The following is a 142,195-nucleotide window of genomic DNA, read 5'->3' on the forward strand; positions in this document are numbered from 1 at the left end:
AGTGAAAGCAGCCGCGCTCATTAGGGAAGGCATTCTGCTCTGGAGATATGTGTGAAAAGTCCCAATTTGCTAGAATTAGGTCACACGCAGCAGCGATGCCCTGATTGATCATATTGATCAGACTCCTGGCACTCCGAGGCGTGCTGGAGAGAAGCATTATCTCCAAGATGCTCCAGATGGGGAAGGCCAGTGACATCACACGTGGAAATAAAACACGCTGGATAACAGGAAGTGGGAGGTGCACACATTTACATTTAGAACAAACAGGCCCACGTTCATGCAGCAGCACAGATCCCCCCGAGGACCCTCAGGGAGGGGACCGTGATGGATGGGCCTGGTTGGTTCATTTAACTGTTTGTTATCTCAGGTCACAGCTCACAGAGCCGACTTTTCTGTTCTATTCATCAGCTTCTGTTCGATCTGAGCAGCAAATATCAAAGTGTCGTGTCACTTCTGGTATGTTGCTGACCAGTAAACAACAACCGGCCATGCTAGTTGCTAAGCTACGGATGCTAACTTGCTCATAATGAAAATCCTCTTGAAACACAAGGAAAGCAAAGGCTCATGGGAATGCTATTAGTTCAGCAGGTATTACATCAGACGCCAAAGTCCTGGACTCAAGAAGTCTGGATCATGAAATACTGGACCTCAGATAAACAAAACGTTAATGCTGATCCATCCAACAGAAGTAAACACACTGAAATAAACAAAAGAATCAGGCCGAGAGTGAAGACAAAAAAAAAGGGTCGGGGTCAGGAGGTGAGCCGATAACGCATTAAGACAAGCGGTGCCTTGTTCCATAAGGCCCCCCCCATCCATCCATCCATCCAACGGCCCATTCATCTCTCTCTGTCGACGCCGTGTGACGGAGCTCAGCTCGGAGAGGAAGACCCTGTCAAGATAGGCTGCTTATCACCGCGGGGTCGGCCCCTCCTGTTCCCATCATCCATCAGGCAGGCAGCCACCTGGAAGACTGCCGGCCGTCACCGCAGCCTGATTGGGCAGCCAGGCAGAAAGGACACGCTGCAGTGGAGGAGATAAAGACTGATAAGAAACCTGAGCGCATTCTTGCAATTCAGCATTTCTTTTCTTTTTCTGGACTGATTTTTGAAGAAGCTCGTCTGCTTTTTGATCGTCATATTTAACTAAGAAGTTAAAGTCCAGCCGCTCTTTCTTCTTTCCTTAATCTGTCCTGGACTGTATTTCCTCAGAGACATCGCCCCCTCTCGCTCTGCTCCTCTGATCCTCTTCACTTCTTCCTCCTATTCTGTTTGTTTTGCTTGTATTAGCACCCCGGAGGGCCGTATTATGGATCAACAGAGGAGCATCCATCTCCATCTTGCCCTCGCCTCCCGCTCGTGCTAAAATAAGTGGCCAATTAACTTGGCGGCGACTGTGTGTGCTCGTCCCCTTCTGAGTGCAGATTAATGAGCGGCCAATGCTTTCCCTCCTCAGGTCCATTTATCAGAACCAGCAACTAGGTCAGATGATGATTAAACGTTCGGACCACCGGGGGCCTCCAGGGGCCCTCGTCCAAGCTTTGCTGTAAGCTCCAATTGGATTTAATTGCTCGCCTTTCACTTGGCGGTGAGAGGGGGAAAGAGAAGACTCCACTGGCAGGTGCTATTAGCCTGAAAGGCGACGAGAGCTGAGGAGTCTGGGATGTCACATCTGCTGCGAGTGTGCCGTTTAGGGAGGATTTAAAGTCCACTTCATGAAAACATACCCACTTAGTTTCAACAGGGACTGTCCGTGGACGCGCCACAGCCCCCCCCCCAACACCACCACCTCTGAATCTAAGGCCTGCCAGCCAACTTGACAGGACCTCCTCTCATTAAAGGGACAGTCCAGTTTTGTAAAACATCGTTTCTCTGGGCGATAAAAACACTTCAGTCTGTTCATGGAGGAACGGCAATAAAACCACCGACCAAAGTTTACAGGCCCATTCCTTCATTCAAATTTCATTTACGGTGCCTATAATTATTGTTGTGAGCACATTTTTCCAACATTTTGGTCGACTGGTTTCACCTCTATCATTATTCGTTTGCTGCCTGCTTTCTCATCGACCACTTTGATTTTTCTGTTTTTAATTGAGGCGCATGACTGAAGAAATAATCAAAGTGCAATCTGTTGAATAGATGTTGTATGTTTTTACTTCACACGGAGGTCTCCCACTGCAGCGGCTTCCAAACTCAAACCTTCCAAACCTGAGCTGACAGAAATTAAACCACGAGCCCCCATTTTGTCCCAGAATCATTCTTCTAATAAGGCTTTTTGGGGGTTTTATTCCGGGAAGTTTTCTGAAACCGATGACCAAAATAACCAAACACTTTGTTGTTGTGTTAGTTATGGATGGAAATAAGCAGTTACCATTTTTGGTGAGGACTCCTGGTGCACCCTGGAGCTTTAGAGTCGTCCCTCACCAGCCCTCCGAACGCTCTGGAAAGAGCAAGTAAGAAAATTGAGTTGAGCAAACATTTGAAAATTGCAAATAAAAAAAAAGATTTCACGATGTACAGAAAGAAAATGTTGACTTGCTGCTTGCTCATTTTCATTCTGAGGAGATTCTATAAGTGTAGCTCTTTCTGCGAAGCGGATCATTGAGGGACTTCACGTGAAGACAGAATTCAGTTTGTCTAGTTTTTCTCTGACTGGTCTGAAGGAATGTGTGTTAAAGAGAAGCTGTTTCATCTGCCCGCTCACCTCATTGATCACGATTAGTCCTGCAGAAAATGTGATTAGTGTGTGTAAGTTAGTGAGAGATACTCGATGAAATTAGTCTGGTGGGCTGCTATAATGCAATTATCATGTGTGTGTGTGTGTGTGTGTGTGTGTGTGTGTGTGTGTGTGTGTGTGTGTCAGCCTCTAAGGGCATTGGCAGCTGTGTGAGTGAATTAGGAGTCTGGCAACATCTTTTTATCAGCTGCTAATTGAGTCCCGAGTCAACAAGTAGAGACAGAATGTGTGTGTGTGTGTGTGTGTGTGTGTGTGTGTGTGTGTGTGTGTGTGTGTGTGTGTGCAGCTAACCTTCTTTTCCAACAAAGGTGGAGCACCTTGAAGGAAACGATCCCGGTTGTGTCTCCTGGATCTGAACCAACAGGAAGCGAGGGATGTTAGTGAGGAAAGGGAACGAGTGAAGGAGACACAGATCTGATAAGGCTGTTTTGATAACGTCTGGAAAAACTCATCTTTGAATATAAAACGAGTCTAACAGACAATGAAAGGGTGAAGGGTCCACGCATTGGACATTGGGGGAGAAAGGAAGTAAGGGAAGGAAAGAAGGAAGAAGGAATGTACCTTTAAGAGCATGTGACTGCTAACTGGATTGGTACGAGTGTAAAAGTCCATTTTGTTCAGGCTGATGTGTGTTTTTTTACACTCTGCTGCCCGTTAAAGCCGAGGTCGTCCACGGCTGGCCGCTCGCCACGCCGAGCTGGACGGACTCAACGAGGGTATCGATGGCGATCTGACCCGGTTCTGCCCCGGTCTTTCAGCGCCTCCGACCGATTAGGAACCGGACCTGCCGCAGAGGGACGTGGTGGTGGTGGTTGGAGGAGGGGGGGGCGTCTCGACGCCACCCACATCCAGCAGCAACTGCCCCTCTGAAGGGAGCCGTTGGGGGGCCAAGGTCAGCGATCGGGGTGACCTCTGATCTCCCTCCATGTTTGGACACGTCCACACACAATGTGAGGCCCAGCAGGGCTGATTAGAATATGGAGGGATGAAAAAGGCCAAGGGGGCTCCGGACTGTTGCAGGAGGTTGTGTGTCTGTGTGTGTGCTGTTGGCATGGCGACCTGGTCAGTGACTGTCAGACCAGCAGACCCTCCCCTCCCCCAGACATGCATCTTTTTCTCAGGTCTCTTTGTTGGGGACCAGGAGGGAGGACTTACACCGGGGATGATCCCGTATTACTGGGCCCGCCTGCCTTTCAGCTCAGGCTTAGTTTTGTTGGCCGGCTCTGGTTTTATCCTCCCAGTGTTGCCACCGCCGAGCTGATCCCTTTGATGTCCTCACACACTGACCACCGCGGCACAAGAATTCACATTTGGTCTGAGACCTGAAGGCCTCGGGTCCGATCCGGACCCACGAGGCCGGATGGAACAGCTGCAGTTATGACAGGACGAACTCTCTTCCAGCCTCGGGATAAAAAAACTCTCAGCTGTGAAGATGAAACAAACTCACCTAAAGTTGAACTCTGACCAGGCAGCTCAGAGCAGCTGAGTCTGCAGTTTGACTCCCGGGCCGCCTGGATTCTGTCCTGATTGTCATTTCCTGTTTCATAAAATAATAAGAAAATATATATAATAATAACTTAAGTGAGTCCGGATTGATGGAAACTTGTTGAATGTGTATTTTGGAAGTAATAAAATGTAAACTGGACGTATTTGGCGTATTTGGCGTTCCCTTCAGCTGGTCTTCCTCACTGATGACTGAAGAGTGTTAATTAATGTCCCACTGTAACTCCCGTTGGCCTCCACAGCGTCCCCTCAGCTGTCCACTTGGACTTTATTAACCTGCGACCCACACATAACCCCAGCTGTGCGTGTGAGTGTGTGTGTGGTGAGGAGGCAGTGATGTGAGACGCCTTGTGTATGACCACCGATCCATACATCTTTTACTGCTCAGGTCTGTGTGTGTGTGTTTGTGTGTGTGTGTTGTGGTTTGAGCAGAAATGGCCGCCGGTTTTGCTCTGATGCCCCTGTGTGTACTCATTCAGCACAGAGGTCGTGTGTCAGGGGTCAAAGGTTCTGAAGGGTGGGGGGGTGGGGGGGTAGGCGCCTCAAGGTAGATGGTCTGACTTAATTGGCCTCAAGAGACGTCAGGGTGTGTGTGTGTGTGTGTGTGTGTGTGTGTGTGTGTGTGTGTGTGGAATGTTTCTCTGGCTGTGATATGGGGAATTATGATGATGATGATGATGAGCTGTGGGGACTTTGTGTGTGTGTGATGCAGTATTTTGTTCAGGAAAGAGGACAGACGGAAATAAACTAAATCTATTTAACTCACCTGTGAGCTGCGGCTGGCTTCACTTCACAGTTGAGTCACCTGATTTTGTCGCCGTGGACTTTTTGAAAACGACCCGTTGAAAATCCTGACTTACAGCCTGAAAACGAAGAAACTGAAAGTCAAGTATCACATAAAGTGGAAGAACAGAAAGAGACATTTGAACAACAGAGTGAATAAAGACAATATCAAAATAAGAATAACTGCCACAGGGAGAATAAAATAGCGCCCATTTTTAGCACTTCTAATATTTTGTTTTTTAATTCAGCCCCATTTACTGCTTTTGTGATAAACATGGATCTTTTGACGCGACAGTCTTTTTGTAAATTGGTAATTTTGTTGAAATAAGTTGAATATTTAGCATCAAAATGAGTAGAATGTGTTTAATTCTCATTAATTATAATTGGGGGGGGTCCACTTAAGCTCCTGCTCTCAGAATATCTGTGCACGGCCCTGGCTTTTCCTTTCACGATGAAATAGTTTGCCACGTTCTGATTTGCTGATTTGTTTAAATTGTGTGAATGTGAGCTGTTTGTTCAGAGACAGTCAGTCAGTCTTCTGTCCTCCGACACTTCGTCCTGTCTGTCCAATATTTACCTTCCTGCTCTGACGGGGACGGGCCGCGTCCGGCTGATAAAAGGCCGCCGAGTGTCTGTTTCACTGCAGGCTGGAGAGACGACGACTACAGTCGCTGAGTGTTGGCAGAGCAAACATTCCTGAGCACCCAGACACACACACAAACACACAAACACACACACTCGCACACAAAGGGAGAGGGATAAATCCTTGTTTCACTATATTTGCGGCCACCAGCTAACACTTGCCCCCTAAACTACTTCCACCATTTTGAGGCTCCTCAAATACAGTAAACTTCCTGTTTGTGGACCCTCCAAACATGGTAAACAAGGCCACACACACACACACACACTCTGTTGTTGTGCAGTGGTGGTAAAACTGTTGTGTGGCTCAGTCGAACAGTCAGTGGGCAGCGAAGAGCATCCTGACTGACTGACAGACGATGTTTGCTGCTGCAGAGAGGAGGCGTGTGGAAGCCGTTGGAGGTCAGAGGTCGGCGGGGCGAAGTGATGGCCTTTGAGCCCGGACACGACTGACCAGCAGGTGAACAAACAGAGAAGCTGCAGCGGTGGAGGAGGAGGAGGGATATGGCAGAGATGGATTTTAGTTTAAAAGTTTTATTCGGCTTTACAATAAACAATAAAACGCTACAAAAGCTTACGAGTTGACGCTTTAAAGGGTCCAGCTGGGATCCGCAGTTTCACACAAACCAGCGGATCAGGACAAAATGTTCTCCGGTTATCGCGACCAAACTTCGTCTTTATCCAGCTCACTGTTAAATCTCTTCTAATCTTATTTTCAACTCTTATTTGTTCCAAAGGTCACGTGACAAAAAGGTTTTTTTGCATATGAAGAATTCCCGACCGAACTGAGTAGGTAACGAGGCGATTCTCTTCTCTTAATCCGCGGTGATGTCGGGAAGGCTGAATCGGACGAACTGTTTGTGCAGTCTGAGTCTGTTTTGCAGAACACATGTAAAACAGGCCTGCTTGAAAATGCAAATCTAATTAGGAGCATAAGCTCGGTGAAAATCTGGTCAGCATTTCCTTCAAAAAAAGAGACAACAGCCCAGAAACTTGATCACTTTACCAAGTTGTCATTTCTGCTCTGCGTTACCACATTCACAGCGCCTGTTTGCATTTGGTCTTAGCGCCTGCTAAGAAACTATTGACGGCCAGTCAAGTAATGTCACCAGACCGTTTTTGGTCTGGTCTCACTGCAGCACTCAGATGATGAAAGCCGGTCCTCAGAGTCCCCCATCCGGCGACAAGTGCAGGCCCCCGTCCCCGCGGATCAGCCTGACTGACGTGAGCGGTGTGGACAGATACAATTTCAGCCTGGCAACGCAGCCGGGATTTGGCAACCCTCCTCCGTGTTTACCTAAAGGCTGAGGCCGCAGAGCCCAGGCCTCACCTGCTGGCCTCGCCGGTCGCCATGAATGCTCACATAATCCCACTAAGTCCATGCAAACCCAGAGTCCCTCCCTCGCACCGAGACCTCCACTTGATTAGGAAACAGTTTGTGCGACGACCCATTTTTCCATGGCAACTTTGCACATCTCCTTTCTGCACAGGAAAGTTTCTTTTTGTTGGACACACATCCCTTTTCTTTCGTCCTGCACTGTTTCGGCGCACTCACGCTTTAGCCGTCATTTTGTGGAGGCGGAGACTTAAATCGAATTGAATTCCTCTCAGTGTCACTTCAGACTCTGTTCAATATAAATCCACAGTGTGCGTGATGAAACTGATCTGAACTGACGTCAGCACAGTTTGATTTAATAAACGTTTTCCAGCACAGCTCGGTCATTCAGCCGGTTGGTTGGCTCTGGTGTTCGCTGATGTCAGAGCAGTTAAAGGTCAACGTTGAGACATTTAGATTAAAAACCTCTAAAATAAAAGAGTCATGCTCTTTGGAGCAGGTTTGTGGTTGAGGATAAATATTGAGCTGGAGCTAAGATGAAATAAACGAAGTAACATAAGTTAAGAAATCTGTTTGTCATATTTAGATCCTTAAAAATACAGACTTCTTGTTCCGAAGAGCAGAAAGTCTGTCTTCGGATTTAAATTTAAATTTGAGACATTCACATAAAGGGACAGTGTGATAAGAAAATGAATGAAGTGTGGTCTGTGACGTAGATTTCCGTTTCCACAGTTTGTGAGTCTCAGACTGTGGAGGCAGATTCTCCTCAGACTGAATCAGTGTCTCATCTTGTTGCTGTTTTTCTGTTGTTGTGCGACGACAGTCCCGCCTGTGTTTGTTTTTTAATCTCTGGTGCAGAGTTTGACCCCGTGTGTGAGCAGACACCCCGCATGTGGACGGATTAGTGGGAAGAATCGAGACATACAGGCCGTCGGAGGATTTATGAACGGAGACTGTCTCCCCGCACAAAGGCCCGATTCATTTATGACGTCGCGAGAGCCGAGAAGATGAGGTCACTTTATGGATTCTTTCTGGGTGGACGTCACACTTGAATGGTGAGAACATGCAGTCGTCCTCTGTCCTGTGGAAACAGTGGCTAAGCCCCCTTTATCTATATATAGATACAGGACCACCACAGGATTCACACGGCCGAGCCTCCTTCAGTTCCTCTCAAATTTAAACACCATAATTTATAGCTCACACAGAATAAGAAGGGCTCTGTGTGTGTGTGTGTGTGTGTTGGGGGGGTGACAGCAAAGGTCACTGACCTCTGTGACTTGGCTAAAATCCCCACGGGCCTAATTCAGCTTTGGAATGGACCCCACAGTGCAATGGGAAGATGCCCCCGACATAATGAACACAAAGGCCAATTGTGACTCCATTCTCTGCGGGGCCGAGGCCCCGGACCTCGGGCCCCGGGGACAGTAACACGTTTTGTTGGCTGAAACGCAGAAGGAAGCCTGTTGCTCCGACGTGTTTGATAAGATTCAGCCGTGGGAGTCACCCTTCAGGTGTGAGAGCGTCTCCCTCGGTCTTTTGTCGACGTGCTGACGGGAATCGCTGAGTATCTCATGAGCTGTCAGAGATGATGAAGCATCGTGGATTAAAACTCCATCACAACACACAGCCGAATGTGAGTTAGACGTTTTTGTGGGCGGACGAAACTGGACAGAGAGAGAAAAGCAGTACGGGGCGACCCATCTGGTTGTCAGACTGCATCGAAGTCTATGGGAAAATGTCCCGCCTCCTCCTTGATGAATTTATGGTCTCAGTCTCTAATTTACAGTCTTCAACACAACATGATGTTCATTTTTTAAATGATGCTCCGTTTATAAGGAAACAGACCAGAGGGGAAGGGTTGGGGGGCGGGGCTACTGTGTGATTGACAGAACAGGCATGATCCAGAACTCGAAACTAGATGATTCAAAAACGTAGGTTAACAAACTGATGGGCGACATCTTGATCATGATTTCAAAGATTTGGTGAAGAATCTGCAGCCTCATCGGACAACATTGCTGACAACCGACCAATTCATCGTGATTATTTTATTTTTTTTCAGCAACAAAAGCAGCGTGTGGTTTATGAGATTTCTAAAATTAATTCTTCTTTACAGCAACAGGCACTTCCTCTTTCTACAGAGGAGGAGAGACAGAAGAGTCTTACGTGTGACATTACTATTTTTAAAATGACCTTCATGCTGCCGACTCTTCAGCTCTGTCCAGTATGAAAAGAGGTCAGAGAGAACAAAATTATTCAAACTCAGCTGATATGAGAGAGCTTTCTGCGAAGGCGGCCTATCCTCCAGGGCACAGAAGAGTGCGGGGAACGCCGCTCCCATCATGCACTTGTTTGGATGTTGTGTTGGCACATAGAAACCCACAGAGTCTCGATTGTGTGAAACCTGTGTGGTTTTGGTTCACCTGAGGAGGCTCCAAGGCCGAGTGTTAATCTAGTCGCCTTGACCAGCAGCTCGATGACACAAGAGACACAAAGAGCGACACAAAGCCAACGCCGCCAACAAGAAGGCAAACAAATGCTTACACCGCTGCCGCAGACAAAAAAACGCCCATCCCCACAATTTATTGCTCTTTTCTAAGACTTAGTCAAGGTTTTTATCATATACCGCCCCCACTCATCCCCAACACACACACACACACAGACACACCTCCTGGCCACAAAAACCCAGAATCTGTCTGTGTGATGAGGTGGGGGATTAAAAAAAATGAAGCGACGAGATGGGCCCTTTCTTTTTCCTCAGAAAGACGAGATTCGGAGCTTTGTGCTGGTCTGCTGCAGTGGCACATTTGACAGGTTCGCTCCGGCTGCCTTTGTGTCAGCAGCATAAAGGGGATTGAAGGGGAACACAAACTGAACCACTGTGCCGTTGTGGCGCTGGCTATTAGTCAATGTGACGGCCTTTGCAGATGCTAATGGCGTTTCGTGTGTCCCGGCCAGCCTCCCTCCTCCCAGAACGTGGCTATCTGATTGCACAAAGGCCTTCAGCCGGAGCTGACTTCTCCCCCTTTTCTTTTCACGCCTGCTGCAGTCGTTTTGACTTCCTTCACTCCGTCTCTCTCGTTTTAAGAAAAACGGAGGGAAGCGTAGCAGACATGCTGAGAGGAGGCAGATGTGTTCATGTGTGAGGCCTCAGGTGATCATAGTGAGGACGACACCCCCCCCCCCCCCAGCAGCAGCAGCCAGGCTCTTCTGAAACAAGAAAGGATGCCCAGGAGTGTCGGACCTCTGGACTCTGACTTATTAATCAGTCAGGGCTGCCTGCCTGAGGCTGCTCTGGGATGATCTAACCGCCTGCAGAGCTAAATACTTGGAGGGTTTGTTGAGACCTGGAGGCCTCGGCACACCAACACACAGGTCACCGCGTCCAGCAGCAGATACACAACAGTAACACAAACACGTACATTTAACACAACTCTCAGAGGATGAGAGTGAAACAACGAATCGGGGCCGACTGCCTGTTCTTCTTTTTCTTCTCATCTGCGTTTGTCGAAGGTTGTAAAGGGGGAAGTGACCGAAGATGAATTTTTATTGTTCATAGTAATTCATCTTTTGCACTAATATACTCTTTCTGACTGCTAAAGATACCGGTGAGCTAATAAATACATTTGATATTAAACATCTGAGCTTACAAACTATTTTAAATCACTGTTGCCAAACGAAATACCAAACAGCTGGAAAAGAGCTATTTCCACCTCATCTAACTGACATAATAAAATTCAGCTTTACTGATGATCCTCACTTAGCTGCAGTTTCCAAATGAGTCAGTGTAAAAGCATAAAACGTCTCAGTGCAGCTTCTTCCTGTTTGGTCCAAAACTGACGCGACAAGATGATGTGCCATGAAAAATCTTTTTTTTTTTTTTCCTTTTCTTTTGTCAATTTTATTTTGCACTTTTCTTTGAAACACAAATTTAATAAATAAAGCACATCTGATGGAGTACACCATGCAAACATTACTCTCTACAACATAAAACATTTTGTTTGAACCGACTCCCCGACTTCCTGTTACACCAGCTCAAACTGGGCTGTACAGAATGCACGGCGTCTTATTCATATGTACTGATATACACATAAGAATGTCTGCCACCTCCTTATTTTTGAGTGGATGTGTCTTGTGATGGGAAATATCCTGGCTCTGCACAGTAACAGGTGGAAGAATCAGTGAGTTGACAGAAGCATTTTTTTTCTTTAAAATCACCCACCAGAATGCTGATTTTTATTATATTATTTTCCTTTTCTTTTTTCCTACTTTTAGATCAATTTTTGTACATTTTCCTCGGCCGAAGCAGCAACAGGCCAACCAGACACGAGAGAGGAAGAGTGAGCGTGAACAGGCGTCTGCGATCGTGACATCACTCCCCCCCCGTTTAAAGTAAACATTTTTAACTGATGGTGTACTGTGGATGTTGAATAAGGACATTATAATCGGTATAACAATGTGATAATGAGAACCACGATCACATTATCAGTTAAAACTGCAGAACTTAATTTAATTTGAGGACCAAACATTCTGGTTTTTACTGTTTTTCCTTTTGGGGGCTTGCATTTGAGGGGGAGGGGGTCTACAGCGGATAACAGGAGAGCAGCAACGGAGACGCCAGTGAGTCGTGACCTCAGCTGTATGTGCGTTCAACAAATAAGCCCCATTGGACCAAAATGAAAACTTTACATCATGTCGTTCAATACCTTCAGAGCTGAGACAAAGCTGGGCCTGAGTCTTATTTAAGGTGAATGGAGAGAACAGATTTAGCCTGGAGGGAAATATTAAGTGCTTCATAAAAAAAAAAAAAAAAAGACATTCAAACTAGGAGAGAAACTTTCTGAGTTGGTGAATCTTATGAGCACCAGGTGAGATAAAGGTTTGATCCATCAGGACCGGGTCAGGTGTCGGATGAATTAACACACTCAGAGGCACATACACACAAACACCACAGACTGGGGGGCAGAAAAATCAGGGAAAATAAAAAAATGTGGAGATGAACACAGACAGCCTCATTTATTAGACATGCTGTGCAAGTTTGTCCTCCTCCTGATCTGTCTGTCTGTGAAGAGTCCGCTTCATGAAAACTGTTCCTCCATCTTCGGCTCCAGGTCCAGGTCCATCCAGGGGCGGTCGGGGGGGGGGCAGGAAGCCAAGCTGGGGCATTAAAGTCAGGTGGTGGAGGGTGAGACGGGTGACGACGTCATTTACAGATTCAGTCTTTGTTCAGTGCGCCTCTCTGCTGTGATTCAAATGTTTAAACTCAATTATTCTGGAAAGAAGAAAAATGAGACAAACACACAGTCAACAGTTTGTGTTGTCTCACTGAAGTCAATGGGAAAATGCCCCCCCCTCCCCTCAGTAAATGTTTTCCTGATAAGTTTATGGTCTCTGTCTCTAGTTTACAGTCTACAACACAACATGATGTTCATTTTTCACGACTCTTCAGCTCCATCTTCTCTTCCATTTAATCTTTTTATATGCTTCCTAAAATCTAAGATGGATGAATACCTGCTTCTCTTACTTCTCCTTGTGAAGAGCTTCTATGAAGGCTTCAAGTTTCTCCTGGATCTCTCGGACTTTCTCTGCAGAGAGACAGAGACGTCGGTCAAAATACACAGAACATTGACGACATACTCCAAAACACAAACATAATATTGTTAAAGCTGAAATCACGGCAATTAATCAAAGAAATGAATTGTCAGTAAGTCTAAATTGATTAAATTAAAGTGGACAAAAATTCACGAACATCTATGAACTGAACATCTATTAAATATTTAAAGACATCCGTCTGGCCTCTGGTTAAGTACAATGAGTACTCTTGACCATTTTCTGATGCTTAACAGATTAAAATAGTTGACTTCAGCCTTAAACATTTCCAACAACAGTTTCTTTCTTCTTAAACAGGAGATGAAGCAAAATAAGCTCTAAATAAAGCAGCATCGACGGGGGGGGGAGCTGATTATAAATCATTGCTGAAGTGAATTTTTCTGCAGGTAGACATTCCCTCACTTTTACACCAAAACAGCAGATGGTCCCCCCGACAGTGACAGCCAAAACCTGAAGGCAGACCTCCAAATGTCTGATGATGAAGAAGTGAGTACCCCTTTCCCAGCTAACACAGACCACATCAAAGCTGTCCCCATCCCCTTTTCATGGTATGTACCCCCCAGGCACATTGCTAATGGACAGAGGGAGATAGCATAACAACAACATTTCACATGAAAGAGGGGAATCTACTGGGAAAAACAGTCAGTCACCTCTTTTCATGAGTATACTCCTATTGTCCAGAGACTGCATAAGACCAGCAATCCTTCCAGCCAACATGTACTGTCACACGAGATGAGCGAGTCATCTGAAGCAGTCTTAATCGCTGATTAAACAGAGGCTGAAGGAAGTCTGTGGGCCAACGCGGAGAAAAGGAAGCCGTGGCTCCCAATGCCAGCTGCACCTCCAGGCTTGGTAGGCTCTCAGGCCTCTGCGTCACCCTCACTAATCTGTCTGGATCTCCCCCAAGCACAAACTCAAACAGCAGCTCTGCAGAACAAACTAGCATGGCTGTATCTTGATCAATCAGCCTCACGAGATCCATAGGCGACCTATTGTCGGCTCCTTCCAGCAGGCCCAATGCAAGCACAACTTAAAAAAAAACAAAAAAAACCAACTGGATTTAAGTGTGATAAATCACTGCGGCCTGGACCTCAGGGAGTAACGGTCTCCTAAGTGTCCATTTCAGGTCGGCACAAAGGTGATAACTGCGTGCATGCTTTGGAGTGAAACTAAATCTTGTGCTGGGGAGCTGGTGTGCAGCCGCTTTGATGGAAGCACGGCTGGCGAGGTGTCCCTTTTCCCCCACGGATAAAAAGCAAACTGTGGTTAGGAGAGACGCAGGCACACCCCCACACACATCCCGAAACACCAGTTGAGGAGCAGATCGCACAACAAAAACACACACACACACCTGAGGAAAACTGACTGACGGCCTGAAAGCGCTTCACACAGACACAACCACTTCAATTACTTGAAAACCAGCAAGAGCTGTGCAGTCATGCCACCTCCACCTCTTTTCACCTTCCGACACGCTCACCATTGGCAGGTGGTTCAAAAAAAAAGAAAAAAAGAAAAGAAATCCCCAGCCTTTGATACGAACAACACACTCAGGCAAAATGGCAGGGCGTTAGTGGGAGATTACAACACCTAATGGAGGCATTACGTGGGCCTGTCGAGAGGCACGCTGACAAGTTGCTGCAGCAGGTGTGGGGTTGAATGAAACATAACCCTGTGGTGCACCGATCCAGCACACAGCCCACCGCGGGGCACGGCTCAGAGGCAGCTGATGGAGCTCAGCCGTGTGGGCTGTGAGCCCTGACCGCAGGACAACATAACTCAATCCAGGCCAATCAGGGCAGGATTACCAACATCTGTCTGGCCGAAGAGAAAGAGATGTGAGGTGTGAGGGTGTGGACTGTTGTCGGTTGGCGGTGTGTGGGAAAACAGGGTACCGACCGTCAGATCATCAAAACTTGGGAAATCCCCAGGCTCCAGCTTCAAAGCCTTGAACTGCGTTTAAAGTCGCTGCTGATGCTCTGAGGATCCTCAGTGTTCGGGCTCAACACGGGTTAAACGTTACAGATCCCACCAACTGTCGTGCAGAAACTTATTTCAGAGCTGGTGTTGAGAGAAGAAACAGTTTGAGGCTGACAGTCACTCTCCTGTTCTGCAGCACCTGCTGTTGAAACCACTGGAACCACCTCTGCTCTGTTATCTCCTCTTCAAGGCCAAAAATAACACACCACACGTAAGTCAACATTATTAATGCCCCTCTTTGTTTTGGCTGTCCGACAAAATGAGGGATGTAGAAGTTATACCTACAACCTTATTTATTTTTGATTTATTACTGACAGAAAATATCTCAAAAATGTCACTACACATGCAGCTGCTAAAATGATTAAATGTATTTTTTTAATGTCGGCCGCTCGCATCAGATTCAACCTGGACCCAGATTAAGGTGGAAAGTCTCCGTTTTCTACAACGGCTGAACAGGTGTTTTCTCAGTTTGTTTTTACTTCTACGTATCTCACACACCCAAAAAAAACAAAAACTAAAATCGGCAAGACGCCTAATCGCTAGATCGCATGATGCAGCAGTGACATTTCAGATGTACATGTTGTGCAGGTTGTGCTTCTGATCTGACATGAAACCGAAGATGTGTTGCGGTTGCAACATAGCTAGCAGAGGAATGACGTAGTTCATCTCGTGCCGGAGTGAAAGAGAGGATACAACTGTCAGCTTGTCTATTACCAACTGAAACCAACAGCCGAAGAAAAGACCTGCAGCCTCAAACTTTCCTTTCAGTAATTTTTCTTTTCTTCAGTTCATTCCCATCACATTTAAAAAAAACAAAATATTGAGTAAATGTTTGGCAATAATCATTTTCAGGCAGCGTGACCAAATTTAAGTGGTGCAGAATATCGATCATGTCAAAATGAGGTTAAAATGACCAGCTATCTACCCTCTTAGGCTTACTTGTGTCCTCCCTGCATATTGAAGCTACAGCATGAGGTAAGATGGCACTAATGGGAACGGCGAGGCCCGTTCCCATAGAGCAGGACGCTTAATGACTTTAAAATGAGGCCTGAGAAGCTTTCAGGAGCCCAGGAGGCCACGGGTGAGCGTGAATGGCATCTTTCAGAAAAGCCAATATTCTGTGGATGAAAAAAAAAAAAAAAACTAAACAAAACAAAAAAAAACAGTGAGAAACAGATATTATTTCCCCCGGCACCATCTGTTTGCCACCAAAAGACAACAGCAAGATGAAGAAAAGCCCAACAACAAGCCTTTCTTTCACCCTGTGGAAATGCAACAAAACACAACAGTGGACAGAGTCACTATGGCCTGTTCCTGTCTGAGCAGGGGGAGTAGCGAACTAAAACTCCATTTAGGCTCCTGTTTACCTAAGAGATGAGCCCCAAAACACAGTCATTCAACCGCTCACCCCTTTATCTGGTCATGAATATTCCCATAATCCTCTGGCCTCCCTCCCAGAGGCCCCCTCTTTAAGATGCTGGGTGTTGTGTGAGTTGCCGAGGGTGGAGGGACTCTCACCCATTCAGAGAAAGAGAGGGGAGCGCACCCCCCCCCCCATCCCCTCTTTCAAGGCCTTCTTTCGGCTGATCTCCACATGAAATGATATCTCATTCACTCTCACTCTGCAGAGTCCCCTAAGCCTGCTATGGCCGAAGCACTGGCAGAAGGAGGGCTGAGCCAGAAAGCTTTTAATTGACCTGTAATTAGACTGTGAAACTGCTGGACAAGTAGCCAACACAGAGAAAGAGGGAGACCTGCAACTTACTGTGAGACAGAAAAAAAAGAAAAAGGAAAAGGAAAGTAATCCTCTTCCTGTGAGAGATGGCTACTCTTCTTCACTGGATGTGAACAGGAGGGAACTATAAAGAAAGGACAGCTGTTAGGGAGAAGTGGCAACAGAAAGATTTTGGTGGATGAAGTTTGGTGCCAAGGCCGGAGCGCCACAGCAGTTTACTGTATGGTCACCAGAGACACGGTAGGGTGGAGGGTTTCGGTTCCTGTCCCACCCTGTCATCAATCATGAAAAGACTTTTTGTATCTCATGCCTGCCAAGGTCACCGTGTAGGTGGGGACAGAGAACATCTGAACGGTCCTGCTGTTTCCGTCTTTGAAAGACGATCTCTTAATGTAACAAACAGAAAAGCCCTTTTTCCGCAAAACGCTGCTTGATTTGTCACTAAATCTGGATTGTCACGCTATAAAAACGGGGCCATGGGAGACATACACGCAGGGAGATCTGTACTGCTGACGGCCCAAACGCCATGTCAGTGACAGAGCCATGAATCAGCCCTGATACTCACAGCTCTTATCTAGAAAACAGATGCCTGGGAGAGAGCAGCCCGACCTGGGGAAAGAAGTACGTAGGCCTGAGCAGGTCGAAGCTCGGAGTCACCCAGCAGGCAGACTAAACGAAACGAGGGGAAAACCTTTTGAAAGAGCAGGGTGAGGTTCAGATTTTATTGACAAGCATTGGCTGTGTCTTTGAACGATCAAACATTAAAGATTATAGTTTGGGGGGGTGGGGGGTTGATAAAGATGAGGAAGGTGTAGGCCTGACGCATTTCACTGAGAAACAGGAGTAAATGTAAATAACACAACAGCAGAGCACAGACTGACTACAACTTATCTTCTAAATGCAGCAGTAAACCATCACCATCATTTGCAGTCCATTTCTGGATAATTAACAGGTCTGAGAGAGCCTACATATGTGTGTAAATCAGAGCTGAGCCGGGGCTCTGATGCTTTCCAAGACTCACCTTTTGCACTTAAACGGCATGTGCAGAGGCGAAGAGGCCATCAATCCTGAGAGGCCACTTGGGCCTGAGGACGTGAGGCTGCTAAGTCTGGTTTAAACCTAGATCATGTCATAATCCCTCGGAGGAACTGCCCTCCACAGGTGTGTGGACTAAGCTGACAACACGAGCACATCCAGCTCAGCTGATAACTGCAGCTAAATGTAAAGGATCTATTTAAAATGGCCTCGTCTCGGCGCTGACCTCAAACAGCCTGGTCAAACAGGACAACAGAGAGAGAGAGATGACAGTCCCTCGGGTAAATACGTCTCCAGCTGCTCAGGACCCCACACACCTTCACATCCATATAACAGAGCAGAAAGGAAACACACCTGGAATTCCTTTGAGCCTCTGAAAAAGGCCTGTTGAGCCCTAAAGGCAGGAATCACTGCACTGCAGCTGTTAAAAGAACAAATACAGGCCGAACAAAGTACGACAGGAAGTGGATACAGGACCTGATAAAGGAAGATCATCCAGATCATCATTTTCTCAACATGTCAAATTCACCCACCCTTCTTTTTAATTTCCTATTTTCCTCTATCTGCGAGGAGGATGAAAAACTGATTCATTCTCCTTAACAGCTTCTTTTTTAACTTGCAACTTCCGTTAGCGCCTTTTCATTGGTTGACATCTAAAACAGTTTTTCCTTTCTTCCTTATTTCCTCAAAGGTGTTTCTGTCCACAGAGGACCTTCAGAGGTAGAAACATCGCCTCCAGACAATCCATCAGTCGACCTGATCTAAATGTCAATACTGCGAATGGTGAAACAGAAAAGTTCATGTGAGTTGGTCAATGGAATTGACCAATTGAAGCACCTCTGGAGCACCAACACTTTTCACTACTGTACTTAATAGCTTTAACTTGATTTATGATTCAGAGGGACTTGTGCGTTTCATCTGTGTAACATCTGTGTGTGTGAATAATATAGAAGTGAGATGTGTGCTCAATTAAAAAACAGCATCCTTTGGAGAACGATATCTACGAAGGACGGTCTGGTGTATGAAGGCGTCATTTCCCGCTCTTCCTCCCAACCCTCCCTTGGAGTTTTTCCTGCAGTAACTTTTCCATTACTGGCTTTACTGAAGGAACAGAAACGGCCTCACAGAGTCAACTGTGATGTATTTTGTCTTGAAATGGAGCCTCCTGATTTAGGGCACAGCTTCAGTGTTAGTGGTTGTGCTAATGCTGAGTCACACTTTGTGTTTCTGGCTTATGGCAAATGGACAGAATTGGTTCCTTGGTTATGTGACGCATGAGTCCCCAGATATCTGAATCTGTTTTTAATGGGACTTTCATTGGTTCACTGCAGTGAATGTGTTGTTAACTGATTATTTCACTCATCATGTGTCTTTTGTTATATAAAAAACACCATATGGACATATTTACAGGGTTATAAACTTCATTTGCATCAAAGCTTAAAACCTAATAGGTTGAAATTTAATGTTCCTATATCAAAGACAACTATATATCAGCAGTATCAAAACAAGAACAGCAGGAATTAATTCATAAGGGTAAGGAATTCAAGTGTGGTGAACCAGATTTATTAAAAATGTCTCTCAGCCATGTATTAACTTTCACTGGTCTCAGAGATCTTAGATAATCCGGAAGACTATCATAAGATGCGGAAGAAATGCTCAAGACATTTTCAGATGCTGAGTTAGTTCATGTCACACATTAACAGAAGATCGGATAAAATGTAGAAGGGGCGCTTCATCTAAGCCAGTGTTTTGACAACTGTTGATCTAGTGTTTATGTACTTGACACTCCTGAAGAGAAAATGGACCACTTGACAGCAATACTACAGCCTGAGGTTTCCCTCTCCGTGGGAAAAAGCTAACTATCAACTTATATTATACTGCAGCAGTACTGAGCCTCTCTGTTTTCAGAGCAACACTGTCAATAAGTGTCTATTTAATTCACAGACAATGAAGACAGGTCACAAAGAGTGGGGGTGAAGGAGAGGAAGCATTCAAGACATGACAGATACATAGACAAGACAGCCAGTTACAGTGAAAGAGGTGGAGGTTCATCGCCGGGCAGAAGGGTACATGGAAAAACAATTTCATAATCATACAGCTCACATGAAAAACTCAGCCAAAAAGTAAAACGATAACCATCTCATTCTAACTTACAGGAAAATAAAGTTACATACAGACCAGTTCATTGCAAGCCTCTTACAATTATGTAAGAGATCACTTAGAGGAATGAATAAAAACAGTTAAAATAATTCTGTAGAGAATAAACTATCCGATCAATCCAATCTAAAGGTTGGCGTCCTGGTGCAACCATTTGACAAAGTACGTTCAATCTACTGATGTGTATCTTGTAAAATTGCGATAAGTTTCCTCAAAAAGAAATGTGAACACTAAGAAACTACTACACAGACTGTATAAAGTACCGTACACCAGTGTGATTAAGGATAACACTGATTGTAACGTGTTCCAGCTCATTTCATGCCCCTGTGTAAATAAATGGAGGCAAATGTGCTCATAATGAGCAGCTGCGCTGGGTGTATTTCATGGTCATAAATGAGATATTCAGTATAATGAAGCTGCTAACGAACGGCTTCGATTAAAGATATTTAAACAGCCTGCGTTCTCAACTGCATCGATATAATCTAACACTGAAGCACAAAAAAAACCTCCAGGAGCCCATCTCATCTAAAAAGGTCGCACAGATAAAACATGTCCGCTTTAAGATGACACATCGTGGCTTACAGCAGAGCAGAACTTCTCCACGAGCCTTCGCTAATCACTCTGGAGGAAGCTGCTCAGAGGAGGATGGGGGGGGGGATGAAAGGAAACAAAGTGAGCGTGAGGCTGAGAGGGCATTCCGGTGAGCAAGCCCAGACAACCGGAGCTTTATTGTACTCTGCTCCTGCTCAAGATAAAGGAAAAAGGAGAAAGTGATGGCGTGCGCAAACATGCAAACACTTCACACATTAGCACTGTTCTTGAGAGCACATTCAGCTGACACCTTTAATTCCTTAACCCTCAAATAACCTCCGCACAAGAGCCAAAAACCGTGAAACTTCCGCACATTGTCGCATTGAGCAATAGCTACAGGCTGCAACGGAGGTGGTAGATTTATTGTTTGTTGGCCCGGTGTTATTTACGTGCCCTTAAAGAAAAACAAAAACAAACAAAAGTGTAACACCAACACACTTGAGCTTGGTGGTGGAAAATACTGCCAAATGCCTCCAGGACTTAAATGATCGGCTGCAGGGGGTCATAACGTTGAGGCTGATCGGTGGATGCAGATGAGCGATTCAGGTGTAAACCCAAAACTAATGCTTGTGTCAGCTTCAGGTTTGATGTCAGTTTATTCCCACAGCGTTGAAATCGCACTGAGAGCCCATTTTCTTAGTCAAAACAACATAGACAGATACTTCATCAATCCTGAAGGAAATTTAAGACACAACCCTCTTAGCAAAATAGTGCAGTGGTGATCTGCATTCGCTGGTGTAAAATGTCCCGCAAAATTAAAAATGACAACCAGCAAGTCTTGATTCTGGAAATTGTCTCACACAGTGCGCTTTTTCAGATCCAGCATCACGGTACTTTTTCCAGTACAACACACACAAACACAAAACATGACTTCAATGAAGCAGCCAAGCAACATCCCAGTGGTCCCCAAAGAGGCCTGTGCCTGCACATTAAGCCTGGGCTTTGCTCCAGAGACGGCACGGTGCCATACAGCTGGCCTGGCAAAGGCTGACACATGCACACACCTCTTTGCAATGTACATTGTACCACTCATTAACAGTGCTTTCACGCTCTCACTAACTGACGCACAAACCTGACCTGTATTTGTAACCTGAGCAATGCTGGGCCTGTCTGCGAGTAGGGGCAGATAGAGCTGAACAGCAGACCGTCCCTGCGAGCACATTTCTGCCTTTGTTAGGTATGTTTATCCTTTCTCCCTCCTTGTCTTACAGGAGATGTTGTCAGGTGAAGGGGGTGTCTCTTCTGTGCGCCCCCCCCCCCCTCTTTATTTTTCTACACATGGAGAGAAAGGGAAGACGGTTGGACGGGGTCAGTCGGACAGATTTTGACAGAAATCAGTGACGATCCTGATAGATGGTAAGAGGGAAAAGAAAGTGAGATGGCTCGGGTAACCTGTGGTATTGCCTGGTTGACCTGCCAGGTCAGGCTATAGTTTGGCCCAGAGGCTTTTTGGCCTGCCGTCTTTTTAAAAAGGCAGGAGGAAGACCAACGGCAACTCTTTGCAATAGTGATTTCATAAAGTCTGTGAAAAAGTTTCTTTACGAAAATCTGTACAAAACCCACTTTCTTGTAGCCCGGGAAGAGGCGAGTGCAACTCCTACCAAGTGTTCACTCCTGATTTGTATAACCTCACTAAACACCTGCGGACAGCTCAAATGTCTGGAGTGAATGGGGCCTTTTTGTGCGATTAATTGTGTGAATTTTGAGCATAATGCTTCAGACCAAGCAGGACTAGCGAAACTGCTACATTAACATTGTTATAATGCAATAACCACACGTCATTGCATTACTAAGTCAATCCACAACAAGAAGAAACTGAGGGAGCACCAAAAGATAAAACATTTTTGCACAGAAAACTTTCTGTTCATACAGTATTTTTGTCCCAAAAAAGCTCTCTCTCCCCCTCTTAAATTGCTCACTTTGTGCTTTGAGGTGTGTCAGCCCATCAGCCAGGCAGTTCAGTCTAGACTGAAGGACCTGTATACCCACACCCACACAGACAGGTCCATGCTGAATTATACAGAAACCCCAGTGCAAAGTGTCAGACAGCTAATGACCCAGATCCTCAACTCGCCCACTAACTCAACCTGACAGACTGACAAAGCTCAAACTCTGGAGCACACACACTCTGTGGGTAGGTGGAAAAGAGAAACCTGACATCAACATAAAATTAGGACTAAGTGATATAAGCACGCTGAAAGGTACAGTGTATTTATAGAATACTGCAATATAGCAGCCATTTTACAGACATCTACTGGAGAGGGGGAGGACATGAAGAGAGACAGAGATCCTTAACGTTATGGCTCATGGTCAGCCCCTTAAACCTGGAGACCACTGGGGTGTCAAAAGTAGCATTTGTAGATTTATCAACAGTTTTAGCCTCTTGTTTCATTTCCTCGCAGAAGAGAAACAAAAGTCTGAGTGTCAAGGCTCTATTCAGTGAAGTCTCTCTTCTGTCGGCAGTTTGTAATGATGCAGATACAGACTGTGAGGGTGTCTCTGTCACGCAGACAATGGAGGTGTTCAAACACAAGACAATCCGAGCAGACACTCTACACGTCACTTAGAAGAGTAAACAGCGGCTGAAAGGCAGCGAGTTCTCTGTCAGAGAGATGACAGTAAGAAAGACTGAAAACCGGAGATTTAACTTACAAGGTTCCTGTGCTGGAGCCCAGGAGCCCGTCAGTGTGTGTGTGTGTGTGTGAGAACAAGTGTGTTTCTACGCTATAGGATCCCGTGACAGATTCCAACCACATTCCCACATCTAGCGCTGAAGGAGTCTGTGGTGGTGGGAAGTGGGAACGTCATGCCTCTTTGGGAAAGTTTGGGATTGAATTGCCTTATAGGATTTGCAAGGCCAGGCAGGTCTGGGCATTCCTGACAGTGTGTGGAATGGAGGGAGCATGGTGTGTGTGTGTGTATGTGTGTGTGCGTGTGTGTGTGTGTGTGTGTGTGTGTGGGTGTGTGTGTGTGTACTTGCCTTTCCCCTAGGCTTGTGTCATGACTCCTCAGCGGTGGAATTAAAACAGTGAGTGTTGGACTATTTTTCTCTCTGTCTGCTCCATTTAATTTCGCTGTGTATGTTTGTATTAGTGTGATTGTTGTTGAAATTTGTGTTAGAATGTGTGTGACATTACTCTTAAATGTTTCTTTTCTTAAAACACACAAAACATTATATATCCTGTAGGTACTGTGGAGGAATGAACATATCAGAATACTGAATAACAGGAGGACATAAGACATTATTCTGGAAGGTCACCATGACTGCACTGACACATTTGCAAACTTTTGTCTATACAAAACAATGTTGTGTCTCCAGGATAACTATTATTAAGAATTGCCCTTGAAGATGGTTCACTTTCATTTGGGATGGGAGAATGGAGAATATGGCAAACAGGAATGAAGCATGCTCGGTCCACGTTCACACACCTCTGGGTTCTGTAATAAAGGAGACTCCCCGTTTGTTTCAACATTCAAACTTCGTTGGTACCTCAATTTCTGCCGGTACAAGTGTACAGGTGTGTTTACACTGGTAGTAACACAATGAAAAAAAAAAAAAGAAAAGTAAATGAACAGTGGTGTGTGTGCTTTCTTCGTGCAATAACTTACTCAACCAAACCAACAGAAACACACATACACACATACACACACACACAGATTAACCACTCCAATCTTGCACCATTTCACATGTAGGCCTTCAGTAAACGAGTCCCCTATCAGTACTCAGGAAGCCCACATGAAGGAGGGAAACAATGGGGATTGTGTGCATGTGTAAGAGTCTAAACAGATCACTCTCACAGGGTTAATGTTTGAGTGTGTGAAGCCCAAGAAACACCCATCAATTAGTTTCTGTGTATAAAAGCCAAGAATATCTGGCAGCAGGAAGCAGACAAGGATGGGATTTTTTTCCACAGAGGGCAAAGTTCCCAGTAGTTGAATCCTGTCAGTACATACCCAGAAAATATTTCTTATACATGAGCCGTAAGGTCAGCGCATCTGATCTGAGATTAAGTGAAGAGTAATGTGACTGTTAGTGACGGAGAATTAAAGAATTACAAATCAGACCCAGCTCAGATTAAGGCTTTTCTGCTTATTCATGCCTTTGTTTTTCCTGATAGAGTTTCATAGAACCATTTAAAATTTCACTCCACAAATTAAAAATCAGCTCAACCTCAGGCAACTATGTCACCTAGTAAAGACTGTAACAAGGGACAGTAGCTCAGAAAACAAGAAAAAACAAAAGATTAAGACTTAACTGTACATTACTGCTCATCCTTTGGAGCAGTAATGATGAAAAATCAGCTCCAAAGCCTGTAATGCTCAAAATATCTGATCTAAATATCTAAATATCTTTGACAGCTCGGCCTCTGTAGGATACGCTCTGATTGGCTGTGACATCACCCACCGGAGCCAATAGGGTCATCCGATATAGAGACGTGACTGTAGGCGTCACTATGAAAGATGGAGGATTAGAATGGATGGATAAAGACACCGAAGTAAAGCAGCAGCACCCCAGTAAGAGTCAGACTCATACATGAGAGTATCAGCTGAAGAAAGTGTGGAAATGGACAACCTGATCTTGTTAGAAAGATGATTCTCTACTTTACGCTGAAAAAACAGACAAACAAACAAACAAAAAAAAAAGAACTAAATGTCTCCAGCCTAAACCTCCACAGAGCAACAGCTCTTTGGCAGCATGTTCACTTCCTTTAGAGGGTTAAAGCAAACATTGCCAGACAAAGGTCAGTCCTGATGGAAATCATTCAGCCTAGTGTTACTATAAAATCTATCAATAAACTAAGTTTACTGTATGTTTTTCCAATAAAGATGAGTTTTCTGAATTCAAAGGTCATGCTTTTGAGACGGCAGCACAGACTTATGTTGTTCTGCCTTATTTTAAACCTCCAAGTAAAGTTCTGCACAACTATGAAACCAGGACAAATGGGGAAATAAAAAGAAACATGTTGACAGAATTGAGACAGATTGAGGTATTTAAACTTAACTGGAGCCGACAGAATAGAAATTTTAAGTATGAAGGGGAGTGAGTGAGAGAACAGTTGTGTTTGTGTGTGTTTAAGGTGTGTGTAAATGATGCTTTGCAGTGTGTTAGCGTGTGTGCATTTGTGGTGACAGGAACTATAATCTATAATTATGTGTGCGTGCCTCACGTGCTTTGTGAATACAGACTTTGCTTAGCCAGCAGAGTTTGTCGAATAAGATGAGAGCTGGAAGGAGAGGAGGGGATATCTGGGGCTTGCCGCAAATCTGTTATGCCATTGTGCATTCACACAAACACAAAATTTCCAAAATATGATTGTATGTGCACTGTTAACAGTCCAAACCACTCTGTTGACCGGCAGCCTCAACAAGCTCAACAATATTGTCTGGAATCAGACAACAAACAGGTCTCATCATGTAAGAAGTGGATCAGTGACTAATTCTCAACCGGGGGGCAGACTGCTGTGTGAGAGTTTAAACCAGTTCAAAAATTGTCTCTTCCATCTCTGGTTACCATTAATGCCAGATTAGAAGTAAGACTACAGACATACTGGTGGTCTGACTCACATAAGCCACGTTCATGTACGACGAGAATGAAAAACACGCAAAGCACAAGAGCCATTTGAAATTTTCTCAGTTTGGGTTCACTGTGATGTATGTCAACACGGCCGTTTTCCAAATTCTGATCGATTTCATTTGAATGAAAAAAAGCAAAAGACAAAAACTTAACAAAACAAAAAAAACCTAGAACATTTTTTAAATGAAAAAAGTGATCACTTTTATTTCACCAGCATTTTTGGTGTCAAACATCTGATTTTGGTCCTGACAGATTCGCAGATGATGATAAACTCCTGAGAAAGTTTGGCATTTTCCAGCTTGAAGCACCCAAAGAGGATTCAAATAGATGCCATTTGTTAAAACTAAAGACGCTGTCATTGTGATACATTGAAGAACAAGTCTGGACACGCCTTGTAGGGATGGGGGTGCCCTGCAAATTGTGCTGCCTATAATGATTAAAGTTGTGTGAAAAGAGACAAAGGCTGGTGGCTGAACCTGACAGTCACAATCGGACAGCTTTGCAGACTCCATTTACTTTCCCATTTGCCAATTCCACTCTTCAAATATCATGCAACCGTATGCCATCAAGGCCACGAGTATATTTATGTCAAGGCTCAGCAGGACAGCGATACACATCCGTAAAGAATAAGCATCAAGATGAATAAACTGCCTTTTAAATCTCAAGTACAATCCAACACCTAGTGTTTACAATGTGACAGCATTACTGCTTATCGAGTGTCAGAGTAGAGCAGTAAAACGGAGCCTAAAAAGCAGCTGAAGACTTCACGTCCAGGTTATTGTAACAGCAGTTTCTGTGCCTGGTTGAAGCATTAACCAGCTGAATCCTGCTACAGCTGACAGGTCAATAGAGATCCCTAAATCTCCACTGCCACCTACTGACAAAAGTGAACCACTTACAGAATACAACACTTGGGGCCAGTGTGTTTGAGGGTTTGTGTGTCTTACTGAGATCTTCAGCAAGCTGGACCCGGCGACCAGTGATGAGCTGAGTCTTCTTCTCTGTGTCTTCCCCAAAGTCTTCCAGCACCTCCTTCACATTTTTCTCCATCCGGCGCACTGACGGAGACAGATGGAGCGGTGGAGACAAACACAAAGCATGACAATCAATATCTGAGCCGACAACAATGCAGGAGATTTTTTCTTTCCATTTCTGATTGAATTATTTGATCAACGCATTTTGGCATCATTAAAACGGCCGAGGGAGGAATTGTCTGTTCCCACAAAGATCCTGGTTATACGACCAAGGTCATTATTGAATTACCATCGGTGACTTGGAAAACTGGCTATAAATCTTGGATAAATTATATGACTAGCTGCCCCAGTAATCCATATTTGGACCATTCTGGACTGAGCCTTCCGAAAAAGGATCTGGGTTTGAGCTGTGGGTCTTTCTATGTGCAAAGAAGGATGAACACCCCCCCCCCCCCCCCCACACACACACACACACACACACACACACACACACACACCCTCAGGCAAAGCATGGACAACTAACAAGAGAGACTATAGACTGAGATGCGACCATACTGTGATTTGTAAACTGCTCCTTTTATATGCAAATGATGGAAACCTCCTTTCAAGCTTCCATTATAAATTACCCTCATTGTTGGTGAGCTGCTGTCGAAGAGTGTTGGCTGTGATGACGAGCATCCTCTGGATCCTCCAAAACAGTACCACATCATTGCACTCCAACTAGAAACAGACACAGTTCAACTTTTCACACAAACAGGCAACAAGTGGGCGAAAAATAAGTAAGAAGGGAGGCCGATCCTCTCTCTTTACCTCAGAGTCAACAAAGTGTCTCTGGTAGTAGTAAAAACCTCTCTTGCAGAGGTTACAATGAGCCAGCGCCTTCTGCAAGAAGTGTCGGCGATACAGCTGATGCCACGTGTCCTTGATCTGTACAGGAAAACAGGTCAGCCCTCATTTTTCATGGCATTAATATATTTTCCAATTGTACTTCTTAGAACTGCCTTTAGAAGCTCACCAGCACAGGATCAACTTCAACCCCTCGTCCCTCCAGGTTCTTCCTCACTGTGGTCACCTCGTCATTGGCCAGGTAGGCTGTGTGGTCGTCGTGCAGCTTCAGCAAACGGTCCAGCTCGTTTTTTGTTTCATTACGGATGTGCTGAACGTTCAAAGAGAAGGAAGTTGGGATTATTGTTTAGACGTAGATGATCATTTAATGCATATGTTTTTATCAAGCTCAAACCAAAGACTCCTATGTTCTAATCCTCCTACTTTAAACTATATGAGGTCCTCCTAAGAAGCTTGGGGAGGCTCTTCAAACTCTAACCTGATCTGCTGTGCGATTCTTCCAGTTCAGCCACCTCTCCTTCCAGTCTGGACCCACCATGTCTCTGATTACTGATTCCGCTACAAGAAGAGAGAAGCAAATGAAATAAAAACAGTTTTCCATCCAATGAAAGTGTTTGACACTAGCGCATGCTATGATGAGGCAGTGAAGCAGAATAAAAAGAATAACATGCATTCATGTGTGTGTCTGTGAAATGTTTAACTGTATCAGCAGTAATTTTACACTGACCACGTCGACTATGTTCCCGAAAGTCAAGGAAACAAAATAGGAAAAAGTCAGCTGTTTGTTGATGTTTATAACACCACGTTCCCTACTGACTGTGCTGTCCCTTTCATCAGCTAAATGATCACATCATTAAAGACAGAAGAACAAAGTCCAGCACTGGAAGTGAAGCTGTATGAAGCCATCACGGCAAACATACTGTCTTTGAGCCGTGACTGCAGGGTTTCCTCCATGAACTGGATTGCTGCATCCCACTGAGGCTTGTCCGTGATGGAGCGGTCTTCAAGGGCATTGTGCTGAATGACTCTCTGACAGACAAGGCAAAGAGCGGGAAGAGAATCACATTAGTAGACCGCTACGTAATGTAATAGAAATTCATACTAAGTGCCGCTCCAGATATGATACTTGATCGCATGAAGAGCTCCACAGTCAGCAAGACCATTTTGTTTTTAATCCATGACGCCTGATGAATAAATGGCCTTTTGGAACGGACAGATCAAATCTACTTTGCTCCAGCTCTTTGTATCCTTGTGCCCACGGCTGGTGGATTTATTGTGTGTTTACCAGGCTGTCCATGGCCCTCTCATTCCACTTGTGCCTTTTGATGCTCTCGTCCTTCACAGCCTCTTTCAGCTTGTCAAAGATGTCGTCCTGGTCTTTGCCTTTGTATTCAGCCATGAAGCGGGCAAACTCTTCCTGCAGTGTCTCCCAGGCAACCTGACAAGGAGTGTAGGTATCAGGGAAAGAAAGGAATCGTAACGCTGTGAGGCCGTTGGCTGTTTAAATACTCTATATAGTATAGTCTATATAGTGTGTGATAAATAATAGAAACTCACGATTACAACTAACTATTACAGCAACAATTCAGTTTGGGCAGCTGAAATATATGTATCTGAAAGCAGTACGAAATAAAAATATGACCCCTTGCACCAAATCCTACTGAACTCATTTAAAACTGAATTATAATGTGACCGGGTGTGTAAAGGCTGTATTCTTTACCTCCAGAGCTTTGTGTGGAAGCTGTTTGTCCGTCCACTGCTTGAGCTTGATGTCCACAGTGGTGTTAAAGGTGCCGGAGTCCATTGTTTGGGCAGCAGGCAGGTATATGTTCTCAATGACGTGTGTGGAAACACGCTCCCAGAGCTTCTTCTGCAGGATGGCCTCCCTGCAGGGGTTTAAGAGAACTCACTGCAATTTCTAATCAAATATGATTAGTTCCTAGAAGTTTTGTTTACATGTTTAAAGTGTTAAGGCCTTAACCTGATAGACGTTTACACCTTTTTCAGACTCATGTTTTGCTCTAAATTTAAGATGGATTTATCAAACAGGAACACTCTGAATGAAGTTGCTTTTAGGTGTTAAGCTCAGTTTGTTTAAGTGACCCAACAGGGGTTGAAACAAAGAGTGAAGCAGGATTGTTCTCGGCCCAGTGTGTGCTGCTGTGATCGCCCTTGACTGTAGATTCCGATACAGCTCCAGGATGATCCTATTAGCAGCTTAAAGCTTCCACAGCCGCACTCCAACTCTCCACAGCAGTATGACAATGGACCAAAACCCTCACTAGTTCCCCGGAGACCAGAGCAGTGTAGCGCCTCTCTCATTAATCATAAACGCACACTCATATTTCATGAGGCTCCCCCTTTTGTTCAGGATACACTCCTCACTGTCAATAAGCACTTTCTCCAATAGTGCTGGCTGGCTGCTGGCTAACAGGGCCACCCCTCTTCCCATCCATGGGTCATTCATCAGAGTATTGATCCAGGACAACTGATGGCACGCACACTGGGGACGGCCACAGCACCATGCATATGTCTCATTTAGCCAGGTTTTCCTCGTTGAGGGCGAAGTCTAACTAAACATTCGTATGCATGTAACTTCTTAAAGAGAAAAACCAGCAAATTGGAGCAAAAACAGCTTTTTCACTCCTGTCTAGTAGAGTCGTGGAGCCAGAGTGGGAGTTTAACAACTCCAATGACTTATATTCATCTGCTGAGTGACATTGACATATTTCAAGTTTGATGGATTGATAAAGAATAATAAAATGCTTTTTAAAATATATGTTTATCCATCTATTGTTTTGGTTAATTTCTAATCAGAAAATCTAATTATTTATGTGGTGGCATCAAATCATTCAATGGAAATATCAAAATGATACGTAATATATTGAAATCTGATGTGACTGCCTTGGACTTTCACTGCTATTTTATTTATTATTATTAAACTTATGCACTTACCAGTGTTGTGGGGTCACTTGACTCAAACTAATGACCTCATCCAGGATTTCATTTTTGGCCTTTTCATAGAGTTCATTCTGCAAGAATACAAAATAAGGCACATGTGTATTACTACGATATTCCTCTGGAGAACTTAAAGAGGACTCTGTCCAAGTCCCTCACCCTGTCCAGCTCTCTCAGACGAGGGTAGTTGTTCTTCCATTCTGTCTCCAGGTTGAAACGGGACGCTGTGATGACAAAAAAGGAGAATTAATTTTTGTTTTGTATCTTCGACTTGTTTAAATTTTCAAACACTGACGTTAGAATTTAACACAAGTGGCTTCGTTATAAAACCTAAATGCTGCCCTTATCATGCGACATTTCCCAGGTGCTCATCATCATGTCTGGATGACACAGAGCAGTAATTCTCTGCAATCAGCAGGCAATGATCATACAGGGACAGAGCCGGCTTTGTTTTAACATAAAGGTGGTTTTCAGATTGATAATGGCTCCTATTCTTTAATGGAAGTGGGGGAGGACTTTACACACTCTCTGCTTTAACTGCTCCCTCGGGAGAAGAGGGGCCCAATCACATGTGTTTTATCAAAAGACACAGTTTTAGTTCTCACATATGTACACAGAGTAACACACACTAAGCCCATAGTCCCTGTACACAACTCCCTATCCACAGTAGAGATTAGGCTAATTGCTGGTTTGTGGGGCCGCCGTGGCGCCAAGCGAGGACGATTGAGGCCGGCTGTATGTGATTTGACGGGATACAGATCGATATTCTACACAATAGACCGATAGGAGCTGCAGTCTCACGGCCATAAATCTCCCCTACAGTTAACAACGGGCTTGTAATTGTCTAGACCAGTTCTCAAAGTGTGGTACATGTAAAGGACCTCTAGCGGTATACGGGGACCTCTAGTGGTCCACAAAAGAATCACTGAACTAAATCAAATTAAAATAAAATTAAATTAATGGACGGAATAGAAAAGCGTGGCAGGCTGTGCTCAGCAAGGCCAGTGCCAGCAAGTGGACAAGTCAGGAAGAGGAGCACCTGTTCCCCCCGTGCAGTGCAATGAGTAGAGGCAGGAGCCCACATTACAGTTAAATAAATATAGACTTAGGTGAAAAACAAGCTTGGCACATAAAAGCTGCAAATAACAGTATTTAGGTAAAAACGTGATTGCTGAATCTGCGGTTCTGTTCCCTCCTACTGTACCTTTGAAGACATCAGCCTGCTGCTCTACAGACTCCCGGACCATCTTCCAGAAGCAGTCGGACACGGCCAGACTCAGGTTCTTCGTGGTCACCTGGTGGGCCTTCAACATGCCATCCCTGATTGAATGAAAGCAACCATGTGAGTCATTTGAATGTATTAAGTTAATTAATGCAGCTTCACGTTAAAGTTTGGCAAACTCACCTCAGTAATCTGGAGCTCTGGAAGAAATCCTCCTCGTAGTCTTTAATGGACTCTATACTTTCACCGGTGCTCCCTGTGCACAAATAAACAGCAGAACAAGATGTGAGTTCATGCTCATGCAGTGTTTTATTTCAACCTGAATGACTCTGGGGTCTTCAGAACTGGTTATTCTTGGTGCTATTTACCAGCTAAAGGTTTAATCATGTTTGTAATCTGTTCCTTGTATTTCCTTGTAGTGCTCATCAAATAATTAAACTCATGAAATGAAATGCTCCATCATGGATTAACGGGAAGTAGAGGGTACCTTTGCCTGTCACCACAGCAAAGTAGCCCAGCGCCTTCATGGGGAAGAGCTTTCCTTCCACTATTTGCTGGATCTGAAAAAAAAAAAAAAAAAAAAAAAAAAGGGATGAGAAATGATTTCAAATCCTAGACTCTTCCAGTCGCCACAGCTAAAAGATCCAGGGGCCAGCAGAATAAACTCAGAGTGGTGGCGCCCTCTGGTGGACAGGCTTCATACAGCTGGGCATGCTGGGCCAAGTGAGGAGTGAAATCGTCTTACTCTGCTTGGGCTGGCCAGGTTCTTCTCAGCCAAGTCCACCTTGGTCAGGACAAAGATGGTCCTCTTCCCCTGGGGGTCCATCTGGCTGACCAGGTCCGTCACAATGCTCCGTTCTGCATCCACGCTGCCATCTGAACAGAGAGAAGTAAGCAGCACAGAGGTGAGGTTGCCAGCTGCCTGCTCAGTTTGACAGATGATACCAAAAACTAGGAACGGTGCAAAAGGCTCACCCTGAATACAGAGAATGATGGCATTGGGGTTCTGCATGTAGGCTTTGCTGATGCTGAAGATGGTTTCTTTAGTGTCAGATGCCATGCCAGTAGTCACCGTCTGAAGGGGACACACATTGAAAAGGCTTTTCTGCATTTATATTACAGATTTTTTTTATTATTCGACACAAAAACAAGACCTGTAGTAATAACGAAACATAATGTATGTATGACGGAGAGAATCTATCTCGCAGTCAAATAAACATGTTTTTGTTTTTAATCAGAACGTATACTCACACTGATGACGCCTGGTAAGTCAACAAGCACCATCCTCTGGATGCCAGGCCCTTTGACACTCAGGGATATTGTCTGACATAAAAAAAACAAAAAAACAAATAAACCCCAAAAACAACACAATTATTCCATCAAACGTTGGAGACAAAGTGAAGCTTTATTTAGCAGCTTCTTTGAAATTTGTCCCACCTCAGAGCTAACTGTCTGTCCCTCCTTCACACTCTTCCTCATCCTCAGCTCAATCTCATGCCTCAGAGCAGAAAGCTGCAAGACAGACGAAGAAGGGCAAGATCACACTGTTTAAACAGAAAGTTTAGCTGACATTCACAATACATGGACAGAGAAAATTGCTGAGACGTACATCCTCCTCCTTGGTAAGGTCAAATTCTCTGCCACTATCCTTGAAGATGGCCACGTGGTGGGGGCCCTCACTTAGCGTCACCTACAGAAAGAACACGAAAACTGTCAGAACATTCTGAAATATATGGAAAAGGACTGGACTTATTTGCATTTTGAACTAGTGTTTCTTCAAATTAAGCAGCTGTCAGTAAATGTGTGAATCTTTTTTGTGACGTTTTTCAATTTTCAGGAAGGTGATTACACATCAGCCAGTCTGACACCATTTACCTTGACAGGAGAACGTGTCATCATCTCTCCTGAGCCCCGAGGAAAGATCCTGGCCTGAGCGATCATCTCCAGGACACTGGTCTTCCCAGCACTCTGATCCCCGACAACAACCACCTGAAACAGAGGAGAGGAGTCATCAGCGATCAGAGTCAGGGCCTTCTTTAAAACAAACCATTTGTAGTTAATGAGGGGTTCACTTCGACTGCTCCTTACCCGGGGAAGATGGTCCTGGGTGTTGTAGTTAGCATCGTAGTCAGACAAGATGTCCAGAACTTCAGAATACAAGTCAATAAGGGATTTCTACAAGGGAAGACACAAAAATTAGCAAATCTCTGTCTCGACCGAACCAGAATTTATAATTACGCAATCCCAAATCCAAGTTGAATACAAATTGAAGTTAATGTGTTAAACTGTATGTGTTTAGACACCCACCTTCACTTTCCGTTGGTGAATCCCCTTATCATCTTTCTGCAGAACAACTTTCCTTAACTCTTTATTCTCCTTCTCCAGTCTTTCCAGCATGCGTTGATATTTCAGCTACAAGATAAAAAAAAAAAATCCCATCAACTACACATCAGACATTAAAAAAAAATGTTTTGTACTCCACTTTTTTTTTTATAGTTCATATTAACAAATTCTCCAAGCAGATTGCACAATTTCATCTCAACTTATTTGATAGTTGGGCCAATTTTTTTTTTTTTTTTTTTTTAGTGATTCATCAGAAATAAAGAACAATAATGAAAATAAAGGCTCTTGCACAATAGAGAGCTTCTTGAGTTCAGAAAATCGACTTTACCTGAGTACGGAGCAGCTCCTCTTGAAGCTGGTCGACCTTTTCTTTGTCTGATGACTAAAGGTTGATGGAAAAAAATAGAGAGAAAAGGAAAAACAGCATCTCAATGACTTAATGCTCCCTTTCCTGTTTGAAATATCAGGGTTCCCCACCAGTCTCACTGTGCAACTTCACAAGCATTAAATTCCACCAGCAATGGAAGGCTCATTACGTGCACACTGAAGAGTTGAGATTGAAGTTAATGCATCAAGAGAAGAACAGAATCAGTTCAGATTTCAGGCAGACACTTCTCATTCTTTGATTACGTGGATTTGATCAGCAAGCTCTAACTCATAAGACAGGCACAAATCACAGGATGAGACCTGAAACATACAGATTTAATTTCCAAAGTCATTTGATCATGATCGTTTGATTTGAAACATCATTTCATTTTGTGCACTTGCAACAGGATGAGAAACAGGACAGAAAAAAGGAGACACAGCAGACATGAAGAGACGGGACTGGCAGCAGAAGAAAGGGAATATGACAAACACACAAATGCAGAACTACCTGTACACACAGAAGAGTTGTGCTGTAAACTAACTTCTAACAAAATGTACCAACACTGAATGAAAATTATTTAACTTCCTCAAAGTTATTTTGACTTTACCAGCTCGAGCTTTTCTTTTTTTATTTTTATAAAAGTTATCAATTCGTGGTAGTTTCAGAAAGTGCAGCTCACACCATGCAGCAGGTTGCCACGTCACTCCATGCAGTGTTTTGCGTACAATAACGGAGTGCTCCTGGTGATAATTCATCTGTTTGCACGAGAGTGATGCTGAGCTACTACGTCACTTCTGGAGCCAAGTTATGAAGGTCCATGCACACCTTCTCCAGAGGCCACTGACAAAATAAATCTCAGCACAGCCTGGCAGACTATGGGGTGATAAGTGGAGGTTACTGTTGGATATTACAGGGGTCAGGCTAACGGGCTGACAGGCCATTTCATCTGCACAAAAAAATAATAAAAAATATTAAAATCAGTAGCACTAAGACTTCAAGTGGAGGGCTATACATAAACAGTCAGTCAGTCAATCAGTAAAATATAATGAAATTCAATGCAGCTGCAATTAAAAAAATAATTAATTTATTAATTAGTTGGTTAATTTGTGGTGGTTTTGTTCTATTTAAACATACTACTGACATCTATGTGATGGATTAAATAATTTTGTTATCCAGCAAACTCTGTATTTATTGCTCCGCCACAGCAATGGAATGTAATATTGTTATTGCATAAATTAATTGTTTTGCAGCTGTTCATGTTGTTGTGTCCTCCATCCTGTGAATGCAAAGCTCTGCTTTTGCTTAAAAAGCAACTTAACACCGGCTGGAAATCTCCCCTTGCTGCAGTGACGTGTTCGTGGGCTCCAAAGAGCGAGTACACAGTGACATCACTATTAGGTGTGTTTACAGGTACAGCAGACGGCTTCGAACTACTTCTTCTCAGCCAGTGTTAAGTTACTCTGATGCTTTATCAAGGCAGCTGGTGTAAATTAAGTTTCTCTTCCTACTCTGTAGCTGAGATCTTGTCGGATATGACGAATCTAAATGGGGTGGGACCTTCACCTTGCGTTTCTGTTGAAGGGGGCTGGGGTTCGGAGGCGGACTGGGAGCAGGCTCTGGCGGTGGGGGGCGCGCACTATTGGCTGCAGCGGCCCGCCGGACCTCCTCCTCATGCCGCTGGATCTGCTGCTGAATAAGAATGAGCTCCCCAAGCAGACCCTGCTGGGGTATGTCATAGTGAGAAAGAGGTAGGGAGCAGCAGAACACAACAACCAGTTACACGTCTGGTCGGCCACACAGGCTGATGCTGCAGCCAAAAGACACAACAACAGAGAAGAAACTGACCCGTGTCTCAATGTACGCTCTGGTTTGTCTTTGGTAATCTTGCCACCATCATCAGTGGGACCTAACAAAGTTAGTCTCTCAAACACAAAAGGGAGATGCCAAACTTTGCCAGACTAAAGGCAGAAGAGGCAACTAATATGCCAACCAGCACCTCTCAACAAGTGGCAACAACGGGACTCTGCTTCCTTTCCACTCTACGCACACTATGACTCATAATGGCTGATCATTCTTATAATTAGCAGTATAAAACCCATAGAAGGCTTCACTTTAATGATAAAATTATTAGTTCAGTCCACAAAGTTTTTGTTTGCTGCAACACAATGTTAGTTCTGCAGAATAATCCACCTGATGGTGAAAATAAGCAAAGCAGAGCTCCAGGATTTTGCATTATTTGAGGTAAAGCACAAAGAAACATACTGTACAGCAGGGAAATCTGCTTCGGTTCAGAGGTCGCCAACATGACATTTTGGCAGATTTTTGCTCTTAATAAAAATGTTAAATGCTTTTATTTTTCTAGAAAAATAACTATGATTTTATTCATGTGTTCATCTTGGAGACCACGATTGCAGACAAAAAGCAGGGAATAGGAGAGGAGAGCTAAAATGTCTTGCTCAGAATATTCATTATGTGAATAGTTTTTTCCCCCACATTGTTTCTATAGTTGAACTCTGTATGTGTCAGAAAACACACAAATACTCGAGAGCAACATACAAAAAATAAAACAGAGACAATGAAACTGGACATTTTTGGTCGTCACGGACAACACACAAAATGGACAAAAGAAATGAAGCACATAACGTGTCTGCCAGTGATGATAAACTATTGCGGAAGGACTGGTCTCTATGATGAGCCTGCTCAGAGAAAGACACGCAGTAAAGGCACAAGAAGCAATGGCAAGTATCTGAGCGAGTGATATATTTTCATGTAATAACACACTCCACAGTGAATTGTCCTGTACTGAGAAATACTTTTATGCAGCCTGGACCTGAAAAGCTCATCTTGTAAAATGAAAAATTCACATTCAGTGGAACAGACTGAATTAAAACTTAACCTAAAATATGAAACACAAGAAACGCTTTCAGTTAAAGCGCAGCGAGTGCTCAAGTTCAGATAGTCAAATCTGTTTAAGTGTAACTTTAACAACTTGTCAAGTCTGCGTAGTGCCTCACGGGCCCTTTCAATGATTTGGCGTTATTTTTCCGTTACACAATACAAACTTGTGTGTAACCATTTTGATTCAGTCGACAACTGTTGAACGGAGTCCGAGCTGCAAGCAGGAATGAAGTGAGACTGAGCTGCGGTGGCGCAGGGAGCAGAAAGAGCCAGCAGATTTTATCCACTTGCCTTTTTGTACTGTCTGTCGCTGGCATCTTGTGAGGCTGCAGCAGAAGAGTCTGTGGCTTTTAGAGGAGGATCACCTGAAGTTTCTACCAGAGGAAACAACAACACAAAAAAGGTCACTGAAGAAAACAGATCACTGACTGTATTAAGTTAACTGAGCTAATTAATAAGCTTAGGGAGTCAACTAAGCCCACGATCAAAGTGTGCCAGATAGCCATTAAGATCAGGCCTAAGAGTAGAAAAATAAAGACCCGTGTTATGTGTTCAAATGTTTGGAAAATATTGCACTGATATAAGCATGTTTATAAAAAACACCTACACCGAAAACAGTCAAGTCATTTTGGAAGAGCACCACATATTTGGTACAACAAACAACAAGAAATAAAGGTTCAGAAAGCTAGTTATTGTTGTAATCAGCTCAGGTGAAATTTAGATTTGCAGACTTCTGTGGTAATAACATTTATGATAAGACTAAATAAAAAGGACATGATCAGTAACACAATAAGAAAGGCCTTACCAAATAAACTAACTGTGGATTGTCAAATATAACAGAATGCCAACAAATTAATGAGAAATGTACATGTAAATACATACATTTATAAATCTTGTGTTTTATGTAAAACAGAATTCGTCAATAAGACTTTAAATTTACCACCTTCATTAATTTTTATTTCAAATCTATTTGCAAGCTTTTTTAAATTTTGTGTGCATTTTCCAAACATCCGAGTGCCATTAAGCGAAGGCAGAAAGAGATCAGCCCGTGAATGAGTGTGGTTAAAGGAAGCAGTAGATACAGGCCGGCCAGGGGAGAGAGGGTGGAAGTCAAAGGAGGCAAAAACAAAAATCACACAGTTGGACCAAGTACAGCCAAGGACAGTCAGGTTACAGGAAGTCAAAAGGAAAGAGGACACTAAAAGGCAAACACAAGTGGATCTGGATTTTAGAGCTTTCTAGACCAGGAAGGAAAAGAGTTAAATATCGGAATAATGATGTTACGTGCTTTTCTTTTACTGCAAATTTGATGTAAACTACAGTTTGGATTTAAAAAGTTTGGAAGAGAGAGTGGAATGTAAAGAGTCTTTTCCAAGCTTCAGGGTAAAATCACCTTTCTGCACGAACAGTCACACTCTAAATGTCCTGAGTCCAAAACCTTTTCAACATTTTAGCCACAGGTTCCAAATTCACTTAATAAAGAACCTGTGTTGGCCATGAAAACACTGGTCTGCAAACTGAACCCCAGCGAGGCCCCGGATCCTCCTGCCTTCAGAGAAGAACCGCTCTGAAGACACTCCTCGAGACCGCAAGCAGGAACCCACAACCATACCAATATGGTGGCAAGATGGCGGCAGAAAGAAAAGAGGGGAGTGGGCGGAGCTACTGAATGCAGGGTTTACACACCTAACAACAGATGCAGACCAGCTCCTTTGACTTCACTACCCAAACTCACACCTGTGAAGAATTTGGAGGACGACAGGAGGATAAAGGGGGAGGAGAGAAGGAGAACAACACAAGATTAAAAAAAAAAAAATAATGAAAAGACAGAAGCAGAGGGATGATGGTCAAAGCAGGGACACAGCTAAATGATGTGTATTAAAACAAAGCAGCTGCTGTGCCAGGGATTCAAGTGAAGTAGCCACTTAAAGAGAAACTGTTAAAGTAGATACGATAACCCAGAACTGGTCCTCATCCTCAAAGAGCCGAGAATGTCCTTTCTGTCATTGACAGCCAACCAAGAGGTGGCTCTATTTCCTATGTTTGGTCTCAAAGGCAGAATTTCATCTCATATTATGATGAGTGGGTGATTTTGTCCCTTTGTCAAACAGTCCTCCTTACATTTGAGAGTGTGTGCAATAATGGTGCCGTTAACAAATAAAATCAAAGAGCCTGAAGTCTGAGGTTCACCTGAACTGCAGTAAACTCCCAATACATAGCAGTACCACGAATAAACTAGAAAAGGAGGGACATACATTGCTTATTAAAAACAATACAAAAGGAGCGTTGTTGTGTTTTTAAGTGATTATTATTATTTTTTACAAGTTTATAAAGTGAAGAAAGAAATATTCTGATTGTATAAGACTGTATGAAAGTTGCACTGGGCTTTGCACAAAACAACATGTCAGCTTTGAGTCATTTAGCACAAAACAAGGCTCTTAATAGAATCTGACCACAGCCCATAGACGGGAAAGGCAGCATTTTAGAGCATGAAGCAGTTCACTTCCCCAGCTTTTGTACAAAGAGTCTATGTTATCGCACTCTTCTACTTTGATGTATTAGAAAACTGTGTGCAGAAAAAGAGCAGCCAACAGATTTTTGAGACACATGATAGAACCGTAGAGACTGATCCAGCTTCCTATTATCTTCATCTGAAACCTGGACAGCACACTGGAGACTCTGATGTCTGCAAATAATGCAAATAGATGATTTTTTATCACAAATAAGTTTTGTTCACTCACCTGAAGAAAGGAGACTTTTGAGGAAAGTGAAGTTTTCTCCTATCTTGTCAAGGTCAGGTAGTAGCTTAGATATTTCCTCCATCTCTGGTAGAGCTTTGGCCAATTTATCTGTAGATAAAAGAGATGACGGGTAGAGTCCTGTCCCATATTTTTCATGACTTTCCCTGTTCCACTAACTGAAATCGAGGTGGTTTCAATACCAATAAAACAATCCCAGTTTTAGCCTGGTATTGTCCTAATAACTTCCATTCAAGATGCAATGTTGTGAACCTGGTGCTAAAGTAAAGATGCTTACCAAAATCTATTTGTTCACTCAGCTCCCAAACAAAATCCGGAATGACCCAGTTGTATTCACTCAAGTCAGGCAGCATGTCTTTCCATTCATCATAAGTCTGGAAATGAAATGACAAAACTTTGTTATTTTCACACAATAATAAATGTACCATGTATCAGAAATATAATTGGATGTTTGCAACTATAAGCAGGGCACTGTGAAAGCTGGAACAACAAACAATTAGAAGAGAATTTAATAATTAAGGATTGAAGAGGTTAAAAGTTACAGACACACATGCAGTGGTTCAATACTGACCTTCTTCGCAGTGTACCCTCCTCCCACTGCCGTCCCCAGAAAAAGGTATCTGAGCTTCAGCAGCCTGGCAGCAAGACGGGCCACCCAGAAGTTGCGCTGCTGCTGGTAGTTACGGCCGCCTGATCCAGGAGGTGGCTTGGGTGGCCGCATGGGCAACCGTGACATGGAGGTGAAGTAGCGGGCTGCCGTGCGATGAGGGCCCCGTTGAGGGTTGGCGTTTCCCGAGTAACGGTGGTGGATGGCACGGGAGAGGGGGTGCAGCTTCTGCAGCGGTACGAGAAATCTCACCCCCATGTTGGTGGAGACCAGGTTCCTGCAGGCCATGCTTAAAGGACAGAGATATCACCCAGCAAATCACACAAGCCCATCTTCCTCAAGGGCCCACACAATACAATCTCAGCAGGAGCTTCTAGCCAATCTGCGATGATGCCCATACAGGCCAAAGAGGACGCAGATCATAGATCATACAGTCCTGAAGAAAAACACTTCCAAAAGGTAAACAGTGATTAAATGTAGTCAAGTAGCACATTTGAGGTCAGCGGGTAAAAAGAACTGCACAGTGTGTGTGAATTATTGCACATGGACAGTGTTTGTTTGTGTGTGTGTGTGTGTGTGTGTTACACAGGCCTCCATAAGCAGGAGATGCTGCTGCACAACAGAGATGCAATATTTTTGACCTGGACAGTTTTATTAATAGCTGAAAACCTTAAAATGAGGAATCTTAATGAGGATTGGTGATCAGTCCAGATAAAGATCCGGTTCATCCAAACGAAGCATCTCAACGTGCAGAACAGAATACATCATTCATGCAGCTAATCTGGCCTTTCAAGGTAACATTAGCGTGCTGTTCAACAAAAATACGATTGCAAAAAGCAAACAAGTCTACACCCTACATATATATAAACAGTGTTAAATGGCGAATGAAGGCTGTGAAATGTCAAACACGACATCCTGTCAGTCTGACTGTCAGATACAAACACCAACTGACAGGGTTAGCTAGTTGGCTAGCCAGTTAGCTAGCCGGCTAAGGTCCACCCTGCTGCGGGTCCGCCGGGTATTTTAAAAGCTTAAAATGAATAAAATCGCACTCATAAATCTATCTGTGAATGAGTGGTTTTGTGGTTTTTCAGTAGAAACATTGCTGACAGGGACGACAGGTCGGTGAACAGGAGCAGCTTCACCGTCACCGCCCGGTTAGCTCCGTTAGAGTCGGACTTACCATCCGGCTTTCCCGCCGACACGCAACATGCTGCGGAAACTAAAACCACAAAAACAAAAACAGGAATCTCTGTCCAAGTCTGCTCTTCAGGCACAGCTCAACTCCTTTCTCCAAACGGCACACATTTCCCCGGCCGCTAACTGTCCGGTTAGCTAACAAGGACACAGTCAGAATGAGTCCGCTTCCTGTGGACGGTCCCTCCGTCAAATGGGCCCGGACGGAAAAAACGCACCGCCGGAAAGTTCCGAGGTGAAACTGCTTCTGTTCTCCAACCTGCACCTCTTCTGTGTTTCCTCCATCTTTTCTGACATTATCTGGATGTAAAACATTCTAATTATGGGAAGAGAATGAATGAATATCTATATCTAATAATCATAAATAATCAAAATTATATATGATTTCTTCAGATAATTATGAAATTAAAGATAATATTCAGAGACTGGGGACGTGAGTCAAGCTACTACCTGTGTTTTTTTTAACTATACTTTTCTCTGTATAGCGGTTATTACTGTAACTGATTCTGTTGAGTTCACCTTCTTTTATAGGGTTCATTTGACAGACACTCAAGACATATGGCAGATTGTTTTTGGAACATTTATTGAAAAGAAAGAAATCAAGATAAATCTGAAAAGAGGGGAAAGGGAAGTGTAAATAAATAAAAAATAAATTATAAAGTACAAAAATTTTCCTGAAAGAAGAAGAAAAAAAAAAGCAATTACATCTCTGCCAATAACAAAGGTACATTTACCCCAGGTGAGCCTTTTTGCTGAGCTGTGGGAGCTGAAAATTAAAAGCACACCACAAACTCTAGTGAGAAAGCTGACACACAGATGGACTTTGAGAAATAATTTTCTTTTTTTAACCAACAGTATATTTTCATTCAGTTTGGGTTATCTACTTTTATTATTTTCTATTACAAATAGACATTTCCCTGAGGAAACAACATCCACGCGAGGCTTCATGCACTCACTGGCTGACTCAATCCAAATGCCATTAGATGGTTTTGTTTAAAATACAAAATGTGACTATGAAGAGGCCGATTCTGTCAACAGTTGGTATGTGTTGTACCTGTGTAAGAGCTTAGTGATTTCAGAATTAGGAAAAAAAAAAAAACAGAACAATTGCTTTGATGTAGCTTTGTCGAAATAAAAGCAAAACAGGAGTGTAGAAAAAAACAACAGTTTGCACATCATTAAATTGATGAGTTTTCTGTTTCAAGGTGCAGGATACTGAGACAGCTGAGACCAAATCAGTTTGCCCATAGCAGCAATATAATCACATCAAAAACAGTCTGCTGATTATGAGCAGCAATGCACATTCTTTTTGCCAATTCAACAATTTCATAAAGACTCAAGAGATTTTTTACGTTCGTTTGTTCGTTCTATACATTTTTCAAAAAAGAAAAAACAAAGAACGTGTACATCAAATGATCATACATAAAGGTAACAAGATTGTCGGATGTTTTTTCAAATTTCAAATTTGCCGAGATGAGGTGCTAAATATAGTTGATCAGTGGAATTCCCTTCTTGTGTTAGATCCTCAGATTTATACAAAGTATTGAGATAAAATAGAAGGAAACAAACAAAGATTGGTTAAAGTCTCTAAAGCAGACATCTGCTCCAAGACAGAATAAATATTGACCCAATCATTCATACTTCACGCTAACAGATTCAGATTGTGAAATAAATGCCCAAATGAGGAAGATCCAAGCAAACACCAACAACAAAGAGTACAACCAAATCTAACAGACAGTACATTTAAAGAAAGATTGATTGTAACAGTACCAAAATAGCAGACAAAGACACACCAGCCCTTTGATAATCCAAAAACCATAAATTTCTTTATAACAAAATCTTTTGACTTTAATGCACACACTAGAAATGTACAACTCATATATACAGATAGAATCCATCTTATTATTAATATTATAATTTAAAGTCAATTTCTGGTGCCTCAAATCAGATATGACAGAAGTGAACACAAAAGCTAAAATAATTTTTAGTTTTTTTCCCCCCCAATGATGCTATGAAAAGTCTTTGGAAACAGAATCAATAACCATAATATTGCATTGCATAAAATTTTTACTCTTTACGTAACATTCAGTTTTAGCCTCAGTAGGTATAAACAAAGCAAAGGGGAAAAAAAAAATTACATATATCCCACCAAATAATCAGAAGCACAGAAACCCATGAGGCCCATGTTTGGACACACCGGCAACTTTATCTAAATCCTACAAATGTTATCTAATTTTTTTTATTATTATTATTTATTTGTTTGTTTAATTATTATTATTTGACAAAATTAGAAATTTTCTTCTGCAAATCGGCACAAAACTGCCCATTTCAAAAATTTCTCACCAGTTTCATTGACTATACATCCATCACTGACAGTTTGCCCACAAAATACTTTAACAAAATACTATAACTTTCCTCAAACGAACAATGCATCACGTCACATTTCATTTTGCCTCTAAAAATACAAACAAACGTAAGAACAGAATGGACCACAAGTTTCATCTGCATTTGGAGCGTTGTTGTAAGGATCTCGGTAGAGCAACGGCAGACTGGTTATTACAGATATTATGTAATGCAATGATTTTTTAGATAATAGCGTTTTCACACAATTTTTGGGAAATAATTTTCATGGCGGATGAAGTTTACATTTACTTTGACATTCTTCAGACATGGAGGCTCATAAACACAGAGGCGCACTGTGAAAATACTTGGAGATACCAAGAAATTATAAACATGAAGCCGTAGAAATATTAAAGGCAGGGTGCTTAGTTATACTGACGGTGGGCACCAGCTGCATGCGTTTCCTGTTTTTGTTTTAAAGTGATTCTCTACCTTAAATCTGCATTTCGGCAATCAAACGTAATCTTTGGTGGCTTTAGGAAGTTTGTATTCGTCTTGTTTTTTCCTTTATTGTAGCTACAGGCAGAGACGGGGGTGAAAAAAATGTCCCTAATTTTTCCTCAAACTCATGCAAATGACTAAACCATTTAAGTGAAACTTACTGCCAACTCCAGATTAGAAATGCAAAAAAGAAAAGTGCCTTAAAAATTTGACTATGTATTCACCATTATATGACACAGGGCTCGTATTCAAAGGCTGCAATACACACCACTCACATTTGAACGCTGCCAGGGAAGTCTCAGTCATGGCAACAACATTGTAGTATATCTTCACACTTTCTGTTTTGGTTGATTCTAGTTAACAGGCCGCTGATGACTGCAGACATGTCTCAATCCCAGAGCAGCTACCTAAAGTCAGCTGACTGTTGAAGCTACATGAGAGGACGAAAACAGCTCTGTAAAACAGGCCGTCTAATCAGTGTTGAATAATATTGAAAACAACCCTTTGTCCTGAAATACTCAGCAGCTCTACTGGGTGTGAAAAACACAATGTCATTTACGTGTGGACCACCTGGTGGTCAGTTAACAAATGGGACCAATTTTCAAGACTGAAAAATAAGATAAAAACAAATACAAACAAACTTTCAGCCACTTTCAAAGTCTACAGGAGATGCGTTTGTGTGTGAAGAAGGCCTTATTAGCAGATTTTGGTGAGCATCACTTTAAATGTTACAGAAACAGCAGTGAACATAAAATATAGCCCTTATCTTGCTATGCAGGTAGCCTATGTGTGATACGTGAACACGACTGTAGGTGGCCATCTGCATCCTTTTAACGCAGCGTGTGCTGTTGAGTGGATTTTTCTGAATATGGCAAGAGCAGCAAACAATTGGGATGCAACAATTTCTTGATTTACTATCACACTTTGTACGATCAGTCTTCCATGGGAAGAAATTCTGCTTAAGTAAAATTAAAGAAAAAAACCACAACAAACAAAACCAAAAAAAAAAAAAAAAAAAAAAAAAAAAAAAACTGCTGGCTTTCTGTAGCCAATCTTATCCGAGTCTGTAGAAATGGGATCCTTTGATTCGTGTAGGCTCATGCACTTTTAACCTGTCAGATTCATGCTGTAGATTTTCTCAAAAACAGACATTAAAGTAAATGACTTATTTCTAAAGTAATTTTTTGTTAGTTTTTGTTGATTTGAACTATTGCAACAATCTTTTCAATATAGTCTCCAGAACATGACAAATATGGAGATGGCTTCATGCAAGTCTCAGTATACTTTCAGGTTTCTGTCTGTCATCAGTCGCTGACAGAACACGTCTCGACGTCAGATTAATGCTTTTTAGCCATGACAGCAGCTTGTTACACAGCAGGGCTGCAGCCGAAAAGTCTTTTTTCTCAGGAAGGTTCCTAATGGAAGTATTTTAGCAGCAGCCATGATCTGATCTCCTTTACAAACACTGCCGCTTACTTTGGGAAAGGAAGAGAGAAAATTCCATCTCACGATCTGTAAGAACATTTTAAACACGTTACACTCTGATTTAAAAGCAGAAACTCTTCCTTTGCGTAAAAATGTTAAGTAAAAGTGAATTTTCACTTGTAATCCTGTTATTTATTTTAACTACCCAAATCTTATTTAGACGTTTCAATCCTGTTTTTGTGGTTTTGAAAATAGTATTTATAATCCATGTGTAATATATAAACAAAAGACAGAAGTCTGCAGTGGGGGCCTCTCTACGCCAAGGCGGTCTTTTCCTATGACCTCTCCTTGACCTCATCTTGGACATTTTCCATCAAGGTCCAGTAGAAGTGGTGAAGAAAGGAAATTGGACATAATTGATTGTGACTTTTCAGCTGCAGCCTCAAAAACAAGTTAATTTGATGGATGAAAATAATTTAAATTCAGAGGTATCCTATTTAGTGTTGTCGACCAGTCGGTGGCACGAGGAGCTAAACAAAAAGAAATTAACGTCTGTGTCGTAGTTCCCAGAACGCATCCAACGGTTTGACATATTTCAGTCTGAGCAGACAGACCACGGTGCTAGCATGGCTTAATCACCAACTCTTTTTGTTTTTTTAATTATTTTTCTATATAATAATTTTATCTTTGTTAAAAACCAGAAAGGTAATCTGACAAATATGATGGAGAGCCTGCCACAGGTCCCAGCCTGAGGCTCACAGTGTTTGGATCAGTCTGCTCCAACGCTCTCTTTAAACACTTTCTTTTTAAAATTCAAAATATTCTGATGTGCCTTAACATTATGGCCTATTCACTTTCAGTCATTTACCCCCCCAACCCCTCTCCCCTAAACCTATTTTTAACACTCCTGTCATCTTCTTTGCTTTGATTCATCTAAATTAAAGTTGGGCCGAGCTTGATTTGAAAACAAATACTACAAACACTTTGCATGCGTCTCTCCCGCTATGAAAAAGTTATTTAAATTGTTGTGCACTTTGTGACAACCAATTTGACCACCATATAATTCCATGTGAATAGAAACAGTTTGGAGTTATCACTCTGGGTCCTGTTGAGTTTTGTAAATATTTTTGGTCTTCAGTCTGTGCTCTCTAATGACCCTTCATTAAAAACATGTAATATAAATGTGCATTAGATGTATAAGATCACTACATAGTAGTATTTGGAGCCTGTGCTGCTCACAACAAGAAAGACCTGCAACCTGCAAATCATTCGACCTAAAAGGGAGTAGATGGCAGCTCAGGAATAAAAACACAGAATCACCATCTGCATGCTGCTGTGATCTGATCTTCCTGAGTGCAATCATCTACTCACATCCATTCATTTGTGTCCACATTCAACCGAACTTCTCCATTTTCATGATTGGACCCTCTCCTTCATCGACCAGTCGACGTGATACTGTGAATGGATACCTAGTACTGTGGTTGCTAATGAAATATGAAGAGTGTGCTATTTAAAAAAAAAAAAAAGGGTACAATAGCGATATTTCTTATTTTGCAGCATCCGATGCTGAGTGTGTTTATCAGAAACCATCTCTGAAGTGGAGGGAAACTTTGGCTTTTGTTTAAACCAGGGAACATTAAAGCTGGTTTGGTGTTTCTGGTTCACAAATTCAACCTGTTTTATGAATCAATGTGGGCTGACTGCTGCTCAGCTTTGGTGAACACACACTGCCATAAAAACGGAGTTAAATTTGATGTTACAGATGTCTACATTTAAATATAAGCAGAAGAGACCTGAGTGCAGACGAGACAAAGCAAGAGCAAAAGTGCTGAGAGAACCGAAGCTTACTTTAGTTTGTACTTAAGTGTAATTGTATGGTTTTTGCAGTTATGTTTCTAGAACTACAGTACGAGTTAACGATGACAAGCAAGTATTCTGCTGATTTAATGTGAAGAGTTTGAATGTGGCTTCACTCAGCGTGTGATTGAAGGTTAGCCTGGGGTTGTGGGGGTGCTAGGAGTTGGTCATGATTTGATAGGTTGAACCATTTTCTGGGCGGGGTTTGGCTTCAGTGGTGGTGGTGGGCTTTGGAGGCCAGTCGGGGTCCACACTGAGTTCCTGGGCCAGATGCATGTAGCGGGCCTTCGGCGTCTTGCGTGGGCAGCACAGCCAGGACAGACACTTGTACGCTCGCAGATCAATACCACCCTGAAAATACCACAGCCCCGAAAAAAAATAAAGAAATAAAAGAAAAGTAGTGAAAGGAGGATTGTTAGGGATGAAAAGTTCAACCACCTTCTGTCATACTTAGTTCAGTTTTACTGACAGCTTCGTACTACTTTACAGCTGTTGCATGCAAAATACAAAACTGGAGGAGCCGTTTCAGTGATACGCAGGCACGTTCCTTGACTCATGCAAGTCATTCCAAACAAAATTCAGCATGATCATATTTTGAAGGAGTTGAAGGTAGAGTGAGCCTTCTACTAAAAAAAAAAAAGCTCATGGAGTCAAAAATCAAACAAACAAAAGGATTCAACAGCAAATCTTTACACATAAAAAAAAAAAGAAAAAAGAAGAAAATATTTCCTGTTATCCTAATTTTATTTGAACAGACCTTTACGGCGAGCCTGATTCATATCTAAGCCTACTGTATTGGCTAGGATCCACTAACAAGGAAGCAAAGGTGAAATGCAGCGAGTAGGACTCATGAGAGGCCTTCGGCAGGAAGATGAGGTGCAGACGACAGGAGGACAGAGGTGGGAGGTAACCGTACATGTAAGGAAAAGGTGATAGGAGAAATCCAAGGCTTTGAAACGGTTTGAACAAGCAACAAAAATGCAGCTGTAGATATTGTTTAACACAATAACTGGTTCACATTTGCATGGAAACATATCACTCTGTTAAAAGTATTAAAGTTAGATAAACTATATGCTTGTAGCAAATCCAGTTTTTGGAATCACTGCAATGTTTATTGCAACCTTAAGGGTTGAACTGACTCAGAAGTTTAAATACCGTATTTTTCGCACTATAAGGTGCACTTAAAATCCTTAAATTTTCTCAAAATCGGCAGTGCCCCTTAGCCACGAAGCCGCTCTGCTTGATGGACTGTCGGAGCATTCCCAGTTGACACAGGGACGTTGTATTAACGTTGGTCCTTGGTTGGATATGGGCTGCAACGTCAGACAACGTTAGATAACTAATTATGTAGCGCTGGGAATCAACCACCATCCAACATTTAGTCAACGTTACCTTAATATAATTAGACGTCAAGCCAATGTTAGGTTTTGAATTCCACGGATTTGTGGAAGACAAATCATTTAAAAAGGAGATTTTTCTGCATTTGTCACAACTGAACAATATTCAGTTGTCAGAGTTATTGTGAATGAGCTGAATAAAGTTCAATTTACCCGACTGTTTTGTTTCGCTCTATATATTTTTTATCACGCGCCTTATGATCCGCAAAATACGGTACTTTTCTCTCAATTCCTAAACTGACTGATAACTTTTAATTTTGTCTGTGCATCTAGTTTTGAAATTTGATCCTCCTCTCAGCAGGAATCTAATGTGCCGGCAGCTGAGTGATGGTTTGCACCATTTTGTAAATAAAGAACCTGTTTTATTGGTATAGTTTGGGAAATCTTGACAATCGAGCCTCAAATTAAACAAAGGACTTCCCAGATAATTCTTTTTACTTTCAAATTAAAAAGCAGTTTTGAAGCTTATCCCATAGAACTGTAACTGAGCCCTGAACAAGCCCTGAACAGAGTGTCCATCAGGAGGACACTCGTGGTTCAGAATGAGACTCGCGTCTCAGACATGCACGTCTTAGTTAGATGTTACAATAGAAAGGTGCACTCTAACTTTAGAGACAGAAGCGGGGGAAAGAAAGAGGGAACATGACACAAGAGGAAAGGGCTACAGAAGAAGGCGTCAGATTTTCCCAACCTGTGGTATCGGGGTGACAGGAGTGATGCCAAAGCTGCCCTGTTTGTCTCGGCTGAACACAAGCTTCCATAAGACGATGTCAAGGATGAAGGTCTATGGAATAGCGCAGTGGGCAGGGGAAAGAATTACAGAGAGGCTAATTTGATTTCACATAGCTCCTGCCATTGTTAATTTGCATATTATTTATGTGATTTTCATTTTTGCAGAGCCACATTATAAAGTTTTGTGTAATCATGTGTGGCAATTTTTTTTTCTACCGTGAAGTTAGTATACAGCATATAGTATGAAATTAGTCAGAAAAGAGTGTCTGAAAAGTACTGTCTCAGAATACAGAGTATCATAAGAAAAATTATTTTGTGTAATTTTATTGAATTCACTTAAAAAAATCTGCACTGACAGTTTAGGAAAAACTTCATCTACAGTGTCTGCTCAGCAGAGTGTGTATACAAGGGCAGCCATCTAGAAAGGAAGGCAGAGGTGCAGTGATACTGCTCCAGGCAGGCCAGCATAATCTATCCATTATCATGCAGTTGAACAGCAATTAGTCATTTTCTTAAAGAGCGTCCATCTGTCCAAAAGTTAGACAAGACAAACGAATGCTGCTTTCAGGAATTTCAAAAGGCAGACTGAAACATGCATTACATCAAAAAAAATAAATAAAAAAATCTTAAAATGATCTACGTCAGATGTTAATTACAGATGCCATATTTTGTCTCTTTGACAACTAAAACATTCTCATTTCTCTCACAACACAAGATCAATCCTGCTGTCCAGGAGACAAGCAAGTAAGTGAGACAAAGATGAGCACACTGCATGAAGAAACAAAAACTGAACATGAGAAAAACCTACAATTTTACATGTTTGGTTTGTGTGCGTGTGTGTCGTACCTCCACCACCACAGACGCAACAGCATTGACAAGGATGATGAGGGCGAGTTTAATCCTCCAATCAAACGGGACGCACACAATCTGTAAAGAAAAAGAGAGAAAGCGATGGAGAAGTGATCATTAACAAGAAAGCTTTGATACAAAAAATACTGAAGATCTGAATAAACTTCTCGTTGATGTCTTCTTACCTCTAAAAAGCTGTCAATAGTCTCGACGGGGTGGAACATGATGAACAGCAGGAAAATATATAAACTCAAGACGGAGAGCACAAAAGGCCCTGGGCAGTTAACACACAAGCACAAATACACACAAAACAGTCAACTACACAGAAAAATATTAATTTGGGGCAATTTGTGTGTCTTAAAACGCAAGTTTCTTACAGTTTTTGTAGCTGGGCTGTCTGAAAGGTTTGCCTTTTGAGAAAACAATGGCAACAATGAGATACTGGAAGGACGAGACGTAGAAGAGGCTGGTGTTCTCGTAGTTTTTGATGTTATGGTCGTCTATTTCTGTTTCGTTGTGGTCAGAAATGTTGATGTGTGACGACACGTTGCAGGCACTGGACGACAACAGAGTTTGATTTTAGGGGAAGATTTATTGCAGGTATTTAAATCATACGTATATAACAGAGATTAGCAGGTACTCACTCTGAAAACGGTGTCCAGACTGTGTACCAGGACTGCTGTCGGACCCAGAGGAATGTGATGGTCTGGAAGCCCAAACAGATGAGGATCTGGGTCAGGACAGAGAACAGCAGAGGCCCAGAGATCAGACCTGACGGCGGCCGGCGTGACACAAGCTCTTTCCATGCTGGGTTCAGACTCACTGAAGAGGAGAAAGGAGAAAGAAGTAGAGATACAGCTTTAAAAAAACAAAAAAAAAAATCTTGCCATGACATATTTTGGCTTAAACTTGTAACTCCTCTTCTAACTTACTGGTAAAGACAATAAGGAGGATGATTGCAACATCAATGAAGAGGAATTGGAAGTCTCCAAGGTTACTAAGGATCTACAAAACAAAAGAGCAGCACAGATCAGTAATTCCTGTCATTGAGCTTCTCTACTCCTGTGTGACTCTGACTGAAGAGGCAGCAATACATACGGAGTAGAGCAGAGTAACACTGATGTACTGGATAATGCTGTAGAGCGCCATGAACTTGAACACACAGAAGGATGTGATGAGAGCAGCACGGCCTTCCCTGTAAACGTAAAACAATTTAGAAATGCACTTACACGAGGACTTCCAATCACTATATCAATAGTCTATGAATCGATATTGAACCTACAAAACTGGTGATTTGGAGATTTCTCATTTAAACCCATCAGATTTTTTATGTATTCTTTATTAATGTGATGTGTGGCATGAAAATATGAAAACCTGACGAGGCTGGGGACGCAGGAGATGTTGGGGGTCCTGGAGGTGAAGGGAGAGGCCACAGAGGCCTCGAGCTCTGACAGGGAGATGCCACCATGAGCCCTCTTCAGAGCCTGAATGAGGAAAGAGGCGGATTAAATACAGACTGCACATAGTTTATATCCTGTTTCAACTGTTATTTGTGAAACGAACATCTGTGGATGCACATACCCCACAGTCATTTGCGCCGTCACCACACATTCCCACAAAGTAGCTGTGTGCAAACGACAAAGAACAGTCATTAGGTCTCTTCCATAAACAAAAAACAAATGGATGTTTGGATTATAAACACAGATGCTTATAAAATTAAAAATAAATTAATAAGAATATTGTTGGAACAGTAAACTTTACGACACTTGGCGGTGGTACATGGTAATTTTTTGGAGATACACCTTTGATTTGATTTAATACTCACTCCACGCCCTGTAGCGCCTCAATAAGCTGGGTCTTCTGGTCTGGGGCCATTCTGGCAAATACTGTCCCATGTAGCACCAGCTACAAAACAGAGTACAGCGTCAAATCAACAGAGAGATTAGCATCGTGTAATGCCAACATTTGCAGGCCAGTAACAAAAGAGCAGCGTCCTCAAACCTTTTGAAGCATGTCGGGGAAATGCTCAGCGATTACCGCAAACGATTTTCCATTCATAGCAAAGTGGTACAGCTCCTGACTTTTAGGCTCGTCAACATGGCAGACATCTTCCAGGCTGATGTTCACTTCCTGTAAAGAAGGAAGTGAAGGATAACTCATTCAGATGCAGGATATGCTAATATTTTATTTGTATTGGATTTCATTATGTAAAATCTTCTTTTTTTTTTCCTTTTAATCTTTAATAATCACTGTAAAAAAAGTTCTTTTCAAATCCTCATTTGCTGCGGATATTTATCTAACCAGTAAACTGCTGATTTGACAAACAATTCCTCACTGATATTAGACAATAACAATTATTTGTGGTTGGACTTGGGCATGGTGACAGCAGCAGGTTTTAGAAAACAAGACATGCCTCAGTCGATAAATTAAGTTACTTACAAATGTCCATTTTAATTTTTCTCTGACTTTGACTGTCAGGAAAAGAAAATGGCAGAGAATTTGTGTTCTCTTCTGCTATGAGTATGTGGTGGGAGACACCTTGGTAGTTAAAGTCACAAAGGCATGACTTTGTCTATCAACACACTACTGTGTGAGCCTTTATCTGTTGCTCTTATTATTATTATTATTACTCTTATTTTGCATTTGTCCAATTATTGACATCAGCTTTGCTTCCAACTCCTCACCTCCAGGCGAGAGGCCTTGCTTGGCTTATCGGCGTATCTCCAGGTGATCTTGGCAGCATGTCCATCATGGGGAGGGAGGGCGTCGGCAATAATGACCGTGTCCTGAGGAGGGATCATCCCACAATCCCGGGCCACCGAAATCGCTGTTAGCATGTTGTCACCTGAAGCGCAGATGGAGTAAACATTTGTCAATTCATTTATCAGTTCTGCATTTTGTTTTCCTGACACATATTCTTGGATTATGGTGTCAGTAAAAAAAAACTCAAAACTGTGACTTCGAGACCACCAACAGAAATCTTGAGTTCTGCAGCTCCATCTGCTCTTTCACCTGTGTGACTGGAGCAAAAGCTCATTAAAGTGGAGCATTTTACTGCCACAAGGGGACACTATTGGAGGGATTGAGGTGTCACATCATGGAGTTTGCAACCAAAAAAAAAAATCATCTCACCCTCACTATCAATGTTCCTTCTCTGCAAATCAAGGCAGAATGACACCAACTTACTTGAAACATAATCAGGTAATTCTGCTCTGCTACACCATTGTGTGCTTTTATTTTTTTCTCCTTATTAACTTCATTAGGGATTGTGTTGTAATCAAACAGATGCTAAATATGTGCTTGTGTGAATGCAATTTTGAGCTTTGTTGTCCCCCAGTGTTGATCTGTATTTCCAAAGTAAGATAAATGCGGATTTGATTAGAAGACATGTACCTAAAATTGCGCATGCTTTAAGAAACATACTTGTGTGAACTGAAAATAGAGAGCAGACTATCAGTGTCTATCAGACTATCAGTCACGAAATATGGACTATGTAACCTGAGAGAGATGTTGTGTAACTAAGTTGGAAACAGATAAGTGGTTGAAGATGAATGAATGTATTTTGATTCATTTTCTGTACAAAATGTGAATATGCTCAACAAAAACTAATGTCCGTATTTCAAAAGTGGACTGAAGCCTTCACAAGTGATAGAGAAAGGTAAGAAGAGAAAACAACAACAATAAATAATCCCCTGGTGAACATCCGTTATTTTGTTCCACTTACACTGAGGTACAGCTGAGTAAATACCAAAACAACTAAATCTATCAGGGGCCAAAACCCAGGAGATTACAAAACCCACTGAGGTCAGACTTTGTGCGATTCAAGACGCTTAACCGTGTATATATTTGTATCCAACCTTATCATATCATATTCAGGGATGTTATGATGTAAATATTGTCAACGTTTGTGGCTGTGTGTGTACATGCACGCTCTCACCTGTAACCATGACAGTGCGGATGTTAGCTTGACTGAGGTCTTGGAGCACCCCTGGGGTTTCTGCCTTCAGCTTGTTCTGCATGATGATTAGGCCCAAGAACTCCATGTTTGTCTCTATGTGATCCCTAATTCAAAGGAAGACATGGTAGACTTATTATTACAGTCTATAAAGCTTCACATACAAAAGAGTAATGAGGACAAGTGTGTGTTTTCCCCCCAACGTCAATATACTGTAACCATACTTCATTCTGCTCAACAAGGGAAGGCTTCTTTTCTTATTTCCACTCAAAGAGCATGTTCGTAGGAATGAGACTCTACTCTGAGTCAAACCTCATTTCATTCTCAAATCCTTCGCAACAAGCTGTTCCATGTTGACATGAATGAATCAGATCATTACTGCAGATTTGACAACAGCACATTAATGCTGCCAATTTCCTCTTGTACCACACAGGTTGATTCAGATGTACAGACTGCTGAGGACACTAATTTTCACTGAACTCAATGTCATATTCATGAAAACAGTTTGAGATTACTTTTTTTATGAAATGGTGCATTATCATGCTGCAAGTAGGAGCATGGAGACGATACGGTCTGACATAAATTAGGTGAAGTCAACTGAGCATAAGTCCTCAGACACGCTTCAATCAAGGTCTAAAGCAACAAGAAAAATTCTACCTATTGATGTTCTGAACTTTGTGCCATGTGAGTTTGGATTCAAGTCGACGGTGAGCCAGAGCAATGACCCTAAAACCTTGCTTGGTGTATCCCTCCAAAACCTCAGCAAAATTTTCTGGCACTGCAAACAGAAAGAGGTAGATAGTTACATTAAACTCCTGAAGCTTTTGGACACAGGTGAGGGGTTATCCAAAATTCACAAATAGTGCACTGATTATGTTTTGATCAGACACATTTAACAATCTTGTGGGCTACAATACAAAGTAAACCTTTTTCCTGTGCTGGTCAAACTCTGTGGGAAGTTATTGCTCATCTCACCTGTCTCTTTCTTGCAGAGACTTGCCACCACCTCCGGTGCCCCCTTTGTGTATGCATTCATACGTTTCTCTCCCAGCAGACGAGAGACAACGCTCATTCTCTGGAGAGCTGAGGAAAAAGGAAACTGGCGCACAATACCTATCTCATACGCTGACTGCACATGCACACACACAAGCAAACACACAAAAAAAAAAACAAGTCAATCTATTGACAGTTTATTGCTAAACTGACTAGAAAATGGATATGAAGTAAATTGAGTGTTTGGTTGAAACATATTAAAAATAGATCAAGATGGAAACTGAGACAAATTTGATTACATTTAAAAAAAGAAACACTTCTTACCGAGAGCTCATAGAGTTCCTAGAATGAGAAAAAGAGCAGACCAAGATAAGTTGGTGAGTAAACAAAGTAGACTCCAGTCAACCAATAATAATTGACACTAACAGTGTTGCTGTTGTGTTGTGGATTGAAGTTGTAGCTTTAATTTGCTATCTAACATATCTATCTAGCTATGTATCTAATATACCTAACGAATCAGTAAATGTAATTGACTGTGCACTGGATTATACCTGTCACTCTCATTATGTTAATAAGGTAGGAGTTGTGGTTCGTACCATGTCCTGGTCTTGTGATACTGCAGGCTCTGGGGGCAACAGCTGTTTTGGGGGTTGCACCACAGTGGGCATGATACGGTTATGAAGAGATGTTTCTTCCTCGGTGGCCTCTTCCAAGATCTGTGAATTCAAAGTTTAGAGAAAGTAGGAATCAGAAGAAGGTTAATAAGAGACTAGTCAGACAGTCAGAAAAATGTGTTCATCTTTCAAGTTCCCTCTTTCTCTCTGTTGTGTACAAAAAAAAAGATTTCATGTGGCTGCAGGTCCTAAGTCATTCTTTCGGTGGGTGGTCTGACTCATTACATTTCCATCGTTCTTCTTCAACAACTTTAAGCTCATGCGTAGACATAGAAAAGCTCACCCAGCCTGTAGCCTCAAACATTTTGAGGTCCAGTGGGTCTCCAGACAGCTGGCCCTCTATTTTGGTAAGAGAGTGGCAGGTGGCCATGCAGGCCACAAACTGGGACTTGACGAGGTTTTCCTTGTAGGCATTTTCCTCGGACAGGAGGAAACTGCACAGGCAGGAGAGGTAGTTGGAAAGAAGAGGGGCTTCATTCAGACAACTTAATGATTCCATAGTATGAAAAATGAATTTCACAATGAGAACGATGATTGGTGTCATAAAAAGTATGATAATGGGCAAATACGGACAAAGTACACACATTTAAAATAAAAAATTCTGATAATTTAGACAATCTTACCTGCCATTTTCGACCCGCTGGACTCCCCAAAGGTCTAATCCGTCTTCTGTTAGGGTTCCAGTCTATATCCGGAGAGAAAATTAGATTAGAGCTGAATATGTGGGTTCATCACACAAACTAAAGTAGGTGGGATTCATGTGAGTAACATCAGCAGTTGAAGAAATTACTATAGTTGGCATCAGCAATGTGACTCAAGCCCAACTATCGAGATTACATAATGTGGTGTCATTCTTCAATTGAAGTATTTCACTGAGAACACACAGCACTCCCGCAACCTCCAATACTCACCTTGTCAAAACAAACTAGATTGATCTGCCCACAGATATTGATCCGTTGTGGGCTGATGCAGAAAATGCCGATGCGTTTGAGGCGTCGTTGGGCATAGACGATGCCTGCTGTCATGGCAGCTGGCAGCGCCGGTGGCACGGTGATTGTTATGATGTCAAAGGACTCAATGATGATGGTCTTAGCTGGCACCTGAGGAGGGTGAATGCATGTGTGATAAGTTACTGCCACTCATTTGTGTGAAGGGCTGCTAAAATCCTAGACCCAAACGTGATGAATTCTTTTGATTATATGTTCTGTTTCCATCACCTCCTTCAGCTTAGTTAGTTGACTAAATAAAATGAGTTTAAGCTGCAGCTACAGTGACCTTTCATCGGTAAGGAGATTAAGCTGTTGAAATGGGCAGATTCCAGATCTATTTCAGAGGGAAACAAGGCATTGCTTAGGAACAACATTAAGTTTTACAAATTGCAATGCCCTTATATACAAAAACACAGCTTGCTCCCTTGTTACCTTGTTCAGGACGCTGAGGACGATGGAGTAGACAAATCCAATTCCAGCAACAGCCACCAGACACAACAGGAAGAGGTAGGCATCACGGTACAGCTTGAAGTCTGTGGGTTTGGGATACAGGATGGAGCGCACCAGCTGGCCTTTGGCTGTGCTGAAACCTGAGTGAGGAAAGGGACAAATGTGATCCTGAAACCGGGTCTCTTTGCTGTTCATGGATTGTCCTCTAAGACAGGTAAAGGCTAAAATATTGATTTGACACATATTTGGTGGAACAGATTATACTGTCTGGATGAGAGAGAAAAAAAAAAAGAGGTATTGATCTCTCAAATGCGGCACTGTTCCTCTAATAAGCAGCATTGAGAGGCACAGCTTGGTTCTTCAGACTACTGAATTTCATTTCACTTTATTGAGCACTCATGAATAAAGAATCTCAAACATTATATTGCTCATAATACAGCACACACACGCAAACACACACACCTACCTGTGCGGACCACCACGGCCTTGACCAGTTCGCCTGTGTAAAAACGGGTCTGGATAACGTTGGTGCCACAGAAAAGTGTGTGTCTCTTATGGTCCTCTGTGCTGTAGGGATTGTCAGCCTCATCCCCACTCTCCCCCGGCAATGGATTTGGGAGGTTGGTCTTTGTTACAGGAACGCTCTCACCTGATAGGAAGTAGGACTGACATTGGAACTGATCTCTGGCAGGTGCCCGAGGCGAGTGCTCTGCTTTTGGAGTCTTATTGTCATTAAGATAATCTACAAACACAGCAAAATTGTTAGACTAAAAGTTTCAGATTTCTCCTCTCACCTGTTAGCATGCTCTCGTTGACAATGCAGGTGCCGCTGACCAACACAGCGTCGCAGGGCATGATGGTCCCATTGCTGGGAATAACCATTACATCACCGGGAACCAGATCAGTAGACAAAATCTCTTCAATATCTGAGGGTACAGTGGACGAGTGAAGAAGATAAATGAGTGCATTAAACATATGTAGGTAGGGAGCAGTGTGGGCAATAAAACAGAAGAAAAAAATAATAAAGAGCATGAACCAAAGTAAGTAAATAAGCCATTGGTGGCAGATGGTGGATTTGCGGGATATGGGGGTGAGAAAGGAGATATTTTGTGTGTCAGAGCCCCTAAGTCTTGTTCAGCACATTTCTCATTACTCACAGCCCTCCAGGCAGCAGGAAGATAAGCTGAGGTATCACAAGCAGGGATGGGTACAATAAATGGACACAAACAAAAATATAAGTGGCGCACTAACCGCCACTCAAGGCATGGAATTAACATAGTGGTCAAACCTGATGAAAGATACTTATGAATAAACTCTGCAGCCATTTATAGGCATGTTATTGCGTATGCAACGACCACAATCTCACATGCGCCATGTGTCTCTTTCTCCTTCCCCTATTCTGCAGTGTCCCACCCAAGCAGCAGTCTGGACAACAGCCAAAGCAGAGTGTCTGTGTAACTGAGTCCGGCTCAGCACAAAAGCAGAAAAAGGTCTACTGCCAGGTTTGGTTTGAAAAGCCCTTTTCAGAGTGTAACATGCCACAAACTACTACTTAAACGACTCTACAGAGACAGTCTGCAGAAAGAAGAAGAAAAAAATATATATTACAAACCACTGTTAGCTCGGCATACAGATACTCGCACAATACTGTGAGCTGCCACCATGTCGTGAAGCATGACGTATTGCTAGAGGACAGGAAAGAAAAGAAAGAAGAGGTTGAAGAGGTTCTTGATAGTTCATGACCACCTATCACCTCATTTACCTTGGGTACACAAAAAACTGACTTAATGGGTGTTAGAGTTGAGCCATATTTGTAGGATGATTAATGGTTCTGAATAACAGTATCTGTGATTTGTAAAGCTCACCTTTTTGATGGTGTACAGAGAGGTAGCTATGGATATGACTGACATGAAAACAATGGCCACAGCATAGTAGTAATACTCATCGGCACTCCACAGGATCACACTGAAGAGCTGGAAGATGTAAAAAGGGTTGAGAACCTGCAGTAAGAGGGAGAGGGAGTAATCAGACAAGAGTGAAGGCATGAACATAAAACGGCAACATAGAAATTTAGACGCTCACATGAGGAAGTGACACAGATGCTGCCAGGAAGAAAAATTTGCATCATTTCCATTCGAGATTTAAGCTTGTTTATTTAGCCTGAGCGCCACTGGAGTAAGATATTTTACACGCTTTGGAAACATTTACAGCAAAATAATACAAATTATTTCACTCAGTTTGATACAAGTCCGTTGGATATTACCAAGATGTTTCAACGTGATTTGTGACCAATATAACTTTGCTGCTCTATAACAGGCATTACAGTAGTATTTACTCAGGCCTCTTCTAGATACGGAGAGAGAGTAGATACGGATAAGCAGTTGAAGATGAATGAACAAATGTAAGTAGATATTCCCAAAGTATTTTCTTAAAATGCACAAAGCTGGAAATGTTTTCTTGTAAGCTGGGGAAGGAGTCAAAGTCACAAATCAAATTGAAAACTGAACAACAGCTTGGTAATAATAAGAATAAAGTCTCAGTGCAGAATACAGCTTACTAGAGATTCCCTTAAGGAGATTACAGACGAGTAGCTGTGCTGCTGACTAATGCCCTGAATAAATAACAAGGGCCAGAGTTAATTTTCTCTCCTCAGGCATTTCTATAGGGCAAAACATTTATTTTACATGTTTGCTTTTGCAGGATTGGAAACAATGATACAAGGAGACAGCCAGCGGGCAGCCTGATAGCAAATCCTGATGGAGGAAACTCCCAAATTGAATGTAGGTTAAGTCAACTTAGGTTTTTGACCTGAACCCAAAAATATAAAGCTTATACAAATTTCCAGGTCACAGGGGGAAACAATCTTGCTTTAGCAAACAAACATTTTGGCTTCATTCAGTATTAAGTTATTTGAAAACATTATTTCAGGTTGCTCCAATAATTGACATGTAATTTCTACTGCTTTAACAAGAAAAATGTGAAAATATTTCTTCAAAGGTAAACAACACAAAACACACAAGTGTTCATGGAGTTCTGCCAACATCATTAGTATTAAACATTAAACACCACTAATTGTCTCAAGTTGTATAAATTTTGTGAATTGTGTAAAGCAGTTCATACCTCTTTGATAAGCAGCTTGAAAACTGAAGGCACTTTCACTGCAATTTCATTCACGCCAAAGAACAGTTTCCTAACAAGTAGCGAAAAAGACTTTCATTAGGGAGGACTGTCATCTCTAAAACATACATTGAATTAGTGAAATCATCTGGGCTCAGTTCTGTTTGTCATTTCAACATTTCTGCATTGACTTCTGGTCATTTATGAGGACATACTAAGACAAACTATGTTGTCATGGTTTATTTAATTACAGCAACAATAACTCACATGAGAGAATAACCTTCCTATCAGACCTTAAGATCCTCCTCTTGTCTGCCTGACAAAGGTTGATAAGATCGATGAAATGGTACCTGTATTCCTGCTGGTTCCTAGTCAGGCCTGCGCTGTGCTCCAAGTGGAGGGTGGAGCAGCTCATCTGCAGATCCTCCAGGCCACTGAAAGGAGGAATTTAGGTCACAACGATATAACCATTCAAAGTACCCAGTCTCACTTCTTCTATAACACAAGTGTTTCTTTTGTTCATCTCATCTGTCTCCACAATATACCCTTTGTTATCATTACTGTTCAGCATTGCATTACTGTACACATGCTGACAGATAAAACCCACAGCCAATAGATTATTCTAAAGTAAGAGATATCACAGCAAAAAGAACTGTAGATGAAGAACGATTACCTTAAAACTTCAAAGTTCTGCACCTCGTCATTCCAGTAATACTTTGTGCTATGAAACGTAAAATAGCGAATCTGAGGGAGATGACAGAGAGATTAGTGTCTCAAGATTACCGAAATGCTGTCCTAACAAGCCAAAACAAATTTAAAAAGGAAAACTGAAGATGCACAGTTCAGACTCTCTACTAAATCAAATTTAATTCATGGCTGCATCCGCAATCATGTTTTTGTTTCATAAATGGTAGAAATGCTGGTCTGAACAAAGATTGTTTATTTTTAAAACACGTCCGTGCCACTGTATAGACACAACATATTGCAGAGATTTGCATCCACCTGTGTGGGCTGGTAGTCGGCAAATTGTCTGATGAGCTCCTGAGCGGGGCTGCCATCGGAGGGGTGAGGGGTGTGTCCGTTGGCCAGATGGGGGAAGGCAGGGGAGGAGAAGGGGCAGGAGGGAGACGAAGGGGAGCAGGGGGAGGTGGTCTGGGTCTCCAGGCTGTGAAAGGGGTTGCTCCCCGGGGCCAGCATCACTCGGACCCTGGCCAGGAACCAGCGCCGGAACTCGTCCTAGTCGAACAAAGACGCGAGTGAAACTAGAATGAACTTCTGAGATCTTTGATTCAATAACCCCCCATTACCAAAATTAACCAACCAACCAACAAGCAAGAGCATCAAACATTTGTTTCAATCTTTTTTATCATCATGTAATCTCTTTTTCAACTTTTATCACTATGCTGCCCCTGCTACTTGGATTTCCCCTGGGTCTGGTGCCAGTAACATGGCTGACTGTAGCAATCTGTCTCAATGTATTTACTGTGCTGCAACAATACATCCGTTGTATTCACTTACAGTTTTAAAAGTATGAGTTTGAAGTAGACATTTGAATATAGGCATATACAGAGTTGTGCTTGATATTTTTTTTTTTTTTTTATAAATATTTGTGTCAAATGGCAAGTTAATCATTTGAAAAGTTTTTCAGAATGTAAAAAAAAAAAAAGTGCAAAACATGCAGTGTGGCAACGTATTCTTGAACAATTAGCAAATAAAATCCCCTTATTACTTTCATTACTGACACTGACTGGAAAATGCATGATGATTGATTTAATAATTTTACTATTTATACGAGAATTGCTAAAACAATGAATTGATCAGCAAAGACATTCCAGATTCATTTCTTTATCACTGCAGCTCTACTTGCTACCTACGGTGGAGCGCAGCAACACCACTTCAGCATCGCGGGCTGTGGTGCGGGTGCAGGTGGATTTCACGCACCACTCTGGCATCCAGTAGAGCACCAGGAGGAGGAAGCCCCCAGTACACAGCACACCGAGGCCCACCAGGGCCAGCCGCCAACGACATAGGCGGTAGCCCTGCAGCTCCTGAAGGGTATAAAAGGAAAACATGAGAGCCGGAAAGCAAGTATTCCCATTTCAGCACTGATGTAAAATTAAACTGAAGGGTACCATCTCCTCCTCTTCCCCCTTGTTGAGGACTTTCAGGTCTTCCTTCTCCATGCTGCACACAGTTTGCCAAGCCCCTTCCTTAGTTACTGCAAGCATAATGGACAAAATGTGTGGTAAACAGTATGCAAAACATTTCAACTACAGAGTCTCAAGGCTAGAGGGTCGACCTCCCGGTGCAGGGTCACAAGATACTCTCCAGGAATACTGTGCAAAAGAATGTGGAGCCTGCAGGATGTCAAGAATACATTCAATCACAGTTTTGTGAGCTTCATCCATTACATAATGGTGTTTTTAATCAAAGGTCAAAAAGGTACAAAGAGTCACACCACATTACTTCATACGGGAAAGGATTGAGAATCATTAGAGCACAGCTAGTTACCATTTAATCTGGTATAGAAATCTAGGGGAGCAGTTTGGGACTGTGCTGGCCAGCCGTCAAATCTGATTAACCAGCTTTGGTCACACTGTAACACATTATTCTCCATTTTAAAGATAAAACTTGGTGAAAAACACTGCTGCAATATTTTAAAACAATCAAAGCAGTTCCTCTGACACAGCAGCAGAGAGCTCAGAGTGGGACAGATAGTATTTCTTTTCCCCTGAGGTTCACACTTTCCATTAACCTTTTTGGCAGGTAACTACACAGGTGTGATCTTAATTTGAGCCTGTGGACAAAATCAGGACATTGTGTCAGACTAGAAAAATAATATGGGAACAGGTGTGTAAAAGGTTGTTATAATTCCCATTAGATATGATTCAGCAGCATTCCACTGTTATTCAATGTATTTTTAGTGTCGCAAAAATAAAGAGTGATTTCAAACCTGCTTCACAAGTCCCTGTGAAATCATTATCACCTTTAACTAGGACACAATATGTCAGGGTATATTCTTGAGTTTGTCTCACACATTAGAGGGTTTGTCAGAAGCCCATACTGTAAAAGAGTATAATATATGCAATCGGTCTGATAGCATTTGGACTTCAGAGAGGAACAGTGCAAAGGGCATTATTATGTATGTCTTAACTCTTGAATTCAGTTTGAACTCTTTGACTGTCTGGGGAAAAACAGCCATAAAAAAGACGACATAACTGGCACAAAGTATAGCAGAGGTGTGAGAGGTCAGTGGTTCACTGGGGCAAATGGATACACTCCAATAATAAGAATGTGCAGCTCTTTTCAGACAGCTGCTTGACCTCAGAGCACCTGAGATTATCTCTTAAAGAGTGTCAAAACACCCACACACAGACCAACTGAGTCATCAGTAGTGTGTTACTACATATCAGACTCGTCTCTCTTTCCTCCACTTGGTTGTCCCAGTGGACGCGCCAGCTGCCAAGGAAGCCACACTGTCACTCTGTGTTAGTGTGTCACAGTCCTGCATCGATATCAACAAGGTCAAAACGAACGGGCCCTGAGAAATGTTAGTTCAGCTGTAGACAGTCTGTCTATGAGGCTAAAAGCAACACCAAGCGCCAGCAGGCTACATCACTGTTTTATGGCTTATTGCACTGCATCGACTCACAGAGCAAACTGTGAAGCTGTGAGCGAAGCATCAAATTGTGGTTAAGCAAAATGTTTAAAAAGTGGCTGATTGGGCTTTAAGGACAAGAGCTGGTAAACAACTAGTTGATCTGGTACATTCAGGATCTCTCTGAGATGTCAAAAGAAAAAACTTCTGTAAAAAATGTTGTAACGGAAGACAAATAGCAAGCAACAACTTAGACATGAGAAATCAATGTCTGGCTTCTTTGTTTAAATGCAGGATTTACTTGAGTCAACCTCCAGCAGAAGGCAGGATGTCTGTGTTTGGAGAACTGACCAGTGTCCCCTACACTGTCTGCATGTTATCCTTAGGGGAGTTCATTTTAGGTGAAAAAGAAAAAGACTGGCAGAGAGATGAAGGGTGAGTGGAGGATGAGACAGAATGATTGCTTTCCTAAAAAAAAAATAAACAAAGCATGACATGTCCTAATGATTTAAGCAATTGGCAAATTTTTCAGATGGCAATCATAAAACCATAGAAAAAACATAGAGAAACAGACAGAGGGCCTGTGCATTCAAACCCCTGAAGACTGCAGGCATGTTCTGACAGGACACCATGCCCATTGGGCCACCCTGCTGCTGCCCCCACCACCCTAAAAAAAACCACTGATCCTGTATCACTGCTACCACACACCGATCTTATCTGCCAGCTGCACCCGGCTGGACTTTTTCTCTGGCATACAGTGGGTTATTTTGCTTTGGGCCAAGCCCTTCCTAGAATTTTACAATAGCAGCCCCCTGACCGGTACTCGGCGGTGGGTGCAGTGAAACAAGAACATTCCCTCCCAGATCTCTGCAATGAGTGGAAATGTCGACACCGGGGCATCACAGATACACTCACAAAGCAGCCGCTATTATGGTGACTCAGGGGAACGCACCAATGAAGAAACAGCACAGCCCAAAAAGTGATTAAAAAGAATTAGGTACAAATGGTTTTGTTACTAACACATTATTTTGGAATCATCTGCTCAGATAACAGCAGAGTACAACCACACAAAAAAAAAAAAAAAAAAAACAGGTTTCCATGAGCAAAGACTCCTTACAAGCCACCACCTGAAGTTAAAGCTAAAGTTTAGTTCACCCTGTTAATGGCTCTAGTCCCAGTATGCTACATATTAACTGGGTTGGAGAAAAATTAAGTTACACTCTAATTTGGAAAAACTTGCATAAGAGTAGGGTTGGGGCAAGGTCACAAAATCTAGAAAGGCTAGATGGCTTGCATTTGTTTCCATAAGCCCTGAAGCCACTAGTCTAAAATTTGGACATTGCCATCTTGTTTTATCGCAAACCAGTGAAAGAACATGAAGGTGGATCTGTCTGACAATCACGAGGCAGTAACACTGGGACCGTCATTTAAAAGAATGAATATCATGATGAATTGAAGACTTGAAACTAGAGACTGAGCCCATAAACCACAAACTGTTTACTGAGCTAAAAAAAAAAAAATGTAATGAGAAGTATTGACATTTTTATAAAGGCATCCACTGAGTAACCTGATAGCCCGATAATTAGGCTGCATAACTGGTTTGGATCTGAAAAATGACCGATTACTTGATGCTATTATTATCCCACACCCGGAGAAAACTATGTTGTAGCTTAAAATGTAAAAATAATAAATAGTATTCCTTTGAAGCAAGGTAAAAAAAATTAACACAAACTGACATTTTACTTTAGACTCAACCGAGTAAAATAACACAGTAAGCCCATATGTCAGTCTTTTAGCATAAATTAGCACAGCTTAGTCAACATATAACATCCAATAACCTAAAATAGCAATAGTAAACTCTTTTCCCCACAAATAAATTAGATTTGGTTGATATGTTTTCATTTCTCTTAGCTCCAGGGGATTAACAGGCTAAGTGTCTGAATATGGTCATCAGACTGTAGGAGCCCAAAGAAGAGAAGAAGCTTATGGGTAGTTTTACTGCGGACTGACAGGATCACTCTGAATCTGTTGCACAGTCACATCACAAAAATCTGTGCAAGTCAGTCAGTCAGTAAGACACACTCAATCACCTAAGTTGCATCTCCTTAGCATGTCCAGCAACACTCGAAAGACAAAGCCTCTAGTTACCTTGAGAGCCAGGGACACGACGCCCCAGGCAGTCCTCTTCCACTTAGTTCGCTTGCTCTCTTGCCACACCAACCTGGAACCCTGAAGGGAAACAAGCAATCACATACAGTGGATATTACAAATACTTTCCAATGGGGTCTTCACTTCGACAACCTGTAGGTTAAATTGTAGGGGCCCTTTGACAACATGGTACCATATCACCCTTAGGGGAAACACAGCAACAGCTAATATGCATTGAGCTGCAGATTGTTTCAAACAAAAGAGGTAACAAATACACATTTCAAAGAGTTAGCTGTATGTTGATCAGATTTATTTATCAAAATCAGCAATGCAATGGGAATAAACCTTCGACTTCTCCCTGAAAAGTACAAACTGATGAAAACGTTATAAATTTAATTTAACGCCGTCAACCAAACGTGGCAGAGCAATCATTTTATTTGGTCTGATTTACATCTTCTTGTTCCCATCAGCCTACGTAGACCCTGTTCTTGTCTTGCTCCTTTACCATGAATTAACCTGGCGAATGCTGGTGTCAACATGATATGTAATGCCACAATCCAATAATGTTGAAAGAACTCCATAGTGATTCCTCCTGACTCCTATCTACTAACAAGGCATAGCGTTCGTGTCCTGTTCAAATGCTAATGGAAGAGTGTAATAAAATAATAAATCTTCCCAATTTTCACACCAGGAATCGAAATTAGAACAAAAGACACAGATATTATGTCTTCCATTGGACAACAGGAGAAACCAGTGTTCTTTCAGGACTTTAGAGGGACTATGTTTAGGGCCTCTAGGAGTCAGCATGACTTCAGAGATATTAATAGACTCCTCAAGCCCAGCCTAAAGCCACATTGTTGTCTCGCATTTGATTAGTCTGCTATTGTGTTAAGAATGCTGGGTTGAGAAAAGAACAAAAAAAAAAAAAAAAAATGCAAAAAACACAATGTCATATTTCAAACAAGTTCCACTTGAAGACTGGTTTTCCTGGAAAGTGTTGTGTAAAATAAGTCAGTCCAAAATTAGATGTAGTTCTATGATGAACCACTGCAACAGTATCCTGGCATAATTATCTAAAGACACAATTAATGCTGAATTTATTTGCCCGTTGCTCAAATTACTATCAGCAACAGCATCTTTAAAAAGGCAAAAAGCCTTTTAGCAAACATCAGTGTGACTCACATCAGTGTGCCTAGAGATATGATTATATTTTGGGCCATGTGTCCAAATGCCAAAGATATGAGGTGAGATGAGGAAAAGCACCAAGTGTTTTTGTAAATCTTCTCATTGAAGAAAATAATAATAATAATAATAATAATAATAATAATAATAATAATAATAATAATAATAAAAACTCATGGTCATGCCTCAGTTGTATAATGTCTCATGCTTTCATGATGAAGAAATAATATTATTTTTTAAATATCACCATTACAAGAATAAAGTCACTGTTGAGGGAGGCTGAGTCCATCAAAGAGATGGAATTTAGATTTTATATGAATATGAGAGAACAAAAAGTGCACAAATAAATAACCTGAGGATAACTAAGAGTAGACATATTCTCCTTTCTCTTTTTGCACACAGACAAAAAGGAAAAGTGAACAATGAGCTATGACCTAATGACAGAAGTCTATAATTCATGGAAGCATTTGGAGGAAAAATGTTTTGTTGCTATCATGCTCTGCACTCAATGTGCTTTCTTTATCACTTCCCCTCCTACTCATGGGGTATTATAGCCAAGCTTTGTTCCCCATCATGGGCCAATCAAGCTGTTTACCGCAGCGGCCACTGGGATGACCTTAAAAAAAAAAAAAGTGACCACTTGCCCTTCCTCTGCTGTCTGAACAACTAAACCTTTCCTCGGTCAATTTCAAGAACCCATCACCACTGACAAATTCATCAACTGAGCAATTCACTCAACCGCTTGGCTACGAAGAAATTCAAGACTTTCAGAATTCTCAAATTCAAAAATTGATGTAACAAACGTTCACGGCTGACAGATATAACCCAACACTGGCCCCATGTACATAAATAGATGCTCTATGTGTTCGGATGACTTACAAAGGCTTTACATCACAACAGGTGAGAAGAGCTGTTGGCGTGACAGTCAACTACAATTCCTGTATAGGTAAGAGGAAGAGATGCAATTAGGGAGCAAAGAGGTCAAATACAGCCCTTGTGGGAATGTATGTGGACTCCACTCCTGTCTCCTCAAAGAACCTTTGAGGAAAAAGTTAAATGAGAGGGCTGGGAAAACAATAATCCTGCAGATCAAACATGTGCAAAGTTTTAAGTCATACCACATGCTCTTGGATTAACAGTAGCATTGCTTGACAGTATGAAAAACGTCTGATACCACTGTAAGAGAGATTAACATGTGTCTTTCCTACTTAGAGTGGCTTATTGGTGCATAATGAACCAGATAAGAAATACTATTTCTAGATGTATGTTACTTTCAATTTTAGACTAGAATAGTCCTTTATTGTCATTGGGGGGTACAACGAAATTGAGGGTGCTCCCACCGAGCCACTGTGCACCACAGAAAGAAGAAACAAGAAGCAATCAAAGAAAAACAAAGCATGGGACATCCACAGGCAAAATTCACTTAAAATAGAGACAAAATATATATATGTACAGAGATGGAACAAAAATAGTACACAGGTGGAAAACATATATAATTATAAATAAATAAATTAAAGTTGGGAGTGGCTGTGAGTATTGCAGAGGGTTTAAGGGTTAACTTAGATGAATAGGATTGAATTGAAAAGAGAAATATATGAAGTGAGGCAATATAAAGAGCCTGTACTCAGATGCAGCTGGTTAAAAAAAAAAAAACAAAAAAAAAGAGGTCAACTTTTTGTTTAGATAGAAAAACCTGTTTTATTGGTATGTATAAAAGAAGACGTGGGCCTCCTGTTCCTGATAATTCTGTGACTACGTTTGGTATAATAGGAAGGATGAAGATTCTCACGAAGGTGTGTGGAAACAGAACATCACACCTCTAGCCTCAGTTATTGAAGGAAATCTGATGTGTGGCATTCAAGGAATACTTTCACAGGATTTGGATGATGATGAACTCACGAATAGGAGTAACGATATAGATGTACAAATTCAAACATTAAGAGCAGTAATAAGGTTGGAAAATGTTTTAATACCTATCAAAGAGCAAAATGAGACTGATCTGCTGATTATAATCCCATCTTGGAAATATATACAGTCATTTCTTCTGTATATATAGGTTAAGCAACCGTCATGGCATGGCTGCAACCCTACTGTGAAATCTCCAATTAGGCTTTCGTTATTCATTAACCATTGTTCCTTATTTTTGTCTCATCGTCATCGCTCTTCAAGTGGTTTTGATCTGAAAGACTGGTCCAGTTTCAGTTTTCTGACAGCAAAATGTACTCTTTCTTTCCAGTGCATCAGCGTTTCACATGTCCAGCTAGCTGCATTTTTAGTTGGCGCTTGCCACAGCATCTTATCCAGTTTAGACCCTGACTATAACTCAGGTGTGATGTGATGTGTGTGATGTGATAAGTGCACAGCTGATTCATAGTTATAATGTTGGGTAATTGGTGCTGTCATCGACCTATGAGCTGTGGTCATCGGTTTGGATGTTTCATCACCCTTAAAAGGGATCTAAAATTAATGTGTTGAACTGCTCAATCATTATTTTTCAGAAGTGCTGGAGCACAGACTACCTTGGGAAACAATTGAACAGCTGCTGATAAGGGCGCTTAAGACAACAGTGTTGGACACAACACAAACTACAAATTATGCTCTGCCATGCATGCCTCAGTAGCACCTCAAAAACAAAAACAAAAAAAACCTCAGTTTACTATGGAGTCATTCCTGGAGATATTCCTGCATGCTGTTAGGGACTTCAAAGTAACACAATAAAAGCAAATTAAAAATTAAGTACTTGATTCTCTGGAGAGCCCGTGTCTAATATTGTAATGTATCACCAAAAGGAGATGAACTTAGTCTCCCTGTATTAATCTAATTGCCCAGCTCGGCTCTCTGGATGGCATTAATGTGTCAAATTTCACAGCTGTTACTATTTTCATTGAAAGAGTCTCACATACACTGATGCGGGCCGCTGGCTTGTCCTGGTCTTGTTGAAGACAAACTGCTATACCGGCAGTAGAAAGATCCAATTCGCCATCATGCAGCACTTGTGCTCCCAGACCAAACAGCTCCGTGCTGCAGAGGGGGCTTTTATCATGTCAGGATATTTCTCATCTCCATCCTGAATCAACACTGGCAGGCCTTTCATTACAGCTTGCCGGTTTAATGCTCACCTGTGAAAAGCCTTAAGGTACTGACTCATAAGCCTGTGAAATAGTGGCACCTTGCCTCTTCCAACTGCGACGAAACTCTCAAGCATCCAGTTCGGACAAGACCTCAAGCTCTCCCCCAGATAAACAGGAATTCTGGGGTAAAAGGGTCAATTCGATCAGGTAATTCCTCGATTCCAGGAATTTTTACAAAGATGGGTAACATGGATTAAGTAACTTCAGCCTGTCTATTTGTAAGACTCACATGACAAACTCACATGCCAATTATGGAACTCATTGAATACTTTACCAAGGTCTGAGACAAGTATGAAGCACAACCAAAACATAATTGCAATAGTATCTCTTGATTTTGGTCCAGGGACAGGCTATACTGTCCCAGGATAGTACGAAGAGACCACACCAAAAAAAATAAATAAATAAATAATAATAAAAAAAGAGTACATGAAAAGATCTTGACTTCATTCAAGCAGAAGGAGGGAACAAAGTAATAACACATTTATCTGTCTCTCTCTGCACTATAATGACTGATGAAGTTTAACTGCTGCCCTAGAAAATGGTTGGCGAATTGATTGGTTCTGGCTATATAGAGTCTGCAATCTCGTCCTCATCCTTTGTTTACTAAAATCTTGTGTGATCTCGGTATTCTAGCTGTGCTGTGATACAAATAAATATATAGCCCCAAGTGTCATTTAAATATATGAACAGTGCAAGTGCAATTAAAAGTGCATGCAAGGAAGCCACACAGGCTCAAGCTATTTATGGTCCAAGTGACAATAAATCTCAACTAAACTAAATATCAACTGTTGCATGAAGTTGAAATGGCATCACTTGTGAATAAGGTGTAACAAAATCTAGATAATCTGGCAAACAGCAAAAAGACACAGCACCTCTACAAGGGCAAGAACAGGAAGCTGCTTCTGTGTATATTTAATTTTTTTACTCTGGTGTTTCACTGTCTATGGAAAAAAAAAGAAAGGTTGAAAATAACTTGCATGGCATCTCGACTGGTGTTTGCCAGAAGGCCTTCAGGAGATCTAGAAATAAAGTGTAATGGGAATGTTAAGAATCCAGGCCTCTATCAAACAGAGAATTTGTGGTATGACTTAAATTACTACTCAGTTAGGGTCAATATGAGAGAGCGAAAATGAAAGGAAAAAGTGCAACGTCTACTACAAAACTCAACCAAATAGTGACTCTTGCACGTACCGCCATCATTTGTGTTTAACAGTGAAAACTAAATTCAGACAGTTCAGCCACCTATTATGTTTACTTTTCTACTAAGTTGTGAGATGTGAAAACATGTAAGATCAGCTATGTACCAAATATACATCTGTTATGTGATGGATGAATTCAATAAAATCATTTCTTTTAATATAAAAACAAGCCATTTAGAGATTGGAGGTGTTTTTACACAATTGATTGATATATAATTGGCCAAGCGCATGATATATCATTCATATATATCATTGATATATATGTCGAATTCTCAAAAGCATTTAGATTGCTATCATGCAGCCCAAGTTTCTGTGTGCCAGACTGAATGCTTTGGTTATTTTAATTACAGCTACAGATGTGTCAGCTGATTTCATTCTGGTTCTTCTCTGGGGACCAGCTTTCTTTCAGCAGGTGGTTAGGAGAAGTGAGGGAGCGTAATGACCAGCAGCTTATAGCTTCTAAATGATTCTTGGTGTTTTCAGTGAAAGAGCCCTTGACCCTGGATGAAAAGTATCTCCAAGCCCGAGGAGAGAAAACTTTTGCCAACGGGCAAGACCCAAGACAGAACTTAGTCTGTGTAATGGGCCGGTTTAGCATTGACAGATTAGTGCTGTACCGGGTTGTCTGATGGCTCCAAGCCCCAAGTTGCCGGGGGAGACAGAGCTGGATGTCGGCTAGCAGGCTAAGGCTAACCGGGCTAACCATTGTTATCGTAGCAGCTTACTGAGCTTACCGTTATTCCTGCTTTCAGTTTCAGACAATGTTGGGAAATGTCTGTGTGTGTCAGCAGCAGCCCCGATGGGATTTGTTTTAATTTTATTTATTCGTTAAGCCTTTGAGCAAGAAGGAGAAGGGCTGACGTCTGCACACTAACACTAACACACACACACACACACACACACACACAAAAAAACACAAACACACAAGCTAACGATGCTACTTTAGCTCCGCTCGGTAGCAACTGACACATGGTTGCTGATGACAGCGATGAAGGCGGATTTCGGAGGGAGAGCACACTCACCCAGAACCACCTGGACGCGCCGAAGATCACCTCCGAGTCATGGCGAGGCGAGGGCAGCTGTTATCTGAAGGGAACCGTCGTTAAAGGAAGGAAACCGGCCGAGTTTAATAGAAAAACGTCGTCGCGGCGGAGGAGCCGAGCGGAGCCCTGACAGCTCGGTGGGACACGCTGAGCGGAGCGGTGAACTGGCCTGAACTGGCTGTCTAACGGCAGGAAGTGACGTGTGCATACGTCACAGGCGGGGTGTCACACGATAAACACACAATAACACAAAAATGGATGTAGACCAGACCCACAAACCTGAATCATATCTAATCACCGTAAAGGGCTGGCCCCTTTGGATCAGACTGCATTGAACTCTATGGGAAACTTACCCACCCTCTCACTTCAATCACATTTTTTACATATGGTCAAAGCTCATTTCATACAATTGTGCTTTGCAGAAGCATAAAAGTAAACAAACGTGAATTCAGGAAAATAAAGGCATACACATGAATAAAAGCATCCATGCACGCACATGATATGTTGTAACTTGAGTGTTTATGGTCTTAGTCTCTGGTTTCATGTCCTATTCAACAATACAACAAAATTACAGCATAAAATTTAGACCCAGGACTCACAAGCAGATTCATACGGCAATGAACGATTAAGGAAAGGTCTTGAGACAAATGTCAGTCCATCAAGCAGTCTCACAAATGAGTTTGTATAACACATGCAGAAAGTTCAGGGACTTTCTGTTGAATAGTTGAATCAAATCAGCTAAAGCCAAGACTATCAACCTTTCATTACCCAAGTGAGAGTCAAACTTCATAAAAATGAAACCTTGCGTTTCCCGTAATGGAATCAAAATTGCTTGGAGGACATTATACTATAATTGTTTTTTCACAGAGTGGTGCTATTTCTCAGGAGAAAACAGAACTTTGTGTCAAATTTCTTTTCTCCAGAAACAGACTTATATATTATGCAACCCTCCACTTAACCAGAAAGTATTCTTTAATCAGAGCTCACTTTCTGTCTTATGTCTCAACTTATTTGTGATTTTCCTGTCATGGGGAACTGTCATCCTCAAATCAGCCATCCAACATCTTCCATGTCGTCTGCAGTGGAGCAATCACTGACGCACAGGCCAAAAAAACACAAAGGCCCATTCGCCAGTACTGCTTCAGATGTGCTAATCCTCTTGATCACCTCTGCAAACAGAATTCCACCTTTTTATGTGGGACACAGTTTGTTTTCCTTTCAGCCAATCTCAGAAGAGACAGAGATGAGGCCCAGAGATGGAGAAACGCTAACTCAGCATCTATCGTAACTTCAAATGGCTTTAACCAAATAAAAACAATTTTTTTTTTCTTTTTTTTTTTTTTTTAGTTTATCAGATGAAAACACAATTTGTGTTTTGGTTTATTTCCAAGAGGGTTATCAGGTTTAAGTTCTCAGATGAACAACAACCAAACCTGTAAATATATTACCCAAAAAAAATGTAGCAGTAAAGTCCCGGTGACTTATTTAGGACGATGAGATGCACTGTGTCTTTCAGGGCTCTTCCCCATTTACACTCATTGCACCCTTGTCCCTCATCAACTCAGCAGAAAGCACAACATGAAGCTTTCTATTGTGGGTTCATTTCATTGTGTGTACCAGAGTAAAGAACTCTTTCTTCCCCACTGCCATCAGACTCCTAAACAAAAGTTAATAATTAGCATGGACTACCTCATGTAACAGTCAGGCAACTGTTTGAATACCACGTTTCGCACACTTCATTTGCACATGCCATAATCTTGGATTTTTCATTTTGCACACTAACGCACACAGAGCTGATAGCTTATGTATTAGCTTCTTCTAGTTTATCTTTTCTACTGTATTATTTTCTATTGCTGTTTTTGAGATTGTCATGTTTTTACTCTATTTAAAAAAATTATTCTATTTATCAATTTCTATATACATACACGGTCACTGTGGACAGCAAAAAAGAATTTCGCTGTACAGTGAAACAATAAACACAAATCTTGAATGAAGAAATTAAATAAATGCATCACCTCAGTTAATTAATTTTGATAAATTTGTGTTTCTATTTTGGGACAGTTCTTAACAAAAGTTATCTCAAAGCACTTTCCAAGTAGATCAGGTCTAAACCTTCCTGATATAAAATTAGACCCAACAATTTCCCACCAGGAGCAGGAACAGCACTTGGCACAGTAGCAGGGAAAACTTCCTTTTAAGAGGCAGAACCAAACTCAGGTTGGACAGCCATCTGTCTTGACCGGTTGGCTTGAGAGAGAGAAGAAAAAACCCGAAACAAAACAGAGAGAGAGAACAGTGGAAAGGGTCACATGTTGAAATCGAAATAATAGCAACAGCAATAATGTAACAATACATTTAGATAGCTTTAGTAAAATGATAGCTTCTTATTGTATTTGGTGATTAACTTTTCCACTGTGACATTTTTCATGTGCCAAACATTAACTTAGGGGTAGGGGGTAAGGTGAATATTGGGATTGGGCCTAAGTACCCAACCTCAGTAGTGTTTACATGACAAAGGTGTAAAGCAACATTAAAAGGTACTGCTGACACTTGCAGTTGCTTTGTTACCCTTCATTGATTGTTTCCAAATCATTTGTCTCAGTCAGAAATGTCACTTGAGGAAATGTAACAGGGAGGAGTAAAATGTACTTCATAACTTTGCTCCTATCTGTGTATTGTTTGGTTGTCAGGCATTAGGAAGTCCCTTCAGTTAAAAATGCTCCAGTTAGTTAGTATCGTCCTTTAAAGCCCCAGCGCAGCCAGATGGACGAGCTCTGAGAAATGAAGAAGAGGACAGACAAGCTCTGGGACGTCTAGTCTGGCGCTTATCTGCTATGCCGGCTCTTTTCCTAGTCCAGCCCTGATAACTCAGGTTGACTAGCAAAATACAGGATATGGCCCAATAACCTTGCAAGGCAGCAAGGGAGTAATATTGTTTTATTAGGGGAGGTCTTTTCCGTAATCCTTCCTTACAGATATCAGTTCTCAGAGGGCTCGATGAATGCAGTCAGAACAGAGGTTTGCATTTAGTTAGAGACAACGCTGCAGAAGGCACTGATAATAAAATATTCACTTCTCAGTTATCACTTCTGTAATTGTTAGATGGTTTTCATAAATAAGAGAGATATCAGGTGAATGTGAGAGCAGATTTTATTGAAGCACCTGATGCAAACACATTACAGACTGCTCCTCATCTTTACCAGGTGGGTTTCTGTGAGGGTGCGGACACGGCACAGGCGCAGAAGTTAAACGGTCTTGCGTTTTCTGGCCACTCCTGGAGCGGGAACTCTTCACCCTGCTGTTGTTTTGCTGTTGGTTCTCTCCATTGAGCATGTTCAAAATCCCACTGGAAAACACACCAAAGAATATATAGATATAACTTATTCCATTTATGAATGCAGAAGTATCTTTTTTAGATTACATTAGTTGCTCAAACGTGAGCCTTAGAGACAATTTGAAAAACTGATTACGCTAAAAAGGAGAAACTTAAAATGTGTGCTGTGTTTTTCTTGAATAAAACACCTTTAAGTAATTGAAGAAGATTTTTTTCAGTAGTTACATCCAAGAATATATTCATTCTTTTCCTGAGGCGATGACCTTTGTCCCTGTCAGTGCTGGTTCTTTGTTATAGTAGAAATGATGGAAGTTTATCTCACAGTATTAATGACAAATCTAACTGAACCTACCAAGTGAAATGTTTAGCATTGCTCATACACAGTGAAATTCCAGGCCAGGAGCCATCATGCAACAGACCATAAACATCTCCCAAAATAGCAGGGGGGTAGCACTGGCCTCCTATGGACAAGGCAACCATTTTGCACCACTTCCTAAGCAGACAGACCCTGCCCAGACTTGGTCTTAAATCAAAGATCCTTTACAGCAGAACAATTGGGCCACAAGGCAAATCTCAAACAATTCCATTCCTCGTTTGAACCCCTCAGTTGCCCCCCCCACCTCAGCCGAGCGAAGAACTGGCACTCAGCAGAAATGTGCAAGGATCACACAGCACAAAGGGCAATTCAAGCTGCAGTAAACTCAGGGAGCTCTGACTGCTCCATTCAAACAGCGAACATTAAAGTCAGTGTCATTTCGATCAGTGGAAAGCAGAAATAAACTGGAAACACATTTCATAAACGATGTAAAACCTCCACACCTCTCACTGACACACCCCGGGTCCTGTGTTTTAAGGATTAAACATTAGACACAAAGCCAACTAGAAAGAAGACAATCTTTGTACTAAATAACCAAGTAAACAGCTTCTGTTAATTCTAACTCAGGAGTAGCCAGAATTCCAGTGAGACGGGGAAAGAAGAAATCTATCCATCCAGGACTCTTCAGCCAATTGATCTGAGCTGACGCTGCTGGTGTCTGCTCAGGGATCCACATCCACCGATCAATGAGACTTGGACATGCACAGACACAGAGTCACAGGCATTTTGAAGACTTTAACGTCCTTCAACACACAAAACTGCGTTTAGGACATTCACGTCATTTGCTTTTTCCTGTGAGGTGAACTGTATCAAGCTGCAATTGTTTGTGCAAACACTGCCTTGCCTTTGTTTCTGGGTAAATGGCATCCTTCATAGTTTGGCTTTTTACACAGTGAGGGAGTTTCTCTTGTGGCTGAGAATGCCAGCGCCTGAGAGGCAGAAAGCTTGTTATTTCACTTTAATTTACTAACTCAAAACTACGTCCTTCAGAGGAGTGGAAATTATTTCAATATGAACTGTCAAAGGCCTATTTTGGTAAACTGTGGAACAAAGTTAAAATGCAAATCCTTGAAACAAATGACCTCTCCATAAACTTTTGACCACAAACCTGCCAAAACATGGACACACTGTCATGTGTCTGAAGTATTTGACTCATCAATCCTAAAAAAAACATGCTGACATTGTCCTCTTAGAAGAAACTGGCTGTCTGACTTACTTTCCTGAGTATCACATGAAAAGACTGTTGTCCTAGCTGTTACTTATTTAGGCTCAACCACAACAACAGGACCAGCCCTCTAATCTGGATTCTCCCTGACTCACAACGAACTGAGTGAGCATCTTGACCTTTTTTTTTTTCCAGTTTAATACAGTCATAATAAAAACATCAGCATAAGTTTCATGTCTTCACTGCTGTTTTCTATCAGCCTGCTACATAAGTCTAATAAAGCAAACAGATTGTGACGGCCACACAATGTGGTACAGTAGGACTCTAATATAAAAACACCTTTCACACAGTTTAGACGCCAACAATAATGTCAACATGCAATAACGTCACCACCTACTGGTACATTTAGAAAAATACTCACTCACTGTAAACAGAAAAAACTGAGCAGGCTTTTCCTTTTCCTAAAAAGGCACCATCTTTATAATCTCTTGAAACTGAGTGGATATTCCTGCCATGACCGTGCTGATTAAAACTCTATAAAAAGGTACGAACTTCCACCCAACTCACCTCCAGATCAGAACTGAAAAGTGAAGATTCACAGGACGTGTCTGAAGGACACAAACTGTTGTTTCTGATCACTCTCACTGTCCAGTTGTGCGATCGGTCCTCCACCTCCCCTTTGGATAATGTCTCCTCCTTCAGGCAGATCTGAAAACACAAGAACAACAACAACAACAACAACAACAACAACAACGTTTCTAATGTTGGGGGGAAAATATGCAGGGACATTTTTGCAGAAAGGGAAGCCGTGTTAAATTACAGATGTGAAAAGTCTGTAACTGATTCCTTTCTTACTTTTCTGGCAGGGTGAACACTCACATCCATGTAAGGGCCAATTTCAGTCTTCAGGGTATTTTTTATCTTTGAAGAAAAAGGTTGATTTATAATTTAAAGAATTTACTACCATGATTCTCAAACATTTTCAGATGAAGGATAACTGACCAGTCTCAGGACAACAGTTATCTTCATCCACATTTACTAACCTAATCATCAAAACACTATAAAATAATCTAAATGTTCCAACCCACAGCCTAATTTGTAGATGAAGAGAACTTACATTTGCTTCTGTGGATGAATGAAGTTTTTGTTTATCGTGTTTCTTCCCAACAGTTTCCTCCTCAGTGAGCAGTCTCTCTGTGTCTGGAGAAAACCTCAGAGGATGCCGCCTGGTTTCTCGCCGACTCCAGTGGAGGACAAGAATCTGATGGTGTTGTGTAAAAGGTCACTGAGTCGCCACAGGCTCTGTTCATTTACATCTATGTTGCTCTATATTACTGGAAGTTCTCTGTCTGTAGGGCACAGCAGCCTTCATTTAAATGGGAATCTATGATTATATTTGTTTTTTGTTTCAGGAAGGCCCTGGTGAACTTTTTTTTGTCTGAGCTAATGACTGAATGACAGATCTGTTCAGTTCTGCTGCTCCCATAAAATTAAAAACAAACATTTAATATATTAAAAAAGCTTTCTGCATACATTTTTTTGAACAGTTTGGTGTGTTGAAGCTGTACGGGGGGAGGGTTATTGTTATTTGAGCCTGAAAAACTGTGCTGTTTAAGGATACGAGAAGATCCAGAGTGACACAGCTTATTGCTGACAGCAGCCACGGCAGGACTCTGAGGAGAAAGCCCAGCTGGGTGTCGTAGAAGAGTATGGCGGTAGCGTAGAGGGCTCCAGACAGCGAGCACAGCAGTCCTGACAACACTTGGGCCGGGGTCAACGTCTGCCCTCTGTACTGAGGCGGAATAAAAATGATGTTATTCCATTAAACCTTTGGGAAAACGATGACAACATGAAGTCTGTTGGCTCTAACTCACAGCTCGGCAGACTGCAGGGAATCTGGAGGAGAAAGCTATGACGAAAGAGATCACACCAAGAATGTAACCCAGGATTTCAGTGTTGTCCTGTTAAAAATAAAAAAAATTAGAACCGACTCAACTGAAAGGCTAAAATATTTTAAACCATATTAGGGCCATTCAATATGAGTGCCTACTTGCAGGTCGACATGCAGAAGCGTCCTCCCTCTCAGAGGCCGATCTGCTGGGTCATGGGAGAACGTGGACTTGAGGAAACCTCCTGCAATCACCATCAGTACGCAGATGGCGAGCAGTCGTTGTCTCCTTCGTCTCCTTATCATCCTCAGCCTCCTCTCTGATGGAGGACACACACACCGGCCAGTTTCAGCAGTTGTTCGGTTATCTACTTACCCGAGGACATGATAAGTCTCCTCCCTGCTTTGCCTAGAGGGTTCAACAATAAAACTGCCTCTTCTGCACTCTGTCTGAACGTTCACACACATCTTTATTTGTTTTATTATCCGGCTTCAAACCTACCGCTCTTGGAGTTCCAGCACAAGATCAGCAGGAAAAGGGAAGACTGGAAGTTGACGGCATCCACAGCAGCAGCAAGGGCGGCCATCAAAATCTGCACAAAGGGACACAACAGGACTGACTCACCTGTCTGCAGGACATGAACGCGTCCTGGAGGTGAATTTCTCTCACCTGGATATAAAGCTGTCTGGACAGAAGAGCTCCCACAGCTCCGCACAGGTTCCCCAGGAAGCAGTAGAAGAAGATGGCAGAACCCTCCCAAGGTTTCTCTCGGGATCTGCACTTCTGCTGCAGGAGCCTGAAATGAGTTGACGGAGGTTTAATGGCGGACTTTCCCCGGAGAGAGAGGCCGACTTACACCGGGCAGGACAGCAGGAGCACCAGCGCCGACACGGAGCTCAGGACGGCGGGGGCGCAGAGTCTATCCGCCCCGCCGGACAAACAGGAGGCGGCGGAATCCGAGCAGAAGGCGAGCAGGTCGGCGAGGAAGCCGCCGGTGCCTCGTCCGGTGGGAAGCGCCTCCATGTTTCTCACCGACGTACCTCCATTCAGCATCTGTCAGGCTTCTGACGGACACACGAACCGGAGGCTGGACGTTCAGGGAGGAGATTTAATATGCAAAACATCAGCTGGGAAACTTTTTTTAAAACCTTTACTCGGTGTGCTGTGAACATAATGTATTTAGAAAATCTGCTCTTAAAACTAATTGAATATTAACGGTATGAGTGATGATGAACTATTATGGTATTCTTTTTTATTTCACTTTATTATTATAACCTTAACTGTTATTTACCGTAGATAGCTCAAACTTTTTATGTAATTAAATCGTTCATTTAGAAATACTACAGTTACATTGTTTTATTGAGATTGTAGTTGAACAAATTTCAACACAACTTCTGCATCACTCGTCCACAGGTTTCCGTAGTGTAGTGGTTATCACGTTCGCCTCACACGCGAAAGGTCCCCGGTTCGAAACCGGGCGGAAACAAGTTTGCTTCTTTTGTTGTTTTTTTTTTTTTTTGTGTTTGTCTTGTGTGTGTCATTGTACTGCTGGGAATTGTGTGTTTGTCACTTCACACTCCTCGTTAGTATAGTGGACAGTATCTCCGCCTGTCACGCGGAAGACCGGGGTTCGATTCCCCGACGGGGAGAAGCCCCTTTTCTCTTCACGCTGTCCACCGGTGCACTGCCCAGCTCAGAGCAGATACACACTGTCCCGCACAGGTTTCCGTAGTGTAGTGGTTATCACGTTCGCCTAACACGCGAAAGGTCCCCGGTTCGAAACCGGGCGGAAACAGTTTTCTTCACAAAAAGTGTTTTTATGGAAAACTCACTAAGTAAAGTGGACTCAGTCTGCAGATTATTTTTGTCATGTTAAACTTGTTTATAATTTAATGCATGTATCTCTCAGGGGGCGTGGCTTCGTCTGTCAGTTTCCGTAGTGTAGTGGTTATCACGTTCGCCTAACACGCGAAAGGTCCCCGGTTCGAAACCGGGCGGAAACAAGCATTTTGACAGAAGTGTCTTTACTATACTAAGGAAGAAGGTCAGACTGTATTGAAGTCTATGGGAAAATGTCCCTCCTTCTACCTGATGTATTAGCTCAGTAAAGGCTTTCCTGATGAGTTTCAGTCTCAGTCTGTAGTTTAAATTCAGATGTGCAGGACACTAAAGCAGAGGCTAGTTTAGGGGGCGTGGCCACGACGGCGTCCCTCACAGGTTTCCGTAGTGTAGGTCCCCGGTACGACACCGGGCGTAAACTGATTCAGACCCTTCTTGTTACGGTGCACTAAATTTGACCTCCCAATGTCCGCCACTTTTCCGGGTTCCTCGTTAGTATAGTGGACAGTATCTCCGCCTGTCACGCGGAAGACCGGGGTTCGATTCCCCGACGGGGAGAACAGACCTTTTTAGCGCTGCTTCTCTCTTAGGGCATAGATTTAGTTAAAAGGGCGGAGCTTCTACCTCACAGGTTTCCGTAGTGTAGTGGTTATCACGTTCGCCTAACACGCGAAAGGTCCCCGGTTCGAAACCGGGCGGAAACAAGTTTTTATTTAAGAGCACAAACAACTCGCTGTCTTTTCTCCTTAGGGAAGCTGATGGATCAGCTTCATTCATCATGAGATATAATGAACAATAAGTTGTGAAGCATTATCTCCTCCAATCGGATAAAGAAGTGACAACAGCACCACAAGATCGTCAAATCAATTTTTATTAGTTTAGTCAATGTTGTCTGAGAGAAAAAGGATTATCCAACATGTAGTAATGCATCTGGCAGAGACGTCTTTGTGATGGGAAAAATTCCCTCGACGTACAAACAGTCTTCACACCGTCTGAACGGCAAATCCACCGTGTGGGGAAATCTGCTGTACAACTGGTGATCCAGTTGATGGAATGCTTTGCACCGATATCTTCAACCCAGAGCAGACCACGACAGATTATTCACCTCATCAGTTAAAATCCAAACAATCTGACCTTTCCATTCTCTGAGGATTAAGGGGCCATGATCTAAAGTCACAGACGCAGCTCAGCATCGATTCCCTTGGAATCACATGAGCTGCACATCCGGGGTATTTCCATTCCCGCTGAAATGCTCTTTAACTCAAGATGCTTCACTTTCGTGATCCTTGTCAGGCATCCAGATGTTTGTTGAGCCGGCGTACTTTCTCCTTCTTGTTCCTGTTTCCGTGTTTCTTCCAGGGTTTTCCCACCACCATCTCTGATTCAGCTCTCCCGGGGCCAACAGGTCCGCTGCCTGGTTTGTAGCCCATGACGGACTGAACCCCCTTGGAAAGCGCCCGTACATTCTCCTGAAGACAGAGATCACAATACGCAGCCATGCTGACTGGTGAGTTTGGCCCAATGTGTAGCTGCCACTCTTGACACTTCCTTATGAGTACAGAAATACGCAGATCTACCGTACCTGATGGAAGAAATTCTTGTCAACCACATTTTCAATTCTCTTGATTTTCTGTTGTTTGTTTGTTGTTTGTTTGAGGCCACAGCTGCCTGAATCTCTGTCCTGGAACTTGCTGTGCTGTGGCTGGAAGTGCTCAGCATTAATGTGTGGAGGAGGATGGCAGTACAGAAGTTTACCCTGAAAGGAGTCAATGCTGTTAGAGAAGCCATGTCTATAACAACAGAATGATTAGATGGTGCAAAATCATTTATTTGAGCTGCTACGGTGTAGCTACACAGCCCAAGGTTCCCACTGCCTTACTGCCTTAAATTTAATATACTTGTAAGATGTTATAAACTGACATCTTGATTTTCAATATGAGGTGCCACATTACCATCAGAAGATGGAGAAAGCTCAGCACTAAAGCTGATCTGGCACTTACGCTGACGTAATCCTTGAGGATGTACCGGGCTGATCTGGACTGGTCAGGCTGGCCGTGTGACGTCATAAAACCCCTCATGTCTGTAAAACAGAGGAACATGGGGGGGGGGGGGAACTCAATACCTTATGAACTTTTTCAGGAAGTAAATTTGGCTTCATGTTGATTCTTCAGCCTCACATCCATAAGCCATCAGCAGCTCCTCATAGGACGGGGGTCTGTCAGGGTCTTCATCTTCTCGTGGTCGGATAATGTTGATGCCGTAGGTGCCTTCTAGCACATTCCTGGGGATTGTCTGGCATACGTGTCACATCTGTTAAGGACCTAGTGTTAATTTTATTTCGGTCAAATGAAATCCCTGATACAATAATCATGCATGTTTTTATTTCAGGATGTGGACGGCAGTTCCCATAAAGCCTCTTGCTTCCCACAAAAGGATATATAAGAGACTGCAGGTACGTGATCTCTCATCTGATCAATGGGCAGGATCCCAGAACAGATCATCTCAGCTTTGGTCGAGACAAACGAGGGCATGACGAGACCTGGACAGTCACAGAGACACAGGCCTGGCTCCACGTACAAGGTCTGCCATTCACCGAGAAAAAGAAAAAGGTCCAACTTTAGGATTGTGTTGACGTTGTGCATGAGGTGAATCCATATGCAGAGATTTAAAGCATAGTTGTGTACCTGAAAGTGCTTCGTGTGTCCAGGAGTGGCAGAAACAGACACTTTCTTGTTCCTTAGAATGGTGTTGATGGTGGAGCTTTTCCCCACGTTTGGATATCCAACCTGTTAGACCCATACATGATGAAAAGGGACCACTTACATCGCAGCTATTGTGAAATAAACAGTGACATTTTTATATTTGTGCCAGAGGAAGAAAATTTACCCACCAATCCCACTGTGAGCTGTCCCTCTTTACACCTGGGCCCGTTGTGAACGGCCCTGAACATGTCCAGCAGCTCGTCTTTGTGCAGGAGACAGCTGGAGTTGTGGAAGGATGATTTACTGGATGAACCACCGTTCCGCTCCTCTTCTACATCGTCATCTTCTGAGCAGGTGTGCCACTCCTCCTCATCTACAGATGTCCATTCCAGCTGCTCGTCATCTGTGCCATCCTCTTCTTCATCTTCACCCGCCACACCTGCCTTTGCGCCGTCGTCACCATCTGCACCCTTTTGGCTGAAGTTTGGCTCCTCTGGGTCACTCTCCTCACAATCTGGACCATGCACTTCCATTCCCTGTGGTAAGAGCAGCCAGCTGCTTTTATTGTAGCTTTGCTCCACAAATATTTCTCCAAAAACCATGACTGTACAAATTGGTGACCTTTGGATGAAAGAATGAACAGAAAGAATCCCCTCACCTTGTCCTCTGCATCAAGCCTGTTGCCCTCAGCCAGGGCAGACCAGAAAACTGCCCTCAGTCCCTCCTTCTCAAAGTGTCTGGCCCACACTCGCCTCTGCTCCCGGGTCAGCAGGTCCGCCTTGTTCACCAACAGCATGTTCACTTTATTCTCCGACACTTCCTTAACGTACGACTCCTGCATCACACCGTAGGAAACAAGTGAAATGATAAGTTTGGCTAGATAAAGTATTTATCTTGGTTAACTGAAGGAATTTAGGTGTTTTGTTGAGAATGAAAACAAATAAAATAACAGTACAAAAAGACTTCTAAACCAATTCCGCCGCTATTAAAAAATAAACCTTCTTACCAAGTCAGGGCATCTGAACAGCAAAGGATTCCTGGCATCCACAATTTGAACCACGACATCGCTAAAAGAAAACAAAGCCGACGGTCATGTTTTAAGTGTCACATAAAGTAAGAACATATTCCTGATGGAGAACTGATGGCTCTCTCTTCCTACCTCCTCTCGATCACTCTCCATAGCTGCCTCCAGAACTCAAGATTCCTCTCAAACGGCGTGAGGATCAGCTTCTGCTCTTCCTCCAGCCTTCAGGAAACAACACTCAAGTTTAAATGACTGGCACTGACACAGAAATCAAAGTTTAGTCTTTATGCTTTTAACTTAGTAAAAATTATACGCACTCTGCGAGATCTCGCCTCCACTCTAAGAAGCTGTCCTTCTCTGCCTGCTGAAGTGCCTCTGGACTGGTGCTATCGTCCCACTGGGGGCTAAAAGCAACAAGAGACATTGAAACACTTAATGTAAGCACTACAGAAAATGATCGCAGTCTCGTTCTGGATTTTACCGTCGAGGAATTCTGAGGAAATGCTTATTGTCCTCATGAAGCTTCTTCAGCCTGGTTTTCTCCTCAGCTGTTAAAAGTCCTGCTCTGGCTTCTGCCGGCACAAATCTGATGTTGAGTTTCTCTGAGAGGAAAAAAAAGGCCAGAACAAACAGTCAGATGTAGCTGTAGACTCAAAGGATGATATGTAGATAATATGTTAAGACTGGTGGAAGAGCATGAACCAGGATTAACTTGGTCCAATGTCTGCATTCAGTTTGCCATGATATTTACAACAGTGTCAGAGAATAACTTATGTAAAGGCCACAAAATACGACCCTAACACCTGTAATACTGCATGTTATTAGCACTGTGGGACTAAAAATTAAACCAGTTACCACCCACCTGCAACAAACTCTGTTCCTGCCAGCTCTGCAGTGGCCAGGAAGTCATCCATGGAGCTCTGTTCTGTCACCGACTGCAGGTTGAGCCGCCCCCAGTCATAGCCATCATTCAGCTCACTGGTGTGGAGCTGGAAACATGAAGCGACATTTGAGTTACAGTCACAGCGAAGAGAAAGACTCCAGCAGACTCTGGAGCTACCACAGGCCAAAAGTCTCAATCCAAATCAAATGAAAACCAACATTTTTAGAATCGATTTAAAGGACCCAACAAATCTCACCACGAGCAGGCACTGAGTCCTCTTACACAAAATAAAATAAATCCAATTTGAATTAAAAGGTTATAAAAAACAGTTTGGGATTTTTATGCCCACTATAATAAAGGGACACTCATAATAAAAAATAAATACCAGGATGCTTTCCATCCTTAAATTTGTGACATCCTTATTTTAAATTATGGCCAGTGGATGTGAGGTGAATGGGAAACACGAACCAGGATCCTGGAACCCTTCATGAAGCTTAAATATGAGTTTTAATAGCTCAAATTCAGTTTTACTGATCTATAAAAATCACATTTTTATCACAACACAGCTTTTCTGTGCCGTTATAAACGAAGCTCAGGGAGATGACAGTAATCCGTGTTTGTGTTTGTGTTGTTGTTGTTTTGGGGTTTTCTTGGACATGTTTTTAGGTGTTTATGTTTTTCAGGTCTCACCCAGGAGTCGCCCCTCTTGTTGCCCCTTCCGGCCTGAAGTCTCTCTTTAATGAGCGCTCGGCCCAGCCCGCCTCCTCCGGCCGTCTTCTTCTTCCCCATGAAGTCTGTCGGTGCCGTCACTTCAACAAAACAACAACAACAACAACGAGCAATCACACGTTAAACTCGTTTTCAGTCAAAACATCCGCACACTTCTGCTCCACATGTGGAGCGCCATGTTGTCGTAGGAACCGGAAGTGGGCCAAAACCGTATGAGTGACGCAAATCGGAACCTCGCGAGATTAATGACATACAAGTTTATTCAAAGGCTGTTGTTGCTTTTTTCAGCCTCTTATTTTGTTATTAATCGATTAAAAAGACATTTGTGTCAGTTTCCATTGTAACGTAGTTGTGTTACAGTCTGCTTGTTTGCCCAGCTTTTAAATATTCCCGGGAGAAACTGGATCAGGAACTTTTTTGGTTCCTCTTCTCTCTCGTTGCTAAAAAAACTTTATAATTTAAATAAAGCTGATAAATGTATAATTATTTAGTAGAAGTCAAATTTATAGAATTGTGCCACTGAAAAATAAAAAAAATTGAATTATCATGCAAAGATTAACAAACGCGCTTCTGACGTCAACCGGAAGATGGCAGCAAATAAGCAGAGTTGGTTCCACATCGTACAAATTTCACAGTCTGATCATTTATGTATTATTTTTATGGAGAAAAAACACCATGTGGCGGATTTCAAGGCTGTGATTTTACTGTCAGATTAAATGTGTGACTGGCTACAGACCGAAAGATTCTTTAAAAGTTAAGTTAACGTTAAACAGGCCTGGAAACTTATAGTAAATTTTGTTGAAAGGATTTTTTTTTTTTTTTTAAGTAATCCATCTAGAAAAAAATGCAGACACACGGCCATAAATTCTAAGCAGTTAACATTTAATAAAATGTCAATCAAATCTTAAAGCAGATCTTTATATTGTCATTCTGTTGAGACTGTCTACGCTGCAGTAGAAACACTGAAACCTTTCAAACTGGGTCAAATGATTTCTTATTATATATTTTTCTATATTTACTCTCTCCGACCGTATTGATTATTTTTACTACGCACTGATTTTTTAAAATCCTTCTTGTGTTTGTTTTTGTGTCTTAAAAGTGATTCATTAAAACCATTACTCTTAAAACCATCGACCCTTTTTCTGCCTTTACGCTTTTTTTTAACAATTAATGTTGAATTGTGGGTTTTTCTGCCGCAGCCCTTTGGAGACAACAAACATATCTAAGTGTTACATCGATGAAGGTTGTCAAGAGCTCTACTGGTCTGTTGTCATTTGGTACAGTCCCCCCCAGCAGCGGCTCTGAAATGGTTTCTCCCTGTATATAAACGCCGAGGCTGCTCTGTCGGTGGCAGACTGTGCGCCACGATGAGCTGAGTTTGGACACACAATGGACCAGAGCTCAGCGGACAACGGACAGATGAAGTACGATGTGTTTGCCTTCAGTTCTCACAGAGTAGCTGATCAATGACCTGACACGCTCGCACAATTTAGAAGTAGCCTGATACTTTTTTTTTTTTTTTTTTTAAAGAAAAGTTCTTCTTTCTCTCTCAGTGCTGCTGTTGACTGGAACCAGCAATAAGATGCTGCCCTGGAAGAAGAATAAGTTCGACCTGATCGAGGAAGACAAGCAGTCCAAGCAGAAGGGCTATGCGGTGAGTCTCAACTACTCTGCGCTCACTTCCTTCGCCAAGTCCTGCCCGGAGAGCGCGCTGAACAGGGTGGGCAGCATGTTCAAGTCCAAGAGGAAAAAGGTGAAGATCACCAGCGAGGACCCCACCTACACGGTGCTGTACCTGGGCAACGCCACCACCATCCAGTCCAAGGGCGACGGCTGCACGGACGTGGCGGTGAGCAAGATCTGGGGCAAGAGCGACATGGGCAAGAACGGCACCAAGATGAGGCTGACCATCAGCTCGCAGGGCATCCGGATGGTGCATGTGGACGACAAGGCCAGGAGGCCGGGACACCTGTACCTGCTGCACCGGATAACTTACTGCGTGGCCGACCCGAGGCTGCCCAAGATTTTCGCTTGGATTTACCGGCACGAGATGAAGCACAAGGCCGTGATGCTGCGCTGCCACGCCGTGCTGGTGTCCAAGCCGGAGAAGGCGAAGGCCATGGCGCTGCTGCTGTACCAGACCTCGGCCACGGCCCTGGCCGAGTTCAAGAGACTGAAGCGGAGGGACGACGCCCGGCACCAGCAGCAGCAGCTCATAGGGGAGCAGACCATTCCGCTGGTCCCGCTCAGGAAGCTGCTCAACGGACAGTGTTACTACAAACCCCCGGTGGAGCGCAGCCGGAGCGCGCCCAAGCTGGGCTCCATCACCGAGGACTCCGTCGGGGAGGAGGAGGAGGAGAAAGCCATGCACTTTGAGTGTGAGGACATCCTGGACACGGACGATGACTGTGTGGCCGATGGCAAACAGGAGTTGACTCAGATTATTAACGATTTAGGCGAGATGAGCATAGGAAACGACCTGCAGACCCTGAAAGCGGATCTGAGAGTCACCAGACTTCTGTCCGGGGAGAGCACGGGGAGTGAGTCCTCCATAGAGAGCAACCAGGAGCCTCCTCCCATCACCAACGGGTTTGAGGGGGTAAAGGTGCAGGAGATTGCCTGAATTACTGTTATTATTATTATTATTATTGTTATTATTATTATTATTGTTGTCATCATTTGTTCTGCCACCGTGTCTCCACAAAGAAACATTTCCTCTGTTGCGCTGGAGACCGATGGTCTCACCTGTGCCTCCAGAGGAATCTTTAAAGAACCTGGGACAGCTGCTGCACACGATCAGGCTACTGAATGATACTTTCAGATTGTGTAAAAGCTTGAAAAAAACAAAAAAAAACAAGTGCATGACTGTTTGAGAGTTGGACCGAGAAAATCCCAGTGCGCCTCAGGACGCACGGCGCTAATTCCATCTCTTTTATTTAAGAGGATTTGTTGTAGCCTCAAGCTTGTTTACCTAACGTTTGTTTTCTCACGTGAAAAAGGCATTTTGCTGTTGAAAAATGCTCCTTGTGATTAAAACATCCTTTTTTTTTTTCAAAGTGGTTAAGTGGGTTCATAAACAGACATCCTCCTTCTCTTGTCAGGACGCTCATTTACTTCATCTTTTGCACTGTCGTGGAATTAATTCAAGTATTATGTTGACTACATGTATATAATGTTTGTTTGTATGTTGTCTGAAACATAAATGTCATATCTTTGCTGTGCAAAAGAAAAACACCTTTATGTATTATGATGTAAAGAAAGATGTTTTAAGTATAAATATGTTATTTTTTAAAGAAAACTAATGTGGTTTGTTATGTTGAACCTCATAGAATTATCAATAAAAAAAATTTTGATTCAAAGGCGTTGAAGTTTATATGTAAATCTGTGTGGGGAAACAAGTAGGCCACGTTTTCCTTCGGTGCTCATTAATATTAGTGGGGATTTACCTTGACAGGCTCAATTTAGGTCAGATTCGTGCAGCTGAATAAAAGTCACGTGGAGGCTGGAAACACACACACCAGGAGTGTATCGTCACATTTGGTTTAAATGTGTTTTTTAATGTAAGACGTGTGTGGATATAATAACTTTGAGGGAACAGGCTGTACAGTTATTCTGTAAAGACCCTGAAGGCTCCTTTAATGACAATGGAGCAACAAGGTACCGGCTGATTTCTGTTTTTGGTTTGGTTAGTCAGCTTAGTCTTATCTGTCACATTCACTTTTTGTCCAACTTACTGAAGTCCAGCAGGTCCAGACTTTGCCAAAATGTCAGTCCATTAAAAGAGACTGAATCTGCACCGCTGATGGGTGATTAGACGCTAAATGCCACACCAGGTTTAATATTTGATGCCAGCGGCTGTGGGAAATGTGGGAATCCGCTCTTTATCGTCAGCACATGTGACCCGTGGTGAACGAGAGATGTCACTTCTTCTTCTAGCACTTTCACTTCCTCCTCTCACGTGGCGACAGGCCCACGCTCATGCCACAGAGCAGGTTGAGGCGAACATGACAGAATGGACTCCAACGCACAGATGCTGAATGCTCTGATGAGTGTTAGCCGCCGGTGCCACGTGCCGGTGTGCAGCTCCTCCAGGGCCAGCTTCAGTCAGACTGATGCTGCGCGCCAAATGGGGTGAATAAGGCCTGAGGAGACGCACACAGCAGGGTGTCTAACAGAAGAGTAGGCGAATATAGGGATCGCTATCTGGACAGTCTGTTTCACCAGCTGGCGCAATCCCATTGGCCACGCTGAAGCATTCACTGAAAACAAAAACACTCCACCGTGGATTTAGGATGAGACAGGAGGTTAATGTATTTCAGACAGCGGCTGGCGAGTTCTATAAAAAGCTTAACAGCAGCTCATTATGAGCCGATGTGCTTTCAAGAAACGCACACACACAAACACACGCTCTAAATAAAGACTGTTGTTGCCGTGTTGCTGCTGCTGAATTTTAACTGTGTGTTTGAAGGAGCTGAAATAGACTCAGAGCACAGGAACCCACTCGGTTCATTTTCCTTCCTCATGTGGTCTGATGTCTTGTCTGCACTGGCCACAGCCTCATGGGAGTCACGCTTGCACTGCAAAGACAGCATGACATCATCAGCATGTGCCCAGCTTAATGTAATTAGTGGACAGCCACTACTTCCTCCACACACACGGAGGCAGAGCAACAGGCCAGTTGTTGAGCGGCTCAATGCGTCTATGGTTTGATGCTTCTCCCTGACCTACATTCTCACATCAACTATCTTGTGTGGCGTCACTGCCAAAGCGTTCGTGGCCACACAATCTCCCCGGGGGGTTGCTTTGGAATCAGCAGCCTGAGCAGAAGGCCCATTCACTTGTTGAAAGAGCTGAAGGTGGTTTTTATTATTTTATTATTATTATTCTTCATCTTACTGATTTCTTATTATGATAAAGTGTTTCGCAGTTATTGAGTGACCATAAAAGTTTCCTTTTGCTCAGCAGAATCACACATTATCAGCGCACACAAACCTTTCTTCAAAACCAGCGACATTACAGTCCAACAAACAATGACCCTCGTGGTCTCGACCCGGCCTGACGCGCAGGCAGACGGACTGAGTTCCCTAATTATCTGCCAGTGGAACGGCGCCGCAGGCAGCGGCTGTACCAGATCATCAGCAGCGGTGCCAACCTGCCACACAGCTTCATTTGGAACTCCAAAATCTGCTTGTCTATAATGCATGAGGAGAGCTGGGAGAGCACCAGAGCTTAGTCGGTGTGGCAGGATCTGATTACAGCAGCTGCACCAGTGATGTGGGGGGGTGGGGGGGTGAATCAGAGCACAGAGGGACATTGACCTTCTCTTTACTGTGGAAACATAAAAACCAACCTCTAAGAATAGCAGCAGAAAGGCATTAGATGATTAGAGGAGGCGACGCTGGCAACACTACGATTTGTAAGGTAGAGGTGTGCAATTAACGCACACACATCAATTACTGGGACGACAGAAACTCCTGCTGAAGTGCGTGTTTATATGTAGACAGTCCTGCTGAAGTTTTCGGCCTTTCTGGAGGAGGATGATGTGTTTTCGTGAACGGACACACAGACAGACAGCCTGAGTGGCAGAAAGACAGAATGAACTCCGTTAGTTTGAGCTTCTTCCTCGTCCACGTCTGTGCTCGTCATTCACACTCACCTGTTCTATCAAACACATTGTGCGCTGCGTCCTCTGAGGTGTTGTGTTCTCCGGCTGAGGTGGAAAACAGATACTGACATGCTCTAATCAATTATTGACAGTTTGCATCTGTTAGGAGCCAAAAACCTCCACACGGTGATTTCACCCACTCCAGTTATCACATTTAAAAAATGAATTCATGTGAAGTCAACCTACTTTGTGTGTTATTATGTTATTAACTGTGCAGGTTTTTTGGTCACAAACCAAATTATGGGAACAGCAGTGTGTGAGACGTTTACAGAGTGTCACTGCCTGTCACACAGAAGACCGGGGTTCGATTCCCCAACGGGGAGAGCCAGCACCTTTTCTCTTCCTGCTGTCCACCGGGGCACTGCCCAGCTCAGAGCAGATACACACTGTCCCTCACAGGTTTCCGTAGTGTAGTGGTTATCACGTTCGCCTCACACGCGAAAGGTCCCCGGTTCGAAACCGGGCGGAAACAACTTTATTCTTCATTTGTTCAACCAACAAAAGACTGAACTCACACAGTGTGTTGGTGGTCCTCCACCCTCCTCGTTAGTATAGTGGACAGTATCTCCGCCTGTCACATGGAAGGCTGGGTTCGATTCCCTGATGGGGAGAAAACGCACCTTTTCCTTTAGATGCTTCATGTTAGCTGGGTTTGTATGAAGTGGTCAGTTTGACCAGAAGGGGCGGAGTCTGTCACTCACAGGTTTCCGTAGTGTAGTGGTTATCACGTTCGCCTCACACGCGAAAGGTCCCCGGTTCGAAACCGGGCGGAAACAGTTTTCTCCACAAAAAGTGTTTTTATGGAAAACTCACTAAGTAAAGTGGGCTCAGTCTGCTAATTACTCCAGAAGAAGGTCGGACTGGACTGAAGTCTATGGGAAAATGTCCCTCCTTCTACCTGATGGTCTCAGTCTGTAGTTTAAAATCTGATATTAAGGTCATGACGCCATATTCAGCTTTAAAAAAAAAAAAAAATATTCCATGCATCTCTCAGGGGGCGGAGCTTGCATTGTCAGTTTCCGTAGTGTAGTGGTTATCACGTTCGCCTCACACGCGAAAGGTCCCCGGTTCGAAACCGGGCGGAAACAGTTTTATTCATTTGTTCATCCAAAAAAAGACTGAACTCACACCGTGTGTTGGCAGTTCTCCACCGTCTGTGTTAGTGTAGTGGACAGTATCTCCTCCTGTCACATGGAAGGCAGGGTTCGATTCCCCGACAGGGAGAAAATGCACCTTTTCCTTTAGATCTGCTTCATGTTAGCTGGGTTTGTATGAAGTGCTCCATTTGACCAGAAGGGGCGGAGTCTGTCCCTCACAGGTTTCCGTAGTGTAGTGGTTATCACGTTCGCCTAACACGCGAAAGGTCCCCGGTTTGAAACCGGGCGGAAACAGTTTTCTTCACAAAAAGCGAAAGGTCCTTGTCCTGTTCTGGTTCTGTCCTGTTCTGGTTCTGTCCTGTCCTGGACCCGGTCCTGGTCCCGGTCCCGGTCCTGGTCCCGGTCCTGTCCTGTTCCTGTCCTGTTCTGGTCCTGGCCCTGGACCTGGTCCTGTTCTGGTCCTGGTCCCGGTCCTGGACCTGCTTCTGTCTGGTCCCGGTCCTGTCCTTGTCCTGGTTCTGTCCTGGTCCCGGTCCTGTCCTGTTCTGGTCCTGGTCCCGGTCCTGGACCTGGCCCTGTCCTGGTCCCGGTCCTGTCCTTGTCCTGGTCCTGTCCTGGTCCTGGTCCTGTCCTTGTCCTGGTTCTGTCCTGGTCCCGGTCCTGTCCCGGTCCTGGACCTGGCCCTGTCCTGGTCCCGGTCCTGTCCTGGTCCTGGACCTGGCCCTGGTCCTGGACCTGGCCCTGGCCCTGTCCTGGCCCTGGTCCTGGTCCTGGTTCTGTCCTGGTCCTGGTTCTGTCCTGGCCCTGTCCTGGTCCCGGTCCTGTCCTGTCCTGGACCTGGCCCTGTTCTGGTCCTGTCCTTGTCCTGGTTCTGTCCTGGCCCTGTCCTGGTCCTGGTCCCGGTCCTGTCCTGGTCCCGGTCCTGTCCTGTTCCTGGACCTGGCCCTGGTCCTGGTCCTGGTTCTGTCCTGGTCCTGGTTCTGTCCTGGCCCTGTCCTGGTCCTGGTCCCGGTCCTGTCCTGGTCCCGGTCCTGTCCTGTCCTGGACCTGGCCCTGTTCTGGTCCTGTCCTTGTCCTGGTTCTGTCCTGGTCCTGTCCTGGTCCTGGTCCCGGTCCCATCACACACACCGGGCGTCTCACACGACACTCCTTCGGTGTGCTCAGTTAATGAGCTGTGTCTGTGTCTACGGAGCGAAGCCCCATGAGGCCGTGAAACTGGAGCTCTCACAGCGTCCCATTCAGCCTCCACCACTCTTGTTTTCCACTTGCTCTGACACAAAAGCTTTGCCCCCAGAGAGCCATCGAGTTCAGCCGGGTTATTTCAGTCTTTCCTTTCTCAGGGAGGAAATGGAATAATAACAGAGGAGGGAGAGAAAATCACGGGGTGACCCGTGCTCAGACGAGGCCGCCTGAACAGAATACAGAAGCCATAATTTGATTTGTGGGGCCTCTTAATGTTTTTAATGAGATACCCATCAGCACATTTTGTGTAGGAGGGGTCGGGGGGGGCACTCCAGGTCCATCCATGCCTCCCACGTGCTTCCACGTCTTTTTCCTTTAATATGCTTGACTGAGCAAAGTGAGAGCAGGACTATTATTCACTTCATATCGTGGCCTAGTTTTGCAGATCTGAACAAATATGAGGAAACTGCGACAAAATCCAAGTGTGACTTTCCTGTTTCGGGTTTTGACAGGAAACAGATGGAAAGTCCAAAACCTCGGTCCCGCAGCTGGCGTTTGGAAGTGTTACCTCACTTAGATCGAGGTACAACGTTGAAATACCAACCTGTGTGAGACCTGAAGTTGGCAGGTAAAGGTCCGTGCACCGTGTTTCTCTCTCTGCTGGGGTGTGAAACTTTTCCATCGGTCACGTGTCCAGCCAAACAGACCGATACGTCCTGACCGCTGCGTTCGGATCAATCCGGTGCAGGGTGCTGTGTGTACGGGCGGTGCTGCTGCCCGCTATCGACCGGCTGCTATCTAGGTCTCTGCTGACACGGAGCACGTGTTCAATTCCCGGCATTCTATCCAAATATCTTCAGCAGACGTGGATGAAGAGGTGTCCTGCTGACAGCAGCTCGAAGGCGATCAATGAAATGGCTGCTGGTTCTTTTGAGCTCAGAGAACGTTCTTTGACCTCCTCGTTAGTATAGTGGACAGTATCTCCGCCTGTCACATGGAAGGCCGGGTTCGATTCCCCAACGGGGAGAACAGACCTTTTCCTTTAGAACTGCTTCACTTGACTTTGTTTGTATGAAGGGGTCAGTTTGACCAGAAGGGGCGGAGCTTGACCCTCACAGGTTTCCGTAGTGTAGTGGTATCTCCGCCTGTCACATGGAAGGCCGGGTTCGATTCCCCGACAGGGAGAGCAGAACATTTCCTTTAGATTCTTCATGTTAGCTGGGTTTGTATGAAGTGATCGGTTTGACCAGAAGGGGCGGAGCCTGTCCCTCACAGGTTTCCGTAGTGTAGTGGTTATCACGTTCGCCTCACACGCGAAAGGTCCCCGGTTCGAAACCGGGCGGAAACAAGCATTTTGACAAATCAAGTGGACTCGGTCTGTTAATTACTGTACTAAGGAAGAAGGTCGGACTGTATTGAAGTCTATGGGAAAATGTCCCTCCTTCCTGATTTATTATCTCAGTATATTTTTTCCTGATGAGTTTATGGTCTCAGTCTGGAGTTTAAAATCAGATGTCAACAAAACAAACTCACACACCGGGCGTTCGTGGTCCTCCACCCTCCTCGTTAGTATAGTGGACAGTATCTCCGCCTGTCACGCGGAAGACCGGGGTTCGATTCCCCGACGGGGAGAAACACCTTTTCCTTTAGAACTGCTTCACTTGACTTTGTTTGTATGAAGGGATCAGTTTGACCAGAAGGGGCGGAGCTTGTCCCTCACAGGTTTCCGTAGTGTAGTGGTTATCACGTTCGCCTAACACGCGAAAGGTCCCCGGTTCGAAACCGGGCGGAAACAGTTTTCTTCTTTAAGAGAATTGTATTGAATTCTTTGGGAAAATGTCCCACCTTCTTGCTGATTTATTTTCTCAGTAAATGCTTTCCTGATCAGTTTATGGTCTCAGTCTGGAGTTTAAAGTCTTCAGTTCAACATGATGTTCATTTCATAAAGTTAAAGGCACAAGATAGTAATTTCAGTTAAATGTCTCAAGTGTCTCCTCACTTTGGACTTCTTCTACAATGTGACCACAGTTCAATAAATTATATTAAAGATGTTGAGACTGCAACAAAACATATTCAGCCGTTGTCAGGAAACATTTTACAGATACCAGAGTCAACATTTCATAACTCAGGTTGCATTGCTTAAAAGCATTTATGTTTTTCAACTCCTGCTGTGCAAAGTTTCCTACTTAAAGTCAGTCTCATGTATTTTTCAAGGAGGCGAGGCCGATCAGGGAGTTTGAATCTACATCACGCCAAAGTTTTTAGTCGTCCGGGTTAAAATCCCTTCAGTCTGAGCGACATGTTCTTCACAAAAAACTATGTTCAATCCAGTTTGTGCTACTTGACTTATTAAAGAGGCCAAGGCTGCACACCAAAGACAACAGCTTGTTTATTTCTTTACTCTTATTTGAAAGTTAAATATTTTATAAAAATGAAGTGAGATGTTCCCAAATATCATTTAACCCTTTTAGAGCCACAATTCTTGAAGTCTTCTCCACTTTTTTCTTATCTTTAAGAGAAGATTTGTAACAATCATATCACAATCCCTTATAAAAGTGATTAAATTACATCTTAGACAGATTTCAGATAATAACTTCTCTTCACATCGTGCCTTCTCAGGTGAGATCGGCCAGGTTTCGACGTCGTCTCTGCCGTGTGGGACTGGCTGTTCAGGATTTAGCCAGATGGCATCTCATCTCCTCCAAGCCGCTTAAAGCCTCTTAAGGCGCCGGCCTGGAGCTCCAGGAAACAACAGAGCAGCCTTGCTGGACCGTAATCTGAGCGACACCTCTGCGGCTTCAGCTCGTCCTCCGGTCTCATGCGACACGAGGCATCGAGGAAATGTCTGCTTTGTATCCTGAACCTTTAACGGTGTTATCTTTAATTTTGTGCTCATTGGTGCGCCGTTCGTTTCTTCGGGGGCTGCAAACGACTGTCTGGCCAACTTGCAGAGTTCTTTTTCTTTTTTCTTCATTTCTTGTTGCTGCAGCCAAGAACATAAAACACACTTCCTGTCCACCGGGGGATTTGGCCTGTGAAAGAGCTGCTTTACACTGACCAGCACGCTTTCATGAAAATGGTGGATTTGAGTTTTATAAACCAGCAGCAGAGAGCGAAGTCCTCTTTAGAAAAACGCCGCAGATCAACAGATTTATTGAAACAAACTCCCTCTTTGTCTCTCTCCCTTCCTCACAGTCTTTGTCTTTGGGCTCATTAAAAACACTTCGAGCTGCCTTCAGCTCACCTTTGGATTTAATTCGGTGCCACATGGAACAAAACGAAAGTGCTAAATCTGTTTTCAGACACACCCTGATGACTAAAAGTACAATTGTTCCCTGAGATGAGCACAAAAGCTCACTCAAGGACACCAAATAGCAAACATGCACACTGTACACAATCTGCACAGTACGCAATGGACACACACACACATACATAGAAACATACTTACAAACAAACTGAGAGAAGGCACTTTAGCTACAGGACTGAAGGAAACTGATTTCACAGAATCAACAATTAAATCAAAACAACAGCTGAGCTGTTTAGATATAACACAACATGTAAGAGCACACTTCTTCAGTGTGTGTGTGTGTGTGTGTGTGTGCTCACAATACACAGTTATGTGAAAACATGTGACAGAGGACATGCCATTGACATTCTTGCAGTGACCTTTGACCTTCCTTTGACATTCCTTTCTTGTTTTGCCGTCGGCTTCTGCAGATGAATTGTGGTTGCTCCCGGGTTGTGCTGAAGTATTCTCAAAATCACACATCTCTGTCCCCTCGCTCTGCAGACAGCAGAGACGTTAGTCCCGTTTGATCCCGGTCTCCAACCCGCCGACCTGTTTTGGTTTGTCCTCAGCTTCGTGCACGCTGTCACTGTCAAGTTAATGTGCTAAAATTCTTATGTGGCTGCAGCTGAGCTGAAAAATGTGCATTCATCATCTTATCTGAGAATGAGTTACCTGCTCCCATAAAGAATTTGTCTTAACTACGAGAGGAAGTGATGACAGTGTGAAAAACAGGTGATTAGACGAATCTGCTTCAAAAGTTTGGAAACACAGTTCACATCTACATCTTTTTAAACTGGTGTCCGACTTCCTGCCCACGTATGAGTTTATGACTCCTCTCTATGTCTCTGTCTCCATTCTCCAGGTTCAGTGTTTATCATCCTGTCTCACATCCTGTTTTTATCACAGTCACAACAACAACATGCAGTGTGTGTGTGTGTGCGTGTGCATCAAGGTTTCCATGCAGGACAACAAAGAGAGAGTGGCAGTCTCAGAGAGCAAGCCTTCATCATTTCCTTCCCGTTTCCTTCATTTCATTCTCCGGTCTCCTGCTGCAAACTGCCCCCTCTTTCCTCCACCTGGAAACACACACACACACACGACCTCAGAGAGAATTTGACACAGCGCACAAACAAGCTTATGGGATCCTTTTCATGCACACACTGTTGAACACGAACAAAAGCCAGCAAATACAATGCAGGTGCTTCTGCAGGAATTTGACCAAAACAAAGCAGCAGTAATCCGGCCCTGCAGCAGAAGTCCACTCATAAATGTAGCTTATATTCATTCATATTCATTATTACACTTCTACACAAGTGCATGGCACAATGGTGAATAGCTTTGTAACCAGCTTAAGTGTGTTTGTTTTTGTAAATGTGAGAGATTTAGGAGGGAAAGAAGATAGAATGGATTGTGTGTGTTTGTTTTATTGTTGTTATTGTGTTAGTGGAGAACCTGCACGTCCAAACTGAGATGTCTTCAGTCAGATCTGGAGAAAGCTTTGCTTCAGAACCGAAACAGAAGGACTGAGGTGTCCTCGGGGTCAGAGGTCTCAGAATAAATACTTCTGATGACTCAGGAGCAGACCGCTTCAGCCTTCCCTCGTCCCTCTGGTCCATGACGCTGGTGAATCTGGATGAATCATTGTTTGACGGGTTGAAGTGGACAAAAACAATCAGATCCAACAATAACAATCACTTCTGATAACAGTTCACATGTTTATATCTTCACGAGTGTTGCAATGACCGAGGTCCACTGAGCTGTTGGCTGCTGGCAGTGTGCTGCAGAAAACTGAACAAAACGAATCATGAGCAGACCAAACACACATGTGAGCTGGCACAGGGACACCAGCTGTGTGTTTGTTGTTACAGCACATACACAAATGCTCCGTGCCCTGTGCATGTATGTGTGGAATTGGGTGCCGCTACTCAGCAGATTTTCAGGCGCAGCAGGTATTTGAACCTGGAGTCGACCTTTAATAACACCTTTAATGGTTCCACGGTGACACGCGGACAGCCAGTCATCATCCCTGGTATGCATTTAGATACAACATAACTGCAAAAACTAAATGGTGCCCATAATGTCCCGGCAGTTCGCTACAGTCACACACATCGTGGGAACGCAAAGGAGAAGTGAAGCGAACTGGACACGAAGGATAATCACATCACTCTGTAATCTCTCAGCTTATGAAAATGAAATTGACAGATACCATTGTTTGCTCTAATAAGCAAATCCTGCTAACTCTGTGTGACAGGAATGCTCCCAGTCAGGATTCTTGTGATTAAATGGGATTGTACTTTTGTGTGTGTTTGTGTGTGGGTTTGTGCACATACTTGGAACCCAAGGATGAAAATTACACAACTTTTGTTGGAACAAAAAGAACAACAAAAAGAGTTGCAGGTTGTTTTGAAGTTTTCATTTTTCCTACAAATTCAAAAAATACAATTCTCAAAAAAAAAAAACAACCTACGCACAACAATTTTGTGGTTGTACGGGTGTCACAATTTTGGCCTCTGACTAAACTTTTCTTTGGCTATTGTAGTTTATAGTGTTTTTATTTAGAAAATAAGAAAACATTAAACATCAGTTTTTTAGATTTTCACTCCCCTGTTGTGGTAAACAGTCTTTACTGAGTAAACTGAAGTTGCGCTGATTGTGCATATGTGAGAACTTTAAAGATCACAAATCACAAAATAAAAAATAAAGGGTTGAAAAATGGAAAAGTCTCAATGTGGCTCTAAAAAGGGTTAAAGCCCCCGGAGCTAATGGAGGTGGAGGCCTCACAGTTTCAGGATGACACGATGGAGCTTAATTGTGGATGCAGGCAAAGTGAGAGAAACTGAGAGTCCTTTGGCGGCGCGATGCCGAGCCGGGGTTTGGGTTTGGGTTAGGGTTAGGGCGGATGGGCGGCGGGTCAGAGGTGGAGTCCTCGGGGCTTTTGTTCCCATCTGTCACCAGGCGGGTCACGTGCCTCCACCTGCCCGTCCAACCTGTCCACCACAACGCACACTGGAATGCACATCGGGCCTCTCTGAAGACTCTGGCGTTCGTCCAGCGGCTCGAGAGAAAGGGAGGGAGATGAAAGATGAAAGAGGAAGAAAAATGTGAAATAAGTTCAAAGACGAGCGAACCAGGCCGAGCCAGGACTTTCTTATTGCCTTTGGGTTCCTTCCGTCTGCACCTTTGTGCAGGTTGAGCACAAAATCTTTACACATTACATTTATTTCCCCGAACCACATACCTCACATTTCTCCTTTTCCAAACTGTATTTGATCGGAGCTTTCTGACAACATGCCACATTTCTGAGGTAATCTGTGATTTTGGCCGGCAACCAGCTTTTAGTCAAATCCCTGTTCAACATTTCCAATCAGCTCCAGAACTGATGTCTGAACCTGCTGATGGGCTTTTGACCTCTCTGTGGAAAAAAGCGGGAAATTTCTTTTAGTGTGGAACATGTGAGTCCGTCTGCTCCGGCCTCTGTGGCAAACACAGATTAGATGGTGGACAAGAGGTTTTAAATCAAACCAATTAATGAGATGGGTTTGTATAATCCTCCTCCTATATAATCTCTACATTTTACAGCAAAGAGGATTCCATCTGAATTCAATGCTGTCATTCTGTCTGAGGCTATTTCCCGTGAAGTTTGTGATAATTAATAAGAAATCATGAGAAAATTGGGAATATGAGGAGACAAAAGCAGGAAGATTCAGCTGAACAGCCGGGGGAACGCCGGACCAGAGGAACAGATCGTATATGAGATATTAGCTGTGCAAACTCCAGCTCCAGCTTTTTGCTATTGTGAGGACATCTGCAGCGTTTTGACACAACTGAACACTGAGATACCGGAGCAGCTCCCCTGAGATCCAACCTGCTGCCACGGAGCCTCACCGTCACATTTCCAAGAGACATCTGTGACATTTATTCACGTAGTTTTTCCAAAACTTGTTCCTGCTCTTTCTGAACAGAAGATGAACGTAAAGGCCAGAGAAGCCTTTCTGTCTCAAGTGTTGCACATGCATCAACACAATTTAAAACAACAGCAGCAGGCTGAGCTCAGGTGCCACGAGCGTCCTCCCCCAGGAATGGATGTTTTCACTGCTGCGGATGGCTCGGTGTCACTTATCACGCCTCGGGGTCTGGAGAATTAATTGTCAAAGAGATGTAGTGCATATGCTTATGTGTATTTGTGTGAGTGTGTGTGTTTGTGTGTGTATACATGTATTATTCATGCGGCTCTGCCGGTCTGTACTTTGCTCACGCTGTTTTGTTTGTGCTGCTGAACACATTAAATACATTAGTAGTGATTTTTATTATTACAGGAGGATTACAGGTTGTGTAGCAGTGAAATTTTTGCATGTGTGCACAAAAAGAAGACACACACACACACACACGTGTTTACAGAGAGAGAAGGAATGTGCATGTTTGTTTTGCATGTGTGTGAGCTCAGTGTGTCTCCTGCAGGGCTCATTGTTGCTGTGCAGAGACTCCCCGTCTGCCAGAGGAGCACAAACTGCACGATGGGAAACACGGCATTTATGTTGTAAAAGCCAAAACTCAGCACAAAAAAAAAAAAATCCACACAAATCTGCCTCTGCCCGTCGCACAAGTGCTTGGATAAAAATAAATACCTCAACAGGGGGTATCTGTAGGAGTGAACAGGCTGTCGCTGAGCTTCTGCCTTTTTGGCGGCTGTGTAGGAAAGGAAGGATGGGAGCTGCTGGTTGGGTTAGAGGAGATGAAGAAAGATTGTGTGTGTGTGTGTGTGTGTGTGTGTGTGCGTGTGTGTGTTTTCAGCCGGAGACTTCTCCAATGAGGAAACTCACTCAGTCATAACCTCCAGTCATTTTCTGTTGTAGTAGCTTTAACTTCTACAGCAGCAGAATATAATATATCCATCGCCGTTCAGGGGGGTCCAATTAACCTAAAGGTGAATGTCTTCTGACAGTGGGAGGAACCGGACCACCTGGAGAGACCCGTCAGTCTGCGAGCCGCTTACTTCTGTCGGCCATCTTGGTTTTTCGAAGCCAGAAGAAAACACGTCTGGAGGGGAAGGTGGAGCTGATCGCACAGTAGCCCCGCCCCCCATCGTCCCCTGCTCTCTGCTCGATTTTCCTGTTTTCCTTTCTGACATGGTGATCTGCTGTGAGCTGCTGTGAGCTGCTGTGAGCTGCGAATAAAGAACAGTAAAGATTTTACCAGCTCTGATAAATGAAAAAGATCTGTTAGCTGTTATGGTCTCACAAGGACGACGTAAGAGTGTGAGTTATTTTTCTCAGTACAACATTGGCATTGTGTATGCTTGTGTGTGTGTGTTGTTGTTTGCTTCTTGTCTCAGTTGTTCTCTGAAAGCAACACAAATGTTCAAACTCTGTTCAAACTCCAGAGTCTGATCTGACACATGCAACAGAGATTTATCTGATGGTGTGTGTCTGTGTGTGTAGGTCCACTGTACATGTGTACTTGCGTGTTCTCTTATGCTTTTGTTTGTGTGCCAAACAGGGACATTCAGAGCAGATACAGAAAGTGAGGATAGAGCAATATGTTCACACACACACACACTCACACTCAGACACACACACACACACACACACACACACACACACACACTGTGTGCCCAAACATAAAGACACAGGAAGTGTGATGGATAAACAGGCGTCATGGCGGATGGCTGCTGCTCTGAGATGTTTTTCTTCGATTCAGTGACCTTTGGACTTCAACCTCCCTGACCTGACCTTTGACCTCCCTCCAATTATAGAGAGAGGACATTCTTGCTTCCTCTATTTTCTCTTCGTCTGCAGAGAGAGACAAAACAAAACAAAACAAAGAACGTCAACCAATCACTGCATGACGGTGCTGTAACTTACTAACATCTGACTCCATCATTTAGGAATAATTTGGTCAAATAAAGAGAACATTCAAAAACAATGAGAGGCCACGTATTTATTTGCTATTTGTATTGTATCGTATGACACCACCTCACTGGGCTGCATTTGAAAAATATGTATAATATCAGAAGTGCTGTATTTATTGAACATCGGGTAAAATTCTACATAAAAAAATGTTTTGGTTATAAATCAGCTTGACGTGAATGTGAAATAATTGAAGATTAAAGCACTTCTTGCTAATAAACAGGAAAGTGCATTAGATCTGTGTGTGAGTGTTTTAATCGCAGCACACTGGGACCTATTGTTAAAGCTGAAGGTCTCCCTTCATACATCTAGTGGATAAAAATAGAAATCTGAACACTGTAAACAGGAAACAGGACAGAGGTTTTGACTCTGGCTGTTTTGGTCGAGTGTGTTTCTTTAACTTCCTCTTTCCTGTCATCTGCCGCTTTTCTCTTTCTTTGCCACTCTCACACACCACTTCACCTCACACACTCGCACACTGGCTGCGGTCGCTCAGGGTGGATCACCAAGCCTCACTGTCTGACTCTGAGTGTGTGTGTGTGTGTGCTGACCTTCCTCCCTCCACCCTGGCCAGCGCTCTTTCGGAAATTTAAAAAGTGAACTTCCAGTCGACGCATTGTGCTGCACCAAGCTGGTACGGTCAACAAGATAAGACAATGGCTCCGGGGACATAATTAACTGATTCACAGGATAATTAATGGAACACCTCTGAAAATATTTGCACAAATGCAAAAACAGAGTTGAGACGCCTGGAGAGCCGCCAGGAGGGAAGTGTGAGGGAGGCCTGAACACTGGGCCTCTCTTTACTTTGATTCACTGAGCCAGCGCTCTTATCAACCATCTGCTATCAGATCTGACAGGCAGACAAACGGACAGATGATCCAGCCACATATCAAAGCTCGGGCTAATTACTGTAATTCAAACAAAGCAATGCTCTAATGCCCGTCCTCCAAACCTTTGGCTTCTGTCAGGTATGGACAGGAAGACTCAGACTGATCTACAGCTTCCCTGTCAAACTAAAAACGCACAGTTCATCACCCAGATAATTCCATTTTAAATACACCAGGTAACAAAAAGGAAAAGAGCTGCAGAAGATTTCAGTTTATCGGAGTTCACAAATCAGGTTAAAAGCTAAAAATTTTTATTTTAAACCATTTTAATCCAAATTGCTGTTCCAGGTCCTGGAGTGTTTGTGTTTCTGACATCACCACTGATATAAAGCTATGATGCTGCCGTGTCTTTAATGCACATAATGTACGTGAGTGCCATCCAAATGCAATACAATGCCATCTTAAAGGTGAGAAAGAAATCTAATGAAAGCAGCAGAAGTGATCAGCGTTTAAGAAAAACAACAGCAGACTGAGAATGTGTGAAATCTGTAAATAGCAACATAAACACAGATGTGAACAGAATAAATGAGAGAGTGGAGGTCAGAGAGAAAAGGTTAGTTTACGTGATTCACCTTTGTCTTAATGGACACGACAGATAACGCTGCTGATATCTTCTTTTTTCTGAGAAAGTGGTCAAATGTTTTAAGGAGGAAGTGAATTTCAGTAAACACTTTCTAATTTCAGCTTAACTGGAAATGTTTGTTGTGAGCGTTCAGGTGAGGAAGCCACATCAGTAGGTGAGTGTAGGTGTCGGCTTCCACTGAAATCAAACTCTGGTGATGAGTTTCAGTTTGGGTCCTTCAGTTCTGGGTTGCTATGCAATTTTAATCTCATGCAAAGTCAATATATGTGCAAAATATTGACTTTCAATAAGTGGCACACGTGAATCTATAATTTATATATTTACTTCCATAATATAACATTACATATAAATGATCAGTTTCAGTGTCTGTAACTAAATTCATTCTTATTTTCTGCCTCATAAATGTAGTAGAAGGTGTAATATTCCAGTGTGGGACGAGCTGAATTAGATGAAATACAGATATACGACTGAACGTACTGCGTTAAATTGGACAGACTCCAGGTTGAGCCGGGCCGCTCCCTTGTTTCTGTCTGTCTGCACGCACATGCTTGATCTTCTGTGTGTGCATGTAGCTGCAGGTAAGCGTGCTTGCACTCCCTGATTTACACACACGTAGCTGTTGTCGCCCGCCCCGCCCAGCAGAGCCTGATCTGGGTTTGGCTCCTGTCCTGCGTCCTCTTGCTGTCTCTGCTGATTAGGAGCATGGCTGAGGAAGTCTCACAAGAGACAACGCCAACAACGCAGCGGCCTGACTTGGGCTGCATGTCTGGGGCTATTTCCAGCCGCCGCCCTCGTGGCCTCAGGAGTCAGAAGAAAGAAAGCAGAGGATCCTGATAACCACCTACTCCCATCTCTGGCTCGTGTCCTCGGTGGCTGCGGAAAAGAGGCGTCCCGAGGTGTTTAAATCAGGGCACGAACCCCAGAGCTGTGTTTAGAAACAGGAGAGCTGTGGCTGGAGCCACTGATACTACAGGATGTTGTGCGGCGCTGTGTTAGTGGCAGCACAGCTGACTCAGCATCTTTTTTGTGTGCAGCCTGGTTTTCACCATCCCCCGCCTTCACTTTCTCTTAGGAGCTTCACTGGCGACCTTCCTGTCACCCAGATGACATCACGTCTGTGTCATTCATTCTGTAATTAGCGGTTGAGTTCCCAGAAACTCACAAGTACAAAAATGCACTCTTCTCTTCACATCCAAAGATGGCAGAGGTGTGTCTGGAAGTAGCGTGCGCGGTTTACACATGGTATTCTTAGCAGCAGCCATGTTTAAGTAGAGGACTAAGAGTCGGATATAATCACAGGGGCCTGCTTCTCATCTCCAAAAATAAACCAGTGAAGTGGTTACAGGTGGAGACGGCTCAGGCAGCGAAGCCCCCGAAGACGCTGACATGATCTGACTGAGTAATGCTTTCTCACATTTTCTTAAAAAAAAAAAAAAAGTCTGTCCGGATGTTTTTGGATGTTTTAAAAACACAATATCTGCCGGTCTGGCATCTCCCTCTTTTTAAAAACATATTTTTAGGAAGTGCTGATACTGTTATCAGTGACAGCGGGCTGGTTGGACTTTAATGGAAGAACAAGGCGAAGACATTTCGTTTTTCACAGAACAATGACATAATTCCAAATTCAGGTTTGAGTTTTTGTTCTTTCAGTAAAAGTGATGGTCTGTCCTTTATGATGTTTTTGCCCACAGTCAGTAAAAAAGTTGGATGTAGGCTTCAGGGTCAGCGGGCTGCGTTACTCTTCATTAAATCTAAAAATAAAAATAAAGACACTGTAAACATTGTGCCAGAAAATTCAGACTTCTGCTCAGAGATGTTTTAAAAAAAGCTCCTTCATGGCTTTTTTGTTTTTTTTATTATTATTATTTCCTCGCTGTACAAACATCCAAACCACAGTTCTTCTCCAGACCACTAGAGACCTCTTAGACTCCAGTACTTTTTCTGACTCATATAGAAACCTCAATATCAGTTTTGTGAAAATCTTTGTGTCACTACTTTGTGAGAAAGAGCCTGTTTACTATCAGAGGACTCTTCTGCTCATCGGCATGACTGTTCGTGTCACAGTAAACCCTGTGTGTCATAGGACGTCATAGGACGTCAGCTACTACGAGCTCTGTTTGCTGCCACGCCGCAGTCGTGATGAGCTAACATTTACTTCAGAGACGAGCGTCGTAAATGTCTGGGGGGGTTCGGGCTGGTTCAGGTGTAAAAACCTCGACCTGAAGTGCTGACGCATCTTAGAGATGACCCAATCGTCTCGACTCACCCCTCCCACCCCCTCTGTGCCCTTTTGACCTCTGGACGCCCCCCGACTCTGTCTGACAGCACAGGATGACACAGGAGGCCATCAAGACTCAGATATCTATATTTACTGCACAGATATGTGTGTGGAAGTGACAAATACAGCTGATTCAGATTCTTTAAATAGAAGAGCCTTAAACCTGCAATCTAATGACCATCAGGAGGGCGACACTATTGGTTGTAAATTGAAGTCTATGGAAAAATGTCCCTCCTCCTCCTCAGTAAACGTTTTCCTGATGAGTTTATGGTCTCAGTCTCAGGCTAGGGGGCGGGGCTATGTGTGATTGACAGACTGTACCACCCCATCAGGGTAGTGTACAGAGGAGCTCATAGGGGAGGGAGATGTTGTGTTTTTAAAACGTCCAAAAACATCCAGACGGATCTTTATTTATTTCTTTTTTTAATGTGAGAAAGCATCACACACTTCACACATGAAGCTTTCAGGCTCAGATCACGTCCATGGATTTAAATGGAAAGTCCCAATTATCAACGTACAAAACATTTATAATAACTGAGTTAGTGGTGATTCACAGTTCTGAGTGTGAATGAGCTGAATATGTTTCCTACCATAGTGAGTGAATAAGGAACAATTCCAGTCAGGCAACTTGACAAAGCTGGCGGCAAAGACAGAAAACAGGAAGTGACCCATATCGCCACAATGGCTTCTCTAATCACAATCATCTTATTCAGACTTCATATCAGCCCTCACTGAGCACACTGAGTCTCCAAACTGCTGCCTGAAGACAAATCCATGATTGTTCCGTGTGCTTGCTCTGTTTTACTTCCTCTGTCTGTCATTCGTTCATCACTTTGAAAGGCGAACAGATTTCACTCGAGGTAAATAAATTGCAAATAAGTGCATGTTCTACCGATTTTATTCTTTGAAATCATTCAGCTGTAGAAATAAATAAAGTTTCATTTGTTTTCCTGGAAAGAAAATCACGCTTTTGTCGGAAACGGATGAAAACAGGACGTTAAATGTCCACTTATGTTAACTTATGTTAACTTTACAGAAGTCCTCTCCAGGTAATTGCTTGAGGAGGGATTTAACGGTGCTTTGCTGACGTTTATCTGCGGCCTTATGGCGTCCACGGCTTCGTTTATCCCCAGGCCCTGAGGAAATGGCGTCGCATGAGTCACTCTGCATCAGGTGTTTTCTTAGGAACAGCTGAACTTTACTGAAGCAACTCACTGCAGGTTAGTGACTCAGGGGGAATGTTTGGGCTGTTGTTACAGGAACATGGCGAATTTCAGAGTGAGTGAAAGCTTACTGCTCGTCATGTTCTCGTGAAGATGAGCCGAGTGAGAATTGGCCAACAGGGGATGTGCAGACGAGACGTACCAACCATGAGGCTGAAAGCAGATTTGGAAGTAATCCCAAACACCATGATTTTGATTTTGTTTGTCAAAACAAAGAGAAAGTCCCTGTTTGGTTTTCTAAACCCTCCACACACCCCGCAGGTTTGGACTGTGTGAGCCTCTTACAGCCCATAATTATGTTTTATAGTCAATAATTATGACAACGACTAATCTGATTTTAGTTTAGTTTGACCCTGAGGCTTCCACAGAAAATGAGACTGCTCACACTCATGACCTCTCCATCCGCCGCGGCAGTCAGCAGGAAGCTCAAATTCAAGGCTATTCCGGGCATATTCCAGCACCGTAGCTTCGTTAATGTCAGTCCTGGAAAGTTTTATCACCCATAACTTCATGAGTTTGACAAGCAGAGGGCCATCTGCAGCCAACGCGAAACCTATTTCACCCATTTTAGGTCAGCAGGCGTTTCTTGGTCCGGAGAGGGAGACATCATTTCTGGGTGAGATTAGACAAGCCTTTGTGTGTGTGTGTGTGTGTGTGTGTGTGTCTGTGTGTGTGTTTAATCTGCTTGGAGAACTGGTGAACTGACACAAACAGGCTGAGCCACAAACAAAGAAACAGCCCTATCAGTCAGATGTGTATATCTAACTGATAGTGAGTAGTCAGCGGCTAAAAATACAAGAGGACGCCGTCAGAGTTCAAGTGATAAAGAACCAAGAAGAATAAGCAGAAGAAGAAAAAGGAGAAGGGAACAGATGGAGGTCTGCTGTTTTTTGTTTTTTGTTTAGCTCCCTGAGGACGGAGATAACACACACCATATCTTCACTGCTATATCTTCACAACCTGACCTGTGGAGTCACCAAAAGCAGTCTAACATCCCTCCCCTGACAACGCTTACTGCCAAATACTACATCTGAGTTACTGCGCAATCAGCTGAGTATCCAAGCAGCCTTCTTATTTTTCTTTATGTGTTGCAATGTGCAAAACAAGTGTTGTGATGTGCGATGTTAACTTGTGGGTGTGTTGATGAATAATTATCTCCTCAGCTGTTGTGCTGCTGCTGCTAATGAGCATTGTGGTAAACTCAATTTAACTAAGTTTATCATTTCATTCCCTTTTCAACCGGAGAACAAACGTCAGAGCAGCTTCTCTGGGCAGGAAAATTATAAGAGCGCGATGAGACTTGAATGTAAGACACTAAAAATAAACCACACAAAGTCGAACATTAAGAGTTTCAAAATGATTTGATGTGAATTACTGATTTTACATTATGAAGAAATATTTGGTGACTCATCACAAAGTCATATCAGGACAAGAGCCGAAGCAAAAAACAAAACAAAGCTTAATATCAGTCTCACAATTTTAACTCCTTAAATTCAGATTTCTTCACATAATTAGATAAAGATATTTTCTATATATTGTCGTCATGATCTTTCCTCCACGGCTGTGACAAAAATGAGGCATGAAGCAAAAAATGATGTTTATTTACAACAATATGATGCAATGGTGTGTGCGTGCATGTATGGATTTGTGTTACGTATGTGACAGTCTCCAGACAGCCTGATGGTGTGTCTAACTCCAATGCTAAATGCTAAACGCTAATGCAGAAATGATGATCACACACAAACACAAACACAGACTCACACAGTAGTTTACTGCACCTACAAGTTTTAACATTGAATTGGAAGCCAAGCGTGTGCTTGTGAACGTGCACAAATGTGTGTGTGTCAGAAAGAGAGAGTTGTGATGTGTAGTACAAACTGTACACACACACACGTGTAAATGCTCCAAGGTGTTTCATCAAATCAAAGATCACAATCATTGTTAAACGTTTGAGAAAAAAATAACACAGATTATTTTATTATGTGATGACGTTCAACACATTGTTTGTTTGTTTGGCTTTTCTCTCTCTGCAAACACACAAACACACAATCGATGAGACATCGACGCTCTCCTTACAGAGAAGTCAGATTTTTTTACACCTTGACTAAAATCTGATCTTTGAGATGAGTTTGATGGCAGTAAACCAAGGTTGCTGCTGCGGGCCCACAGGGGCTGTACCTGCCATCAACACAACACACCGCGCATACAAATCCACTCACACACACCAGCTGAGTCTGATGCAATCAGCTGAAAGCAGCCTGCCTTCACTCGAGGAACTTCCACAGGTCCAGCTATTGGAAAAGAAAAGAGGGAACAAAGGTATTTTGGAGGAAGCGGCTCCTCTTCCACGTTATGAAATAACTATGACTTTGTAATTTTTGTCATTGTCATCTCGATTGTTTTGAAGGAACTATGTTTAGAAGAGAAGGCGGAGTTGAGGAGGAGTGAGTCAAGTCCAAAATACACAATAAAACGTTATCCTCTGAATGAAACCTGTCGGGGCTTCCTGTGGTTTCTTCCTTGTTCCCTGTCCTCGTGTGGAGGTGTATGGAGTTGGGGGGCGGAGCCGAGGATGCCTGTTCTGCACACCTGTTCCTGATTCTACAATCAAGCCACCAACACCACTGCAGGATAAAAGGCCGGCTGAGCCATCCAGTCCTCTCCAGGTCACCCGTGATCCTCAGGTGGTCGACCATCAGCCTCCAGTTTTCCTAACTTTCTCCATCTGCAGAGGTCAGTCACCCTCTAAAACTTCACATTTGTGTTTAAAGTTCAGTTTGGTCCGTAAGAAAGCACAGAAGGAGACGTCACATCGTACATCTGTGAGCTTGGATCAGAGTCCAACATCTGCTGAGACCACCAAGCTCCCCTGGAGGACTTCATGTATCCCACCGGTCCGAGTTCAGCCGTTTGGTGGCCGTTTTAATCCACAACACAGCTGTGAGAAACCAAACCCAGAGATAAACGATGGAAACATACAGTGAGAAAAAATAGCCCAAATTCTGCAGGATGTCTGACAGCTCGGATGAATGAGGAACCCCGAACTGCTGGTTAGGCCTTCCCAGGATCTTATGGATCCTGGCCCACGTTAGATCTGCTGACCTCAGTCCGCAAACACATCAATATAAACATCTCAGCATCAGCCCTGAAACAAACTGCCTCAGGCATCTGGAGGAGAAACTTCCATCGGAGCAGTTAAGTTGAGAAATGTTGGTCTTTATCTTGTTATGTGTCGGGTCGGAATTTTTGAAATTAAAAAATAACTGCAATTTTAATGTGCAGCTGCAATTTCAGTTAAGGTGACTGCTTTTGCATTAAAATGTAAAAACATAAATTAAAAAAAATTGAACAATGATGTTTGTTGATGATTGTCGCCTGGAAAATGATGATGGCGGTGACAACGCACAATAACGTTATGACACAAAAGTAGCAGCTCCTGGGATTTAAATCGCACACATTACGATTTTAATCATACTTTCATTATTGTGCAGTTTTCATCTCCAGCTTCGTTAGGATGTAAATTCTTTCTTAGATTTCATAGCATGGAAAAGGAAGTGATAAAAACAATACAACGAGGAAACGCAAAATATTAGAAAGCAAAGATCAAGATAACGTGATAATAAACACAGAAATACCATGAAAAAAAATCCAGACAAAATATTCAAAATAAAATAATAAAACACTGAAAAAAAGGAGGTGAGTGGAATCAAGCCAGAGATAAAAATATGAAAACAGTACAGAAGATGATAATAATCAAATGTTTGCTTTTTAAAAGTGTAGCTTTTCCTACGTCGATGTGTGTGTTCATGTTCATCTCAGTAATTTTTTTAAAACATTATTTTGCATGGATTGTTGGATTTATTGTCCGAACCGTCGTGGAAAGATGTCAACTTAAATGTAAACAAACTTTCACCGCCCCCCTCAGTTTGGGGGGTCGGAGGTTGGAGGAAGTGTCGCTGCCTGAGCGAGTTTCTGTCTAATGCAAACTGTCACAGCTTTCTGCTGGGAGAACACACAGAGTCACACAATGTGTAACACAATGTGAGTCCTCATCTGGGGCTGAAACCAAGAGCCCCGAGGCCACGTTCTGCTAAATACCACTGTTACGTAACAGCTACACACAGGCGGACACACACACTCAACCTCAGGCCAACAGATATAAGATGTGTTCATTTCATGAAGCTCCAGACAAACACTTAGTAACAAACTTTATCGATATAACGCAGAAATTTACCGGAAAAAACTGTTAATTTCCTCGCGATGAGAGAATCAAAGCATGTGTTTTATACTTATGTTCGACAGGCGCTTTAATACTACATGTATTTATGAAGTTAATAAGGGCTTTAACTTTCCCACGGACAAAAAGATAAAAATGTAAAAAAGATTCAAAATTCAAAACTTTAAAAGGTTTAAAAGTTCGCATCTGTCACAGCAACTTTTACTCACTGCTGCGTTCTTTTCTGTTTTATTTTTCTACCTTATCCAGTTCATTCTTGTGTTTCGATTTATTTATTTATATTATGTCTGATGCTGGTGTAGCATGCAAATTTCCCAATTTGGGGACTAATAAGGGATCATCTTTTTATCTTGTGAATTAGTCTTGTTATTTTTTTTATTTTTAATTTTTTTTAAAGAAGTGCACAGAGAACTCTGAGAACTGAGAACGTATTGATCTGTTGTTCACTTCCTGCTGGGACCAAAAACACGTCCAAAAAAAAAAAAAACACCCTGCTGTGCACAAAGCCAGCAACACCTTGGAAAAAAACAGAAACAAAAAAACCCCCAGAATACACCAAGAAGGACCTTTTAGACCTTTGAAGTTTGTCCGTGTTTGAAATAAAGTTTGGACTGCACATATCATCTGAAACAGAAACATCAACATCAGTAGATGCTGCAGATGTTCATTTCTGCTTTTGTGTCGGTGAGGCCTGATCTGTAGAAGATCTGCAGGAAGATCCATATTTGTAATAACGTAAAGTTAAAGATTTTCAAAGAGATTGTCAGAAGATGGAAAAGTGAAACGGCTCTTCCTTCATTCAACAGCGGTGGTTATCACCGAGTATGTCCCCGTTTCTATTCTGGGTGGAAATCAGAGCACCTCGTTAGTCAAACACAGCCAGGATGCCCTATCTTTAGATGCACCCCCCCCCCGGAGCTCGAGGCTGTGGATGCAGCATGACTCCATCAGTCATGGTTCATATAAATACCTGAAGCGTCCAGAGTCAGGTGAGAGCTGGTGCTTTAAATTCGCAGCCTTTTTATAATAGCCCCATTTGTCATGAGATCAACCCCCCCCATGTGTGGTGCACACACGTGATTTCTAAGGATGAGAGAAAGGTGAGACAGGAAAAGGCCACCATGTTCCCTCCACGCGGACACACACACACACACACACGCTTGGATGAAGTGTAGTACACGTGCACACAGGCACAGACATCATGTGACAGTCTGCATCGAGGTCTGGTCTGGGGGGGGCATTCTCCCCATTCACAAAAGGCACAACTCATAATTGAACCTTTCTATTCATCCATTGATAAATTATGCTTTCAGTTTGTTCATGAAAGAAAAGGTCATCTCTCCATCTGCTGCCGTGTTGAAGTCTACGGGAAAACAGCCCCCACGTGTCACCTGATATGTTAGCTCACAGACTGATACAGGTGGGCTCAAACTTCACCGGAACAAACACTGATAAAAAAAAGAAAAGAAAAGATGTTCAGATGGAACTGTTATTCCATTATATGTTATATGCTGATAAAAAACCTCAATTATTTTAATTTGTATTCAATCGCTTTCCGCTTCTCTCCTCTAAACTCCAGCAGAAACAAAAACGCCCAAAAGCTGTAAGGTGAAACCAAAAAAAAAAAAAAAGATAACTTCCTGTACTCTTGAAGCAATAATAATGTGTCTTCAATTTTGGGAAACCACCAGCTATTGTTGGGATGGCGACTTCCTGTGCCAGCGTGGAGATGATGGCTGATATTCCAGAACATTATTTACAGAAGTACACACCTGTGTTCCTTTTAGAAAGTGCTGTTATTAAAGATAGCTGATGTGACTGTGAAAGTGGCCATGAGACCCCCCAACCCCCCCCACCGGCTGCTGAGAGAGAACAACAACAGAGAGAGGAAACATCTGCAGCGGGGTTCAGCCGCTCATCATGGAGCTTCCGCACTCGGTGAATGAATTACAAAAAAAGATTCTTATTTTTTTTCCAGTTTAGAGACTGAGCAGCCAAAGAAACAAACGTTTAAAAATACGATTGAATTGTCACGATAAATGCCGTTCAACTACAGTTAAAAAGCTTCTGGAGATAATTTCTCATCACTCCGATGATTAAATCCAAATATTTATTCTGGGATTTTTTTTTTATTATAATAGAAAACTGACAAATCACAAAGAGTAATGATCTGAGCATTAAGAGCTGCCATTTTCTGCTGAAGACTATGAGACTATAAAAGTTTACAAAACTCCTTTGATCAGATCGTATTGACATCTATGGGAAAATGTTCCTCCTCCTCCTCAGTAAATGTTTTCCTGATGAGTTTTTGGTCTCAGTCTGTAGTTTCATGTCTTCAATAGAACATGATGTTCATGTTTTAAATAATGCTCCATTTATAGGAAATGGGGATCTTGGCTAATGTTTAGTTAAAAGACTGGCCCACCCAGTCAGGATGGAGTACCCTAACATGGCAGCTCCCAAGCCAACGTGTGTCTGATCACCATATTTGTTTAAAGGTCTGAAAAGTTTGAGTTAAAATTTTAGCCACATCAAGACTACGATGTTTTTTGGGCTCGCTGTTTCCAACCAACAGGAACAAGACTGTTGAGAGCGAATGTTCTCGATTGTCCTAAACTGATGAGGTAGAAAATGTTATGATGGTGGAGAGAGCAAATATTTTTTTGTCAAGGGCTGTTTCCAAAGATTTCTCTTTCTGCAGGCTACAACAGAAAGCCAAAGATAAAATGGAGTCAGCAGAGTTTTCAGGTGTTAAAAAACCACGAATAACATGGACAGGAGGTGACATGCTTTAAAACTCGATGAAGCCTTTGTCACCCAATTTGAAAAAAAAAAAAAACATCTGCTTTATCTGAACAGTTAAATGACTAATTTATTCACATTTATAACATCAGGAATGGTTTGTGCCAATATTGAGCTTGACACGATAACTTTATTTACCATATTAATTATTTCTAACTTTGCCATCAAAAAATAAAGATTTTTTTGCTGCCTGAAAGATGAACTCTTCAAATATATATGAGAACTATAAATGTTGATGAAACAACACATAAATACATGAGTGGCATTTTTAAATTTTTATCTTCATGTAATATCCAGATTGCAGCCTGGTCTGATGTCTGCTGTGAATCACGAGGGCACATGTCTCCACAGCGTCGGGCCCAGACAGTATAAATAATGAATCAGCTGTGGTTGAGTGTTGTTCTCACATAAAACAAACCAATCAGACCACATAACACCTAAACTGTAAAAAAAAAAGAAAATGTGGCAGCAAAGTTCATGATTGAATTTTGACCTTTTGAGTGTCTTTTTTTTTTTTTTGTTGACTGCGACTGCATGAGCCAGAAGACAGACATCAACAGGCGGGTCATCCTCAGGTCAACTACTGTGTCCGTTAAACTGAAGTCATACTTCCCCAATTACCAGCACCGGTCCCTTACTGACTGCGTATATTTATGTCACAGAGAGGCGAAGAAATTAGTAAATTGTTTGTTTCCATCTGAGCTTCGTTGAAATGACCAAACTGTTCAAATAAACATAACAAATCGTCTCCTATTGATGAAAAGCTCCATACATGCTCAGAAAGTTGTGGAAAATTCATGATCACAATTATGATTATGTGGTTTTGTATGGGGGGGCTTTATTGTTGCCCCCTCCTCATCCCCGTTGCCAACAGATATCTTGATGCCAAGTATGAACCCCATCCAGCCCCCGTTCTTTTGACGTAGATGGTGATCGGGACCTTTTTTACATTGACATTTCAGAAGACAACTCTTTGATCACGTCCTCCTGGTCATCTCCTGAAGAGGAGCGTCATGTTGCTTTGATTCCAGGAGATGATAATTACTCATCATCTTATTAAGGTCAGCGTGGCCACAGCACATATTTCAAATCCAGCTGGTGTCCAGCTCCAATTATGTGACTTACGCCAACAATTCCATAAAATTCAAACTGAAAAAAAAATAAATAAAAAATTATCAAGTATTCCTTTACCAAAACAAGTCAATGGCACTCATTATATATAACAAGGTTCTGGACTGTTATTCAAACTAAACCAGTACTTCAAATATGTGGAAAACAATTAAAACTGCAACTATCAGTTGACTTGTTGAGCTGCAAATATCAAAACTTCGGCAGCAGTTTTATTGTTGGACTGATTTGTTTCAGCTTGTCATCAATGCCACAGATGATTTTCTTTGACTTTATCCTTGATAGTCTGGATTTGTATCTCACTTTGCATGATTATTTCACTGTGCGGTCTGACAAAGAAAACCGTCAACAAAGACGGATGAATGGAGCAAATATTAAACTGACTAATAGAATAGTTGTTAGTTTGTTCAGTAATGCATGATTTCACTGATCAACATCCTTTAAGTTCATTATTTGAAGCAAATAAAAGTCTATATACAATAATGTGTTATGTTTTATGTGGCTGGGTATTTTGCCATTTTTTAAATTTAAACGGCCCCTCCACTTGCAGTTGTTCCTGCCTTGTAAACGTGAGCCTACATTTACACGGAGAGTTAGCAGGTCCATTGTATGACATTCACAAAGGGCTCCGGCCTCTACGGAGTCCAGAAGCTGGATTGAATAAAGCTTCTGCTCCGGATCAATACAGCAGCTCTCGATGACCACGCATTGACCGGACGGTGCAATCAGCGGTGATCGGCTCCTGCAGGACTTCGAGAACGGACAAGGTCACCTTGCACATAAAAATGAAAAACAGCCCTCACTGAAAGAGGCCAGAGCCGGCATCCTGGCTCTGCAGTATCCATCCTCTTGGCGTTTGGCCTTTGGCAGATTTAGATCAAGCTCTTGTTCAAGGACTTCAGGAGCGTCCGTTTTTATCAGATACGACGGACCCGGGTGATGTATACGCACACACAGCGCTTGTTTGCATCGTACGTGCTGTTGTGATGAATGTGGCTGATAGAATACATACCTTCATAATTAAATTCTTCATCTTAACCACTGTTAACTAATGAACGGCAGGAAGAACGAGGCCACACAATCCTTTGCTGCCTAATTACTTTACATTACTGGCTGTGAAAAGTCACATCTCTCCCTGTCATGTGATGTTTTTCACTGATAACATTAGTCCACTTCTTCAAGCTATTTCTCTAATGAAGAGCCCGATACAGGACATTAGATCTTTACCCTGCACATCGTGAGGCCACATGGTGTTCCATCACTGCAGGAGACGGTATTAGCAGACCTTTAACGGCTGCACTCTGCTGCTGAGCCTTCAATGCAGCTGATGGCATTTTCTCCTGGCAGGTAGTCAACTAATGTCAATCGGGTTGTGGCGCGAGCAAATGAGACAGCCACGAAGAAAATCAGCTGGAAGCAGATTCGACAGACAGCCGTCTCAGCATCGTAGGGCCAACACTCTGCTCAGCCGATCATCTGCAGCGAAGAAAGAAGAAAGAATGTGTGTAACGTGTTGAATGCAACACAGTTTTTGATATTTAAAATTTCTGATATTTACTCTTTTGCACTTTTAATGTAGAAGCACGACTGAAAATAAGGAGTCTGTGAAGTGAAGCCAGTGTTAAAAAGCTTTAAACTTTTTTTCTGTTCGATGACCGTCAGGGGGCGACGCCATTGGCTGGGGAAAAAATAGTCAGATTGTATTGAAGTTGATGGGAAAATGTCTGTTCTTCTCCCTGATGTAAAGTAAATGTCCTGATGACTTTATGGTCTCAGTCTCTTCAATACAACACGATGGTCATTTTTTCAATGATGCTCCCATTTGGAGGAAAACAGAAAGCAGATGTGTTACAGCTTACAGCTGTTAGTCTTCAGGTTACTAGTGGGAGATAAAACTGAGTCCTCTACTCAATTTTTTTCCACAAAAGCAATATCTTAAATCTTAAATGTGAATGTTGACTTGGTCTCCCGTGATATTTAATTGAATGTCTTTGTATTTTGGACTGTTGTGTAAAATAAACTCATTGAAAAAGTTTTATTTGAGGCGGCACGGTGGGACAGTGTTAAGTCACGTCACACCAAGACATCTTTATGGGTATTATTTAACAATCAAACAAGATATTTTATAGACAAACAATTAAAAGGTTAATTGAGTCAATAATGATCAAATTTAACAGATTGAACAAACTGGTCAAAGAAATGAAACTAAACTTAACGTCAAGTTGACTATTTCTTTTCTAAAACTTCCTGTGTGCACACACGCCTGTGCAGACACGTGCACACACAGCAGTTTGATCATGAATCTGCTTATTAAGGTCGCTCGTCTCCTCATGACCTTGTGAGAAATTTCCCAACTTGTGAAATCTGTTATCTACCTCTGAGGGATAATAACATGGAAGTGAAGTTGCCCCGCGGGAAGTAAGAAGTTCTATCAGTCAGCGTCAGGCTACCTGTCTGCCCTCCGAAGAGAGCGAGAACCGCCAGATGAACCGTATTAAGGTGGAGATAATTCAAGTGGATTGCTGGAGGAACCACCATGGAGTCGATCCAGCAGCTCCAAATTGGCCCTCCAAGTAGCGTTCATGGTCATTTTGAGCCAGAATGATTTCACACACCAGTAGTTCGTATGCATCGCAGGAAGGAAAGGAAATTTAGTTGCTAAATGATAAGAGTGTTGTTTGGACTTATCTCACAAGAAAACCTGAAGTGAAGGAGAAGTTGTCTTCTCTTCGAGATGCCGACTCAGCAGAATTTAAATTAGAGCAAGAACAAGGAGTTTTAGTTAATCTGGAGCTTAAAGGGGTTTTATTGATTTTTGTTTCTTTGTTTTTTTTGGTGGCATTTGTGAGAAAGCTTAAGAAATAAACCACAATGACAGCTAAAGTTCCTCCTGTCATTGTGGTTTGGGTTGAATTTAATGCCTCGGTACAAGGTCAGATGAGAAAGACTAAACGAAAACTAAATGAAGTATTTGTATACTGCTCAGTTCAGCATTTCAGAATCCCGTCTGTCTGCGTTTTTGCAGTCAGGTCACTGATCGAGTCTCAGTGGGAGAGAAAACAGCTGGCATGGAAAACAACAAGCATCGGACTGACCTCGCTGATAAAGCTGGAGGAAAAGGTGACATCATCTGGGAGCCGCACTCTTTACCCACCGTGGACATACCAGCAGACCAAAGTGTTGAGACGCTCGGCAGCCTCAGGGAACTGGCTTCAGTAAACAGGCTGCTGGTGACCCGGTGATACATCTGACCCGTCTGTTAATCTGCCCCAAACACACGGAGCAAAACATTTCACTTCTAGTTAACATTTTTAAGGTGTTACTATGAAAGTGCTGAAGAACTCCATTGGCAAAAAGTCAGATTTTATTGAAGTCTATGGGGAAATGAGTGGACTATCCCAGTTTATAGAGAAGGTCAGATCCAGCCTTCAATATAGTCTGAAGATTTTGTGTTGGGGCTTTTTGATTTTGGGTGAAGTTAGGACCACATGTCCGTTTATCTGCTTGATGCGCAATTTGAAACCTTACAATGAAAAAAATAAATAAACAAATGTAAAAGAAGTATGTTAGTTATGTACCAACAACAACGGATTTGTAGGTGAAATGAAATTACCTTTTTAAAAATCTAAATTGTGACAGTTCCATCTTATCAAACCTATTTAAACTCGGCCGGTGGGAGACAGGACACATTTCTGAAATTCCTCAGCGGCACAAAGGTTTGACAAAGAATCGTGGTCTCTATTTTCAACAATGCTGATTAATGTTGACATTCTGGAGCTGCCCTGTACAGCTGCATTCCTCTGCTGTTGGTCACCGAGGAGTTCGATTTACGGGACAATCTGAAGCTGGAGGTCATAATGAGGCGTCATTGTGAGACTGTCAGCTGCGACTTCTGTGGAAAACTATAGTGGGGAATTATTTTCATGTCTCAGGCATCAGTAATAGAATTAAAATTAAAGGTGAAGTCCATTTGAAAGCTTCAGTTTGGTTGCACAAACTGCTGGTTCACTGTCACACTTTTACTTACTGGACTTTTGAAATAGAGCAGATCTATGATCCATGTTTTTACTAACGCTTGTGTTTTTCCTACAATGACAAGTCTTGTGGAAAATACCTGTTTTATCGTGGAAAGTAGGAAAAGATAGATTTTTTTTTCAGGGTGACTTGTGTGTGCTTTATTTGAGATCATATTTACTGTCTTTTCCGCAGAGAGTTCACTGTATTCTTCACTTTAATTGTCTGGTTTATATCATTCACAGAGAAACAGCTTTTCTTTTTCACTATAATAGATGAGTTTGACTAAATCCATTTAGTAAAAAAAAATATACTGAAAATATAAAATTACCTGCACACAGCTTGACTTTGGGTCAGATCAAAATTTTTAGCAGATTTTAAGTTTTCCCAGTTTTATTTTTCCCTCTGCTCTCAAACTGACATCATTAAATGGAAATTACATTTAGCAGCAAGAAGATAATCACAGTATTTGTTAAAGAGCGTTTGTTGTGCTTGGTAAGAGATGTGACAGAGAAGATTTGACCTGAGACGCTGAGACCATAATGATGTCAGGGGAATGTTTATTGAGCTGATAAACTGACTGAGAAGTGGGTCCACTTTCCTATAGACTTCAACACAATCGGACTTCCTTTTATAGCTGCAGTCTCCCTCTGGTGGCCAGCAGAGAGAATGCAGGTTGAAGGTCAATGATGAAAACCACATGAAAGTGCTTCATGTTAATCCTCGTCCTCTCTGAGGAATCAAACCCGCTGCTGTTCCAGAACTTCACTGCACGCTCGATTATTACCTCAAAAACAATCACCACTACGTAACGCATGTAACAAATGTTAGCTGTTTTTTCTGCTATACATTCCAGAATGACAGGATAGATTTGTTTGCAGCAACGTCCCAAAACTGTAATTGAGAATCACCCCATCAGCACCCATCCGTTGGTGAGCTCTGGCTTCACTTCACAGGGATTCAGTGTTACAGGTCTGAGACCACAACATTCTTTATGGGCATCTAAACTTAACAGCCGACTCCCTGTTTGTTGATCTGATGCCCGTATCATCAGAAACAGTTTGTTTTAGATGCAGAACATAAAACTCCCTCACTTTACAGTGTAAACTCTTTATTTTGGCTTCTGTCTCTCATTTGAGGAGCTCATATTTTAGTTTTTTTCCTCTCTCTCTCTCTCTTTCATTGCAACATTGTGCAGCAAACACAAGAAGTGAGTCACAGGGACATTGCGTGCCAGGAAGCATCACCGGTCTGAGGTGCATTTAATTTTAGCCCTTCACCTTGTGATGTGCTTAGGTCACCTCCACCTCCTGTTGAATACTAAGCTTGTTTTGTGGGAGGGCAGGATCGTCCCTTTAATGCCTCCTTGCTGATGTCACAGTAACCCTGAACAAGTTGTTTGGATATTGATTCAACCTGCATGAAAGCAAATGTTACATGTTCAACTGCTGAAGGAAGAGTCAGGGCGAGTGTCAACTATCCGCCCTCATAGTGTTTGACCCTTCAGACATCTTTAAGGCCACACGTGAAATGACTTGGTGTCTCCTCTCTGTTATGCAAACCTCACTATGGTGTTGGGACGGAGAAAATTGTGCCGCATGTTTGATACACAGCAAATATCTGTGAACTGTAATCAACACAAAGCTGCACTCACAGACCCACAGTGGTCTGGTCCTGATCCCAGTCCTGCTCCTGAGAGCTGAAACATTTAGCAGATGAATAAAATATTGGATTGAGCTGAAATGAGACATCAGTTCGAAATTTAGCTTTGTTAGCACAGAGACACGGACTTGTTTTTTTGCTGGATCAATATCATCAGCCATCACTGATCTGCTACAGAAACACATCTGGGATTGTTGTTAATGTATTTAATTATATACTCTTCTTTTGTAATTTTTTTATGTGTTTGTCTTTTTATTTGTTAATGTTATTTTGGCTTTCAAAATCTATTTCATTCCACATCATTTTTGGTTTTCTTTTTGGAAAGAAAGAGGTCGACAAATTAAGTTTGATAAGTGGTCAGACTAGACAATGAATTTGAAGACGATCTCTTTGTCTTTAGAAAACCTTTAAAAGACCAAACAATTCAATGATTAATTCATGAGTGTGGGGTTTGTTGGTGAAAGTTGTTTTGACGACGATCCTGACACTATGTTGAGGATTAAAAACTGAATTTTCTAAAAATTTAAAATGATCTTAAATTCCTCTGAAGGCCAGATTAATATTAGCTGCAACTGGAAAGATCACACAAGAGCAGGAATACATTGTTCTATTCTAGGTGCATGTTCTTTTTTAGTGAACAGTATCAGTATTGCGTTGCTTTTGCATCCAAACAAGACATGGAGAGTGTATTTTTATAACCCTGATGTTCTGAGTTGGCAGGACAATGCTGGGCCGGACTGACAAGGAGGGAATTTCTTTAGAGTGTCTCCACTGGGAGTAATTTTTTATTCAATGATAAGGAAGTGGTGACAAAGGCTGTCTATAAAAAAAAAAAAAAAGATACAACATTGAGTCTGTTTGTACAATAACAGCTGAATTTTTTTACCAGTTGGGAAATATCTTGCTCACTCTAAAAACATCTCTGTGACTAATTCCAACCTCTGTGAAACGGCATCACCTGGTCATACATTAGCAATCGCCTTCTGAAATTCTGTGCTTTCTTGCCAAAAGTCCTGATGACGTTACGCTGAAAACAGATTGTTTAATAAACCGGAGGAGCACAGGCTGTGCTGTCGAATGCATGCCGAGTTTCAACACTTACTGCCTGTTGTGTTTTTTAGTATATGAGCTGTTATAATTATGTAACATCTTACATCACCGTCAAAATAATGCTTTGTCACTGCCAGGGCAAAGGGTCACCGCAAAGTTTGTGTCTTTTTCAAGGATTGTTTGCTTTTGAGGCTCATTATTGAATAAATGTTGAGCCAATTCTCTGTAGTGTTTTTCAGTCCTCCAGTTATTTTGGCGCTGTGTTGCTTTTAGGCCCGTCGCATTGATAATTCGAGGGGCCTCATTTGTCCTGAATTGTTTCCATCTCTGAATGGAGTGGACTCATTGTGACTATGGAGGCTGTGTTTCCCAAACCTGTTCTGTATAATTGGACTTTGTTCATATACATTCATTAGCTTGCTAACAATGGGCTGCTTAGATGTGGTAGTCCTTCTGCGTTAATGCAATCCCTGCTGGAAGCTCAGGGCAGGCAGAGCAGCAACCCCCCCCCCCCCGATGTCCTTGAACAGCAGAGTGCATCACTTCCTCCCATGGAGGCTCTTCTCTGACTTTCAAAGGACTTTGGAGCCTCACAGAGGAGCTCGCTTTCTTCCGAGCCTTATTGACTTCTCATCCTCTGTGTTCCTTACAAAAGGAGGAATCTGCTAAACCTGGCTGATGTTTGCGTAGAAATATTTTCTGACCCACATAAACAATATCCAGGGGGACTTTCTCTGGCCTTTTGTAGCCCCCACCCTCCCTTTGGCACCTTACTGCCATTTGTCTTTGTGATTCTTCGCAGAGAGGCATCGCTCTGTGTCCCCCAGGTTTTAGTAGTCTGTAGTAAAGATGGATGCCATCCTGCCTTAGTTTGTGCTTGTATCTGCCCCCCCCCTCCACGGATGGCGTTATAATCAATACTGACATTCAACCCCCATGTGCCTCCATTAGAAGTAATGTTAAGCTGACTTTGGGCAGCAATGTGAATTAGTTACATAACCATGAGGGGCCACAAGGCACTAATCGTCTTCAAAAGGATGAGGAAGAGCTTCAATAACACACAATCAATATAACAAACCAAAACAATTGTGACTGTCATCATTATCTGAACTGATTTTGTTTCTGATCAGCTGACCCAACTGTTTTTGTTGCTGCTGCTTTATTGAGGTATTAACAGCTTTTAGCTTTTGATTGTCTGAGTTCACGGCAGAGTGTCGGACCAATAACTGTATTTCCACTGTTTAATACTGCGAAAAGGCACAAAAATAAAGTCCCATATTCTAATTTTATTTATCTTTTTACTTGTTACTTATTTCCAGTCCGTAATACAAATGCAATATCTGATTATGCAGAGAACATGTCTGATGGTGCTGACATGTGATAACATAAACTCTGCACAGATTTATTAGATCGATGTGAGAAATCAGGATTAGGCTACACATCGAACATACTGGATATAAATTAGTTCAGTTTGGAGTTTTGGTACGTTTCGCTGTAAATTTGTTAATATTTATTGTTTATGACAACAAGACAATCGATGTAGATCGTTTAGGTTCGATGCTCAGTTATCTTGGTTTTTTCAGCCCTTCCACTGATACAGTGATCCAGGTGTTATTCATATGGCGGCGCACAGATTTAGATTAATGCCAAAAACTGCATGTGGATGCATCCTATGGGTGTGTCTGTGTGTGTGTGTGTATATACACGTGTCCATTAGCGTCCCGTGGGTAGTGTGCTAATGGAGGCTGTTCTGGGTGCAGCGTGTCTCTGCAGATTAGAGCGCTGATGTTATTCTGATTGATCAATCTGAACCTCTTGTTGTATATTCCTGAGGATGTGCCCCGGCCGGCTCTGTTAATTCCCTCACAGTCAGTTCCTTGTTTCCTGATGTAACTAACACCGCAGCCAGGCATTCCTCAGACTCACACAGCCGAACGGCAGGCTGAAGTTCCAGTCCAGGACTCTTATTTTTCCAAAATAAAGACATTGAAAAAATTGTGATAGTTTGCCATCATACAGTATGTTTTGGGTATGGGCCAACGTGTTTATTGTCATTACCGAGCAGTGTGTTGAACTTTATTAGTATTGTTCTGGCTGGACGATTATGCAACTGAGAAATAGTTGGTTGTTGTTTCGTTCTGCTTTCGGAGCTGCACAGAGATGAATGATTTATGATAAATGTCATCATAAAGGTGAATTTGAGTTTTCAGAATTCTCACATTTCAGATGTTTTAGGAGTCAAAGATGTTGACTATTGCTTCACTGCCTCTCCTTCTCCTCCTTTCTGCTCCCCCTCTCCCGCTCACCTTGGCAGAGTTGACTGAGCTGATAAGAAATGGCTGCAGTGCTTTCAGCCTTCAGACTATAAATATGACAGAACAAACTCTCATAAATATTTGAAGGGGGCCAATAACTGCTGTAGTCTACACACACATACAAACACACACTACAGTCTACCTACTGTCGCACAAAATGAACTCAAGTTGTCTTCAGGCACACCCAAACGGATGCAAAGCTTCTCATCGGCAAGTAAACACAAGGTGGGCACATTTTCATCCCTCGGCACAAATTCATTCAGGAGCTTCCCCTGCTGACTCACTTGCAGCTCACCTCGTAGTCTTAACACACAGATCAACAACCAGCAGGATGAGCAGCACGGATGGGAAAAATGGTGTACTGACTCCTCCATCACCTTAGTAATGAACCCACAAACTAAAGCCAGAGCAACAGAGCCTTTATTATTCTGTCTGGGTTTTAACTCACCTTGGCGTCCTGCACTCTATAATTACAGCCAAGCTAAACCCCTAAAACATGATCCTTGATGACTTGTCAGCCCACTGTTCAGTCATTGGCTGGTTTTTCTGTAAGACTGGATCAGAAAACATAACTATAGAAGTAATTAATCATGTCCTTACAGATTGTTGGACTGACTGTAATAGCAGACCTGGGAGCAGCTGGCATTATTTTATACTGCTGCTATATGACGAGCATTAAACCCAAATAAATTTAATTTGAATTTAAAATTTGAGTTCCAGAGAGACAAAGCAAATCATTGATCAGTGCACGACTCCACTGGTGGAAAAGGAACTGAGATTATATTGAAGTCTACGGGAAAATGTCCATCATTCTCCTTGATTTATTAGCTCAATAAACATTTCCCTAATTAGTTTATGGTTTCAATCTCTAGTTTCAAGTCTTCTTCAATAGACTATTGAAGACTTTCAAAGAAAGCGGCGCCAGGGTAGGGCTTGGTGGGGCTATAGTTAGCTCTACCGTTAGCCCTATCGTTAGCAATATCGTAGGCTCTGCCATTAGTTCTACCGTTAGTTCTACCGTTAGTTCTACCGTTAGTTCTACCGTTAGCTCTGCCGTTAGCTCTGCCGTTAGCTCTACCGTTAGCCCTATCGTTAGCAATATCGTAGGCTCTGCCATTAGTTCTACCGTTAGTTCTACCGTTAGCTCTGCCGTTAGCTCTGCCGTTAGCTCTACCGTTCATCTACCATAAAAGTACCAAGAAAATTGTGGCGTCTACGTCGTAACGGCATTCAGGCAGCTATAATGACAACTGTCACTGACCTGGGTTCTGTAGGAGTCGGTCTGCGGTCCCGTTAACATCAACCAACGCTGACTGTCACTGTCCTGAGATCAGTGGGGAACCTGTCAGTGCTGACGTCACTCCTGTGAGCGCGCTCTTTAGTGCGTGCTCGACACAGAGACAGTTTGGTTGACGTTATCTTCGTTAGAAGCTAACTGGCTGTAGCAGTTAGCGTCAGCGGCTTACAGTCAGGTTAGTAAGTTAACGTCAGTAACCTGGTCAAAATGTACCGTGGATAAAAGTGTTTTTAAACGTCGTAGAACGGAACAACAGACGGCGTGTCGGATAAAACTACGGACACACCTTTGACACCTGCGGGGCACGGACACCGGCCATGATGCTAATGCTACACTGACGTTAGCCAACGGCCCGGGGATGGACAGGAAAAACCAAAGCGGCACTGTACTCACTGAAAATCTCAACCTGGTGAGTGTTAAATTTTGTTTTTAGTGTTTTTGGAAACTTTGCTGACTTTGTTTTTGCGTGTTGCCTGGTTCACGTTCTTCTTGCTGCGGTCGTGTTGCCTAATTAGCATATTGAATTAGTTGGAGGTGTGTTTGCACTCCTAGACTGAATATAGTTTTAGGACAACTGGAGAAAATGTGCGGTGTTGAATTGGGTGATCTGTGTGTCAAAAGTTTCCCTTATTGGCCCACTCTGGTCTTATGTTGGTCTCATTACCTTCTATAGCTGCAGTATTGTGTGTGTGTGTGAGTGCGTGGAGCTGTGGAGAGTGTTGTTTTATTGAATTTATAATCAAATTGAAATTCTGGCATTGATTTGAGCCCCACTGTACTTCAACAAAAAACAAAACAAAACACTGAAAGTACTTGATTTGCATTTTTGAAATAATAGTTACATTTAGAGGAAAAGTCGGACATGTTTTTTTTTTTTTTTTTTCCAAGCCTCTTGTTCCATCAGACAAATTTGATCCAAATTCAGCGGAAGGCTCGGTGTCCTGAAATGGAGAAGACATATTATATTTTTGGCTCTGAGACTTGGCAGAGAGGATGAATGAGACGAGGGTGGGGGGAGTGCTGACCCTGGACCTGCTTCATCTGCTCCTGTGTGATATGAGCCATCTGAGGATTATGGCTGGTCTGATTCTGGGGCCTTCGGAGATCAGGCCTGCTCTGTATTAGCTCTGATAAAGTTACCGCACAGGACCAGTGAGGCTCAGGCTTCTCCAACTCATATTTTACATCACAACCCAAGAAACAGAGCACCTCTTGTTGTTCTTCGAAGTTATGAAATGGCAGTCTAAATCAGACATCTGTTGTTGTCGATCAATGTTCACCTTATATATTTAATGAAAGCCTGGCACTTTTTTCTTTCGTTATGAATGGTCCTATTAAGAACGAGGCTTACACCACGCTGTTTGCTGGATGGCTGCTGTAGTTGTGTGTCTGTGTGCTGGATTTGCTGTCCTTGTGAAAACCAGCTGGAAGCTTAGAGTTTTGGAGAGTGGACGTTTTTACCAAGAGAACCCATTTTGGTGAGTCCACAGGGCTTCTAGCTGACAATAAGGGACAAACATTGAATTGAAGGTTTCTTTTAGGATAAGAGTAAAAGTTGAGACTGAAATTAGAGTTCCCCTTTGTCTGGACTTTATTTATATTATTTTTTATTTTTAGCAAATTTAAAATTTACATCAGATACACTTTGTAATATAAAGAAATCACATTTTGAAGAAATAAAGATGAAACAATAAATTTACAATATTAAAAATGTAGTTACACTGCTAATGGAAACCAAACCTGAGCCGACCAAAATAGCTAAAACCAAAATCTACATTTAAAGACGGAACAGCTTTTCAAGCAAATAATGCATCTGCAACAAATAACTGTGGCAAGACCGACGAATAATCTTGAAATAAAATATGCTTTTTATCCAACATGCGGAACTCTTCTTCACAGAGAGAATTAATAATGTACTTAACTCCAATCATTTTACTGTCAGTCCTCCTCAAAGATCATGCTTTCCAACAAATACAAATATGGAATGTAGAGACACAAAACCTCTGAAAAACGCACACAGACTTCTGTCCTGGTTATCAGGCTCTCACCCTGCTGTTCGTCTGGGTGTTGAAGCCAAGTCGTCCCCCCCAATGAAGAGCGGGGTGAGTGACCCTGTCACCAGGAGGTGCCAGTTACTCTGAAGTGATTTGCATCAGTTGTCAGTTTACACTGCCGTTGAAAGATCTTTTCTTTCTGTATGTTCTGGAAAAAAAGCTAAACTCCAAAAGTTTTTACAAGTTTCATTGCAGGAAATGAAAACTAAAGTGTCTGTGTTCTTATGTAACGAGCTGTCAGTGAGGGCGGGAGACCAAAAAAATTGCGTCTCCCTTCTGGGGTCAGAGAACTGCAGATAAAGGATATGAAGTTATGAGAATAAAAATGGACCTGTCATGCATCAGTGAGGCCGAAAGCCAATTAGGGCAAAGTTGTGTTGAAACAAAAGGGATTCCCAGTCGGTTCAACCAACCAACCAATCAGAAACCACAGCCATTCCTGACACTTCCGAAGCCATTTTCCCATAGACTTCAGTAAAATATGACTTTATTTAAAAGCCAGAATAAAGTTTTGAGGCTCTTCATGGCTGGTTTCACTTTTCCGAGCCAGATTCTACATATTTTTGTTAATGGTTGGAACATAAGTCAAATATTGTTGTGCACTCTTTTGCTTCCATGATTATATAAACTGCTGTTTTGTTGCGATGTGCCTGAAATCTTGTCCAACACTCTATTTTTAGGTTTTAAGGGGGAGTTTCCAAAATTGTCCCATGTTCTTGTGTTGTTTGTGTTAAACGTTTGGACGGATGTTCAACTAGCGTTCATTTTATTTGGTTTCTGTCTGTGTGTGTCAAACACAACAAACACAAATGCATGCCGGCGAGTGCAGATGCTTCTTGGCAGTTCTGCCTCACACTGAAAGCAATAATGTCCGTTTCAAATATCAACTCCATGTTGTATCCTCCATATCTTCCTTTATCTCATCTCATCTCGTCTCTGCTCAGCGCCTTGAAAATCCATCTTCCATCATTAATTCAGAGGAAATGAGTCCAGGTCGGCTTTTTGGTGCTACAGCAGCACCAGCAGCTCAGATTTCTGTTCCTGTTGCTCCCACTCAGCTTATTTTCCTGATTTGTTTTTGTGTGTGTTTAATTTTTGTGCATAAAGGTTAAATTTAGCTGCACACCTCCTAATCTTATTTCTTTAAGCCAGGCGAGAAGGTAATTGGACCAGAGGAGCTTCCACAGCACTGCAAAGATGAATAAGCTTTTAAAGTGTGTGTGTATGTGTGTGTCCTCGTTGCCCTGAAAACACTCCCTCATGGTGTGTTTTCCTTATTTCATTCACACCTCATCCCTGCCGGACACAAAACACTTCTGTGAAGGAATACAAGTAGAACCATGTGTGCACAAAAATGCAGACACAACTACACACCACCAGGCCAGGTCCAAGTTTCTAAAGTTCCTTCAGAGAGACTTCTTGGTCTGAACCATCTACTGAATTTCACTCATTCACCCTTTTGATTAATCCTAATTGGGATTTTAAAATTTATTATTGTCCATCTCTTGTGTTAATAGAATTTAAGCTTAAATACAGCATGTGTGGTGTTGTGTTGTTATTGTGCTGTTGTGTTTCAACATGAAACACAGGCTGCTTTAACTAGGGGTCAAAGTTTTTAATCTTTTATCAGTTTTTAAATGATCCAACTTATGGATCTGTTGGGTCTCTTTAAATAAATTTATAAAGAGTTTGGTCTAGACCTGCTCTATATGTAAAGTGCCTTGATGTAACTTTGTTATGATTTGGCGCTATACAAATAAATCTGATTTGATTTGAAATTCCAGACCGAAGTGGGAACAAAGTGTTTATTGTTGTCTTGTTTTCAGATGATGATTTTCCTAATGATGTGTTCTGTCCTTGAGCTCCTTCGGTCTCTCAGCTTGTGACTCAGAGAAAAGACATATTTTCTTTCCACGTGTAACTGAAGTGGGATCTTTTCATGGCAGCTTCAAACAGCCTGTTCCATTGAGGAGTCTTTAGGGGAGAAATTAACTCCCATTAACTCCTTTAGGACACATTTGTGACATTCTGACAATGTAGACCTTGTGAAAACAAGAAGCTGGATTTTGGGGCTCGCTCGGACGGCATCATTATACTCTTCACTTTTATAAGACATTACTGAACACAGTTACTCAGGGACTTTGAAAAGAAGAAGCCGAGTGTGCACTGATGCATTAGATAAACCCTGGTAGCCACTTTCACAGTAAACTTCATCTAAAGCACAATCCAGAAGACCAAATAATACATTAAAAAATCAACACAAAAAGTGTTGCGTCTATAGTTTTTCTTGTTGTGAACACAGTGAGCAGCCAAACAGGACATTGTCTCTCCGGACTGTGTCCCTGTTTTTAAGAGCAGTCCCGTCATAGCTGGTGAGAATAGACTGTCTCATTTCAAAGGCTGCATTAAAAATTTTCCTGGGATTCCCATAATGTGCTTCAAAAATTAAAATAATGTAACAGCAAAGAGAGCAAACTGTTACCGTTAAAGCTAAGAGTTTTAGCTGACAGTATAAATGTTAAAACCGTTTGTGTGTTTTGTTATATTATTATTATTATTATTATTATTTTATTTATTTATTTATTTATTTTTTATTATTTTGTGTGTGTTGTCAAGCAGAGAAAAGTCCTCAGTTGCTCTTTTAAATTCAGCCTTCGTGGTCTCAAAAGCGGTCACGCTTCTGTCGACCTCGAAAACAGAGGCTTATGTCAGGACTTCGACACACTATGGCTTTGTGAAGACTGAACATGGGACCTGGAGATGAATTCGCCCTCGCTGCTCTACCTGAGCGGATCTACATGCTTCCATTGTTTCTCTCAGCACATCTGAGAGTCATGATGCAGCCGGTTCTGATCCCTGCACAACACATTGTCTGTTCAGAGTACAGTTCAGCATACTGAACATGTAAACCGATTCATACAGTGCTGCAAAACACACAGAAAAGCCATTAGTGCACTTTAATCCTTAGTGTATGTCTCTGAGCGGCTGCAGAGATGGAGTGACATGAGCACAAAGCCTTGTGTGTTCAGGGTTAGTCGGGGCCGTACGGGGTTATAGACATAACTTCCCAGATCAGACTTCACGATACGGCAGTGTAACATGAAGATGTGAGATGACACCGATTTTGGGGGGGGAGATTTGATTCAGCAGCTGAAACTTAAAGACATTACAATGTGGATGCTGCTACGAGTCATTCCTGCTAAAATATGATGAAAGTTTGTGCGCCACTCTGCTAAAATCAACTCTCCCTTGCTGCTTTAAAATAATTTATCAGGAAGTTGTGCTGTTTTAGAGCAGCAAATAAGAGCTGACTTCTACTAAATAGTAAGTGAAGTTTGTTTTTAACTTTACTCTGGAAAGTCTCATGTCGACTCAGCACAAATGTAAACAAAATTTTGTATTCCTAAATTTTTTTAGCTCTTAAATTGCTGCTGCAAATGTCTGTAAATGTCTTATTTTACTAAGCTGTTGCTGCATTTTTAAAAATATTTTTTTCATCTTCTTCTACCTCTTATCTGTTTTCGGCTTGCGGTGGATGCTGGAGCCAATCCCAGCTCACTTTGGGCAAGGGCGGGGTCATCGACCCATCACAGCGCCAAAACACAGAGACACACACAACCACTCACACCTAAGAACAATTTAGAGTCACCAATTAACAATGATGTCTTTGGATGGTGGGAGGAAAACGGAGTGCTTGGAGGAAACATGGAGACCCCACACAGAAAGGCCCTAGGCCGGGAACCAAACCCACAACCTTCTGTGTTGAAATGTGATGCACTTTTTTTCTTGTATTCTGTCATTCGATTTCCAAACATTACATATTAAATCAGTTGACATGACTGATTTGAAAATACAGATTTAAAATGTTTTTCTCTACTAAATGAATTCTTATCCATGGAGGGATGACATGGCCTTGACATTGCCAAGGCAACCATTGCATGACAATGAATAATTTTTTTTCCTCTGTCTCCCAAAGCGACACCAGAGGGGTTTAGTACGAAGGGCTATTAGTGTCTTTGCGCTTTCCCGTGTCAAGAAGGTGTCTTTTAAGCTGACTATATCACCGGGTAACTTATGCTGCAACTTTATGCTGCCAACTTTCGTCTTAAAAAGTGCCGCCCCTTCACCTATCATCCTGCTTGAACATGGTATCCCCGTTCATAGAGGATCCAGTGGATTTAGGGGACTGAATAATTACAAGTGCTCTTTGGAGGGAGAGAGTCTTTCCAGATCATAGTGATCTGTTGGTGTTTTCTGATGACATTCTCTATGAGCAATACAGATGCTCAGCTCAGGGAATATGTTACATATACAGTCTTGTTGAACCATGTGGAAGTAATGCGACCACACGAAGCCGTGCACTACCAATCACAGGATGTGTTTTATTATTTATTAAAGTTCTGCCTTTCCTGGGAAAAGCAAAAGTCAAAAGTATAAAATGTCAATCATGCTTAAAACATTTTAAAGTGGCATTAACTGCAGTACCCTTTTCCCCTTACTCCAGTTGCTTGATCTCAAATTTTAGTTTCTTGATTTCCAGCTCTTTTTTTTTTTTTCTGATTATCCAGCTCTAGATTCCTTTTATTAAGGGCCCTCACTTTGTCTGCTCCAACATGTATTAATAGGACATCAAGCAACAGAGATGAGTGAGATAGACTTTTATGTTGGTGTACTGTGTTCATCATTGACTTATGTCTTCTTCATGATTACTTTTAAAAATTAGACATAGGACTGAAATGATAAAACCCTTACCTATACACACAATCTGAAATTTCTTGTCAGGCTTCCTCTCTCGCCTTGTTTGTAGAAACAGTGTTGCTTTTAGCTGTTCTTATCAGTCTGAACTCTTCATAGCTCTCCATTATCATAATCTGCTCCTCTTGGCTGAAACATGTGACACGTAATCTGACAATTTTTCTGCGGAAATGGCATCAAATGACGCCTAAACGCCTCTTTTTATGTGAACGCGCACAGAGCTTAATGAGGCAAGCCTGGGCCAACAAATCAAGTTGATAACCACCTTTGTGAGACTTATCTCTGGTTGGAGCTGTTGGCTTTGTCGAGCCAGTGCACCCAAAGAAAGCCCGGCTCTGTTGAGCTTCCTTCATAGTGTACCCCTCAGGATGGCTGCGTGACTTCATCATATGAAATCTCTGTCCTTCAACAGGTTCCCTGTGACAGCGGACAGTGTTGTGAGGGTTAGGGTTGATTGTTGATTTAATCACAGAGTAAAACAACAACACAACATGACCAACAAAGAGCTCATAAATAACGAGCCGCACTAAAACTGGACAGAATTAGTTTGTTGGCTGTAATGAGGCTGCGTTCAGGACTTTGTGGAGCAAGTTAATCAACTTACTAAGTTCGCTTACATAACCAGGATGTGTTTGTGTGTCCGCTGGGACAAACAAAAACTCGGTTTATTAATTCTTAAAGGCCCTAGAAAACCTTCATGTGACACTTGGACAAGAAGGGTCAACTAGGTGTAAATTTTGTGGGACTGGTCACATCCCGCAGGTTCCTGACTCTTAGTGTTTGTCTCAGGTTTGGAGAAAAAAAAAAAAAAGGAGAGTAGTAAAAGAGTAGGAGTTGCAGAGACGGACACGGCAGAAAAAAGGAGTCATGGCACAATATGTGATCCTCTGAGACGAAGCCGGTTCCTCTCCCTTTATCATGCAACGCAGTCCAATTAAGCAGAGTAAATTTAATAAAGTACAGAGTCAGAGTCAGGATCTAAGTACCTGCCAGTCAGAATGAGGTCACTCTGAACTCATAAAAAAAAAAAAGATGACGAAAACTCATAAATCCTGAAAGTCACTTTCTCATTATTTGTGTGGAGAGTCTCCTCTGGGGCACCGCTGTATTCCACAGACTATTGATCCTGCAGCTCTAATGCAATCTGCCCCCATCCCATTCACCGCTTATTGACACTGGGGGGGTTCAGACTAATGCCCTAATGAATAAACACTGATGAGATCGTGTGCAATAAATGAGACCAAATGGGGCCAAACAACAACAGCCAGGGAGCCACAAGTGAAAACAAACCGCACTGTCTGAAATTCAAGCGTCCTGATGATGGAGCTGAGGCTGATGTTCTCTCTGCGCCTCTGTGAGTTCCCTCCAGATCCTCCAGCCTCCTACCTAAATAATGGATGGATGAGTAATGTGAGGTTACATCTTCTACATATCGTATAATACTTATTCTGCCAATAAAACCAAATCACTTCTTACTGAACCTCGTTTTACAACTAATGCTAACTGTACAGTGTTTCTGTATATAAGTAAACTATATCTAATAAAGACCAAGTCGTCCGGTGTTGCCTTTTAATTTGCTCTCTACCTGTAGTTATTTCAGGTTCAGCCTTTTCCACAACAAACATATTACATCTGTCAGCTTCATTTGTCACAGTTAATGTGGCCGGCGTGTCGCCTGCTTTTAGGGGGAAGTGCTCATGGCAGGCCGCTGTCTTCAGCCATCGAATTCTTGGCGGTAGATTGTCATTGACTCAATCAGAGATTCAAGTTTCACACTTAGGAGGAGCGAGAATAACTAATGACGAGCTGGAAATTTATGGCCTCCATTGGAGATAGACGTTACCCTTGCCACCACAGCTGCTGCTGCTGATTCTTCTGAGAATCCTGCAGCCGGAAACAATTAACAAGAATAAAGAGCTGTTTTTTTTTTTTTGTTGTTTTTTTTTTTTATATATATTTTAATATATATTTTTTAATATATATATATATATATATATATATATATATTTGAGCAAATGGGAAATAAATGGAAAATAAAGAAACCACACATGCAAACAACAAAATCAAGTTTTCAGAGACTAACAACAATTCAGCTTGCTAACTGCTAAGAATATACTTTTCTGTCTCCCATGACACTTCTTGGAGGAGAGACAGCCAATTAGGGAAACATGAGTCTTGTTGGACGTTTTCAATGAAGTTCATATTCAGTTGTAGAATCTGCTGCTAACATCATGTGAATTATTCATTAAGAAGTAGTTATTCAATGTAATGTATTCATTAGCCCGCCCGCCAAATATTAGTGCAAGCCGTCATAGTTTTTGAACAATAATAAGAAAACCAAATACCCTTCAGTTTGAATCTTTACTGCACAGAAAAGGAAAATATCTAAAAATGAAACAAGGGGAAATCATGTTATGCAAGTGTCCTCCCACTTGGCTTAGGGGAAAAGGCTGAGAGACAGAGGAACAATGGCAATCAGCGTGATGTGCAGCTGAATTCAGGTTTAAAGGGATAATTTGATTGAATGTCAAAAGAGCGAGGAGACGAGGGCATACGATGCAAATTGCTGAAATTGAAAACGCCAGAAAGAAGTCGTAGTGGTTTTTTGCACGCTCTTGTCTTGTAAATATAAAATATATTTTTCTATCTAACGCCTATATTGGTTTTCTTCCCTCTAACTTTAATATGATTCTTGGCTTCATCATAACTAGTATTTTAAACTCAGATTCAAATCATTTTAAACCTTTGCTGCTCTTGTCTGCTGAATTTTAGATTGTAAATCAACTCCTTAGTTTTTTTTATTGTAAATCTGTGTGATTTGGTATGTTTTATATGAAATGTGCTACACAAATAAAGCAGCATTACAGTCAACCATTTTGGAAAATCATTAAGTTTACAAACGTACATGGATATTGTATACTATTTTCTTCTTTGATTGAAATTGAAAGCAGATGCCGAATTAGCAAAATTAACAAAATAAATAGACGTTTCAAATAGAAACAGTTCTATGTTGTGTTGTCAGAGATTCTTTAGTGTGAAACAAATTCAAAGTCAGAACAGAAAGTACATGAACAATGACATGGATCAGTCCTCATGAGCAGCAGAGACTTGTTCAAATATTTTCTTTTAGAACGGACCAAGTTTTGATACAAGACGCTGAATTTAACAGACAACAAAACATCCAACTTCAGAGCTTGAATTAATTACTGTGATGTCAAAAAATTCAAAAACAGAAATGGTTGTGTTTGTGTTTCTGATGAAGATAAATCAAATTCAGACTTTACAGTTGGAGTTATCAAACTAAAGTTTACGACAGTTTGTAATCTGACTGACGATCGGTGAAGTTATCTTTACTTTTTTTTTTTTTTTTTGCTCTTGATCTACTTATTGTTACATTTCTCCGAAAACCAGAATTACACTTCAGACAAGGCGCCGTGAAACGCGTTTGAATGGGTTATATTAAGTAGAAATATGAAAAAACAGGAGTGGAACAAATGGGACTGACGGTAGTTGAGCAAAAAGAGGGGGTAACAGCTGATCGGTTCCAGAATTAGATGAATATTTTCTGAATCCTGACATTTCCTTTTTCTTTTGCGTCTCTCTGTGAAATTTTGTCGCTCAATGAGACAGTTTGAACTCTTGTAGCGGCCCTTCCAGGTACTCCAGCCCCTTCATGCCAAAAGACAATGAACAATAAAAACGACAGCTCCTAAATGTTTAACATATGGTTGAGTGACCTTAGAAGTCCTAATCTGCCAGATCGGCCCAAATTTCTCCCCCTGCTCTCTGAAGTAACACACTTTTGACGCTTTCATGCTTCCCATTCTGCACAGACTCATACAAAAGACACAAAAGTGAAGGAAGGGGTCCAACGTCTCTTACATTGTGTGTTGCCCAATAGTGTTTCTGAGCACGTGCCGCTTGAGCTGTTGACGCCCAACATTTGTGACATCAAACCGTTTGAGCATTCACATTATCGTCCCGAGGAAGAAAAGCAAAGACTTGAAAGAGGCCACAGAGGAGACGGGTGTTTCAAGTGCAGAGATCGGCTGCTGCCACAGTCTGAATAGGAGGCAGATTTTAAGACACTTTTGAAAGGGAATTTCCTTTATTGCCCACAAAGATCACGATGATCGATCAAGTTTTGTGTCGTTTGGATTCATACTTGAACACACACATTAAATGCAACATTTCACTTCAATTTGACTGACAGCATTACTCCAGGCTGATGGATCAGTGCTCTTTTGTTCTCTTGTTCCACATAAATTATGCTTTTGAATAGTGTGATTTTTAAGTCTTGCATCTCATTTAACTGTTTGATTTTTGTGTGTCACGTCTCTGGGCAAGAGGGGACGCAGCACTCTGATATTATTATCTGTACAGAAGCTGTGTTGTTAAACTCCAGAGCTTGAAAAAGCATCTTAAACTAAGAAGGGATTCAGACAGTGTTTTTTATTTATGTACAGAGAAGCAGAGACGCATTCACAGTCACACATGTGACCTTTCATCATCAGTCCCCCATTTTAACACTTCAATTTCCTGGAACTTCTGACCTGAATGATGCTTAGTGAAAAATCGGTCTGTCGTTTCAAAAAAAATAAGTAACTAAAAAATCTGCCTCTAAATCAATTTTATGTGCTGCCTTGAGAAAGAGAGAGAGAGATGAGAGGAAGGTAATAACTGGCTTCACCACAACACGTGAATAAGTAAACTCATTTCCACGTCTGCACAGACGGTGACAGCACGTGCTGTTATAAAGGGTTGTGACGCAGGTCAGATTTGTGTTTTGGTTTTTTTGTTGTTTTCCTTTTCGTAACCGTTTGTTTATGTCTCAACACACAGATGAGTCAGAAAGGTGAAGCATCAGCCTGGTTATCTGATTTAAACTATTTGTGTCTTTGTCATTAATGGGTTGAGCGACAGGAAATAAAGCCCATGCAAATTTTATTCTAACTGGACTCAGAGATTGGTAATGAGCATTAAGGATGAGACATCAGGCATTTCAAAGGCAGAAACATTTGTGGATTTTAATTCAGAAACACCTGAATAATCACATTTTGGCGTGAATCTGACAGATATTAGGAGACAGTTGAACAAGTAACAGAGATTTAGGATGAATTAATTTCACATGACCTTATTGTTTATATAGAGCATACAAGTTTTAGTTACGTTCCCAATGAGCTGCTGCACATTTGCTGCACAAACTTATTTTAGTTCTGCTCAGTTAGTTCTCTTGTGGATCAGACTGGTCCACCCTGAGTGCTTCATCTTTTCTGTCTTGGTTTTTCTATTAATTTGAAATCCAAATTTGACAAAAACCTTCAACTACCTCACTGATAGTGTCTGTCAAAGCCTTTGGAGTGACAAAGGAGCCAAGAACTAAGTGTTATCGGCATTGATCAGAGCCCCAATGCATTCTGGGTATTTAGGGAGAGCTCTGATTAGCTTTGGTTTCCATGGATACAGAAGATGCTGCTGTAGAATCTGCACGTGTCGTTGCAGCAGACTCACTGTAACAGCAGGAGCACCAGTTTACTGAAGTCACCCCAGATATTTATACCATTCACCTCAATCAATTCTGCCCTTCTGTGATATTTAGAAAAGTGATCCACACCGTTATCACAGCGCTCAGCTGGAAGTTCTTGTGCTCTGATTTTCATCAGTCTTCAATATCTCAGAGCGGAACAACCTTAAGTTAGCAGGCAGCCAGTTTACCAAAGTTTTATCAGAACTGACAACCAGAATCCATGACTTGCTTGAATAAAAAATAGCTAAAAAGCCCCCAAAATATTTCTAGATTTGAGGTTTATTGTGTGGCCAAAAAAACTCTACTAGACTCTCCGGGCAAATCTTCTTGAATTGAAGCTTTGTTTTGTTCATTACACACAAAACAACATGCTCTGCTTGAGCTTCAAACAGACAGTTATTACCGAGGTTCAACGTTTCCAGACTCAGTCGGGTGATCGTAGATAAGATGGCACAAAGCAGAGACAGGAAAAAAGTGAACGCTGTGCAGCACGTCTGCTATAACTTAGAATCCAAAACAGCCGTCGTCAAAAAACAAACAAAAAAAAAAAAACAGAAAGTGCTCAAGTCCACAAACCAAAGCCAGCACAATGAAAACTAACATAAAAGTACCCACCCCCCCAAAAAAAAAAGTTGCTGTTTAATAACTCTAAATATTTTTACATTTATTGACAAAATAATCATTTGAATACTGGATTACAAAAGTAACTGATAGCTGCATCAGCGACACTCTAGAGAAATGTCCCCACTATTGACTGACGTGATGGTTCATCAGCCAGATGTCTTTTTTCTCCATTAAGACCAGGTTTTATATGTGTGTGTGTGTGTGTGTGTGTGTGTGTGTGTGTGTGTGTGTGTGAGCACCGCAAGCCTCTTTTTCAAGGTCCAAGCACGCCTGCGCTGCTTTGTTCACGCTAAAAGTGTTTGTTTATCTCACATTTGGGAAATTCATCGTTACAGCAGCAACCACAGGTATAGAGAAAATACAAGAGTAGAGACAAGGAGTAGAAGTAGGAGAAAAATATAAAAAACATAAAGTGATAATGATAAAGTTGACAAAGATTATAGGTGCCAGGTAGCGACCTTGACACGCCTGCTTTGATCAGTAAGAGCCTATTTATTCTTGTTGCTGGGTACTTACTGATCCTTGATGTCTGTGGTTGAGGATGTCTATGGGATAGCATAGAAAAACATTTTGTTGCACAAAAAGCTGCAGAAATTCCTCGTGCTAATGTCACTGTAACTATGGTAACTGTTCGCTGTCGTCCGTGACCTATGCACGTGGGCAGAGGCGCAACAGGACAAGAAATGCCGTTATCTTGAAGTGAAAGTAAAATAGCCTATTTTTCTTTCACTTGCATGGGAACAATTTTTAATTTAATCTGACGAATTGAAGGACAAAGACGAGACGACACGTGTAAGGATTCATCTTTAAGGTTTCACGGGCCAGTCTGGTTTGCACGATTGCTTTGGTAAAATCATTTTGAATCGACTTTGTATTTATGAACCACCCCTTTTCAGGTGTGTGCATGCGTCTTGTATCAGGTTTGAAAGCTCACGACAGCTAGAATCTGTTTTTTTTCAGTATCTCAGCAGCCGGGGGCTCCAGTTTAGTGCTGAATCTGTGCCACGGAGGACTCTTGACTTCTTTTTATCCCCTAGTTTTTGAGCTGTTCTTCCAGTGAAAAAAATGCCATATTGAGTTCTCTGTCTGGGATCTACCTGCTGTACCCGCTCATCCCTCCATTCCCTGAATCAGTCTTTTGTCACCATCCGTTCAGCCAAGCAGCCAGACGCCAGTCAGCCGTGCACAAATGCAGCACAGGGGCCCCGACTGATTTGATTAATAAAAGCTAAACTGGGCAGAAGATAAGTT

The 142,195-nt window shown here is 42.4% G+C and overlaps 5 protein-coding genes and 13 non-coding genes across 26 annotated transcripts; 14 read left to right on the plus strand and 4 right to left on the minus strand.

The window, feature by feature from the left end:
- Nucleotides 1-10,861: 10,861 nt before the first annotated feature.
- On the minus strand, nt 10,862-42,018 carry opa1 (OPA1 mitochondrial dynamin like GTPase). 8 transcript variants are annotated; one of them, XM_029500701.1, is made up of 31 exons: nt 41,832-42,018; nt 40,613-40,937; nt 40,319-40,415; nt 40,024-40,131; nt 38,969-39,019; nt 37,574-37,656; nt 35,948-36,103; nt 34,346-34,399; nt 33,982-34,086; nt 33,763-33,849; nt 33,550-33,663; nt 33,284-33,364; nt 33,112-33,186; nt 32,926-32,997; nt 32,650-32,749; nt 32,420-32,550; nt 32,162-32,234; nt 31,858-31,930; nt 31,657-31,772; nt 30,612-30,676; nt 30,450-30,526; nt 29,215-29,380; nt 28,780-28,932; nt 28,415-28,523; nt 27,973-28,052; nt 27,664-27,804; nt 27,459-27,575; nt 27,275-27,368; nt 26,622-26,732; nt 12,519-12,579; nt 10,862-12,266 (listed from the first exon to the last, which is right to left on the minus strand). In XM_029500701.1, exons 1-31 carry the CDS (start codon nt 41,858-41,860, stop codon nt 12,221-12,223), a joined length of 3,150 nt encoding a protein of 1,049 aa, XP_029356561.1. In that variant the 5' UTR covers nt 41,861-42,018; the 3' UTR covers nt 10,862-12,220. The 8 variants fall into 8 exon arrangements, with proteins under 8 accessions (XP_029356561.1, XP_029356560.1, XP_029356562.1 ...); XM_029500700.1 differs by having other exon boundaries at nt 35,948-36,106; XM_029500702.1 differs by having other exon boundaries at nt 12,506-12,579; nt 35,948-36,106.
- Nucleotides 42,019-42,436: 418 nt separating this feature from the next.
- atp13a3 (ATPase 13A3) lies at nt 42,437-73,557 on the minus strand. Of its 2 annotated transcripts, XM_029499701.1 has the most exons (34): nt 73,405-73,557; nt 66,871-66,951; nt 63,257-63,342; nt 62,999-63,172; nt 62,127-62,360; nt 61,798-61,868; nt 61,475-61,558; nt 61,128-61,197; nt 59,873-60,007; nt 59,620-59,692; nt 58,802-58,933; nt 58,474-58,656; nt 57,990-58,147; nt 57,480-57,668; nt 57,192-57,253; nt 56,852-57,002; nt 56,491-56,610; nt 56,219-56,236; nt 55,877-56,030; nt 55,559-55,679; nt 54,884-55,008; nt 53,631-53,791; nt 52,948-53,076; nt 52,772-52,851; nt 52,528-52,570; nt 52,321-52,430; nt 52,045-52,141; nt 51,879-51,951; nt 51,591-51,768; nt 51,324-51,502; nt 51,132-51,220; nt 50,944-51,024; nt 50,057-50,149; nt 42,437-48,319 (listed from the first exon to the last, which is right to left on the minus strand). In XM_029499701.1, the coding sequence occupies exons 3-34, from the start codon at nt 63,305-63,307 to the stop codon at nt 48,125-48,127; spliced, it is 3,813 nt and encodes a 1,270-aa protein (XP_029355561.1). In that variant the 5' UTR covers nt 63,308-63,342; nt 66,871-66,951; nt 73,405-73,557; the 3' UTR covers nt 42,437-48,124. The 2 variants fall into 2 exon arrangements, with proteins under 2 accessions (XP_029355561.1, XP_029355562.1); XM_029499702.1 differs by lacking the exon at nt 50,057-50,149.
- A 1,984-nt stretch (nt 73,558-75,541) lies between these two features.
- tmem44 (transmembrane protein 44) lies at nt 75,542-81,253 on the minus strand. The gene is made up of 11 exons (XM_029500744.1): nt 81,046-81,253; nt 80,859-80,985; nt 80,691-80,781; nt 80,351-80,508; nt 80,175-80,261; nt 79,922-80,092; nt 79,418-79,561; nt 79,156-79,221; nt 78,868-79,008; nt 76,626-76,771; nt 75,542-75,672 (listed from the first exon to the last, which is right to left on the minus strand). Exons 1-11 carry the CDS (start codon nt 81,240-81,242, stop codon nt 75,639-75,641), a joined length of 1,362 nt encoding a protein of 453 aa, XP_029356604.1. The 5' UTR covers nt 81,243-81,253; the 3' UTR covers nt 75,542-75,638.
- A 349-nt stretch (nt 81,254-81,602) lies between these two features.
- On the plus strand, nt 81,603-81,675 carry trnav-cac (transfer RNA valine (anticodon CAC)). The gene has a single exon. It is a non-coding gene; the product is annotated as a tRNA-Val (tRNA).
- Nucleotides 81,676-81,766: 91 nt separating this feature from the next.
- On the plus strand, nt 81,767-81,838 carry trnad-guc (transfer RNA aspartic acid (anticodon GUC)). The gene has a single exon. It is a non-coding gene; the product is annotated as a tRNA-Asp (tRNA).
- Nucleotides 81,839-81,911: 73 nt separating this feature from the next.
- trnav-aac (transfer RNA valine (anticodon AAC)) lies at nt 81,912-81,984 on the plus strand. The gene has a single exon. It is a non-coding gene; the product is annotated as a tRNA-Val (tRNA).
- Nucleotides 81,985-82,119: 135 nt separating this feature from the next.
- Nucleotides 82,120-82,192, plus strand: trnav-aac (transfer RNA valine (anticodon AAC)). Its single transcript has one exon. It is a non-coding gene; the product is annotated as a tRNA-Val (tRNA).
- Nucleotides 82,193-82,514: 322 nt separating this feature from the next.
- Nucleotides 82,515-82,586, plus strand: trnad-guc (transfer RNA aspartic acid (anticodon GUC)). Its single transcript has one exon. It is a non-coding gene; the product is annotated as a tRNA-Asp (tRNA).
- A 73-nt stretch (nt 82,587-82,659) lies between these two features.
- Nucleotides 82,660-82,732, plus strand: trnav-aac (transfer RNA valine (anticodon AAC)). The gene has a single exon. It is a non-coding gene; the product is annotated as a tRNA-Val (tRNA).
- Nucleotides 82,733-82,891: 159 nt separating this feature from the next.
- Nucleotides 82,892-87,562, minus strand: lsg1 (large 60S subunit nuclear export GTPase 1). The gene is made up of 14 exons (XM_029500509.1): nt 87,328-87,562; nt 86,617-86,743; nt 86,236-86,356; nt 86,072-86,158; nt 85,890-85,976; nt 85,737-85,797; nt 85,389-85,565; nt 84,919-85,266; nt 84,713-84,814; nt 84,469-84,610; nt 84,206-84,331; nt 84,029-84,108; nt 83,611-83,784; nt 82,892-83,497 (listed from the first exon to the last, which is right to left on the minus strand). Exons 1-14 carry the CDS (start codon nt 87,424-87,426, stop codon nt 83,318-83,320), a joined length of 1,911 nt encoding a protein of 636 aa, XP_029356369.1. The 5' UTR covers nt 87,427-87,562; the 3' UTR covers nt 82,892-83,317.
- A 1,164-nt stretch (nt 87,563-88,726) lies between these two features.
- Nucleotides 88,727-90,719, plus strand: fam43a (family with sequence similarity 43 member A). Its single transcript, XM_029500533.1, has 2 exons — nt 88,727-88,790; nt 88,920-90,719. Coding segments are annotated over exons 1-2 (1,071 nt in total). The 5' UTR covers nt 88,727-88,789; the 3' UTR covers nt 89,990-90,719.
- A 2,711-nt stretch (nt 90,720-93,430) lies between these two features.
- Nucleotides 93,431-93,503, plus strand: trnav-cac (transfer RNA valine (anticodon CAC)). Its single transcript has one exon. It is a non-coding gene; the product is annotated as a tRNA-Val (tRNA).
- Nucleotides 93,504-93,734: 231 nt separating this feature from the next.
- Nucleotides 93,735-93,807, plus strand: trnav-cac (transfer RNA valine (anticodon CAC)). Its single transcript has one exon. It is a non-coding gene; the product is annotated as a tRNA-Val (tRNA).
- Nucleotides 93,808-94,046: 239 nt separating this feature from the next.
- trnav-cac (transfer RNA valine (anticodon CAC)) lies at nt 94,047-94,119 on the plus strand. The gene has a single exon. It is a non-coding gene; the product is annotated as a tRNA-Val (tRNA).
- A 230-nt stretch (nt 94,120-94,349) lies between these two features.
- trnav-aac (transfer RNA valine (anticodon AAC)) lies at nt 94,350-94,422 on the plus strand. Its single transcript has one exon. It is a non-coding gene; the product is annotated as a tRNA-Val (tRNA).
- Nucleotides 94,423-96,585: 2,163 nt separating this feature from the next.
- Nucleotides 96,586-96,658, plus strand: trnav-cac (transfer RNA valine (anticodon CAC)). The gene has a single exon. It is a non-coding gene; the product is annotated as a tRNA-Val (tRNA).
- Nucleotides 96,659-96,870: 212 nt separating this feature from the next.
- Nucleotides 96,871-96,942, plus strand: trnad-guc (transfer RNA aspartic acid (anticodon GUC)). The gene has a single exon. It is a non-coding gene; the product is annotated as a tRNA-Asp (tRNA).
- Nucleotides 96,943-97,032: 90 nt separating this feature from the next.
- On the plus strand, nt 97,033-97,105 carry trnav-aac (transfer RNA valine (anticodon AAC)). Its single transcript has one exon. It is a non-coding gene; the product is annotated as a tRNA-Val (tRNA).
- Nucleotides 97,106-142,195: the final 45,090 nt, after the last annotated feature.

This window comes from Echeneis naucrates, chromosome 4, assembly GCF_900963305.1.
Source record: "Echeneis naucrates chromosome 4, fEcheNa1.1, whole genome shotgun sequence".
NCBI classification, from domain to species: domain Eukaryota; kingdom Metazoa; phylum Chordata; class Actinopteri; order Carangiformes; family Echeneidae; genus Echeneis; species Echeneis naucrates.

Excerpts from the sequence above, each read along its gene's own strand:
- opa1 (XM_029500700.1), bottom strand. The coding sequence starts at position 41,860 with ATGTTGCGTGTCGGCGGGAAAGCCGGATG. Across the intron at positions 28,524-28,779 it reads AGAGGGCCATGGACAGCCTG|AGAGTCATTCAGCACAATGC; the intron begins GTAAACACACAA and ends CTTGTCTGTCAG. Across the intron at positions 27,369-27,458 it reads GACACTTTGTTGACTCTGAG|TTGGAGTGCAATGATGTGGT; the intron begins GTAAAGAGAGAG and ends GTCTGTTTCTAG.
- atp13a3 (XM_029499701.1), bottom strand. The coding sequence starts at position 63,307 with ATGGAGAAGGAAGACCTGAAAGTCCTCAACAAGGGGGAAGAGGAGGAG. Across the intron at positions 60,008-61,127 it reads TCAAGCTGCTTATCAAAGAG|GTTCTCAACCCTTTTTACAT; the intron begins GTATGAACTGCT and ends CTCTTACTGCAG. Across the intron at positions 59,693-59,872 it reads CTCTGTACACCATCAAAAAG|CAATACGTCATGCTTCACGA; the intron begins GTGAGCTTTACA and ends CCTGTCCTCTAG.
- tmem44 (XM_029500744.1), bottom strand. The coding sequence starts at position 81,242 with ATGCTGAATGGAGGTACGTCGGTGAGAAACATGGAGGCGCTTCCCACC. Across the intron at positions 80,782-80,858 it reads CCAGACAGCTTTATATCCAG|ATTTTGATGGCCGCCCTTGC; the intron begins GTGAGAGAAATT and ends CCCTTTGTGCAG. Across the intron at positions 79,222-79,417 it reads ATTCATCCACAGAAGCAAAT|ATAAAAAATACCCTGAAGAC; the intron begins GTAAGTTCTCTT and ends TTTTCTTCAAAG.
- lsg1 (XM_029500509.1), bottom strand. The coding sequence starts at position 87,426 with ATGGGGAAGAAGAAGACGGCCGGAGGAGGCGGGCTGGGCCGAGCGCTC. Across the intron at positions 86,357-86,616 it reads AGGAACAGAGTTTGTTGCAG|AGAAACTCAACATCAGATTT; the intron begins GTGGGTGGTAAC and ends TTTTCCTCTCAG. Across the intron at positions 83,785-84,028 it reads TCCTCAAGGATTACGTCAGC|GGTAAACTTCTGTACTGCCA; the intron begins GTAAGTGCCAGA and ends GACTCCTTTCAG.